Source organism: Scardinius erythrophthalmus (assembly GCF_964197995.2).
Source record: "Scardinius erythrophthalmus genome assembly, chromosome: 24".
In the NCBI taxonomy this organism is placed as follows: Eukaryota; Metazoa; Chordata; class Actinopteri; order Cypriniformes; family Leuciscidae; genus Scardinius; species Scardinius erythrophthalmus.
In genome coordinates, this window is record NC_138244.1 from 941,260 (window position 1) to 1,085,438 (window position 144,179).

The window sequence follows — 144,179 nt, forward strand, 5'->3', positions numbered from 1 at the left end:
ACCGTTGTCCGTTGTAAATTTTCATTTTGGGGTGAACTAATCCTTTAACAAGTGCATTTATAATGTACAGTACCAGTGATGTTTAGTTCTTCAATTTGATGTTTTAAAAAATAGGAAAGTGGTCACAAGTATAAGCCCTGGAGTAGGGCAGGAGTAAAATTTAAACGTCTAACGTTAACCTTTCTTTCTTTCTTTCTTTCTTTCTTTCTTTCTTTCTTTCTTTCTTTCTTTCTTTCTTTCTTTCTTTCTTTCTTTCTTTCTTTCTTTCTTTCTTTCTTTCTTTCAAAGATAAGATTATCACTCTTAAAGCAGAGATCACCTTGCTCAAAGATGAGTGTGATTTTTTGAAAAAGGAAATTGAAAAGATGAAGTCTGCTGTCCCATCTGCAATGACACAAAGATATGCTGTTCCTATAGTGCCACAGCCCTCATGTTTGTGTTTCATGCTTTTTTTTTTTTTTTTTTTTTGTTGCTGTCAGAACAACTATGCCTTTTTTAAAAACATTTTCTGCTGCACTACAGTCATTATCACTATAAAATATCACAACCCCCCCATGATCTGCCTCAAACTTCACCAAAATGTGTTTTCTTCAAAATTACAGTTACTACAGTAATATCAGGTGGCACAAAATGTTTAGAGTGGAGGATTGTTCGACAACTTAAAATTGAAGGTGTAGCTTGCTAAGAGCATGTATATATATTCATATTTTTTGCAGTGCAGCAAGACCAATGGGACTCCATCAACTCCTCAACTTCAGAGTCCCCAGTGGAAGTTAAGAAAAAGAAGAGCAAGAAAAGAAAGAAGAAGAAAAGCAAGAGAAGCAAATAAAGGGGTTGGGGGGTATAATGTGTTACTTTGTTGTTTGAGTATACTGTAGAAAAGACAATGTTTTATTAAGATGAAAAAGTGTTTTGAAATGTTTTTGTAAAATAAAAGTCAGAAATTAAATTGGATCCTTTATTGTATATTTACTGCACTTACCCTGTAACTACACAGAACAAGGGGTTAACAAGCGCCACTTTAATTTACAGCCCGCAGGAGTTACACTTACCCTGTAACTACACAGAACAAGGGGGTAACAAGCGCCACTTTAATTTACAGCCCGCAGGAGTTACACTTAGCCTGTAACTACACAGAACAAGGGGGTAACAAGCGCCACTTTAATTTACAGCCCGCAGGAGTTACACTTACCCTGTAACTACACAGAACAAGGGGGTAACAAGCGCCACTTTAATTTACAGCCCGCAGGAGTTACACTTAGCCTGTAACTACACAGAACAAGGGGGTAACAAGCGCCACTTTAATTTACAGCCCGCAGGAGTTACACTTACCCTGTAACTACACAGAACAAGGGGGTAACAAGCGCCACTTTAATTTACAGCCCGCAGGAGTTACACTTACCCTGTAAATACACAGAACAAGGGGGTAACAAGCGCCACTTTAATTTACAGCCCGCAGGAGTTACACTTACCCTGTAAATACACAGAACAAGGGGGTAACAAGCGCCACTTTAATTTACAGCCCGCAGGAGTTACACTTACCCTGTAACTACACAGAACAAGGGGGTAACAAGCGCCACTTTAATTTACAGCCCGCAGGAGTTACACTTACCCTGTAACTACACAGAACAAGGGGGTAACAAGCGCCACTTTAATTTACAGCCCGCAGGAGTTACACTTACCCTGTAAATACACAGAACAAGGGGGTAACAAGCGCCACTTTAATTTACAGCCCGCAGGAGTTACACTTAACCTGTAACTACACAGAACAAGGGGGTAACAAGCGCCACTTTAATTTACAGCCCGCAGGAGTTACACTTACCCTGTAAATACACAGAACAAGGGGGTAACAAGCGCCACTTTAATTTACAGCCCGCAGGAGTTACACTTACCCTGTAACTACACAGAACAAGGGGGTAACAAGCGCCACTTTAATTTACAGCCCGCAGGAGTTACACTTACCCTGTAAATACACAGAACAAGGGGGTAACAAGCGCCACTTTAATTTACAGCCCGCAGGAGTTACACTTACCCTGTAAATACACAGAACAAGGGGGTAACAAGCGCCACTTTAATTTACAGCCCGCAGGAGTTACACTTACCCTGTAACTACACAGAACAAGGGGGTAACAAGCGCCACTTTAATTTACAGCCCGCAGGAGTTACACTTACCCTGTAAATACACAGAACAAGGGGGTAACAAGCGCCACTTTAATTTACAGCCCGCAGGAGTTACACTTACCCTGTAAATACACAGAACAAGGGGGTAACAAGCGCCACTTTAATTTACAGCCCGCAGGAGTTACACTTAACCTGTAACTACACAGAACAAGGGGGTAACAAGCGCCACTTTAATTTACAGCCCGCAGGAGTTACACTTACCCTGTAAATACACAGAACAAGGGGGTAACAAGCGCCACTTTAATTTACAGCCCGCAGGAGTTACACTTACCCTGTAACTACACAGAACAAGGGGGTAACAAGCGCCACTTTAATTTACAGCCCGCAGGAGTTACACTTACCCTGTAAATACACAGAACAAGGGGGTAACAAGCGCCACTTTAATTTACAGCCCGCAGGAGTTACACTTACCCTGTAAATACACAGAACAAGGGGGTAACAAGCGCCACTTTAATTTACAGCCCGCAGGAGTTACACTTACCCTGTAACTACACAGAACAAGGGGGTAACAAGCGCCACTTTAATTTACAGCCCGCAGGAGTTACACTTACCCTGTAAATACACAGAACAAGGGGGTAACAAGCGCCACTTTAATTTACAGCCCGCAGGAGTTACACTTACCCTGTAAATACACAGAACAAGGGGGTAACAAGCGCCACTTTAATTTACAGCCCGCAGGAGTTACACTTACCCTGTAACTACACAGAACAAGGGGGTAACAAGCGCCACTTTAATTTACAGCCCGCAGGAGTTACACTTACCCTGTAAATACACAGAACAAGGGGGTAACAAGCGCCACTTTAATTTACAGCCCGCAGGAGTTACACTTACCCTGTAACTACACAGAACAAGGGGGTAACAAGCGCCACTTTAATTTACAGCCCGCAGGAGTTACACTTAACCTGTAACTACACAGAACAAGGGGGTAACAAGCGCCACTTTAATTTACAGCCCGCAGGAGTTACACTTACCCTGTAACTACACAGAACAAGGGGGTAACAAGCGCCACTTTAATTTACAGCCCGCAGGAGTTACACTTAACCTGTAACTACACAGAACAAGGGGGTAACAAGCGCCACTTTAATTTACAGCCCGCAGGAGTTACACTTACCCTGTAACTACACAGAACAAGGGGGTAACAAGCGCCACTTTAATTTACAGCCCGCAGGAGTTACACTTACCCTGTAACTACACAGAACAAGGGGGTAACAAGCGCCACTTTAATTTACAGCCCGCAGGAGTTACACTTACCCTGTAACTACACAGAACAAGGGGTTAACAAGCGCCACTTTAATTTACAGCCCGCAGGAGTTACACTTACCCTGTAACTACACAGAACAAGGGGGTAACAAGCGCCACTTTAATTTACAGCCCGCAGGAGTTACACTTACCCTGTAAATACACAGAACAAGGGGGTAACAAGCGCCACTTTAATTTACAGCCCGCAGGAGTTACACTTACCCTGTAAATACACAGTTGAAACGGGTAACAAACACTACTTAATATGTAACAATACGAAACAACACTATTTGCACAGTAATTACAGAGAAAGGTAAGCTACTCTTATAAAAAAAATAAAAAAAAATTTTAATTACACAGTATATTTGCCCTGACATTTAAGTGGCATTGCAATACAATGTGATAAGGTAAGTACTAAGTACTACATGGTACGTTCTAAATTAAAGTCATAGCAGAATTTTTTTTTTTTTTTTGGGCTAAATGTTAAGTAGTTTAGTAAGAAAAGCCAATAAATAGCATTGCCAATGTTTTTCGAAATCAGCTGTTTATAAAATTGTTTCAGATAAAATTTTTATCATACTGTGCTTACATACAGCCATATATATATATATATAATTTACAACCCACAGATGTCAAAATTACCCTGTAACTACATTGCACAAGAACATATTTTTCCAGAAATGTGATACAAGCTTTTATATACAACAGACGTACAATTTTTGCCTGGAATATATTAACAGAATAGGTACCTGTTAGTTTTAAAATAATTACATTATAAATAATTTGCTTGTATATCTGGTTGTACCCCTTTATTACCCAAAACTTAACATATTGTTCCCTTATACCTACACGGAAGTACACTATAATTACAGAAACGTACACCGTAATTTCGGTTTACTTACGCAGTTGTTTGCGGGTCGTAATATAAAGTGTTACCGTACGTTTTGTACGTGAGATCAGGCTGCAATATTACCATGGATTATTTTTGTTAATTTCAGAATTGATTCAGCATCGGTTATGTAGATTCTATCATAGTGTAATGTTGATTCAACAGTTTCACCATTAACTGAGGGTGCAAGAGTGATGCAAAAACAACACCATTGATTCGTGGCTGAAATCTGAACATTATTTCAATATTAACCGAGGGTGCAAGAGTGATGCTAAAGCAACATCACTTCTTACGTCATTTCAATGTAATCAGCGTTGACGCATCAACACTGACTCAATATTGTTTCAATGCTATCTGGGATATACGCAAGTTTGTGATGAATGTGAAAATGGAGGATTAATTGTTTTTGTCATCTAGACTACAGTTAACCGAGTTCAGTCCTGTTTCCTGTGGAGAAATGATGTCATGTATAATGTCATATTAATGTTCTTACACTTGGCCTGTAAACCAGTCTTAATGATATGCTGTACTCATATATAACCAGTAGATGGAGCCATTGCTCAGCAAAACACAATTATATACTGTATATATGAATATAGACTGATCTATAACTATCAGCTAATTCAAAGGAATGTAACTGGAGAAACAAACCCTTAAATATTAAAATCCCCTTACAAAAATGAAAGGGCAGCTATTTTCACATATAATAAGTGAAACAATATTAAGCATGATATTGTAAGGCTCGCGCTCGATCGGCCCAAAACCGGCATCCGACCAGCGTGGAAGGTCTTTACGTTTTACTGTCCTTTTCTTGAGGAATTTTTTGATTAAATGCAATACATTTGAACATGTATTCTCTCTTTATTTCATCTGAAATCATAAATGAAAAAGGTTTTAATGATATCAAAGTAAAATAATGTCGAAGTCAGTTAGAATAATCAAATGTAACAATTTATTATGTCAAGTAAATGAATCATGCCAATTTCATAATCAATTCAAAGATAATTGATACAAAACATCAAATGCTCTGGAATAGAAAGAAGATGCAGTGTCTGGGGGCAAGAGACCATTTGTCCAGAGACCACCGTCCTTTGTGTGCTTGTTATTCCTAAACTCTTAAAAACCTTATTACCTTTTGTTTTACTTATTTGGAAATGAGACATTTGCACCAGTCACACTGTGATATTCTTAGGGTGATTTACATGTGGTCTCAGCATGAGAGAGACGGAGTGGCGAAGAGGGGGAGAGATGTGTTAAACACAGGAACATGATGGTTTCTCATGCAGAGCTGTCTGAGGGGTCAAAGGTCACGCACATTTAACAGAGGTCTCCTACCTTACCTTTAATCGACAGATTTATCTGAAGTCCCTGAATCTTTTCACAATATCATGTATGGTATTATGGTGAAAGACACAATCTTACATTGAAAAAAAATAGATTCTCCATTGTTTAACAATTCAATGAAATTTGAAACTTTGCTTGTAAAGACCAAGGCTTTGGTGGATAATCCTCTCAAGTCTCCTTTATTTATATAGCACTGAACACAATACAGAGAGTTTCAAAGCAGCTTTACTGAGACAACAGGAGAATAATGCAACAAAGTTAGTCTCTGCTGTACAGTATCTAGAAGAAAATAGGGTCAGTCCAATTTAAGTTCAGTGTTGATTCAGTTCAGTTGTAAAATTAATTAGTTAATTTATCAATAAAGCCGCTCTGATAGATCAGCACAATTGTTAAACATTAATAAATTTAAGAATATAAAGTTTTACACTTATTACCAGTTCACCTGCTCATTGTGGACCGTTTCAAAAGAGTTGAACTTGGATATTGTAAACTTTTCACTTTTGTTTTGCCTCCGTCCCAACCAAAATGTGTTTGAGTACAAAAATACACAATCATTGGACATTTCTTTGTACTTTTGTCATATAGAAAAAGGTTTAAGAGAATTTACAAATCACAGATTCTTGATTTTATTGCATTTTACAAGATTTTCCTGAATTCGGGTTGTTCATTGTTCAGTAATAAATTCTGTCCATGGATTCAGGCCTGGGAAATCCTCCCGGTGGGCTTGGGTCTATGAGAGACAATTTATAAATAAGTTAAAAATTAGATATCAAATCGTTAATGTTGATGCAAAATAAATGTCATTATTCTTCATACACTTGTATTTGTGTCACTGTCAATGTGTATAATAAATTATGGCATTTCTTTGAAATGCAGAGGATGTAAAATGATTTGTGATTCTTAATATTTAGCTTATGATAAAAACAAAACATGAAACCTACTTAAAAAAATATGCAATGATTTGATGTCTCAGTTTCAACATATGAAAGCACGAGTCATACCTGGTCCTCCTCCTCCACCGGGCATTTTCATCACAAAGAAAAGAACAGATAAACGTTTAATTTTATAAGACCCAAGTGTTTGATGGTCTTCCAGTGGATCTGTTCCAAAAATCACCCGTACGTTATTTGGGTCTGACAAAAGAAAAACATAAATAACATATGATGAACAGCTCAAATGACATGACACATGAATATCAAAATAATTTAACACCCCTTAAAGGAGAACTCCGGTCAATTTTAACATTGAGCTCATTTTTTTGTACATTTGGAGTGCTGTCAATACAGAGAACAACACCAAAAATCGGTGTTGTCTACACCGAGTTATTCTATTTTTAAAATTTGCACCCTGTTGACTTCAATGGGGCAAGTACTAAACCTGCTTTTAGCCTCTTAACATCCTTGATGTGTCATTACAAGTGCACAGGTCATGTGAGTGATTCCTTCTGAGTGAACACGAGTGGATCTGACTGCAGTAGATGTGAAAGATATGTATAAAAATTAAGTTATTTCAGCCAGCGCACATACCTGTTTACATCCTGTTTTCGGTCGAAGTCCAAAGTCGAACTGTTTCTGTTCGAACTCGACAATCGACTACTGTGGACTTCGACAGAAGTAAACACAGGTATTTGCGCTGGCTTAAATAACATCATTTTTATACATATCTTTCACATCTACTGCAGTCAGATTGACCCGTGTTCACTCAGAAGGAATCACTCACATGACCTGTGCACTTGTAATGACACATCAAGGATGTTAAGAGGCTAAAAGCAGGTTTAGTACTTGCCCCATTGAAGTCAACAGGGTGCAAATTTTAAAAAGAGGATAACACGGTGTAGGCAACACCGATTTTTGTCGTTGTTCTCTGTATTGACAGCACTCCAAATGTACAAAAAAATGAGCTCAATGTTAAAATTGATCGGAGTTCTCCTTTAAACAACAAATGCTGCTTATGAACAGATAATTGATATATATATATATATATATATATATATATATATTTTTTTTTTTATTTAGTGCAGTTTAGATGTTTTAATGCCAAAAGAAAAAGAAAAAAGATATGTAATTACTCTGTGTTATCACTGAAGAGTTAGCCTAATAAATATTTTAACCTACCAGGAGCTCCTGGAATCTTCTCTTTGAATTTCTCCTTCAGTTCTCGGACGGTGGTTTTCTCAAACTCTTCTAATGAATCCGCCACTTCTAATGGTTTATTCTTCTTGTCATTAAAGTTCATGAGGACCTGAAACACCATTCTGAATCAGTTTTAGCAGAAAATTACAATGAACGAAGAAACGGTAATTGTTTGATCACTGTAAGTTAAATTACAAAAGCGATTGTGCCGTTTCACTTTCACTTTGATTGTTTTAAAGGGGCGTGTGTAACAGATCATAACCCAGTAGAGTTACTGGTCAGACGGTGAATGGGAGGAACACAGATTAGGGAAATATTATAACGTTAGCAAGCTCTTGTGTTTATTGAGCTTTGTTTTTAAATAACCGAGTTAATGTGCAACTGTTCTGTGTAGTAAAGACTTAAATAATTGGTTTTGACTATGTGAAATATTTTTAAAATGGAGTGTCTATTTACACTAAGCACAAATGACGATTAGAACTTTAGTAGTAGGCTAGTTGTTGTTTTTTTGGATAGAACAGTCTGACTTGAGACGGCGGCGATGTAACGTGACGTAAACACCACGGCAAGAGCATGCAGTCGGTTTCTGGGTGAGGGTTGGTCATAAAAAGATTTAAGAAAGATATTGATTTGAAATGTCTATTTTGTAATTTAATTGACGAGACTATCTGTCATCTTTTTTTTAAATTGTACTCTGTAAAAATTAAAGGTGTCTGGAGGAACCTTTTGGGGTTCTTCACTTCGCCACACCGGCGGAACCATCTGTAGATCCTCTAGGCACCCTTTAAAAAGGGGCAGTTCTCTGAGGAACCACACAGGTTTCCTGAGGAACTCTTATATGAAGCACTGTGTGGAACCACTGTGGGGGCCTCCAGGAACCAATTTTCAAATTTTTTTTTATTTGTATTAAATTAATTTCATGTTGTTACAACGGTTACCATTAACTTCTATTATAATAAACAAACTGAACCAAATACAAAATAAGAATTGTTTATTACATATTTTAGATCCATTTTAATACATACACGTCAATGCACTTGGGAAAAAAAAGCTAGTAATAGATTAATATCAATGAATACACACAAAATAAATGTATAATAAATAAGTAACATGAATAATCAACCATGTGTATACAATAGGCTACACAAGAAAAGACATCTCAACAAACTGCATAGAAAACACATGTTCCATGTAATAAATCAAGGCTTTTGAAAAGCTTAAATGTGTGACTTGAATCAACAGTTCCCATAAATGGTTGTTGAGTATTCTCAATATCTAGAAACAAGATAAAGGAAGTAGAAGTAGAGGCTTCGACCCGTAAACAGTATTCTATGTCACAACAAGCAGAAAACCTTTTCCATTTGAACAGAGTTAAGGGGCAGTAAAATGATCTGTTGTTCTGTTCACTGGTGAGTTCAGTCATTTCAATAAGAATCCACACGATCAGCAATTTTGTGTGGTGCTTCATACATTACATCGCTACACAGCTGACAATGGTCAATGGACCTTTTTGCCTGTGTAATTTCACGAAATTCACAAATGTGACGCACCTTTACTCACTGCAACATAAAATGCAATCAATTATAAAATCTTCACAAGGGACATGTGAGGTACTTAACGAGTTAGAAAAGTGAAAAGGTGCATCAGCTTCATTTTCCGTGTGTTTTTCCCTCTTCTCTGGTGGATGGTCAGGCACTTCAGTGATTTTCAGGTGTACAGGAGGATTTTTATTCTTGTTCAATCTTGTATTTCAGCTTACCGAGATCCCTGCAAAGAACAAAATTTACTGTTAGTGAAGCCCCTTTCACACAGAGATTCCGGAAAATACACAGATAAAGTGACCCGGGATTTGACCCGGGTTTGTTTGATTTTGGTTCATTCACACTGCCAGTGATTTCCCGGAATCAGAGAGCGCGTTCACACAACCCGTAAAAATTCCGTAAAGACACGTGACATTGATTTAAATGTCTCAGCAGCGTCTTAAGTTTGCTTATGAGCTGCGATTTCTCTCTCGAGAAACCACGCTTGTGCATTTTTTCTCTGATTCGATCATAAACTTGCGCATTACGTACCGTTTCACAGCTGGCGAACGATCCCGGCTTCAGCGCCATCACTACGACACGGCATTATTATGGCTTTTGTTCACACAGCGCGCGTCCCGGGACTGAACACGGCAATGTTACTAGATCCCCAACCCGGCATCAATCCCGGCATCAATCCCGGGTCGTGTTTGCGTTCACACAGAAGGCGTTCTGGCAATTTGCCGGGTTCAAAGCACTGTCTGAAAGGGGCTTAAGTTTATTAAAGTACAAAATTTACTGTTAGTAAGGTTATTAAAGTGATAGTTGTGAAATATAAATAATTTCCTCAGCCTTGTGACGTTCCAAACCTGTTTGACTTTCTGTCTGTGGAACCCAAAAGCAGATCTCAGGCATAAAGCAACCCCAGTCACCATTCACTTTCACTGCATGAAACACAAGCAGAACAAAATTGTGCAAATCATTCATTAAACCATTCTTATGTACACTTGTCTAGTTCAATTCAATGCAACAATTTATGTAAAAATGGTTAAGCTCCAAAAAATGTCCCAGAAAAGATCCTAAAAATAATCAATGAGTTCACAACTCGTGTGTTATGGGTTGTGTTGTAAGTCTTCTGAAGCCATATAATAGGCTAGCTTTTTTGTCTAAAAAGACTAAACTTGAAGTTATAATTCAGAGTTCAAATGTCTTATATTCAAATGCAAATGATTAAGGTATAGCCTATAAAAAATGCATAGCATTATTTGCTCCAAACCTGTGATATTATTTTTCTGAGTAACATGAATGAGATTGGAGAGCATGAGGGAAGATTTTCAGAGAATAACTGATTAAAAAACACAAGTACACAGTCAAACAATACAATTGCACACAGAGAAAGTTCATAGTAATAAAGTACTTGCATGTGGTGCAGGTACTTACTGTAATTCAATGTTGCCACTGAAACATCGTACTGGTTGTTGGGGAAACAAAAGAACAAAGCTGATTATTCACAACATAATATTTATTGACCACTAAATGGCTTTAAAATGGTATGTGAGAGAATGCGGGCACCTGTAGTAAGTAAAGTTAGGCTAAACAAAAACAGACCAAACTATATTAGGCCTAACCTGCTTTTTTTATTCATAACAAACGCCAATGACAATAAGTCAATAATTTCCATTTGTTCATTAAATCAATGTAGGGGCGGATCTAGAAAAATATTTATGGGGTGGCGAGAGGGGGGCAGGAATTTTTGAGGGGTGGCAACATATGGCAGACGTATACTGAATTTAATCACAGTTAAATTGGCCATAACTTTTAATTCGTTGCTGCCAATAGGGATGGGTATCATTCGGTATTACTACTCTTACCAATACTCCTTATCAATCCGGTACTTTAACGGTATTCTTATCGGTTCTTTTTGTTTTATTAAAAAAAGGGGAAAAATTATTTAGAACACAATTAATATTGCTTTATATTTTGAAATGTTAAATAAATATCTATAACAAAAGAAAAAGCAATGCTTTAACAAAACAAATAAAACATGTATGTTATGCAGAAGGGTGCAGGCTTTTGTGTTTTATATTCAGAAGACATAGGACACCAAAAACAAAGTACAAACACATGGTCAAACAAAAAAAGAATACAATTAAACAAATATACATATTATATACCCAGTGCTTTAATTTTTATTTTTTTTATTTTACCCTTATTTTACCAGGGAAATCCTTTGAGAACAATTCTCTTTAACGAAGGAGCCCTGCAAAGGCCACCATAAAAGTTACACATAGAATACAAAATATAATAAATACAATGAACATACAAAACATAATACGTTAACAGTACAATGAATCGACCAACGTTAGAAAAAAAGAAAAAATCATGACATCCCCCATTGTCACCATAGACTTGGGAAGCAGGGACAGGTGCCCATTGTGCCTGCTTCCCAGAACCTTACTAGCCTCTTAAATTGACCAAAGGAGACCAAGTTATCAAGTTTTAAGTCATTCTGTCAGTGGCGTGCACAGACCTCTTCAGGGGCAGGGGCGGAAGGACCAAAAAGGGCACTTTAAAAAAAAAAAACATTTATTTTTAAAATAAATCACCTGTATTTAAAGCAGCACCCGTCTGTCTGTTGTGTTTTATATATTTTAATGACTTCCTCACAATTATTTGGAATATCTCACTCGATGGAGAGCAGCAGTCGGTCAGAGAGCCTCTCTCTGAAATGATGATAATATAACTAATTATTATTTACTTTACCAAACAAAACAGAGAATCAAGTCGGTAATTATGAGGAATTCATGTTTAGTTATGTTGATGTTATAAATTGTAGGCCTATGTATTCAATAAAGTGTTAACTATCATGAAATCAGTAACACTTTACAATAAGGTTTCATTAGTTAAATTTGTTAACATGAACTAATAATGAACTACACTTCTACACAATTTATTAATCTTAATTAATATTAATTTCAGCCTTTACTAAAACATTATTAAAATCAAAAGTTGTATTTGTTAACATTAGTTAATGCACTGACTGTGACATAACATGAACAAACAATTAAAAGTTGTATTATTATTAACTAAGATTAACAAATAGGCCTACAGTAGCCTAACAAATGTTTAGTTTAGTTTCAGACACAGTTGAGCTAACAAACAACAGCACAGTCTGAAACAGGTGTAGGCTGAAGCTCTTGCTTATAATGCCTACCTTTTTAAAACATCTCATATTTTAATAAAAAATAAAAATAATTATTGTCTTACATCATTATAATGTTGACAAACAAATATAAACAATACAAAAACATTAGTATTTCCTATGCAATACCATTGCACAATCAAAATACAAAAGCAGCTTGTTCATTTAACATTCTTTAAATGGTTTCATATAGTTTCAGTGCATTATTTTTTAAATAGTTTCTTTAACTTATTAAGTGCCCCACATATTTTTAATTCCTCATGACAGCTATTCCATAGATTTACACCTTTAACTGAAATGCAATGGTATTTTGCATTGGTCCTATGTTCTTTTTGAATTATACAAGTTCCCCTTAAGTCATGTTGGCATTCTCTTTCTGTGAACAACCCTTGGATACTTTCTGGCAATTGATGATTTTTTACTTTGTACATGATCTGTAATGTTTTTAGTTGTTTTGCATGATTATTAATGTTAGTTAATATGAATAATAAACAAATAAACCTCATTGTAAAGTGTACTATGAAATCAAAGATATAAATTCCTTACAATTTAGAGCTGGACATGGACTTTTCCTTGGACATGAAATTTCCTTTCACTAGATGCATTTCCCCAAGCTAATTACGAATGACATTGTCAGACTCAGAATGCGGCTGAAATTGAGTTATACTTTTATGATTGTTAAGCATAACTCACATGCTGCCGCAACTTTTACAGTAGCATGTAGGATAAATGTAACTTTTCCGTATTAGCTTAATGTTACCTGCTGCCATGCAGTTTGAAGACTCGCGGCGAACTGCTGCGTACATAGCGCTGAAAAAAAGAACTCCGCCTACTGCCACTTCACCTCCGCCAAATGCTTCCGCCAAAAAAATTATATTTAATATTTGTTTGTATTATTATTGTTCGTGGCAATGGTGTATAAGTGTATTGTTATTTATTATAATATTTATTTTAATAATCATTATTATTTACATTTATCAGAGAGGGGCACAATACATTTTGAGACAAAAGGGGCAGGGGCTTGAGCCCCCCCGCCCCCCCCCCCCCCCTGTGCACGCCACTGCATTCTGTAATAGGTTCCACGCTGATGGGGCAGAAATTCTAAATGCTTGCTTCCCTAACTCTGTGCGAGCCCTAGGCACAACCAGGTGGAGATTATCATTAGACCGCAGAGAGCGAGTGCTGGCCTTGAAGGACATAAGCCTACATAAATAAGGGGGCAATGTCCCAATGTCCCAAAAGAAACAATCGCCACCGGGTTAGTCTGCACTGAGCAAGGGAGGGCCACTGGACTAGATTATACAGAGTGCAACAATGTGTAAAGGGTTTGCACCCTGTAATAAATCTCAGTGCACCATGATAAGCTGAATCCAGTTGGTGCAAATATTTATTAGGGGCGTGCATATATAAAAAAATCACCATAGTCCATAAGAGACAGGAATGTAGCCTCGACCAATTTCTTTCTTGTTGCAAGAGAAAAACAGGCCCTATTCCTAAAATAGAACCCTAGCTTTAACCTAAGTTTCCGGGCTAAATTTTGGATATGAGCCTTAAAAGTCAAATGGTCGTCAAGTAAAATCCCTAAGTACTTGTACTCAGCAACACGCTCTATTAGATTTCCCTTCAAGGTAACAATGTTTGGAGGGATAACTGTGGAGTTCCTATAATTTGAGAACAGAACGTCTTGGTTTTACTTGCAGATTTCCAGATTGATGGCATAACATTCTGAGCCAAGGACAAATTAAAAATGTACATGAGCGGTTTAGCAATAAAATCTGCAGCGATTTTTTAAAAATATGGCTCTAAGCAATCTGGGCCAGCAGGCTTTTTAATGTCCAGTGACGTTAAGGCTTTATGTACATCATTGAGTGAAAACGGGGTAAAGGTAAAAGAAAAAGGCTGGCCAACACAACATCTTCCAGCAGCATTACCATCAGAAGGGGAGGTTTTTGGTTTGAATGTTTAGTTCTGTCCTCAATAACAAATATAAAATCAGAAAGATTTATCACATGCACACACCAGTTATGTTTAGACTACTTAATCCTATTGTATTTGTTATTTCCCCAGTTGTAACCTGGTTTCATTGCTGTGATATCTAAGAGGAACTGGATTTAATAGGACTGCTTAGCTAATCAAATGATCGATCTCCTAACTGGCACTGTATTGTGTGTTGTAACGTAATATCAGCGTAACGGCGACCATCAGTAAACGTTATGGATACAAACAATATTTTATATTTTTTATTAAGTTGTTCTTGTCTTTACTAAAATCAAAATTAGGGTAATCAAAGGGAAGAGTGCTCTTATGGCTCGTTTCCACTGAGCAGTACGGTACGGTACGGTACGGGACAGTACGGTACGGTTCGGGTCTGTTAACCATGATCTGGCTAGCGTTTCCACTGCCAACAGTACCCTTACTTGATAGGCGTGGTGTTTCGATCGACGTCATTTTCACGCGAAGAAGAACATAGTAAACTACAATGAATGACATACAGCAGATCTTGTTCTTGCTCCTCGACATGTTTGTCACAAGAAGACAAGCGCCGACATTAGGCTTTTCTCAGTATCAAGTACACAAAGTTTGTACTTGCCATGTGCGACTCCTACATGCAAATGTTACAGCGCGTTCTTAAAAGCGTCACTCAGCTCGCTCTGCTACTCCGGTTATCTCTGTTAACTTACTCTGTATGTACATTTTAAGCAACAATAAAATGAAATATGTTATAAAACACCACTCTGCCTCTTTTCGTTTTCATTTAAATAAATTAAACATTAAAGGGACACAAATGTAGTTCATGCGCAACGCATATTGATTATTCACTGCACGTTATTATAACAAAACGAAATTTAAAACCCTAACGTTACCTCTTTTCATTTAAATAATAATAAAAAAAATGTAAACATATTCCAGGCAATATATGCATTTGTACAAATGTTGCAATAAACATCAGTGATAATCTTGTAACAAAAAAATGACAAGAAACCATATTTCTTTCTGTAAAATTTCAGTTTTATCAATAATAGCCAATATAAAAGTTTAAGTAAAAGGTACAAGAAACTATACAATAAGAAATAAAGCAAACAATTCAGTCAAATATCCAAATGCAGCGCTCCAGTCTAACATTACAACAGTAAAGTTAAATACAAATAGCCTATAACGTTAATATGTAACTAAACTTAGCCCTCAGCCAAAACGATTGACAGGGAACGAATTATATATTCACAAGACCAAAGATCGCCCGTTAGGTCTACACAAGACGAATTATATCTTATGTTTAACCACTACCGTCAGCGGCGAACATCAGAAGAACTAGCCGAGGAAAGGCTCATCCAGCCGGGAAACATGAGCGCCGAGCGTCCGCTGATCGCATGGATCATCTTTATAAATAAACCACAGATTTGAGTTTTAAACAACTACATTCTCGCCTGAAAAACTCTTAAAATTACATTTCGTGATACAGTAACAGTAGTATTATATTAAACTGAATACATTCATTACAAAATTAAATTTAAGTTAAACGTGTGTTTAAACTACACCTGGGGAAACTCACTTCACCTTCAGAGGCTCTGGGGCAGCTCAGTCTCTCCAGTCGGGTTGCAGGGCCACCGCACCGCAGCAGACTCGCTGTGTGTGAGCCAGACTGAGCGAACGCCACTCTGCACGTTTCAATCAGGGACGTAGCGAAGTATTTTCTACTCAAATCATGATGCGTTAAGGGGCGCCCAGGAAACAAAGGTTTTTACCGTAAATGTCGTCTTATTTTCAGCTGGCCTGGCTGACATCAATGGGGTGGCAGCTGGGGTGGCAAGACCTTTACTAGGGGTGGCAGCTGCCACCCCAGTAGATCCGCGCTAAAACCTTCATACCAGATGCTGTGCAATAAACGAGTGGCACTGTAAAAACGTAGTAATGTATAATAAATTTAGTTTATATACGTGTCGTGTGTGTTTGAATAGTGAGTATTTATATTTCTTTGGCGATTTTACAAACCTTGTAACGGAGAGCCGGACAAACAGCGGAAGATGCAGCAGGCTTTGATGAGAGGAGCCGTTACCAGAGCCCGTCTACGGAGAGCCTTGGCACTTCCTATTAGCCCCATTGTATCGATCTTGGTTGCAGTTCCATTAGAATTCCGCTGGAGGTGATCACGAGCGAGTGCAGAATGAATGGGAGTCTATGGGGCTAGACGGCTAAATGTGTCTCTTTCACCCGATTGCCGTTGAGAAATCTCAGATTTTATTGTAGGTTTTGCAAGTTCAACATGGGTTATAGGTCGAAAGTTGAATGAACAAGTACTTATTTCTTTTCGATTTCTTACAGGTTGAGTTGTTGTTGCCCAGAACACGCTAGCATTCTGCTAATGACGTCAGCATTCTGACGTCATTGACATTTTAAAAGACTTTTTAAAGCAAATAAGTGACTCTAAAAAATCTAACACCCAGCAATGTGTAATTTCTTTGAATCTCCGTTCGAATACAACATTCAAATTACTAGACAAAAAATTATATCCTGAGAAAAGTGGATTTTGAGGGTTTTTCGCCATAGACCTCCATTCATCCTACACTCGCCTGCGAGCGCCCCCGCATGGACAGAGACGTGTTACTGCAGCCAGTCCAGAAACCGGAAGTAAGCAGAGAGTGCCAATTATCTTCCTATTAGACATTCTCTGCCGTTACTTTCAAACTCGATGACGATCAGCTGAGCTTTGTTGCGCGAGCATCACTGAAGCGACACAGCAGAGGAATAGCAGCAGTTTCGTGACAGAATAAAACCTTTATCCTCCTGGTTCTTCTTCTTCAAATAATAATTTATGAAGATTATTTATTCAATAATAATTAATTAATTATTATTTAGTGTTGTTGTTTAAGGTTTAAATTAATCAATAAAATAGGCCTATACTAAATAATTGTATGCTACCCAGGTGAAAAAGTCGTAGGCTACTGTTAAATGTATTAAAATGCATTATACTATGGCCGTTCATGTCGAGTGCGACGAACTGCTTCCCGTTTTGAGCGTCTCTCTTCCAGAAATGACTTGTAGGACTCCTGAGAGTCCCTGCGGCCGTTGTTAATTGCTGCACGCCAGTTTGGTCTGTCATTTGCAAGTGCCTCCCAATTGTCCAGGTTGATGGAGAAGGCCTGAAGATCCCTCTTAATGACATCTTTGAAACGTAGATGGGGGCGACCCTGTTTGCGGGGAGCATTTGCCAGCTCGCCATAAAGCAAGATTTTTGGGAGGCGGGTGTCATTCATTCGATAAATATGTCCAGTCCAACGGAGGTGGCGTTCACGAAGGATGGTGTACAGGTCACTGGAACCAGTTCTCTCAAGTATGACAGAGTTTGACACATGGTCCTTCCAGCATACACCCAGTATGGAGCGGAGGCAGCGAAAATGGAAGGCATTGAGGCGATGTTCATGCCTCCTGTAAGTTGTCCATGTCTCACTTGCATATAGTAAGGTGCTAAGTACACATGCATGGTATACACGGACTTTAAGGAGCAATGAGAGGTTCTTGTTGTGCAAGACACGCTTGCACAATTTTCCAAACACCGATGATGCCCTCCCAATGCGCATGTCAAGCTCTGCGTCAAGGTTATTTTTGTTTGATACTGTGGAACCCAGGTAGGTGAATTTGTCTACCACAGATAGAAGTGTGTTGTTAATGTATACTGTAGGGTTCAGGGTTGCAGGTTGGGCAAGGATAACTGTCTTTTCAAGACTGATCTGCAAACCAAACTCTAGACATGCAGCGGCAAAAGTTGAGCAGAGTAGTTGTAGATCTGCTTCTGAGTGGGCAACAAAGGCAGCATCATCAGCATAAAGCAGCTCACGTACCATAACATGGCGTACTTTAGTCTTCGCCCGCAGTCTGGCCAGATTGAACAGTTTTCCTGAGCTGCGGGTGTGTAGAAGGATACCCGAGTCATCAGGGAAGGCACGGCGTAATAGGGCAGAGAAGAAAATTCCGAAAAGGGTAGGAGCAAGGACACATCCCTGCTTTACTCCACGCCTTATCTGGAACTCTTCAGAGCGAGTGCCTTCAAACTGTACGGTTGCCTTCATGCCCTCATGAAACTCAGTGATCACCTTCAATAACTTTGGAGGGCAGCCAAGTCTTTGTAGGATGAGGAAAAGTCCAGATCGACTAACGTAGTCAAAAGCCTTGGTCAAGTCTACAAACACCAAGAACAGAGGTTTATGCTGCTCAATACACTTTTCCTGTAGTTGACGAACACAGAACACCATGTCTGCTATGGAGCGGCCAGCACGAAACCCACACTGGCTTTCAGGGAGGATACGGTCAGCAAGGATTTGTAGACGTGGTAGAATAGTGCGAGCAAATATCTTGCCAGCAAGACTGAGCAGAGATATTCCTCTGAAGTTGTTACAATCTGCACGGTCCCCCTTGTTCTTATAGATGGTGATGATGTTAGCATCTCTAAGGACATCTGGGAGATATCCACTCTTCCAGCACATCACAACCAGATGATGTAGGACAGAGGCAAGAACATCACCGCCTGCCTTATAAGCCTCAGGGGGGAGGCCGTCTGCTCCGGGAGACTTGTTATTTTTCAGTGCTTTAATTGCAGATTTGACTTCCTCAATGGTAATATCTGCATCCAGATCAGACATAGGGGGGAGCTCAGGAACAGCAGCAGTTATTGCCAGTGTGTTGGCTGTGACAGGCTGAGCATAAAGAAGGCTATAGTGCTCTGCCCATCTCGCCAATTGAGATTCCAAATCAGTCAGAAATTCACCTGATAGGGAACAGAGTGGAGAGGATTTTTTAGGGACTGGGCCCAAGGCTTCTTTCAGACCTTCAAAGACTCCTCGAATGTTTCCATTGGATGCACTTGACTCAATACGGTCACACAGTGTGCTCCAGTAAGCCTGCATGGCTGTGCGAGTGACCCGCTGGACATTGCGGCATGCCTGCTTCAAAGCTGCCTTATTTGAGCGAGTGTTATGCTGCAGGTAGGACAGTCTGGCTGAACGCTTAGAGTCAATTGCAGGTAGGAGCAGGCTGACATGGGTTCTGAACCAGTCAGGCTGGGATCTGGATCGCTTTCCAAAGATGGAAAATGCAGCCTTTGTGGTAGCAGAGTGGAAGTGCTGCCAGGCAGCCGTGATGTCTGCATGAGGATGTGAGGAGTCAAAGCTGGAAGCAAGTAGTTCCTGGAACGCATGCTGCGACGCAGGAACATAGGTTGCAGAAACATCCAGACGAGGAGTAGGCTTTGGCCTGGCGTAATGAAACTTGTTTGGGACCATCCTTAGTTTGCAGCGTAGAAGGGCATGATCAGTGTCACAATCTGCTGAGTGTAGTGATCGGCAGTGTGTTACTTCCTTCAAATGTTCACGCTTCACCAGTACATGGTCAAGTTGGTGCCAGCGCTTAGAACGTGGATGACGCCAGGTGACCTTGGAGGAGTTTGAGCCCTGAAAGAATGAGGAGGGGACACAGAGTTTGTGGATACTACAAAATTCCAGTAAGCGCTGACCGTTGTCATTCATGTTGCCATATCCATGGCTTCCCAGAATGTCAGGCCATGCACTAGAGTTAGCACCCACTCGGGCATTAAAGTCACCAAGGATCATCAAACGTTCGGTTGAGGAGGTCTTCTGAACAATGGCGCTAAGTTGACTGTAGAATGATTCCTTTACATCTAGATCAGAAGTCAGTGTAGGGGCGTAAGTGGCTATGATTGTAACTGGGCCACAGTTTGTGTGCAGGCGCAGTGAGGAGAGGCGTGAGGAGATGGGCACAGGTTTTTCCACTGAAGACAGTAGCTTGTTTTGGATTGCAAAGCCAACACCGTGCATTGGTCTGTCACCATCTGGGTATCCATTCCAGAATAAAGTATAGTTTTTTTCCCGGACAGAGCCAACACCGGTCAGCCAGGTTTCACTCAGGGCAGCGATGGAGATGTTAAGTCGGAGTAGTTCTGCATCAATCAGGGCTGATTTACGAGGTGAGACGCAGTCCATGTCAGAACTAACACCAAGAGAACGCACATTCCAGCATGCGATGGAGGTGTATGCGACAGTTGCAGGATGACGACCAGGTCGCGCCTGCCGTACACGCGAACCTTGCCGAGCAACGACAGCACTCTTAAGGACAGAGTGCTCCCGAGTTGCCAGTCGTGGAGGCTGAATGTTTGACGTCATAATGGAGAGATGAGATGCTCATAGTAGAGAGCGCCCGGGCAAAATTTAAGTGAAAGCATGCATGCCCAAGTCAAACTTCCACCTCTGGACTCAGTGCTACAGATTCCAACGGAACACAGGTGTGTGACGGTTGGTGTAGTTATGAGTTGCCCCGCAGTGACCAACTAACTAGGTCTATTGCCCCGTGACCATTGGCGAGGTGCTCTTCTGCTCACCGGGCGACTGAGACAGACCGACTCAGGTGCTTTGAAAGCAGACGCGCTCTGATACTCAGCATACCAGCCCCTGCTGCCGGGCTAGCAGGGTGGACTGGGTTTCGTCTGGTCTCTCGCCTTTGACCTGTCTGGCTTGCTTAAAGCTACCAGGGGTACAAGTCCCCCGCCAGCTTAGCTCTCAGGGTCATTGGGACTCACAAGCTGTTCCACCACGACAAGGTACCAGCCCATGGAACAGATGGGACAGATAAAATGCATTAAAGTAGGTTATATTTGTATTGAAGGCCTACTAAAAACACACTCAAGTACATTTTTAATAGTACATATTTTTCACCTGGGTATGTACTGAATCAAACTTAAGTAGCCTATAATAATAATAATAGGATCATAATAATCTTATTCTGGCCTCACTGAACCATTGGGTTCCTCCAAATGCTGGCTTTAACTTAAAAGATCTTCTATTAAACACATAAATGTTAAAAGATCTTCCAATAACCCTTTTATCGCATTCAAGTTCCTCTATTTCCCCCCAAAGCACTTCAAGGTTAGCCTGACTACGTCAGACTTCCTACTTCCGCTCAATTTCATTTTGCTTCTGTAGTCAGTCTGAGAAAGCGTAATAGCTTTTCGTTTTTCTCTGGCCTGAAAACAGCCGGCCAATCAAGAACAGAGGGCGGACTGAAGCGGGTCGCACACCGGACGCGCAGCTCGGCGCCGCGCCGCGCCACGTCTAGGACAACTCTCACCTGAAAATCCGATAACATCAACAATTTTCTGATTTCTGTAAATAAATATAAAACTAAATGTATATTTCCGCACAGGGTGAAGTCCGTATATACATTAACTACGATTTGAGACACATAAATGTAAATTTAATATAAAACCATGTAAATGGCGCTCTGTGGCGCGGCAGGATTTTGAACACGGTCCTGAGCCGTTGCTGGGCGCCGCGGACAGACGCCACCGGTGTGTGTACTCTCATAGAGAATAATGTGTTCGAATTTAAAAGACGTGGCGCTGCGCTGCGCGTCCAGTGTGCGACCCCCTTGAGAGCTGTGACGTAGATGCTGATTGTACCGTGAATGCGTAGATTTACTTCACATGATCTACAGAAGTCGTTCACAGCCATGTTTACTCCGGTATTTCGCTCGATGGTTTTGTTTTTGCATCATACATGTGTTTAGAGTGGAAGTTAGATGCGGCTGAGTATGCGCATAACACACGCCATAACCAAACGTTATGTGATTGGCTTACGGGTAACCAATGATTTTAAACATCAGACAAGCGCGGACATCCCTTGGCTGGCTGAAGTTCAGGAAGTAGTGCAGCTGGGCGGAAAAAAGGCTGCCAATTTATTTTCAGAGAATTAACTCCATACGGTTAGAGACACCTATGGCTGGAAATTGAGAGTAAATATTGAAATAGTGTTATTTTATGTGTTTTTGAGTAAAGGGAAACATCTGTTCATGTTATGATTGACATTTAAAAGAGTTTCGATCACATTTACATTTATGCATTTGGCAGACGCTTTTTATCCAAAGCGACTTATATTGTATCCAAGGCAGTGGCGGCTTGTCCATAGGGGGCGCTGCCCCCATCAACATTTCAGAAATTAACATGTGTAAAAACATTATATTAAAATGAAATAAAAAAATAATAATAATAGTTTACTCATGTGCCGGCTGGTAGTAAGAGCCTCAGAATTTAATAAAAACTGTCTTTAATCGATTAACTATTTACTATGTTTTTCAATACGTTTCATGGGCGAGGGACGCCGGACACATGGGTGTCATGAGTACACAAATTCTCGGGCAGCATGTGACCTGAAGCTGGTCTCTGATTGGTTTCTTAAAGATCCTCCTCGGGGCGCAAGTCGTTGCGTCCCTGGCCAATCATAATTGGATACATGTTATTTTATCCAATCTGATTGGTTCTCGTCACCTGTCATTCAACTGTACTACGCGGTGGGAAATAGAGCATCACAGTCCCGCCCACAGCCCGAGAGCGCTTCGGTGCCGGAAGTAAATTTCCCATTCATTTTTCCCATTGACGTTTTCGAAAATCCGTATCTAAAGAGTTTTAGAGCATGTCTGAGGATAACCAGCTACGGCTGAACTCATAGGCATACAACATATCATTTCGAGTGAAAAAACGGCGAGAAAATCCAAAAAAAGTCAAAGGTACAAGACTGTGTACATATTTTCATTTCCGAGCGAAGGAACTACTCATCCCATAAACCACCGCGCCTCACTGAAGTTGACTGAAGCCACAACCGCGAAAGAGCCTTTAGAGCGACTTTAAAATCTGACGACAGCCACGCGAACTTTTTCTTGTGCCGTTTATAGCAGTTCTTTCAGTAGTAATCGTGTGAATAGACTGGAAAGCATGGCTGGCGGTCCGCGGCTCACGGGTGCAGATCTGGCGGTCCGCGCGGCGTTCTGCTCATCAGTTTCAGCGGCCCACGGGCAGGTTGCTGACAAATGCCTCAACAATTTCCCACTTGTGGTCCATGCTCATTTTATTCATGAAGTTATAGTTCATCCTTAATTTTAATAACATTTAATGTATTTTCTTAATAACAACAAGTGAAAATTAAAAAGTGAAGGTCAGCAAACCAGAAAGTGCATCATATTCAGTTTATTAACTTGCCATGAATTATTACACAAATGTTCAGTAAATGCATGAAGAGCTCTCTATGGCTCTGGGTATGCCTAAGTGTAGCGAACGGGACCTACGTCCGCTTAGTAGGGGTAAATCACTCTTCCCTGAATGGCTGGAAATCAGAGGATCTAAGTCCCTAACCCCCAGGCCTATTAATCTCGTGTCTACTCTGCCCGCTCAGTAAAGCACAATAGCTTAGGCTTTAGGATTTGGACCTGTCACGGTGGAAACCTAAAGTGCAGAATATCAGTTGCCTAACTGTCAGTGTGTGTGCGACTTAACTTGTATTCCCCCTACCTACTATACTTTACAGACAGAGGATGAGACGCCCCTACTTCAGGAAAGATGGAAAAACTTCACAGTAAAAGCAATAGTGTAAAAGCTGAGAAATGAGAGGTTATTTATTATACTAAATGCCAGTATTCTAATACTGAGTAAAATAAAATAAAAATAAAAAAATAAAAAGTATATATATTTATAAATCAAATGTAAAACGTATAGGAATGGTTTCCCTATCAACCTGTAACCATCATAAAATGTTCAAACCCTTGTATTAACATCCACTTCACCAGAGTGGCTCAATAACACTTTGAAAGTTTTACTTAACAACATCAGCTAATATCTAAGTTAAATACACTGCAGATAAACCTCATATGCAAATAACAGCAGTAACGTTATTGTGAATGTAATTCACACAACAGTAATCTTCAGGTCAGTGGTAACTTCAGAAACAGTTTTGCACAATACACTTAACAACACTCCATGACCAACCTCAGTTCAATGTTCCTTTTGGTTCGGACTGTCCACGTTACGTATGTGCCGACCGTACACCAATTAATAGAACATGTCCATCACGAGGGCGTTGCTATCCCGCGGCAACGGTGGAGTCATGTGTGGCAGGGTAGCCTATATTACTCCTCGACCGCACCGTGTATCAATGGCGTGAGAGAGAGGATGGAGAGGGAGAGAGCAGGAGAGATGAGCCACAGACACGTCCTAGGCTTTAGCTGTGAACTGGCTGGTGGTCTTCCTTCCCTTGCGTGACAAACTTCCAACGTTGGCGACGAGCTAGTAGTATAGCTAAATAATCAACACTTTGCACTACCTAGCGAGAACGGTTGCCTCGCACTATGCGAACTATACTTGTTGATGATATGACGACGGATGAATCTTCAGTACTGATGGCGTGGAGTCTTCCGCTCTTACACACACCACTCAAACCGTAACTGTCCCGTAGCTCAGACCAAAACATGTAGCACACGCAATAACTAAGAGCTAAACTGTTATTTACTGAATTATCATACCGAAATCTCCGTCAGCATGGGACCTCTTCGGACGCCGCCATCCTCTCTGTTGTTTTCATTTTCTCTTTTCTCCCGCCCTCTCCTCTCATTTACCAGTGCACCAGCATGCAAGTCATTGATTGGCCGAGTCTATGTCCAAGTTCCTGTGTGCGATTGGGTGAGAATATTCTGGTGGATTCCTTCATGTTATCGTAGGGGCTACATATCAAGAAATATGTGCACACTCTGGGTGTACACCTACATTCCCCCCTTCCAAACCCTGCCACATCATAGACTTCACTGTTTGAGTCCCTTGCTAGACCACAGTGCATGTTCTTTCTTTTTTTATACAATGTAGCATCAATACATCCAGAACAGAGGTACACATGCATTCATTTCTTTTAGACTTTCGTTAGTGTAAAACAAAATCACATAACAAAACAAAACATAAAGGAAAAGGAGCTCACTTCAGAACATACCCCTCCCGATATCTAACAGGTAACTGACCCCTAGTGTTCCTCTGTGGGCGTCTCACTATTACAGACTCATTATCTGACTCCGAGTTATCTGCATCCTCAACTAAACCCCCCATAACAGACCCCTCCCCAGAGCTAGCATCAGAGGCTCCCCCACTTTCATGATCAGATACCTCCCCCAGGCTACCACCCAAGACTGCCTCTGGCTCAACATCCCGCAGCTCCCCTTGACTAGCCCCCATACTCTTGCCTGGTGTTGGTGCATTGTGAAGGGTATGAGGAATGCAAACTAGCCCTACAGAGTCAGTGTCTGAACCAGATGCAGCTCTCTTGTGCCTGGGAGCAACTGCTTCTCTAATAGGTGTCTGAAAGGTGCAATGCTTCATCTGATTTCGGTGCACTACTTTTGACGGCCCCCCAGTTTCGGGCCTGACTGTGAAGACAGGTAAGTCGGGGTGATTCTGCTTGACAACTAAATATGGCTCTGGCTCCCACTTGTCTTGGATCTTGTTCCTTCCCCTTGGTCGATGATTCCTTAGCAGTACTCGATCCCCCGATCTGACAAGTGCAGCGCGTGACTTCCGATCGTAGAGCCGTTTGCGTCGCCGAGACGCATCCTGAGCGGCGTGCCCAGCCGCCTCGGCTGCCACTTTCAGCCTCTCGTGGTGGTCGAGGACCCAATCATCGAGGTTGTCAATGTCACTGGGCTCCAAGTCTCTTCCCCCCAGAATGTCCTGAGGCAGTCGTGCATCTCGCCCGAAGAGGAGATAAAACGGGGAGTATCCCGTCGAGGAGTGAACATGACTGTTATAAGCCATCACAAGCTCAGGAAGATACTCCTTCCAATTGCGTTTCCTCTCTGGCGCCAAAGTTCGGAGCATATCATGCATCGTTCTATTGAATCGCTCGCATTGAGCGTTGCCCTGGGGGTGATATGGGCTTGTACGACTCTTGGAGATGCCATAGATACGACAGAGTTCTTTGATGACACTGGCTTCAAAGCTGCGCCCCTGGTCTGAGTGAAGCCTAGAGGGGCAGCCATAATACACAAACCAGTGCTTGACGATGGCCCTGGCTGTGGTTTTAGCAGACTGGTCTTTCGTGGGTACAGCCATCGTAAACCGTGTGAACATGTCAGTCATGACTAATACATTCTCATAGCCACCCACTGACACCTCTAATCGGGTGTAATCCATGGCCAGTACCTCCAGAGGTGTGGTCACATTAGTGCATGTCAATGGGGCTCGGATAGCTGGAAATACGTCTTTGGCAAGTGCACAACGCTTACACTGCTTCACCCACTCATGTACGTCTCTGCTCATTGAGGGCCAGTAAAAACTGCGTGTCATACGTGCAAGTGTACCCTTCTGACTAAAATGACCCCCATGCTCATGTTCCATACTGAACACATGTTTCCGCAGAGCCTCTGGTAATACCAACTGGTGTATCTGCTCACCATCTCTGGGGTCACAAATGCTACGAAATAGGACACCATGACGGATGCTCAGTCGATCCCATTGTGATGCCAGTTTTTTTTTTTCTGGAGCCATTTCCTGTAACTGGTTCTTATTAGGCCGCGCGTTACATTTCGTTGCCCTTGCTATAGGGCCCACTACAGGATCCTCTGCCTGATATTGCTGAAGATCCTCCCAGCTATATCCAGTAACCTTCGCTGTAACAGCAGCTTGTGAAGCCACCTGCACACTAGGCTTTCTTGCATTTGTCTTCTGTCCAGGCCATAGACAGGCACGCACTTCCTCAGGCTGAATGACCAGAAAGTCCTTATCAGTGTCGCTGACCTCAGGCTCCTGTGCTCGAGGGAGGCGAGACAGCACGTCCGCATTTGTGTTCTCCCTCCCCGGCTTATAATGCACTTCAAAATCATATTCTGCTAACTGGGCAACCCACCTCTGCTCCACCGCCCCGAGGTTAGCTGTTTCGAGATAGCGCAGAGGATTATGATCGGTCACCACAACAAATCTAGAGTACATTAAGAAGTCCCGGAATTTTTCTGTTATTCCCCATTTAAGGGCTAGTAACTCAAGCTTAAATGCACTATAGTTCTTATCATTCCGCTCAGAACCCCGGAGGCCTCGACTAGCAAAGGCGACCACACGCTCCACCCCCTCTTGCCGCTGGCTGAGCACTGCCCCCAACCCAAGGAGGCTCCCATCGGTGGTAAGGGTGAAAGGGAGTGAAAAGTCAGGGTACGCAAGTACTGGAGATGACATAAGGTGCTCCCTTAGCTTATCAAAGGCCTCTTGACACTCTCTACTCCACACAAAGGGAACAGACTGGCCTCCACTCTCTTTCTTGCCCTTTCCCATTAGAGAATGTAACGGCTTTGCTAACTGGGCGAAGTTCGGGACGAAACGCCTGTAATATGACATAAACCCCACCACTTGCCGCACATCTTTTGTACTCCTGGGCACCGGCCAGTCACGGAGTGCTTTGACCTTTTCCATGTCCACTTGGACACCCTCCGCAGAAACAATATGGCCCAAGAATTTGACTTCTGACTTTAGCAGGAAACACTTGCTCGGTTTAAGCTTAAGCCCATGTTCCTTCAGACGAGTGAATACTACGTCCAGTTTCTCACAGTGGCTATCGAAATCGCTGGAAAAGACCAGGACATCGTCCAGGTATATCAGTAACACGTCAAATGCCAGATCGCCTAGGACTACCTCCATTAGCCTCTGAAATGAGGCAGGGGCATTGCAAAGACCAAATGGCATTCTAGTCCACTGATATAGGCCAAACGGGGTGGTAACAGCTGTTTTCTCCTGATCGTCTTCATGAACAGCCACCTGAAAATAGCCTGCTGTCAAATCTAGCGACGAGAAGAGCTTCGCTTTTCCAAGGGCATCCAAGGACTCCTCAACCCTCGGGAGCGGGTAGGCGTCCTTCAACGTGACACTGTTTAGCTTACGGTAATCGCAACAGAACCGTACAGATTGGTCTGGCTTAATGACAATTACTGCAGGGGAGGCCCATGGGCTGCAGCTTTCTTTGAGTACCCCCTGTGCGACCAAGTCCTGCACGTGTTTCTTAAACTCTTGAAATATGTGTGGAGGTATACGCCGGTGCCTTTGCTTAATCGGCCTTGCATCTCCAGTCTGAATACGGTGAGTCACCGTGGTGGTGTACCCAAAATCGCTTTTATGCTCTGAGAACACATCCCGGTGTTTCTTGAGAAGATTGTCCAGCTTTTGCACCTGAGGTGGCGTCAGACCCTCGAGATTTGCGTGTACCGGAACAGACAGTGGTCCATCCCCCTCTACTGACTCGACCTCTCCATGGCTGACCTTCCTTACGTACACTTCTCCATCCACCTCCTCCACGGACACTACTTCCCTTGGTACGATCACATCGGGTTTACTCAACTCTGCCACTCTGCATCTTGGGAACAATGTGATGGTCTTTTCACTTGAGTTGAGTATGCGCACTGGGACCTTCCCCTCAGTAGCCTGGGCCAGAACATTTGCCACCAGTAGACCACGAGGGAGACTGGCACTGGCAGACGCCTCCACCAGCACTTTGCATGTTGCTCTGGGTGGTATCCTACAGCGACCTTCGATCACCTTTTCACTGAACGGGGGAATGGTGACAGCCTGCTTCCCTGCGACTTTTACGAACCCTATCCGTCCGTTTGGGCCCACACACCGTTCCTCCTCTTCCATGGTGGCCAGTATACGGCGTAGGCTGGCATGGCCTGGCTGTGGAGTACTTCGGTCCAGCTTCTTAACACCCTTGAAATCAGTCAGGAAGCCCTTGAGCTCTCCGATTACGTTCATTCCCAGAATGCCGGGTGGTTTTCCCCTTTCCTTCTTGCCGCTGCAACTGTCCTTCAGTACAAAAACACACCGACCGTTCAACAGCCTGCCCATACACTCAATATCCGCCTCCAGACACCCGACCACTGGAATTTCAAGGCCATTAGCCGCTGTTAGACGAACCCATTTAGCTGGTGACAGACAGCACTCGGTCCCCTGGAAATGTTCCCTGAAATAACTCTCTGGAATGGTAGTGACCTCAGAACCAGTGTCTAAAAGGCAGCTGGTCTTTACACCATCTATCCAAACATCAATTGTGAAGCACTCCCCAAATGCACCACTAGAAGTTGCTGAGTCCCTCTCGCTGGTCTGGGAAACAGCTTTAATGCCAGCTGAAACCAAACCACTAGCGCTTTGTGTGTCATTTTCGGCTTGACACTCTGTTGTAGCAACGGCTGCCATCCTTGCTCTATGCTCGGCTGGTTTACTTTGCCGACACGTGCGGCTCGTGTGACCAGGTTTATTGCAGGAATAGCAAATGAGTCGCCCTTCGTCGTCTCTTAGAGGTGGTCTAGCAGGTCTAGTGGGCATTGCAGCCTGCTCCCTTCCATGAACTGCTTTGTAGAGTTCCTCCTGGCGGGCAGCAAGGTTTTGGATAGCTTCGTATAGTGATGTCAGGGTCAGTGGAGAAGAGGTTTCTTCAGCAGCTGCTGCATTAACTGCTCCTCGCACTGGGCCTCTGGCAGCTGTAGGGGCCTCTTCTTCTTCTTCTGACCACGTGATGGCCGCTTGCATCAGGTCAAAGAAGGACAGCGTTGGTTGCGCTTTCTCCTGTCTCTTTGTTTCACGCCGTAAGAAGTCATCTCTTAGCCCAAGTACAAATTGTTCTTTCAGCATTTTGTCTGGATCTTGAACTCGCTCCGGGTCTCGCCGTTTCAGCTTATGCAGTTTCTCCTGAAGATCATAAGCGTAGGCACGTATCTTTTCACCTGGGCCTTGCTTCCTATCATAAAACTCTCTAAGGCGAGCACCAACAGGGACCTTGTCGCCATATGTTTTCTCCAGAACTTCAAAGACTTTTGTGATATCAGTATTTTCTTCACTTAACAGAAATTTAACTGTCAGTTTTGCCTCACCCTTGAGGTGCTGCCTGAGCAACTCGATTTTATCTTCTTCTGGAACCCTGGCTATCTTGAAACTAGACTTCATGGAAGCTATCCACTCCTCAACGCATGGTTCACCTTGGGCTGGGCTACCGGTGAAATCGGAACATTTTCTCTCTCTTGGAATATACAAAGACGCGGGGGTCTTGGCCTGCTGTTCGATTACAGTCTTAGCCATCAACAGAGCCTCCCTCTGATCTTGTCTGGCCTGATCAAGAAGTGCCGCTTGTTCCCCCAGCCTAGCTGTCTGAGCTGTAACTGTTTCCTGGAGATCCTTAAATTGCTTCCTTAACTCTTCCATCTCAGCCATGGAGCATAAACTATAAAGCTACAAAAAGTGGATCCTGTTCGTGACAGCCAATATGTAGCGAACGGGACCTACGTCCGCTTAGTAGGGGTAAATCACTCTTCCCTGAATGGCTGGAAATCAGAGGATCTAAGTCCCTAACCCCCAGGCCTATTAATCTCGTGTCTACTCTGCCCGCTCAGTAAAGCACAATAGCTTAGGCTTTAGGATTTGGACCTGTCACGGTGGAAACCTAAAGTGCAGAATATCAGTTGCCTAACTGTCAGTGTGTGTGCGACTTAACTTGTATTCCCCCTACCTACTATACTTTACAGACAGAGGATGAGACGCCCCTACTTCAGGAAAGATGGAAAAACTTCACAGTAAAAGCAATAGTGTAAAAGCTGAGAAATGAGAGGTTATTTATTATACTAAATGCCAGTATTCTAATACTGAGTAAAATAAAATAAAAATAAAAAAATAAAAAGTATATATATTTATAAATCAAATGTAAAACGTATAGGAATGGTTTCCCTATCAACCTGTAACCATCATAAAATGTTCAAACCCTTGTATTAACATCCACTTCACCAGAGTGGCTCAATAACACTTTGAAAGTTTTACTTAACAACATCAGCTAATATCTAAGTTAAATACACTGCAGATAAACCTCATATGCAAATAACAGCAGTAACGTTATTGTGAATGTAATTCACACAACAGTAATCTTCAGGTCAGTGGTAACTTCAGAAACAGTTTTGCACAATACACTTAACAACACTCCATGACCAACCTCAGTTCAATGTTCCTTTTGGTTCGGACTGTCCACGTTACGTATGTGCCGACCGTACACCAATTAATAGAACATGTCCATCACGAGGGCGTTGCTATCCCGCGGCAACGGTGGAGTCATGTGTGGCAGGGTAGCCTATATTACTCCTCGACCGCACCGTGTATCAATGGCGTGAGAGAGAGGATGGAGAGGGAGAGAGCAGGAGAGATGAGCCACAGACACGTCCTAGGCTTTAGCTGTGAACTGGCTGGTGGTCTTCCTTCCCTTGCGTGACAAACTTCCAACGTTGGCGACGAGCTAGTAGTATAGCTAAATAATCAACACTTTGCACTACCTAGCGAGAACGGTTGCCTCGCACTATGCGAACTATACTTGTTGATGATATGACGACGGATGAATCTTCAGTACTGATGGCGTGGAGTCTTCCGCTCTTACACACACCACTCAAACCGTAACTGTCCCGTAGCTCAGACCAAAACATGTAGCACACGCAATAACTAAGAGCTAAACTGTTATTTACTGAATTATCATACCGAAATCTCCGTCAGCATGGGACCTCTTCGGACGCCGCCATCCTCTCTGTTGTTTTCATTTTCTCTTTTCTCCCGCCCTCTCCTCTCATTTACCAGTGCACCAGCATGCAAGTCATTGATTGGCCGAGTCTATGTCCAAGTTCCTGTGTGCGATTGGGTGAGAATATTCTGGTGGATTCCTTCATGTTATCGTAGGGGCTACATATCAAGAAATATGTGCACACTCTGGGTGTACACCTACATTAGCTAAATATTGTTTTGACAGTGGCATCATAAAATGCTTGATATGACTCATACCATATATGAAGACTCCTCGGTTCAAATGTCACATCAGTGATACCGTCAGTTTCAACAGTTTTTTTTTTTTCTATTTATCTTGAGTCTTCACGAACTTTCGCGGGGTTTACACGAGCTCCACCAATCAGATGCATCACTGTGGGATTGTGGGATTGTGGGTAATGAAGTACTTCTCCAAGACATCGCGAATAAAAGGCATTTATCTCAAAACAAGGTTAGTGCCCCATGAACTTTTGGCGGTTATATGAGCATATACAATCGCTTAGTACTGCCGTAGCTGGTTTTAAGTCTACCATGTATGGTTACGTTTTTATGGCTTATACCCCAACTGTCAATGGAGAAATTGTATTGAATTTTTACTTCCGGCACCGGCTGTGGATGGGACTGTGATGCTCTATAACCTTGCTTGCTACTAGGCTGATCACTTTTTATTACGCAATGGCAGCAGTTAATCCAAATTCTGTTATTTATTTACAAAAAAAAACCTTTCTCAAGACTTTCGCTTGAAGAAAAAAAAGATTAAGGATCTCGGACCGGAACAACCAGATTTACACATCCAGCAGCAGGCAAGTGACAGAGGACGAAGCATGGTAAGTGTGTGCGCCATGGTGATGCAGGATTGACTGACAGCAGATGAACTATGTCACGGTGGGCATCGCAGTACAACAGCCACGTTACAACAAACACATGCTAACTTACGAGTCGTTGAAGAGAGACAGGAATATGATCGCAAACATCGCAAACATATGTTTCAATGTGCAGTTTTTTTACATATACGTTAGACGTCGTCTTTTTGTCTGGTACTAATAATCTTCACTAAGTTAGCATGAGTTTTATTTATTTAATATTTATTTGACAGGGACAAATGCATAGAACATTGCTTTATAAAGAATACAAAGTAGATGCCATGCAATTCATAAAGCTTTTCTGCTGAAGGAAGTGCAGAATGTCCTGGAAGTCCAGAGTCAATGCAGCCGTCTGCTACCAGGACATTTAGAGCACTTCATGCTTCCTTCAGCAGAAAAGCTTTATGAAGATGAAGATGATTTTCCAGCAGGATTTTCACCTGCCCACACTGCCAAAATAACCAAAACCTGGTTCAATGACCATGGGATTACTGTGTAACTACTACAGTGTGATTTCATGTAATATTCTAATTTTCAAAAAAAAATATTTCGTGGGTTCCATAAGCTGTAAGCCATAATTATCAAAATTATAACAAATCAAGGCTTAAAATATCTCACTTTGCAAGCAATCAGCCTTTTCTATAAAATTATTTTCACATTTTAAGTTGAATTCCTAAAACAATTTAACTTTTCCATGATATTCAAATTTTTGGAAAGGGTCTGTAAAGGAGAGCAACATTATGTTCAAGTAGGAAACATGCTTTTTGTTACTACTTTGTTGGTCTGAAATGTAAATAAAAAGAGATCAAAATAGCTTTTTTGTTTCTGCTTTGTATTTTGACCCCCCCCCCCCAATTTTTTTTTTTTTTTTTTTAAATGCGCCCCCCCCCAAATAATTATCACCAGCCGCCACTGATCCAAGGTACACATTTTACATTTTGTCAATTCTTGCTTTCCCTGGGAATCGAACCCATGACCTTGGTGTTGCTAGTGCCAATGCTCTACTGTTTGAGCTACAGGAAAGATTCATTTAAGTTGAAGTTGAACAATTAAGTTGAAGTTGATCGTTACATTAGTCGTGTTTCCACCGTCGGGCCTGAAGCTCCAAGGCGCTTCACTAAAACACACCCGTAACACACCTCTCTGGAAAAACCTCACACACACACTGACACAAACACACATCATTTCACCAACTAATGGAAGTTTCATCAGAAAACGAATCAGAGAGAAAAATCACTGGAAACAGCCAGATCACAAAACGCACATAAAAGCAACCTTTTGCTGGCATTTTTGTTTACTAAAAGATTTAAAACCCAAGCATGAATGTTTTACCACAGGTTTACAGTAAAATGTGATACATTGATCATAATTAATTAATTTGTGTCAAGATTGCACATTAGTCACACAGAAATAAAGTGGTTTATCGTTATTTCACAAAAGAAAGAGGACACATGGCCTTCAGTCGCTTCTGTTCATTCAGTCACAGGACAGTTTACATCACATTTAGAAGTGGTCATATTTACCGTATTTACTATGGTAATGGTTAGCACTTATAGTCTTTTGCATTGCATATAAATATTTCTACCTTATACGATGATCAGAATCGGATCACAAACAGAAGTTCGGGGAGAGCGGGGCACAACCCAAAACGGGGCTAGCTGTAACACACCTGTTTTAAATAGCCTACTACCCCACATGCTAGCACGGGGGTCGGCAACCCGCGGCTCTTAAGCGCCGCCCTAGTGGCTCCCTGGATCTTTTTCAAAAATATGAAAATGGAAAAAATTATTTTTTGTTTTAGTATAATTTCTGTAGGAGGAAAAACATGACAAACATTCTTAAAGTTTTATAAAGTTTTAAGTTAAAGGCTTATATAAGGCTTTTCATTTTTTGCGGCTCCAGAGTGACAGATTTTTTTTTGGGGGGGGGGGCCAATATGGCTCTTTCAACATTTTGGGTTGCCGACCCCTGTGCTAGCATGACGAAACTAAGTGTAGCCTACCTGTATACTAGTTGCCAAGTCAACACTATATAGAGAAAAAATGCGCCAAAATTCAAAAATCTTTGTAAGATAATCACTTAACGTTTATTCAACCATAGCAAAAGTAAATTTGTTACTTCACCTATGTTAATTGTTCATCTCTATTTTTGTGTTTATTTTAAATTAAACAAATCTGATAGGCTATTTTAATCTCCAATAGGCCTATGTTATTTAACAGTTGATGTGGTTCTTTAATGCTTCACTACTTTTATGAATTTGGCCTATGTTGAGAAAGCATTAGAAAAATGTGAATAAAGACTGAGAGTCAATGTTAAGAAATTATTAGCCTAATAATTAGGCTATGTTTTGAATTATGTTGTATATAATATATATGTATATATATATATATAATAGCTGTTTCCAGTGATCGTTGTCAAACTAAAAAAATATTTTATTTCCAATTATTAAAAAAGCCATTGTTTTATATTAAGTTAATAATAGTTTTTTTATTGAAAAAAACATTTAAAAAAACATACCTATGGGGATTGTTGTCACATTTTATATCAAGAAAAAAAGCATACACTATATTAAAACAAAACCACATAGTTGTACTAGACGTGTGAAATTAATGGGAAAAACTAAATACTCTGAACCCCAAGTAGATTTAAAGAAACTGAGAGTGTCAAACAGCGTCAGGTTGTGCCCCGTCTCCCCTATTTTAAACACTCGCTGCCGTCTGAAAGTGAGTTTAGAGCTAAAATTATATTAAAAAAAGTCTTTAGTGCTGATGTCAGCATATGGAGTCATTCCGGCGCTGGCGTCTCCAGGTTCAGGTAAACTCGCCTGTGTTCGTGACTCCTCAAGCCAGAGCTGGCCCCCTTTTCTGACCAAGGTATTCGGTGGGCCTGAAACCTTGGAAACACGACCGGTGTTGTGCCGAATTTCGACCCCCCTGCCAAATTATTACCCCCCTCGTTGAAGTCAGTACCTGATTGCCTGACCCTAACCCCACCCCTAATCCCAACACACATGCTTTTGGCCCGACCGTGGAAACACTGCTGTGCAGAAGATGGTTATGGTTAGATTGTGAATAACCGAATGTTGCTTTATTCATTAAGCAATAACTTTGCTATAATGATAGTGCAGTAACAAATGTGTTTGTGCTGTGTTAGTGTTACGCCTCTGTAAAAGGGGAAATAGAAAGTACGACACGGACACGATGTAGCAAGTCAAGTCTAATGTTGTAATGGACGAACGTAAGCAACACATTCCGTACACAGGCTGAACGAGGCATTAGCAATCCTTAACAGATCCTCCAATCACAAACTGGTACTTAAACTTACGGCTAAGAAAGTGAAACTTATGTAAACAAGCAAACACTGCATATTGTAATTTAAGGTGCATTTCCCCAAAATGTTTAAGTAGTTAAATAAAACAGCATTTTAAACACAGATCGTCTTTTATTTTATTAATCTCTTTACCCTCTTTTACCCAAAAAGCAATGGATTACCGATCTACAGACCATAAGTGTATTTTAACTTTCTCCTTTTTATGGACCATTTTAAGTATCTTTTAACTTATATCAACTCATTCAATGTATCAGTATTACATCATTTTTATCACCCTTACATTAGCAGTCTTTTAATTATCATTTATCAATATAAATCATTCAAATATAAACAGACTTACATTCACACAATTTGAGTCAACAAAATAAAAAAAGCATATTTCACTAAAAAATAAAAATTCGTTGTGTCAGACTAAATAATTTAGCATATATATATATATATATATATATATAGGACAGAGAAAAACTCTAGATTAGATCATGTGCCACACAGAAAATGAAGCATCATTCCGTTTACTAGATGCTTTACTTGGGCACATAGTCCAGTCCAAAAAACTAGTAAAAAAATGACAAATAAATGTCTGAAAGGGATTGTTGAAACATCACACTCTTTCTGTGGTTTCAGTCTCTCTTATAGTCTCTGGCAGTGGTCCTCGTTTCTGGAGCTCATTGAGAGCCTGTGCTGCAGTCTCCCTCGTCTCGTCAAATAAACTGGGCTCCATTTAAAAGTGAACCACAGGACAAGCTGAACCTCTGAACTACAGACACACACATTGTTTCTGAGCTGCTTTAGCATACACAAGTCTGATGAATCAAAGCGCATAGAAAAGCTGGATCAGATTGATATTCATCATGACAATAATAATCTTACCTGGATTGCCATCAGCGGCAGCTACGAGCTTCTGGTTCATCCAGCACAGCAAAAATAACCATGAATCAAACACTCATGACAATGTAGTGAATAATAACCAGCCCCGATCACACTGAAAAAGGAAGGCCGCATTACCGCTGAAAACAGAACCTTGCTCCTTATTTTCTGAAATCCTCCACCCAGAGATCATCTTATATAGTTAGGGAAAGTTAGGCAATTTTTAGCCAATCTGCAAAAAAATGTCTTACCAATAGTTTTTTTTTTTTAACCATGTGTTCCTATAGGTGTCTAGCAACACCTCCCAATTTATCCATGGCCAAATCCTCGGGGAAACGCCTGGAGAGGCAAATCAAAGTTGGGGTGGCCAGACGGCCTGGGTAAAAATAAAGATTATTTTTTTAACCAATATTTACTGTCTGTCAGCATCTGTATCATTTTCTGCTAATAAATTGCAAATTGGTGGATGTTGCAAAGCAGTCCCATCTCTTGTGTTTTTATGAATGACGTGAGTGACTAGTCAACGTCGACTCGACTTAGATGTCATGACAGTCGACTTAAAAAAATCTGAAGTCGTTCAACCCCTAGTGTCTATAGATATGTGAAGGACCGCCTCTGCTGGAGAAGATCAACGCCTACTTCATCATCATTATCACTGTAGCCCCGCCCACTGGTGTGTAAGTGTGATGATGAGAAAAGCAATCAGTGGATCACTGGACTAAAAATAACATTACCTTCCAAAGGAATCCAATGCTAGGAATGTGGTTATTTATTTTCAACAATGTGAATGTCTCAGTTTAGCATTATTTATTTACATTCTGTACATTTCACTGTGGATTCTTTAGTAAATCAGTCAGAGTTTCGGTGCAGGCTTTGCAAAAAGACTTTTACGACATGGACTCCATAGTAATGCCACAACATGTAAGTAACTGTTAATTCTGATATATAATGACTCATGTACAGTCAGATGTTCTTTGTCTCTGTTTCTGCAAATCAAACTTGAACGGTAAACTTCACATTGTTTCTCTTAGTAGGATGAAAATAATCTGTTGATTAAATTACAAATAGCAAACAATCAAAGAATGCTCCTTTACAATTGCTTGAGCTGTCAATCAAACAGCACAAGTTTATCAGTGACTCTCGCCAAAACTCTCGTTATAATCAACAAATCTCTTATTTAGATCATGTTTGCACTGTTAGTTATGATTAAAGCATTCATGAGAGTGAAGAATTCGAGTTACAATGATGAGATCACTGCATTCATGTCTGTGATCGGCTACAATAGTCATCACTGCAACCTTTCATCACACGATCTAAATATAATACTTTAATCGACACTATACACGATTAGTTAACATTGAAAGCTGTAATAGTAAAAATGTGCTAAAAGTTTTCAAAAGAGAATTTCACATATAAAAACTGAGCTATTTCATATGCAAAGATGTCAGCCAATCACAGCAGTGGGTGTTTACACTGAAGTCTCAAAGCAGACACGCCCCTTCAAACAGAGCGTCCAAATCAGGCTAGGAAAAATGCCTTTTATTTCTAAATTATGACTAGTTTTGATGAAAACATAATACTAACATTATAAGTGCACCACAGGAAACATTATAAAGCAATAAAACAATACAGTTCATGACCCCTTTAAAGAAGCAAGAGAAAAGATCATACAATACAAGATACTGCCACACTTCATAAAGATTTCATATAATAAAAGGGATGAATAATAATTTATGTTTGAAAAAGGAACTTTTCTGCACTGCTAATGGGAGTAAAGTGTTGCCATAAACATTGTTATGTTGAAGTTGCTGGTTTGGCCAAAAATGTTGGCAGTGACACATTTCTTTGTTTCACAAATTCGCAGCTTCAGTTGTTGTGGTGCTGATTCACATTGTTTCTAGATTGTTGTGCATTATGCAGATGCCTTTTAAATAATTGAAACATAATTTGACTAATCATATCAGAACATGAGAAAGAGTGAACGAGTACTAGTCATGATAAATCACTTTACCGGATCATCAAGGACTTCAAGAAGAGAGGTTCAACTGCTGTTTAAGAGGCTTCAGGATGTCCCAAAATGTCCAGCAATACCCAGGACCTTTACTCCTGAGGAATCAGCTACTGTACGTAATCATGTCTCCACCGGTGCAGAACTGCTCAATATTGGCAGCAGGTGGTGTGAAGCATGCACACACAGTGGACAACAGCCTGGTGTCAAGAAGGGCAGCAAAGAAGCAACTTCTCCCCAAGGAAAACATTAAGGACAGCCTGAAATTCTGCAGGAAGTACAAGGATTGGGCAGCAGAAGATGGTGCGATGTTATTTTCTGAAGCTCCTTTCCGACTTTTTGGAACATCTATTGACTCTTTGCATATATTGAATGTTTTTGCAAATAAAAGCCTTTAAAACATATTAATGTTTATGTTTCTTAACATTTTTTCAGCATACCACAGAAATGTGAAAAAATAATATACAAATGCTAAAGTAGCAAACTTTGTAAAAGAAGATTTATGTCACTGTCAATACTTTTATGTCTGCAGGGAAACTGGCTGTAAATACCCCCCCCAAAAATCGTATTTGTATCATTTTAAAATTCAGCCTTATGGTTTCTTTCACTGCATAACGCATCTTGACAATGAAAAATACAGAATAAGTTTTATACGCTTACTTGAAATATATTAAATGAACCAGACGAGCTACTAATACAAAACATATACAACATATCAAAAGTGATATGCTTTGTAATGTAATTTCATTCGGCGAGCCTGTATTATTGTGATTCGACGTGCCTGTAATATTGTGATTCGATGTGCCTGTAATATTGTGATTCGATGTGCCTGTAATATTGTGATTCGATGTGCCTGTAATATTGTGATTCGGCATGCTTGTAATGTTTTGTTTATCTCTCCAGAGTGGAATAGATGTCTGTCGTGGAGCCACACCATCTGAGCAGGGAATAAACCAACTACTTGTCTTCCGACAGTCAGGTGTGAGCTTGAGACAGACAAAACAAAACTCTTTGTTACACCGAGAGCACACTATGTTTTTACATTTCTCTGTGTTGTGATTAATTAGCATTCCACATGTTGGACAAGCACGAACTGCTGGACATTTAATGTTTTTTACAGATGGTAAAGTAATAGTTGCACAATCTCTCAGCAGATCCAGATCTCTGTTGCCGCAGCCGTCATTGCCACATCTATCAGATCGAGGACGCGGACCTTTCCACTCTCTCAGACACTGCCAGCAGAACTCAAAGGTTTTTTTGTTTTTTACAGAGCAAACGGTGCATCTCACACTGAGATTAGACGAGTCTGATCTCTCGATGATCCAGTCACAACCAGGACACTGGAAGAGAGAAAGAACTTATGCATATAAAATAATGAACAATCCCATACATATTTCCTGTGTGTCTGGACTACTGTTCATTACTGGCAGACAGTATAATGGCCTTTTTGCTTGTGTTTTAGGTTTATGGTAGTTAATTTTATAGAAGACGGAAAGGAAAAGTGGTACCTTTATCAGAAAGTATTGATGATAGTGACAGCAGTACATCAGAAAATAAGGAGGATAGAAGCATTGATTGTTGTGTAAGTCTAAACAGGTCAAAATCGCGTCACGTGTGGAAAGTGTGAGCTACACTGAGAAAGAAGTGTCTTCTTGATTTTCATGTGTGTTAAAATGATGGATCTGGAATTCCAAGAAAACAAATGTTAAAGTTTTTCTAAATGTTTTTTGAAACACTCAGGGCCCTATCTCGCTCCCAGCGCAATTGACTCTGTACAGCGACGCATGTATCATTCCTATTTCTCACCCATGCACAGCGCACTCTTCCCTCCACAGACGCACGTCGGTAAACTAGGAAATACACTTGTGCTCCCAGGGCGGTTCAGCGAAAAGAGGAGGCGTGATCCGGTGCAAACGTTCCCTGGTGCTATTTTGCAGGTTTAGAAAACAATTGCGCCACTGACCGAAAAAAACTTGTCAAAAAAAAAGTCAGTTGTGCATGTTAATCAGAGGCTATTTTAAGGGCGCATGCTTGGCCATAATGTAGCGTGAGCACAACACACACACACTTTGCTTCTCTCATCTACACAGACGCAGCAGTTTTCATTTTTGCAAATCATACATTATTACGATAGATAGATAGATAGATAGATAGATATATAATTCTATAAGCATAAATAATAATAATAATAATAATACATCACACTTGTATAGCGCTTTTCTGGACACTCAAAGACGCTTCACATGGGAAATAAAACAAAACACAGGGGGTTTTAAGGAAAAGCTAGTTTGAACAGGTGGGTTTTGAGTACTGATTTGAAGTTTGGTAGTGAGTCAGAGTTTCTAATGGATGTAGGGAGTGAGTTCCAGAGGGTGGGGGCAGCGATAGCGAAAGCTCGATCCCCCAAGGTCCGGCGGTTAGTGCGGATGATCGGGGTAAGGCGGTTGGTGCCAGCTGAGCGGAGGTGGCGGGTGGGTTGGTGCTGTTCCAGGAGCTCAGTGAGGTAGGGTGGCGCCAGGTTGTGGAGGGACTTGTAGGTGAGGAGGAGGAGCTTATATTGAATGCGATAATGAACAGGTAGCCAATGGAGCTGCTGGAGAACAGGGGTGATGTGTTCTCGGGACCGGGTGTGGGTGAGAAGGCGGGCGGCTGAGTTCTGGATGTATTGCAGTTTTTGTAGTTGATTGGTAGGAAGTCCGTAGAGAAGGCTATTGCAGTAGTCAAGTCTTGAAGTTATGAATGCGTGAATGAGGATTTCAGCTGTTGACAGGGTAAGGGAGGGGCGAAGGCGAGCAATGTTGCGGAGGTGGAAAAAGGATAGTTTAGTGATATGGTTGATGTGTGTTCGGTATGAGAGGGTGGAGTCCATTATGATACCAAGGTTTCGGACAGAGAGGGAGGGGGTGACATTATGTCCGTCGATAAGGAGAGTAAAGTTCTGAATAGAAGAGAGGAGAGATTTAGGGCCGGTGATGAGGAATTCTGTTTTATTGCTGTTGGGTTTAAGAAAGTTATTGTCCATCCAGGTTTTAATGTCAGAAATGCAATTGGTGATGGTGGAGAGGATAGCCGGGGTGATGGATTTGGTGGACATGTAGAGTTGGGTATCATCAGCGTAGCAGTGAAAATGAAGTCCATGGTGGCGGATGATCTGACCGAGGGGAAGCATGTAGATGATGAAGAGGAGGGGGCCGAGCACGGAACCTTGGGGGACACCATGGGTGACAGGGGAGGTGTGGGAGTTGCAGTTGTTAACAGAGACAAAGTGGTGACGGTCAGAGAGGTAGGAGGTGAGCCAGAGAAGTGCTGTGCCAGAGATGCCAATTGATGTAAGACGATGGAGGAGGACAGTATGGTCTATTGTATCAAATGCAGCGGAGAGGTCCAGGAGAAGGAGGATGGATATGGAACCAGAGTCGGCAGCAAGGAGGAGATCATTTGTGACTTTAAGAAGTGCTGTTTCAGTGCTGTGGTGTGGACGGAATCCGGATTGAAATGTTTCGAAGAGTTGAGAGGAGTAGAGATGTTGGTGGAGTTGTGTGATGACGGCGCGTTCCAGAATTTTTGAAAGTAACGGGAGATTGGAGATGGGTCTGAAGTTGAAATCTAGCTTACACATTTACCCAGATAGCACAAGATGAAATGGAATGTTAATAAAGATTTTTAATAGGGCTGCAAACACTAATCGATCAAATGATTAATAATCGATAATGAAAACCATTGACAACGAATGTCATTATCGATTAGTTGTGTCTGCCCACTGTGCAAACTTCAGCCAGCATTTCTATATGCAAAAAACATCTAAAATAGTGGAGGAAAGAGTGAGCTGCTGGACAGGAGTGTGATCCAAGTTGCCCAAAACATGAGAATTCTTTATTTTAAGCTTCAAGATAATGTATTCACGTAATGTTTAACATGACTTTGACTGATGCGTGTGCTGTTTAATGTGTGAGATATGTTTCCTCAGTGCAAAACTCTCATTTTATGGTTATCTCCTTATCTTTAAGTGTTACAAATTCAAGCGAGAGTTTACATTTTGCATGAAGACTTGTTCTTACATTCTGCATTAAACGTCAGACTTTATTTTTTTCAGATAGTGAAAATGCATTTGAATGTGTGTGAAGTGACAGACGATTTGCCAAAAAGTAATTTACCCTAATAGGACAAAGTCAGTTATAAATATGACAGCAACCTAAAAAAGTTCAAAGGTCAGATGTAGAAAACAAATTTTGGAAAATGATTTTAGCCTTAAATATACTGTATGTAAACAATAAAGTCATTTAATATGTCTAGCAGGGGCGGACTGGCCATCGGGAGCACCGGGACATTTCCCGGTGGCCTGACGGTCGTTCTGGCCTGCCGGCTGCCGCTGTGCAGATGATCAGCCTGGCATGTGATAGGCTGGTGTGCAACTACGAATTAATTTACGGATCTCTCAATCGACGAATCAGGCAATGGCGGAGTGAAAATGACACTCCCACCCAACGTCAGCGACGCACTGCCTAATCTGGTATATCTGACTAAATCGTTCAAAAAATGGAGCGTAAACGCAAAGGAGGAGCAGAGAGGGAGCGTATAAAAAGGAAAAAAGCCCTGGCCACAGACGCAGCAAGCTGCTGCAAAATCCCAGCTATGTTCGCCAGTAAGGGAACAGGTCGGTCAAGATTACATTTACATTATATTTATAATAATTTGGCAGACGAACGCTTTCATCCAAATCACTTAATCACAATAGATAAAATTAAACCAACAAACGAGCAACAATATGTAAGTGCTGCTGTGCTGTGTCAAGTCTCGTTTCGTCTACATAATTGCCTAAGTCATATTTCAATGTCTTTGGAAAACAAGAAGAAACAAAAAATGACTTAGGCAATTATGCTATAACCTGTTAGCCTACATTAATAGGGTTAGCCTACAAGTTTATCAGTCCAGTAGATTACATGAACAGGGTGGTGGTGACTGCAGCAGCAGAGGTGGCCTGGCAGTGGAGTCAAATTCCCGGCCTGAATTATTGTCCCAGTCCGCCACTGGCTGTGATAACATAATTAGTCCCATTGAGGGTTTAAAGGTAGAGTAGAGTGCTCTCCAAAATCCACGGCTCCTCCAAACCACATGAACACACACAGCCAAAGCAGATTCAGCAATGCATCTTATGAGAGACGGCGTGAGGCTCGTTGGCGGTCTACAACTCTGCATAGCCTCATGGAACGTGCTGATGATGCGTGACGTCTGCACGAGCAGGGTGCACGGAGTTATACATAAATACATAAACTAACAGGCAGGTAGACATCGCATTGGACGAAGAATATTTATGCAAAAAGTGTTTATGAAACAAATTGCCTACCCCACATTTATTTTATGACTACTTAGTAAATGTAAAGGAAGAATACTTACATTTTTGATGTCTACTGTCATTCTAGTAGCGTTGTTGGCAAGATTTTCCTCAAAGTATTGCTGTTCTTCAGGTGTAAGTTTGGCTAATGTACGGACTTCAGTGTAAGACCACTGTTTTTCACATTTAGGGCATCTCAGCTCGGCTTTACCCTGAAAATGATCATAAGAGCAGTGTACTGAATCAAAAAAAATGTTGATTTAAAGATGATTTTACATAGTTAGGGGCAGAGAGCTCATCTTTAGTAATGTCTTTGGTGTTTTTATCTTGTTTCCTATCTGCCAGTCACTTTGACATTGTTTCGATGTGATGATACTAGGGGTCACACTTGGGAGCCCCAAACACCTCTGATACTTCATTAAAGGCCAATGAGAATTGGTTTATAGAATTTGCATGCCACTCCCTTATATAAAATAAGATGGCTTGTATCCACTTGTACCAAATCAAAGCAAATTTAAAAGTGCTGGCTAATGCTAATCGTAAATTCTCTAAGATCATCATTCACGTCGGCACTAATGGTGTTCGACTCCGCCAGTCGGAGATCACCAAAATTAACATTAAAGAGGTGTGTGAACTCGCAAGTACGATGTCTGTAATTTGCTCTGGCCCCCTTCCTGTTCGCAGGAGTGATGAGATAGTTAGTAGATTGTGTTCTCTTAACGGCTGGCTGTCTAAGTGGTGTCCGCTTAATAATATAGAATTCTGACCTGACCTGTTGAAAAGAGATGGTATTCATCCCTCCTGGGATGGTGCTGCTCTTCTCTCTAGTAATATGGCTCATAGTCTTAGAGCTCAAACATGACAATCTGGGGCTCAGGTCAGGAAGCAGACAGACTGGCTAAACCGACCGTCTGCTAGCGGCCTCGCGTCACCAAGGTCAGATAAATCCCATCACATACAGCCTCTTTCACCTAGCTATCATCATATTGAGACTTTGTCTGTTCCCCAAACTTGGAAATCCAAAAAACGTTTAAACCCATCTAAGGTTAAAAATTTAATTGATGTTCAACAAATAAAAAACAGCTATACTACAGATGAGCAAATGCTAAAGCTTGGGTTGCTGAATATTCGATCGCTTACTTCAAAAGCACTCGTTGTTAACGATATGATTTCAGATAATAACCTAGATGTGCTGTGTTTGACAGAAACCTGGCTAAAGCCAAACAATTACATTACTTTAAATGAGTCCACCCCGCAAGATTACTGTTATAAACATGAGCCTCGTCTGAAACGCAAAGGGGGTGGTGTTGCTGTAATTTATAGTAATATTTTCTAAACCACTAAGAAATCAAGTTTTAAATATAATTCTTTTGAAGTGTTAGTGCTTAATGTAAAAATATATAGTGTAAACGATAAATCGCGTTTGAGATTTGTGCTGGCTACTGTATACAGGCCACCAGGACACCATACAGACTTTATCAAAGAATTTGCGGACTTTCTATCAGAATTAATTAGAGTTAGACAACACGTGTCAGGACCTACTCATCGTCGTAATCATACTCTAGATCTAATATTATCACATGGAATAGATTGAAATTCTAGAGCAGAGCGATGATGTAAGGACTGATTTTCCTGCTAAGACCAAACTCCCCTGCAATAAAGCCATAAAACACACCCTGGACAAAAGATAACAAAGACAGAGCACAGGGCACTCCTGCCCAAACGTTTTCCCATCCCCTACCTCTGCATCCCCCCTCAACAAGCCACTAAAGAGGTCACTAAGAATGTCTTTATATGTATCTTGTGAATCTATTGTTTTTCCTTTTCATGTTTGGTATCATTTAAGTGTCTCGGTGCGATTGGTAAAATGGTCTTAATTTATTTTATTTATTTATTTATTTATTTCAGGTTTATTTAACAGGGACAATGCACACTAATAATACATAATTAAATGTACAGTGTGCCAGAATTAGCCCAAAGGCTATTTTACATCTGCTGTCCCTGGACAGATCTTAAGATGTCACACCTAAAAAAAAAAAAAAAAGTAAACAAAAGAATTAAAATATTACATACATGTTAGAGCCAGCCAACCTCATCGGCATAGCACAAGAAGCACAAACAAACAAAACAGACAGGACAGAGAAGACAGGGGAGCAGCAAGATTTCATGTCAAATGTAATGTTGACAGTCCTGACTACCTGTTAGCCACTTCTTTAAGTTAATTTTAAAAGAAGCGTACGTTTTAAAATTCCTAATGTGAATTGGAATGAGGTTCCATTCATGAGCAGCCCTGACTGAGAAAGCTGTTTGGCCAAGTGCACTCTTCCTAAACGGGACAATGCAGTCACCTCTTGCTGCACTCCTTGTAGATCTGCAAGCATTTGGCGCTGTTCTCACAAACTGGCGCAATACAGGAGGAGCCAGTCCATGCAAAATTTTGTACACAAGACAGAGATCTGCATATATAATCAAGTTTTCGAAATTCAATAGACTATATTTTTTTAAAACATGACAATGATGATAATATATAGATTTCCTATCAAGTACTTTAATAGTTTTCTTATATAGGGAGAGTAGTGGTTTAAGAGAAGTGTTGCTAGCTTGTGACCAGGTTGTCAAACAATAGGTTATATGAGATAAAAATCATTGAGTGCATGAACATCATAGCGGCCCTTTTTGACATGCAGCTACGGACATATCTAAAATTTGCCAGGTTGTACTTAATGCGATTACAAACCTTCTTAATGTGTAATTTAAAAGTAAGATTGTTATCTATATATACTCCAAGGTATTTAAAATCTGAGACGACTTGTAGTCTCTCTCCTGCTACGACTACATCAGGTTCTACACAGCGGCTTTTAGATTTACTAAAAAACATACATACAGTTTTGGATAAATTCAGTTGAAGGCAGTTGTGATTTAACCATTCTGTAATCTTTTGCATTGAGTTTGATAGCAGATCAGCAGCTTGTGCAGCACTGTTATTTCATTACAGTCATTGGTTTAATGAGAAAGATTGAGAACTTAGGAGAATCCTGTTCTCTTTGGGTGATGTCTCTTCAAGATATCTCCCAAAGCCAGGTGCTACCCCCTGGTTATATTGGTATAACCCTTTTGTTCTAGTCTGAGTATTTAAGGCTAGGTGACAGAGCAGTCTGTGGGACCCTTTACCAGGAGGCATTCCCCGTACAGTGCTGTTTCAGTGTTTTCCTGTTGGAACACACTCACACACCACTGTATGTCTTTGTCAGGAATGCATTTCTTGCTTTTAGAGTCATCTTTGAGTAAATTGTATTTATTATTTCTGAATTGGCTTTTAATCACTTCTGTAATTGGCATGATACATTTTTACTTGAAAAATAAATGTTACATCTTGATTTATTCTGAAGTTTTAGAAATCATTATTTCAGTAGACTATGAGGAGGCTGGTGCTTCCGCAGCTCTGTGTCCAGGATAGGTCAAACTATAGGCGCATATGAACAGAGCAGTAGGCACGTCATCTGAAGACCTTTTGATTTCTGTCTATCACTGACTTGGCAAGTTGTATGGAAATAGCTAAATAAACTACACTTTTCTGTATGTGTGCGCAGTAGGCAACCGACTCAAGAGGTATTAGCAAACCCTGCACCCTCTGACAAAAATCAGACTGGCGAGGCTGTGTCTGTGAGATCCACGTAAACCCGGGCGTGTGACTCTGTGCGGCATCGGGTTTCTTAGTGAATTAATAATTGAAAGTATGGGATACTCAGAATAATGAAAGATCTAAATTAATTCATAATCAATATTTAACTCTATTTTCTAATAAGAAATACGATCTAAATTTGATTATCATTTAAAATTGGAGTCAGATTACGCATAGAGCTAAAATAATATAACTAAATTCCAATAAATTAAGTTAACTTCACTGGAGCTTCATTTAGCCAAGGCTGCAAACTGCCGACTCTGTGTTACAAATATGTTAGACCTATCACTTCTGCCACTAAAGATTGCTTTATTAATAATCTTCTTAATCAGTTTCATCATCTCAGCATCCCGGATAGCTTAGAAGAACTAGATATTGCAACAGAAAATTTTAACTCTCTCTTTTCCAGCACTTTAGACACAGTTGCTCCTTTGCGCTTAAAGAAGATTAAAGAAAATAGTCCAACGCCGTGGTACAACGAGCACACTCAGGCCCTTAAGAGAGCAGCCAGAGAGATGGAGCGCAACTGGAAGAAAACAAAACTAGAGGTATTTCGCATTTCATGGAAGGAGAGCTCGATTGCTTACAGAGAGGCTTTAAAAGCTGCTAGATCTGCTTATTTTTCAACCCTATTAGAAGAAAATAAACATAATCCTAGGTATTTATTTGAAACGGTGGCTAAACTAACGAAAAATAAAGCTTCAAGCACCGAAGTTTCCAAGCAACACAGCAGTAATGATTTTATGAACTTCTTCACTTATAAGATTGATAATATCAGGGACAAAATTATAACTATGCAATCGTCTACTACAGTATAGCATCAGGGAGAGCATTGTAGTCTCCCTGAGGAAAAATTTGATTCATTCATTGCTAGACCAATTTCGAGCCTACGTCACAGTTACATCACAGCGTTAGCTGGTGGCAAAACGAATGGAAAACTGGAGGCGGCCAATAAAAACAAGCACAGAATTGGCTACATAATAAGGAGCTTAAATTATTATTATTGTTATTAAATGTCATCTTGTTGTGTTGTTGGGTGCAAGAATCGACGGAGTACAGGCTCCAATTTGAAATTTTATCGCATAATGTTTTCTAAATGATTGTGATTATTTGTGAATCATCATTGTTAAGACTGATTGTGACTATATACAGTTACTTTTTGAGGAACCTGGTAAGAAAGGGTAATCATATACATAGTTTTAAAAATGAATATGCTGTATCTGGAATTTTTATTTCTAGAAAATATTCACATCGTTAAAATTGCACCGTATAATGTCACTCTTTACATTCATTGTTGTCTTTGTGCCTGGCCGTGGCGCTGGCTAGGCAGAACTGCAGATCGTAGGCTAACTTACCACACAAGTCTTGTACGTAACGTGACCATTTAGTAGCCTACAGTTATAGGCATCTAAAGATTTATATGCCCTCAGTTTCTCTTTACGCTCAGTTTCTCTATCGGGCAGGTGTAGAAGTCAGGCCACTCAACCGGAGGCAGCGTTAATCCTGTCAGATCGTCCATCCATTGACTGAGCGTGTCCGTTAAAATTAACTTTTGCAAATAACAATCGCGGCCCTGGACAGTGAGTGACCTTGCACATTAAGATAAAATCGGATTTTCTCCAGTCATTATTAAAAAACAAGCTAACAAAACTTGCAAACTTAACTAACGTTAGTAAAGCGGCCAGAGGGATCGTTCTGCCACCACCTAAGCTCCGCCCACAAAAAACGTCACCATGTTTACCAACTGAAAATTGGTCTATAGGAGAGGAAGAATTTTGCAAACTCGTTAATTCATCTAAATCGACAACATGTATGTTAGACCCTATACCGACTAAGCTACTGAAAGAGATGCTTCCAGAGGTCATAGATCCTCTTCTTAATATCATTAATTCATCTTTGTCTCTAGGATACGTACCAAAAACCTTTAAGCTGGCTATGATTAAACCACTTGTTGTCAAAGATATTAGAAAAGGCAGTATCCTCAGAACTGTGTTCCTTTCTTGAAAGAAATGATATCTGCGAGGATTTCCAGTCCGGATTTAGACCGTACCATAGTACCGAGACAGCTCTCGTTAGAGTCACAAATGATTTGCTCTTATCATCCGATCGTGGTTGTATCTCTCTATTAGTGTTACTCGATCTTAGTGCTGCATTTGACACTATTGACAACAACATTCTTTTAAATAGACTCGAACATTATGTTGGCATTAGTGGAATAGCATTAGCATGGTTTAAATCATACTTATCTGACCGTTATCAGTTTGTAGCAGTAAATGATGAGATGTCTCATCGATCACAAGTTCAGTATGGCATACCACAAGGCTCAGTACTAGGACTTTTGCTGTTCACTCTGTACATGCTACCCTCACACACACACACACACACACACACACACACACACACACACACACACACACACACACACACACACACACACACACACACACACACACACACACACACACTGTGCATGTTACCATTAGGAGATATCATTACACAAACTTGAAATTAGCTTTCACTGTTATGCTGATGATACTCAGCTCTATATTTCTTCAAAAACAAAACTTACCAATTCACAAAATTAACGGAATGCACAGCTGATATAAAAATCTGGATGACTAATAATTTCCTACTAAATTCTGAAAAAACAGAGATTCTAATTATTGGACAAAACGTCCTCACGTAATAACCTAGAATACTGTCTAACACTTGATGGCTGCTCTGTTAAGTCTTCGTCGTCGGTTAGGAACCTGGGTGTGTGTGTGTGTGTGTGTGTGTGTGTGTGTGTGTGTGTGTGTGCTCTTTGATTCCAATCTTTCATTTGAAAGTCACGTGTCTAGTATCTGTAAAACCGCATTTTTCCATCTTAAAAATATATCTAAATTACGCCATATGCTCTCATTGACAAATGCGGAACAGTTAGTTCATGCGTTCATGACCTCAAGGCTAGATTATTGTAATGCTCTACTGGGTGGTTGCCCTGCACGCTTAATAAACAAACTACAGCTGGTCCAAAACGCAGCAGCTCGAGTTCTTACCAGAACCAGGAAGTATGACCATATTAGCCCAGTTCTGTCAAAACTGCACTGGCTGCCTATTAAACATCGCATCAATTTTAAAATATTGCTGATCACGTACAAAGCACTGAATGGTTTAGCTCCGCAGTGCTTGAGCGAGCTCTTAACGCATTATAGTCCGTCACGTCTATTGCGATCTCAAAACTCCGGCCAGTTGATAATACCTAGAATATCAAAATCGACTGCCGGCGGTAGACCCTTCTCCTATTTAGCACCAAAACTCTGGAACAGTCTTCCTACCATTGTCCAGGAAGCAGACACACTCTGTCAGTTCAAAGCCAGATTAAAGACACATCTCTTTGACCTAGCTTTCACATAATACATTATAGACTTCTATAGTTCAATGATTAGGCTGCATAGATCAGGTCAGCCGGAACCGGGAACACTTCCCATAAATCCTGATGTACTCGTTACATCATGAGAAGATTGGCATCTACGCTAATATTAGTCTCTTTGTTTATCCCGAGGTTTTCCTGCAGCCTGCCGGATCCAGGCCGTATCCAGATCTGACGAAGGCCCTTCGCCTGGACCCGATGACAGCTCAGTGCTGAAGTGCCAACTAGTCTCTCCCTATGGAGGATCCCTTTACCACTCTACAGATAAAGCGTTGTTGGGAAAATTCATTTTGCGAATGAATGAAATATGAAGATGAAATAACGAGAGAATACATATTCAAATGTATTGCATTTAATCATTTAATCAACGAGCGACGTCTCGTGGTTCCATCACAGAGAGCCACAAAATCACTTTCCATGAACATTCTCATTCACAGTTCCATGCTGGTGGAACGCTCTCCCCACCCTCATCCGGAATGCAGAATCCCTGACAACCTTCAAAAGACATCTGAAAACCCATCTCTTCTGTGAGCAATTAACCGCATAAAAAAGAAATCCTCCCCCTTTCCCTCTAAAACCTCACTTATCGGGCTTATGCTACTCTGAATAATGCCTGAACTTCGTATTTTGAGCACTTCTTGCGTTGTTTTTGTTTTTGCCTCTTCATGATGACTCGCTTAATCTAGTCATAATTTGTAAGTCGCTTTGGATAAATGGTATAATGCCCTTTTCACATGATTTAAAATAAGTCTCTGATGTCCCCAGAGTGTGTGTGTGAAGTTTTAGCTCAGAATACCCAACAGATATTTTTATATAGCGTGTTGTCACTTTTTGAAGGTGAGCAAAACCACACCGTTTTGTGTCTGTTCCTTTAAATGCAAATGAGCTGCTGCTGGAGGCAAAGGGGGCGGAGCTACAACAGCTTGTGTCATTTTACCTCACACAGAGGTAAGTGAGTTTAGCCTTTTATGTTCCAACAATGATGGAGAGACTCAAGAAGAAGTGACAACATGTAGAAGCAACAGGACATTTCTGAATGGTTAGTTGATGAATTTATGATGCTGATGTGTAGTTATCTTCTAGTCATTGATTAGCTTATTCTGTCATGATAATCTATAATTAATTTTCCGGGGGCGGGGTTTATGTAAATTATAGTGTTTGTGATGTCACTAACCCTGGAGGAATGTGGTGTAGTCTTTACCAGCCGTTTGTTGTAGTCCTTAAAAAGCGATTTCTTTAAAGGGTGGGTGAAATGCTATTTCATGCATACTGAGTTTTTTACACTGTTAAAGAGTTGGATTCCCATGCTAAACATGGACAAAGTTTCAAAAATTAAATTGTACGTTTGAAGGAGTATTTCTGTGCCAAAAATTGTCCTTCCGGTTTGTCACAAGTTTCGGAAAGTTTTTTTCGAGTATTGGCATGTGTGACGTCAGATGTAATGGAATTTCCTTATACGGGTCCTAAGGGCACTTCTCCGGTAAGATTGCAGGCGCGCGCGCAACCGTAGACCAGAGCAAGAGAGCGAAAGCAGTTCGCCATCAAAGCGCTCTGCTCGGCTTTAGGGAAGTCAGTGTCACCAAAGAAGTGGGTTTTTGGTTGCCAGGGCAAGACAAACCTGCACAGATTCCCAAAGAAACCCAGCGTTAAGGGAATAGTGGATGCAGTTTGTTTTTCCGGGGCAAAAACGAGTTGAGCAAGACTGTTTCCCTGCATTTCGACGATGATTGTTTTATAAACAAAGCCCAGATCGACGGATTTGCAGATCGTCTAATGCTTAAGGATCGAGCAGTCACAATGATAAAGGTCCGCAGTCGTGCGTTGGAACCGCAGGCGGTGAGTAAAACTGTTGAACAAATGTATCTGTGTGTTGTTAACGTTACTAGCTCGGCGCGTTAGCACAGCTAGCTGCACCCACACGGCCCGCCTCCAGCCGCTCGGTTTTTTCCGGAAAGACTCGGTACAGCCTATCTTTCTTTAATAAATATAATAAAACTAAAGACTTTTTGGAGATATGAACGATGCAATACTACTCTATAGGTACTCAAGATTAACAGGAGATTGAGTGAAAATGAGCATTTCACCCCCCCCTTTAAAAGCAAATATCTCCCTTTGCTCTGAACTTTGAGCGCTGTAACTTTGCAGATGTTGTTTATGCTCAAACAGCAACATTACACACTAACTAAAGTTAGAAAAGTCAAATCATAATCAACCACCCCTTTAAGGCTTTGCCCGTCCTGTCCGAGGACAAAGGGCAGGACATCTATGTGAGAGTCATTGCAGAAGCTGCAAGGAGCCAGGTAAGCTTTGCTGCCAATAAACATTATTAGACGGCTTTGTCAATAGTACAAGAAAAAAAAAATACAATCAATATAACCAATTGTATTTAAACTTTTTTAAAAAATACCGGTGAATTATATAAATTACTATATTTGTATTACATGAAAACAATGGCCTAGAATTGTCATTGTTTGTATTTGGGACTATTTGTACTGATTCACTCATTCCCATTGAATCAAAAGCTAATTTGATGTTGTGGTTTTGCTGTTTTTCACCAGACAGAGACTGAAGTGGAGACAGGAGAGACTGACGCAGATAAGGTACCAAAGAGGGATGGCATTCAAGGTCCTGTGTAGGGTTGGGTACCGAAACCCGGTACCTATATGGAACCGGTACCCAGGTAACAGTATGTAACCAGACCGAATCAAAACGCAGATTTCAGTGCTACTTAAATTCCTCAGCTCGTCAGCTGTCGGTTGAAATATTTTCCATCTGGTTCTCCAAAACGGATGCAAGAAGCATAATCAGTATGTAATCGCTAGTTAACCATTCGATGCGTACGATCGTTCACACCGCTGAGAATCTTTAACGCTTGTGCAGAGGGGGTGCTAGATCATTGACAGGGGGAGCTGCGCAATTATAGGCTATATATATATATATATAAATGCACATCATGGATTACATAATTAGAGAGTAGCCTATTTCTTTTCGTTTTGAATTATTTCGTTTAAAGACATTTCAAGCTTTGTGTATTTGATGTATTTCTCATGTCTGTGTGAGGCATACACTGAGTTCCGTTAAGTTAGGATGAGATGCGCTCCAGTTAACGTGCAATGCAAGTGACCGCACGGGTGCCTCCATGACTACATTGTCTGCTATATATTGTTGCTTCTTGTTTATTCAATCCAGGCAATTGGTTGATGAAAAATTGACTAAAAATTAATAATTTTATACAAAACGAAATTCACTTTAAAGAAAGGTTTTCTACAAAACCAAACTTAATGAAAACTCCATGTCTCTCGATATATTGCGCATCTTACTCATGCTGTTCACTTTTCATAATCAACATAGTATAATATTTCAACAAATATCAAACTAAATGTGCTTTTTTAATGGCTAAAACAGTATAGTAGGCCTACAGACTCTATTTGTACAAATTTGTCAGGATCTGGGTTGCTTCTCTGTTCTCTCTCACTACCACATACACTCATTCGCGCACTCATTGACACACGCATCTCACTCACTCACCAGCGCGCACACACACACACACTTTCATGTTTACACTCTTCGCCTGTTGATCATCACAATCAGCGCTCGCGCTGCTTTGCGCTGACACCTGTGTCTTGTCTGATTACTCGGTCTACTTCTGGTGTTTGTACTTTCTGTTCTGTGTCGTATTATTGTGTGAGTTACGCTCTCTCATTTTGTCAGCAAAGATCTTACCATTGTCTTGTCTTGTGTAGCAGCATTCGCCTTAGTGTGCCATGTCTCCTGTTCCCTGCTGTGGTGTGCCTTATCTAGAGTTTTCTCTGCTCGAGCTGCTTTCTACAAGGACAAGTTCCTAATCTGAGGAAGAGAATTTTCTATTCAACGTTATCTCTCCTGACAAAGTATCCACTGTGAAGCTGTCTTCCTGGAGAGCGTCTTTTAGTTCCAGTTCTGAGCTATCTACTTTCTGCTGCTTTTTTGTTGAACATTAAAGACTTTGAATTGAATTTTGCACACACAAGTTGAAATGCATTTGTTCAAATCAAATTCACGGATAATTGTGCATGCATTTATTAATCATTATGATACTGAAATCATAACAAAGTAGGCTATGCTATGTACAAAAAATCAGATGAACCCAGAATATGAACGCAACGTTTAATTACACATTAAAGGTGTGGTTGATTATGATTTGCCTTTTCTAACTTTAGTTAGTGTGTAATGTTGATGTTTGAGCATAAACAACATCTGCAAAGTTACAACGCTCAAAGTTCAAAGCAAAGAGAGATATTTGCTTGTAAAGAAATCATTTTTTAAGGACTACAACAAACGGCTGGTAGAGACTACACCACATTCCTCCCGGGTTAGTGACATCACAAACCCTACAATTTACATAAACCCCGCCCCCTGAACACATTTATAGATTATCATGACAGAATATGCTATGTCATGACCGAAAGGACAAGATCCCGGATACAGGCGGCCGAAATGAGCTTTCTCCGGAGGGTGGCTGGGCGATCCCTTACGCCCGTTTCACACATACTCCGTTTGCAGCGCGTATGCGGTGCGTATTTTTTCCCGTACCCATGTTAACAGGTTAGAGCTTTCACACTGCACGTGGTTGCAGTCCGTCGATCCGTTCCAGTTGCGGTACGTATACAGCAGTGCAGAGATCGTTTCCGCAGAGTCTATTTCTGCTGTGCTGTAAACGCTGAATTAAAGTGACAGCGCATGTTTCGTGGTCAAAATGAACACCGATTGACCTGAAAATGTTGTAATTTCATCATAAATGCGATTAATTAAATAAAATTGAGCAAATCTCACCATAAATGTATTTACTTAAATACTACGTTTTTGGTAAAGCAAGGAAAGCTACTATTTACCTCAACAAGGCGACATAATGAACAACACATGTCACATTCGTGGAGGTGGAAAAACAAGTTGTGACATGCAAGATTTATTGTATTAAAATTTTAATGAAAAGGAAAAGGCATGAGAATCGGCTGTTCTTGTCAATTTTAAGTTTTAATTTAAAATGTTTGCGATTTAATATAAGTACATGGTTAAATATTTGACCACTTGCTTGAGCAACTTAAGTAGAAGTAATGCATTGAATAATAGGCTGACATTGTTTAAATTGTATTTAAACGTGCATACGTCTATTAAAGAGTGTGTACAAAGATAATCGCAATGCTGAGACGTTAAGACCGGCGTAAATCAAGGGAAAATACAATTTACTTCAACAAGGCATAATGAACAACAGTCGTCTCATTCGTGGGGGTGGAAAAACAAGTTCTTTGTGACATGCAAGGTTTATTGTATATTATAAAGATTTAAATTATGCAAAAGAAAGGGTATGAGTCTGCTGTTTTTGTCAATTTTAAGTTTTAATTTAAAATGTATGCTATTCGATTTTAATATTTGTACATGGTAAAATATTTTACCACTTGCTTGAGCAACTTAATATGTAATTATATAGAAGTAATGCATTTAATAATATGTTGTTTAAATTGTGTTATACTACAGGGCCGTTGAATGCTTGAATCTGATTGGTTGACGAACGTTCTAAGGTGTGCATTATTTTCAGGGAAACGCACAGCTAAAGTAGTTCCAGCAGGTCTTGACCGCATTACAGTTCCATATCACTTCGCGTAGTTAACGGTAATAACGGAAAATAGGATACAATTCATAACAATAAAAAGCATTTAGCCCCATGCGCTTGATCTGCAGTTTTCAATGTCTAGCTTCACAATCAATGGAAACATGCAGTTTAATTTTAATAAATAAAGTATATAGTCCTGTCTATATTATAATCAATAGAAAACTAAACTGAATATAGGCTAAATAAATGGATAGTCCTGCAGTACGGATATTTATTGCAGATAATAATAAATAAATAATTATTTATAGGCCCACTTGTTAAAAGGGCTTTGTGTTTCATTTATTTGGCTATAGTCTACTGTCATCTGTCAATGAAAAAAAAAAAAAAAAAAAAAAGAATGACCGAATTAATTAAAACGAATTAAATTAATAAATAAATAGGCTAATAATACTGACGCACATGCTTTTCTGTCTCATTATTGCAACATCTCTCTCTAATAACTGCATTAATAACTGCATAAAGCCGGGGACACACTTTAAGGCCGGTTATGAATGCAATTTGATACTTATGACTGATAATGCCCAAACGCGTGTTCAGCGCGTTCAGTCTGTGTTCAAAGTCGGTGTTTAAAATCTGCTGCGATGAAAACAGTCAGAGAAGGTGTCAGCTAGTCGTGTGTCTCCAGCATTAGTCTGCTATCAGTGGCTCAAACCTCCGTTACTAACTCTAAAATGACGTTTTGGAATTAGCAACGGAGGCATTGGTTTAGATGCGTAAGAAATTAGTCCTACATACAAGAGCGTTTTAATGACAAAAACTTTACAAACGTCTTGAAATACATAATCTGAACAATGTTTCGAGGTGTGGTAACTGTAGTATAAGCGGAATAATTGACTTCAGGCCGTTGAATTATTAGAAAAATAATGCACACCCGAGGTGTAACTCCGCTTCGCGCCGTGACCGCATTACCACCTCGGGTGTGCATTATTTTTCTAATAATTCAACGGCCTGTCGTCAATTATTCCTTACTTAAACGTGAATACGTCTAAAAAAGAGTGTATATGTGTACAAAGAGAATTGCAATGCTGACAAAAAACTTTTTTTTAAATAAAAGTTGCTGATAACTTCCGGATTTGAAATACAAATAGCGAGTATGTATTTGTGTTATAGCCTACAGCAGCGGATCAGTTACGCACTGCAAACGCAGCATATGTGAAAGCACTATTGCATGTGCTGCTCCTGCACTGCATACGCACTGCAGCAAACGGGCGTTAGAGATAGGGTGAGGAGCTCGGTCTTTCGGGAGGAGCTCAGAGTAGAGCCGCTGCTCCTCCACATCAAGAGGGGCCAGCTGAGGTGGCTCGGGCATCTGCTCCGGATGCCTCCTGGACGCCTTCCCGGGAAGGTGTTCCGGGCGCGTCCCACCGGGAGGAGACCCCGGGGAAGACCTAGGTCACGCTGGAGAGACTATGTCTCCCGGCTGGCCTGGGAACGCCTCGGTGTCCCCCCGGAAGAGCTGGAGGAAGTGTCTAGGGAGAGGGAAGTCTGGACATCCCTGCTTAGACTGCTGCCCCCGCGACCCGGCCCCGGATAAGCGGTAGAAGATGGATGGATGGATGGAATATGCTAATCAATGACTAGAAGATAACTACACATCAGCATCATAAATTCATCAACTAACCATTCAGAAATGTCCTGTTGCTTCTACATGTTGTCACTTCTTGAGTCTCTCCATCATTGTTGGAACATAAAAGGCTAAACTCACTTACCTCTGTGTGAGGTAAAATGACACAAGCTGTTGTAGCTCCGCCCCCTTTGCCTCCAGCAGCAGCTCATTTGCATTTAAAGGAACAGACACAAAACGGTGTGGTTTTGCTCACCTTCAAAAAGTGACAACACGCTATATAAAAATATCTGTTGGGTATTCTGAGCTAAAACTTCACACACACACTCTGGGGACATCAGAGACTTATTTTACATCATGTGAAAAGGGCATTATACCACACCTTTAAGCATTTTCCTCCCATAGAAAACCATTATAAGAACGTTTAATGTGGCTTAATGCAGATTAGAATATCCCCTTATTATGTCGAAATAACAAGTTGTTATGTCGAAATAAAGAGATATTATGTCAAATAACAACTTATTATGTCAAAATAACGAGATATTATGTTGAAATAATTAATATCGAATACTTAATATATCGAAATAACAAGATAAGTTTCCTTTTTTTTTTTTTTTCAAAAATGCGGTTCAGGGCTTCCATAGAATACAGCCTGAATATTTGGTAGCCTTTGGTCTTTCATGGGGGTGCTGAAGCTCCTGCTAGCCCCTCCCTAGCGCCGCCCATGGCAATAAGTCAGGAGAGGTGTCGTATTTTGCCATAGTAGCAAACCAAGAATACAGACTACTTAGCTGTTATTAGTACTGTAACTGTTTTATAGTGTTATTTAGTGTTAAATTATTGTAGTTGGGTTAGGTGTCTTAGGTTCATTGTGGATTTGTTATGTAAATTTGTTGTGTTTTCTAATAAGGCTACTTATTTAAATATATTTAAGTACACTTAAATTTGAAAATTTTAAGAATTTTTTTTCAAGAAAAAAGCTGTTCTTTAATGTCATTCACCATCGTTTTGAGGCTCTTAAGGCGAGACACTACAGGTGAATAGGGTAAATTTTTTAACTAGTAGATATTATCATGAAACTTTCCCTAGTTGATTACCTACATTAAGATGTATTACAAGTTTTCTGTAATTTAATGTTTAAATATGCCTTAGCAAAGGATTTTTTAAACCTTATATCTTCACTAAACTTTGTACAATGGGTAAATGGCCCCACTCACTGTCTTGGTCATACAGATTTGATACTGACTTATGGTTTATCTTTTGCTGATGTTGTCACTAGTGACATTTCCTTTTCCGATCATAAAGCAGTGCTGTTCTCTACTATTCTCCCTTTTTTACCCAGTACCAAACCAGCTCAAGCTTGCTGGTCTCGTACTCTGACTGCACAATCCTGTAATGCATTTTCTAAAATGTATCTGGAAGAACATCAACCTCTCACCTCGGACTCTGTTCCGTCTCACTTGAGTGTTGATGATGAAGTGCAACGGTTCAATAATATATGTCATAATATCTTAGATGTTACTGCACCTCGAAAGCTCGTTAATCGGAAATGCAAATCCCAACCATGGATAAATAATGTAATTCGGGAACTCAGACAGCAATGTCGTCAGTGTGAACGAAAGTGGAAGAAGGATAGGCTACAGGTATCATATGAAATACTGAAGGCCTCGTTACACAATTTTCAAAAGGCTGCCAAAATTGCAAAAACTAAATATTTATCAGACATCATAGCCCAAAATTCATACTGTTCTAGAATTTTATTTTCAACGATAGATTCAGTCTTAAACCCCCCCGATGCAGATATTTCCAGAGGTTTCATTTTCATTATGCGAAAACCTTCTTAAGTATTCCTAGATAAAGTTAAAGACGCACGGGTTCAATTATCTACAAAGCCAAATTCCATTCCAGACCCCATATTATTCACTACTCAGTAGAGCGATTTTGAACTAGTCTCTTTGAAGACATGCAAAGAAATCGCTCTAAAATTAAAAAACACCTTTTCTCCCCATGATGTTTTGCCCTCACGATTTGTAAAATTTATTTTTGACACCATTGGATCTGATCTAGTAATAAAAATAAACAACTTTTGAAAGGGACAGTCCCTGACTGCTTTATATTAGCTTCAGTATCACCGATCCCTAAGAAGCCTTCGCCTGATCCTTCAGTTTACTCAAATTTTCGACCAATCTCCAACTTGCCGTTTTTATCCAAAATTTTAGAAAAAATTGTATTTACGCAGCTACAAAAGTACTTGAATAGTAATGGTATTTCAGATATCTTTCAGTCTGGTTTTAAAACCTTACATAGCACAGATACTGCCCTTTTGAAAGTTTTTAATGACATTTTAATGTCTACTGATGCTGGTAACACCATGGCTCTAATAATGTTAGATCTCAGCTCTGTGTTTGATTTTGTTGATCATGGTATCCTCCTGTATCGCTTGGAGCACTACATCGGTTTAAGAGGCACTGTACTCGACTGGTTTCGGTCCTTCTTGTCTAACAGAAGATTCTCTGTAAATATAGGGAAGTATTCTTCTACTGTAGCACATGTTATATGTGGTGTCCCCCAGGGTTCAACTTTAGCACCGTTGCTGTTTTCATTGTACATGTTACCCATAGGTTCTATATTTAGAAGATTTGGAGTTTCTTATCATTGCTATGCTGATGACACGCAGCTTTATATACCATTTAAGCGCAATGACAGGTCTGCCATAAATCAATTGATGGAATGCCTTCTAGAACTAAAAGCATGGCTCAATAATAACTTTCTCCATTTGAATGACAGCAAAACTCAAATTTGGGCCAACTGAGAACAGTGATTTGAGCAATGTTGACTTGGGTTCTCTCACTTCATATCGTTAGTTTGCTGCAAAGAATCTGGGTTTTATATTGGATAGTGGACTAAAATTTAACAAACAAATTAATACAGTTGTCAGTTCCAGTTTTTACCACCTCAGGAGACATCACGGATTGATTACTGTAATTCGCTATATCAAGGGTTACCTGCATCTATCCACCGGCTTCAACTGGTCCAAAATGCAGCTGCCCTTCTGCTTGCAGGCATTCGCAAACGGGATCACATCACGCCTACACTACACTCACTGCACTGGCTACCTGTTCAGTATCGTATTGAATTTAAAGTCTTGTTGTTTGTGTATAAAGCATTAAACAATCTTGCTCCTCAATACCTTACTGAGTTGGTTATGGAACACAAACCAGCCATATTGCTCAGATCACAGACCAATTATCTGTTACGAGTACCCAGATCCAGATTGAAATGCAGGGGCGACAGAGCCTTTGCGATAGCTGGCCCCAGGTTATGGAACAATCTGCCATTACACATCAAAACAGCGTCCACATTGTTGGAGTTTAGAAGTCTTTTAAAAACCTATTTGTACTCTTGTGCGTTTAATGTCTTGTGAAAGTGATTGTAGTGATGTCTTGTGATTTTAATTCTATGGGATGGACCTAGATACAGTATATCTTGTACAGCACTTTGGTCAACCAAGGTTGTTTTAAATGTGCTTTATACTTGAAACTTGAATATGCAAATTAGACAATATCTAATTAAATATGTGCTAATTTGCATATATAAAAAATCTGAGCATTGGATAAAGCCAGGTTAAAAATTATTCTTTAATTGTGTTCACATATTAGATGGGGAAAAAATTACAGAGGGATTTATCTGTAAATCAGAATATACTGTCAATAGCCTTAAAAAAAAGATTTTCGCCATGTTTTTTGGAATAAAATGTTATATAAATCAGGCTAGGAATAATATATTTACAAATCCCTCTGTACATGTCTTCATAATATAACTAGGTACAAGACTGGAAAGATTGGTGTATATCGGTGCTACTGAAGTGGAGATTTCAGACTTGGAGAATGAGAGAAAAGTCATTTTGAGAAAACGGGCTTTAAAGATTTATCATCAGCCAATGAGATTGCGCATTCAGCCCTTTTACTTTCACGACTGGTTGCTGCTAAAAAGGAAATGACCATATTTGGATCCGACAGCATTGTACAGGAGAGAGTGCGCTTTCCAGTGGTGTGTGTGATGACAGGGAGCAGACAGCGATCGTGGAGCAAGATCGTGTTGATCAAGAACGCCAACTTTTGTTGAATTTGAAGACAAAGCGTAGTAAAATAAAAATCTAAATGTGTAGTTCGGACTTTTTTTCACCACAAGTCTGAAAGAGGACATGTAATTGAAGACAAATTTCTTTTTTTTTAGGCACCGTTTAGGCACCGGTACCATTTTAAAAGTATCGATTTGGCACCAGTAAAACCCAAATGATACCCAACCCTAATCAACCCTGTTAGTCTTTCTTGTTATTATTGGAAAGAATGATCCATTGTCAAGCTTTTGGGAGAGGCTAGAACATTCAAACACAAAAACATTTGGGCATTTCCCTGGTCAAAAAACATTCAAGGCACTTGTGAATACAGTCTACAGGGCCTTGAAACAGCACACTGTATGTACCGTACCAGTCTTTACAGTTGTGGTGTGCTATGCTGAAGGTGCAGTGATGTGTGTCGTCTAGGGCACCCCCACACATAGGGAATCCAGTCTTGCTTTCAAAGCCATCAATGAGATCTTGCATTTTTGCCTCACTTTTTGGCCTTGTCACATATTCCTTCCTAATTTGGCAAAGTACCTTGCACACCTCCCAAAATATGTCAAATGCTGTGCTGATACCAACTCCAAATAAACTGGCCACATCATGGAACTCCATATTGCTTGCCAATTTATAGAGTGTGATGGCCACTCTATTTTCCAGGGGTACAGGACTTTTCATTGCAGTTATTTGGGGGTGAATGTGAGAGGTCATTTAGGTCTGGTTGAACAATTTGTTAATTAAATTGTGATTGGATTATGTTGGTAATAGGCACTTACCTAAAGCTAAAAGAAGTTTTGTGCCTCTGACAAGTGCTTTCGACCTTCTTTTTGATCTGAATGGTATGTGGTAACACGAGTTTTGCAAGAGTTTTTCCACTACCTAGAACGCAACCGAATGCTTCTTTAAGTTCCTCCTTACTTGAAAAACTGAGGAAAACTACTGTTAAACAGGAAATGACGAATATTAAAGGACAAGTTCGGTATTTTACACTTAAAGCCCTGTTTACAGATCGTTTCTGGTGAAATAGAACGGTTAAGATTAAAATTTGGACAAATGCTGCTGTCCCAAGAATTTTAGGTTTCTTTCGCTTTCCCCAAAACCTCTAGAATGAGTGTATAGGTGCACTGGAACAATCCTTCATAAAACGCATTAAACTTTCGTTTACAAAGACCTGAAACTCACCGAGTGGTCAGGGGTGTTCACTGATATGCTCACACAAAAATCGCTGCAAAAGATGCTATTAGAAACTATTCTCATAATAACATAAAAGTTCTTCATGTTTTGTTTTGCGCCATTGCTGTCAAACAAACTAAAACTGAAAGTGTGATAAGGCTTTGCGTCCTTATCAATAAACTGTGTGTTTGTGCTGTGCAGAAAGAAGTGTGCACTTTGCTCACGCAGTCAGCACATGATCCGCTCCACGGGTTCAGTGGATGAATGCAGTACCTTGTCTCTTATGTCAAATTTAACCAAGTACTGAACTAAATCAGAATACTATTTGTTACCAATAAAGAGTTATCATTCACAAAAGCCATCTTTACACTGCAAAGGTGGAACAGAAGCTGCATCTGACAGACTGTTTAATGTTACTCATAAATTATACATTAACATAACTCATTACAGGGTCATTGTTGTCAATCAATGCTTTTGATATTGTAATAATGATTATTAACGTTGATTAATAGAATACATTAAGTTTTTGTTTTTGAGAAACTGCATGTCATATTCTGATTACACCGATAAAACAATCTAATAAGCATTTGTGAACTATTTTAATGCTTTTTACGCATTAGCAAATGAAGACTTTACATGATCTTATCAGCATGATGAATACATTATATTAACTGGAATAAACTGTATATACAGTAGAAAGAGAGCAGAGAATGTGAGCGATCGTGAGGCTGTCCATAACTTGGGTCTCGCGCAGGTTTAAGCACACTCACCACTCCCGTTAAAATCCCGGAAGCTGACTACACCGCGACATTAATCTCTTACATCCAATCTGCACTTTGTTTATGATGGGATTATTTGCACGTTTCATTTTTTTTTCGCTAACTGAACAAAACTCTTCCTTATAGTGATGACTAATCTGAACGCCTCTGATTGGCCATCACATCCATAAGCTCAACAGAAATGTGTGCGATTGGTTATAATGCTCAACGCTGCAAAACAAAATCTGATGGAAAGAACGTTAAGTATTGCAATTTGTTTTAATCAATATTATATTATCAATTAAACATATATTCTATTATATAAATATTTTGAAAAAAAATTCCATGACTTTTCCCAAACTTTCTGGGTTTATTTATTTTCCAAAACTTTTCCAGGCCTGGAAATTGCTTTTCTAAATTTCGATGACTTTTCCAGGTTTTTCATGACCATATGACCCTTGCTGAGAGCAGCAGAGCTTTTATTATGCTTATACACCACAGTTGGCCACATCCGCTCTATTCGTTCATGTGTATGTGGGGTAACGTGGTGTTGTTTTAATTGGTCAAAACAATCGTACTAAATACGTTGAGTGTGTTGAAAGTTATGTTTCTCTGTGTGTAACATTACTCTGTGCGTTTGCTCGGTGGCTGGTTTGAAACATTAAATATATTGAATGGAGGAAAATGTTACTATTACTGTTACTACAAATAAAGCTCTCTCTCATTATGCCATGTTAGCCACTTGACAGAATTGTGTTGTCTCTGAGGTAAAAACATGCAACTCGCAGTAAAAAAAAAGAAAAAAGAAGAGAAATCTGAAATCGAGGGTAACGCGGATATGATGCGATTGACAGGCGACGCAGTGACATGGGCCGTTACACTGATTAAAACGTACTCGGTTACTAACGTAACCTCGGTTCTCTCTAGAAGAGGGAACGAGTACTGCGTAATATCTTACGCTATGGGGAAATACACGAGATATTGAAGCCAAAAAAATTATTCTTAATTTTGTAATAATGTAAAACGCGTTGTGGCAGCATGCAGACATAGGCGAGACAGCTCCTATCCAACACCAAAAGTCCCAAGGGCAGGCGCCCGGGCCCAACCTGGATAGATTCTGTTTCGACACAGCTAGTCCCTTAGAACGTCCGTTGAACGAAACAAATAGCTGCTCCGTCTGTCTGAAGACAGTCGAGCGAGACACATAAGCCCTTAATGTCCTGACCAGGCAAAGGAAGCTCGCGTCCATCTCCTTGTTAGAGACCGGCAGGGCTGACAGAGAAATCACCTGAGACCTGAACGGTGTGTTGAGGGATTTAGGAACGTACCCGTGCCTTGGCTTGAGTATGACTTTCGAGTCATTTGGCCCAAACTCCATACATGTCGCGCTTACTGAGAGCGCTTGCAGGTTCCCTTTGCGCTTTACTGAAGCGAGAGCCAGAAGAAACACCGTCTTAAAAGAGAAGTGTTTGATATTTATTGATTGGACTGGCTCGAATGGGGCGCCTTTCATGGCCTCCAAGACCGTGGAAAGGTCCCATATGGGAACTGAGGGAGGTCTGGGAGGATTTAGCCTCTTAGCTCTTCTTAGGAAGCGAATGACCAGATCGTTCCTTCCAAGTGACTGACCAAGCGTTGGTTTAGTGAACACTGCTATAGCCGCCACGTAAACTTTGAGTGTGGATGGGGTTCTACCCTTATCCAGTAGCTCTTGCAGGAAGGAGAGAACCTCCGTCACCCCACAGTCTGGGGGTGATTTGCCACGAGCTGTGCACCAGCTAGAGAACACAGACCATTTCGAGGAATAGAGCCATATATGCTGTATAATAAATGCCGTGTTTGCAGCGTTTAAGGTGGGGGGCGCGCTGATCACAGCGGGCAGCCTGACCGCGCTCGATCCCTTCTGGGCGGATAGCTGAGAGAGAGCGAGCGGGGGGAACCCCTTGGGGTTTGTCATGTCTGTGAGTGAATACGTGTGCATAACAGCGGGCACATTTACTGCATTGAAAACACCGTCTGCCTGAGCTGACTGTATGTGTGTTGGTTTCGTTTTTACAGAACGTGGGGGGCGGCGTCCGGTAGAGTGAGAGCGCGGTCTCAAGTCTCGGGCCTGTTGACGCTGTGAAGCAGCGGCGGTGGGCTGCGGCTGCGGCTGGGAGCTTCGAGCAGACGGCTGTTTAGAGCGGCCTGTTGCAGACTTAGCGCTTCGGCAGAAAATGCTTCATGGCCTGTGACGCGAAATCTTTGGCGGACAATCCAAAGAGACCGGCAGGAGAGATGGGGGCGTCGAGGAACGCAGCGCGCTCCGAGTCCGGCATCTCAGAGAGCGTCAACCATAGATGTCTCTCAGCAACGGTGAGAGAGGCCATGTTACACCCTATGGCCTGTGCAGCGGATTTATTGGCGCGGTGTACAAGATCCATAGCGCTTCTCAAATCCTGCACGCAAATCCGGCCAGGCCAGCACCGTCTTTAGCACCGTCCAGCATGGAGAATGCTGCTGAGGCAGAGGTACGCACCCTGGCTGAGGAGGGGGCACACCAGGACTTCGCGAGTTCTTCATGAAGCTCAGGAAGAAACGGTGCGGGTCTAGAAGTCGGCGAAATGCGGTCTCCTTGCAGGAAACAACCATCCAGCCGGTTGTGCGCAGGCTCCGCGGGCGTTGACCACTCGAGGCCTAGGCTCTCCACGGCCTGTGTGAGCAGACGCTTCAGCTCTGCTTCGATGCTCGCTCTTTTCCCGGAAGACTCGCGAGCAGAAGGGGCGAGATCCACAGAGCTCACCCAATCCTCACTGCCCGACGCCAGGATAGAGCAGCTGTCTTCCTCTACAATAGCCACTTCTTCAGTGTCATCCGCAACGGAAGCGGCGGCAGACAGCGGCCGCTGTCCAGGAGAGACTCAGGTGAAGCGGGCGGCGAAGCTGGCGGGTGAACCGGCGAACTTGTGTCGGTTGGAGGAGGCTCCGGGACCCGCTGAGCACGGCGCTTTTTACGGCGCGGTACCGTAGCGGGCGGGAGTGCAGTCTCGCGGAAGGGTGCCAGACGAGTCCTCAGAGTCGCCTTAGGCAGTAGCTCACAGTGAGGGTAGGCCTATCCGTCGTCAGCGAGCGCGAGAGCTGCATGTCCTTCACCCAGGCAGGAAACGCAGATGACATGGCGGTCCCTGTCGCTGAGTGGGGCTCAGCACGAGCCACAAGAGGTGCGAGACATCTTTAAAAAGATGCTCGAGCTCTTTTAGAAAGAGAGTGTGTGTCGCGGCGGCGAACACACACTAGCAGGAAAGGATATGATGCGCCGGATAGCGCAGAAGGAACGGCGGCAGAAGGCGGCTCGGCCAGTGGCTTCGATGCAAGGCTCGTCCCGCTGAAAGGCTTTCTCTGACAGCGCAGCTTCTTCTCTCTGGATTCAGCGATGCATGCGCTTCGCTGAAGAGATGAAAATCTGCTATACCAGCCTCTCGAGCTATATTTATAGCCCAAGGCCACGCCCGTTCACGACGGGGCCTTTTCGATAGACTGCTGCAGTTGCCGCAGAGCAGCCAATAGGCGCGCAAGCTGTCTCGCCTATGTCTGCATGCTGCCGCAACGCGTTTTATATTATTACAAAATTAAGGATAATTTTTTGGCTTCAATATCTCGCGGAAAAGAGATTTCCCCATAGCGTAAGATATTACGCAGTACGAGACAACCTCTCGTAAGAGAACTGCGGATTTATCTTTATTTAAACATTGTCGGAATGGAAACATTTGGAATAATGCAAGTATAAAAGTGAACAAAATCTAACATTGTTCTAGTGGTTTATTTATATTTTAATCTTACATATTGTGCTTTAACTTCGGTAGGTACAACAAAAGGCATTGTAACCGGCTTCAGTGCAAAGCTAATTTTTTGTGTTTTATTTCTTATCGATCATTTGTTGGTAAAGGATGAGAGACCTGAAGAGCCAGATGATTTGTGTCAAATAGCCAGATGTGGCTCACTGTCACGCACTGGCTGTAGTAACACACACGATGAAGAAGATGAAGATCCAAGACTTCTAGTTTCCTCCAAGGTTATTTTTGTAAACGAAAACTGAAACTAATGCCGAGTCCACATTGCACGATTTTCAAAGTAGTCGAGTCACTGTTCTTTTCACACTGCACGACTATCCAGGGTAACTTTCATTTGCTGGTGTGTTCACACTGCACGATGCATCGGCGACAGGAGGTTTCACACTGCATGACTTTCAGGAGGAAGAATCGCCGCAAAATACGTTTCACAAGCAAACAGAAGTGATAAGGAAATAACGCAAAATCTCGTGTGCGTAAGACCGCAGTTCTCACGCGAGACTGAAATTGTTATTAAAAATGATAGCCTGCAAGAAGCTTGCGATCCAAATTGTCTGTGCACTGATTTGCAACAAAAAGGAGAAAAAGAAAAACATTATGCATGAGGAAATGGCTGGGAAGACAAGGGGAGCAAGGACTGTGTGTTCTGCAAAGAGAGTTGGGGGTAAATAAATAATGTTGAAATGTGCTGCTGTTGCTGCTGGTCAAGCAAATGTTTGTGCTTTGTTTCTGTTTGATATAATTGTAAATATATCTATTAAAATACAGATATTGTGGCCTATAACTCCTCCCCGAACTCCCCGCTGCTCTGTATCTTGCTCTCTCATTGGCTGTCGGTCATCGCCGATGTAATTTTTAGTCAGAACACTTTTCACACAGCAGGATTTTGAATCGTCTGCGATTCTCTCTGATCGCGTCTTTGCTCATTCACACTGCGTGATTGTCACTCGCGTGAACGAGCACCGATTTGCCTGTGATTTCGGGCATTTGTCGGCGATCTCTCAAAACCTGACGGCGAACCAAAATCAGGGCTAAAATCGTGCAGTCTGAACTCGGCATAAGACTAAAATTATTGGTCAAAAACATTTTCGTAAAATGAAAAATTCATAAAAAATTAAAAACTAAAACTAAACTAAACTAACAACAGTTACTGAAAAACTAACTGAAATAAAATAATAATTAGCAAAAATAAAAAAACCTAACATAACCATTAATGAAACTAACTAAAACTAAACAGAAATTTAAAGCAAAATCGAAAAGGTTATTAAAATAAAAAAATATTATGATAATAATGAAAAATAATAACCTTGGTTTCCACAGGTATTTCCAACGATAGGTCGGCAAACAAACAAAACCATAACACTGATGAGACCCAAACAATCAGAACTGAACACAAGGGAATTTAAATACAAAGGAAAATGAGGATAATTAAATACATACACCTGAGCTGAATAACAAATCGCATTAGTGTCCATGACGACAGATTAGACAGTGCAAAACAAACATAAATCAGAACAAAGGGAATCTGTGACACTCAGAGTCATAGGTTCAACCTGTGTGCTATAGACTCACTGTATTGAGATTGAATGAAGCTTTAAGTTTAATTAATAGTACGATTTCTTCTAAATAAATTGCAGCAAAGGGGTTGATACATATTTTGAATATATAGGACCACTTATTATGTCAAATGCCACCAACACAGATTTATTTTGCTAAATGATACAGTTACCAAATTTATCCAGATACTCATCTTAACATGACTTATATTTATGGTTCAAACATGTACTTATATTTAAGCACCAAAACTCAAGCACACCAAACGTAATAATCACTCCGAATCCTCCTGTACTTTTTGATAAAACTGGTCAGATAAAGTACACTTACATCATTCAGCTGTACTCTGCAGTAGTCAGTCAGTGTCTGTGGACCAGTGACGTGACCACAGGATAATACAGCTCTTAAAACATCTGGATCATCATCATATGGATCTGAAGGGGAAATTATATGTCTTAAACACTGCCAACATTTAGTCTTATGTCAGGTTTGTTCTCTATTTAGTGACGTAAACACAAAACTCTGTGGTTTGGGAATAGGCTTGCACAGCACACATTGTAAAAATAGCAAAGAATGGACAAAGTTATTTTTTCTTTTCTTTTTTTTTTACTGAATATGTGACTTAAGTTGTATGGGAAAAAAAATCCAGCAGTTCATAAAAAAAGCTCACAACTCAGAGAAAGCTGAAAATAAATAATAGCCTAATCGTCTGCCTGTAACTAGGTGTAGATGAAAACACCATTCTGCAATGAAACAATTCAGGCCCAAATTAGCGATAGGCCTACATCAAGACATGCCATTATGTTTGCAAGGTGTAGAAAACAGACATGATAACATACTTACCAATATCGCAACACTTTTTCACTAATATAATGTCCTTCTCCAATCCATCATATCGCTTCTCGTGACTGGACATGATAAGTTTATCAAACTAAAAAACAGAACTTTTTTATGTGCACGATTAGAATACTTGTCGCATCTAGCCGGTTTCTCTCTCTCTCTCTCGGATACTGTAAAACACGTGTCCTACAGTTTACATGTACTAAAAAAATAGATCTGGGCGTGGCTACACGTGTCTTTCATAGGCATGATAGAGCACCGTCCCTGAAAATGAGAAATTAAGCTGGTCTTTAGACTAACGCACGAACAACACCAAACCAAAAACAAATTGTAGGCTATTTGTAGATTATCCACATCAGGATGGTCAGGTCTGAATTATGAATTTAATGATGCATGAAATTTGATTGCCTACTTCACCATAGTATGAGAAAGGAAATGAAAAAGATAGGCTATATCAGTATCGTTTAATTTAAATGACTAGCCAATACACACTTCTAGTTACAGGTGTTATTTTTTTTTTTTTTTTTTTTCAGTTGTAGCTACTAAATGACGAAAATAAATGTGTCTGCCATGTTATTTTAGTTTTTATGAAAGTTTATTTTCTTCGCTATGTTGCAATACATAATAGGCCTATCAGACTTTTCCCTCCATTTCATAAAAAAAAAAAAAAACACAACAACTGTTTCTCGTTATTGCAAAATCAAAATCTTCCTTGAGACCCAACAGTGATATCCGTTGCATGAGCGAATCTTTTGAGCCGATTCTTTTCAATCAACTTGGTCACAAATAAGATCAAATGCTTCATTTGTGAATTCGACTGATCCAAAGATTAAACTTTCAGCGGTTAACAAGCGAGTCAAGTGAACAATAAACACCTAAATTGATCTCGTCCTGCTCAAATAAGCCAAGATCCGGGAATAATAATATTCTTAGATCAAGTGTGCTCCTAATAATTCATAATAATATCAGACTGAGCTCGTATCGCATTAGAACCCACTCACTGGAGTACATTTATTAGTGTTTCTCTACTTCAACCCTGTTAGAACAACACTTTTTCTGTTATTAATGCTCCTTGAAGACCTCAGAGATAATCTCATTAACTTGACCAATGTTTGGAAGCAAAAGTTAATATATGATGAAATGTGGATGATAAATTTAACATGCAACTGATGGAAGCCTGTAAAGACTCAAAATTGTATATCACCGGCCCATGTATGATAAACTTGAAGATATTGAATGTATGTCACTGTAACCTTGTTTATTTGTCAGGACTACATACTCGTACATACCAAAAATCTCTTTAATATTCAGACTCCTTCAGTTTCTTTCACTACACAATATACAAATGATAAATGGCAGGTTTTATGCACTTTAGTAATCTTTAATTAAGCAAATATTTCAGATATACTATAATTTGATCATTAATTATCCCCCCCCCCCCCTGCCGTGCCACACCACACCACACCCACTCCCCTCCCTTCTTCTCACAGCCACCACGCCCCTTTAAGTTGCATTTTTCAAAAAGATTGTGAGCTAGATTTGAGCTGAAAGAGGGGGGTTTCATGACCCTTGCCCGGCTCGAAACAGTTTCTCTTTCCTTTCAGATTCTGTAAAATCACGTGATTGTTTCTCCTTTAGGGCGGAGTTCTTCTTCAAGCTGCATTTGTAGTGTACAACGTCAAGAATGACTGCAGCTTTACGCACAACATTTGACACAAGAAGAGTTTTAAGATGAAAGCATTGACCAGAACGTACAGAAGATGAACTTAAGAACCTTTCTCTAAAGTGAGTTTCGCTGTTTTTTGTAAAATGAAAATAATGAGAAAGAAAGTTCATGGAGTAGCCTATTCTGTTTAAAAAGCAATGACTTAAAATGCTTATAAATATTTCTGTTCCTCTCCTTGCATTTTCTTTTGGCTCAGTTATTTTTATCTAAATCTTTTGTAGCTGGTGTTTCTACAAAATGCCTTATTGTTGCACTCTATTTATTTTCCTCTTACATTAGGCTATATTCTTTTTCTCCACAGTTTTCAACAAATTCCAACCACTTAACATATAGACTCAAGTTTTATTTATATTTTATAGATAAGAAAAGTTTGATGTTAATCAATCTTCCATTGATATTGACTCACAGTTGATTGGTTCAGTATTTGTTTGTGATCTGTGAGCAAGAGCAAAAGCTGCCGTGGAACAGGTTAGTTAGGGGTTTGCCATATTGTGTGTTCAAATAAACTTGCCTGTATCTTGTTGCTTTGTGTGTCTCTCTAGAAGGAAATGATTTTTACTGTGATCCGAAAACATTTACAGCCATGTGTACATCGACCTGCAATCAAAACCAGATACTCGTTCTATAACACCGTATTTCAGGAGGTTGGGAAAGTAAACCAAACACAGTAGGAGACATTTCAGCAACAGCTTCTGTAAGAATTCTGTAATGCCATGTACTGTTTTATTTGAATGGGATTACTAACATATGATTTTCTTTTGTTTATTGATTGGAATGCAGGTTCAAATGTGTTCCAAACATATGGTAACATTTTATTTTGAAAAATGTCTAAAATGTGCTGGTCTGAAGTCGCTTCATTACTCATAGGTGTGGTTTGGGTGTAACGTGAAATAAACCAATCAGAGCGTCGTCTCACATTCCCTTTAAGAGCAGGCGCGCTTGTTCCATGGCGGATCGCTATTATAACGGCGGATTTGCCAGGAGCGGTTCACAGCCGAGGAGACCGGCGTTCTCGTCAGGGCCGTAAAACACAGAGAAGAAGTGACATTATTGAACTGCTGCAGAGAAGCAAAGTGTGTGTGTGTTGTGCTCACGCTACATTATGGACAAGCATGCGCCCTTAAAATAGCGTCTGAATAACGCGCCGCGCACTTTAGACAAGGTTTCTCCTGGTCAGTGGCGGGATTGTTTTCTGAAACTGCAAAATAGCAGTTTGCGCCGTTTGCATTTCTGAAACTGCAAAATTCTTACGTTTGTGCCGGAACACGCCTCTGCTTTTCGCTGAACCGCCCCGGGAGCGCAAGTTCATTCCCTAATTTACTGACGTGCGTCTGTGGAGGGAAAAGTCCGCTGTGCGTCGGGAGAGAAATAGGAATAATACATGCGTCGTGTACAAAGTCAATTGCGCTGGGTGTGAGATAGAGCCCATTATCTTTACTGTAACCTTGGGCCGATTTACGAAAATTGTCTTAAAAAAGAAGTTAAGAAAGTTTTGATTTTCATTAATCTTTTGACATATAACTGTAAAAAAAAATCGTATCGATTGCAGCTTCGGAGGGTGGGCTTCTGCCAACTGACGCTGAGAAATCGTCTGGACCAGCACCATCTGGTGTGGTCGCTCAGTCTGAGGCCGATGTGGAGCTGAATTGTGGGCTTGAGTAGAACCCTCCACCCAGCCCTGATCGTTCCCGGCTCGATGATTGGTTCCTGGGTTTGGAGTGATGCTCAAAGCTACGCTCTGCCTCAGTTACTTTCTTCCCAGAAGTGCATGAGGAGCCCACTAGTCGTGGAAGGCACCTTTAACTGCCAGGGACACGCTTCACAAGCTCAAGCACAAGCGTCCTCACTACACCCGATGGCGGGGCAGCGAAGATGGTTTAGGTCAGGGGTGCTGGGGGGAGGGGTCACCACTTTTGATTAAGAAACAATATCAAGTCTATAAAACAACATGCGTATCAATGAGAACCAGAACACACCAGACATTTGACTGCAAATCACATTTTTTTGACATGATTGATACTGTTTACCATCGTAATGCAATGGACCAGTCTTCAGGACATAAATAAAAGGGTTATTGAGCTGTTTACCTTGTTAAATACAATGCACAGCGACAGAAAATTAAAAATGAACACAAAAAACCAAGCCAAGGCACTAAAAGAGTTGCATGAGGGTAGTCTTGGCCCAGGATTGATGCTGCGTTTGCTCCTTTAAAGAGCGCACTGCTTGGCATGAGTTTGGTTTGTTTGTTTTTTGAAGGACAGAATATAGATCACCACACACAATAGGATCCCCAATTTATCTAGAAAGCTGCTAATAGTTCTAGAACTGTTTAGCCAAAGTATTTTTCCCGTTTAGCCTTACACATTAGACAGTTATGATTGGACTATGTGTTAGAAATTAGAAATGTAGAGCTTTTTTGTCCCAAATATTTGTGATGAGCACTTGTTGGATGGTTTCATATTTTTGAGTAAAAAAAATCGAATGTGGTTTTTGATGAACTTCTCAATCATTAAACTTAGGACAGAAAGGATAATACAGTACAGTAGAATAGATGAGATTGTCATAGCAAGCAAAAATGACTTATTAACTTATAAAACAGTTATAAAATTATTTTTTGCTCATATGTTTTTTTTTTGTTTTTTTTTTAGGTTTTAATCTTTCAGAACTGAAAAGACTCCCCTTCTTAATTTTACTCAAACTTCAACATTCGCCGGTCATTACTTTGCCTAGATATATCAACAAAACAGAAAGCAGGAATATTAGGATGCATAATTCAGACAAGCATAAGAAAAGTCCTATAAAGCGAGGAAGAGAAGAATATGCATCACCATCTGGAGGTAACACAAAAAAATAAAAAAATAAAAAATATATATATATATATTTTTTTTTTTTTGTTGTTTTTTTGTAGAATATTGATGATATTCAAATGTATGAATATCATAAAACATAGTGTATAATAATTATAGTTGAATTTTTTTTTCTTTTTTCTAATTATTCTATTTCTTGTACCAGGTCAACTTGATCAATTGGAGGCACCATCAAAAAAGATGAAAGGGATGGATCATTTTCTTTGTAACTTTACCAGAAACTATTTCCTCCTTATTGTCTTAAGAATATGCATTAAATCCAGGAGATTTATAATAATATATGAGCTGTAAATTATAAAGTCCTTGCACTGTTCTTGTAGTTGCTTAGCCTAGCTTAGCTGTTTTTACAAAGATTGAGGCTTTTTCATTGACAGGCAGAAAGAAAATATATTCTAAAATGTATTATAATGTATTAATATGCTTTTTATTTGTCTTTAATATGCACGGTTCTTTACTATGCTAATATAACCGGTTTTTTTTGTGTTTATTTAAATTGTTATTTATATTGTTATTTATATTTTACTCTACACAGTTATGGGTGAGATGAAGGCCACCACCTCACCTTCAGCATCTGAGAGTAGGTGCACAGTACATTGTTCACACAGCATTAACATGTAACACACATTTGAGAACAGTAATTCAAAAGGGCAATCTTGAATATGGAATTTTAGCTGATGGATAGTAAGATCTCAGAAAAAAGGTACAAAAGCTGTCACTGTGGCGGTACCTTTTTAAAAGGTACACCTTTGTACCTAAAGAGTGCATATTAGTCCCTCAAAGGTACGTATTGGTAACGTGTACATATTAGAACCCTTTTGAAGGGTACTGTCCCAGTGACAGCTTTTGTACCTTTTTTTCTGAGAGTGTAAATATACAACAATTTGCTATACATAGTAAAGCATTGTAAATTACATTTGTGTTATTTTTCTTTTCTTATGTTTGAAATAGCAGACACTTCCACATCTTTGGACAATGGTATTAAAGAAGACAATGTTAGAAGACAGGACAAAGTTTCAGGAAATAAAAGTAAGTTCATAAAACGTGTTCTAAACTGTGATGAAGTGACTGGAATGAAGTGTTATATAAGCATTTCTCTTTTAATTGTTTGCATGTTTTTATCTACTCTGGATAGACCCTGTAGACTCGCGTCAGCACACTAAACACATCATTGAAAACTACCACGACTCTTCGGTCAGCAATAAGCAAGATCCTCCGGCTCCTCTGAACACCAGTGATTCTAACACAGAGAACGAAACTGAGAGAGATTTAGATTTGGAAATAGAGCCAAATGACTCTCCGTCTCCACCTGATGTTTCTCCTAGCACAGCAAAATCCAATAACCAGTCAGAGACATGTGATAATAACTCTCTTAATGAGAGACCAGCGAGTGAAACATCTGACACCAAACCAGTAATGGACAATCAGGCTGAAGAGGAGAATCATTCCTCTCCAGCAGAAATAAGAGGTTTGTTTACACTCTCAACTCTTTACATGATCAAGAAAGTCTTAACAGCATCTCCAGTAACAACACGCTCTGATATCACTCAGCTTTTCTTCTGTAATTTTCACTTTCCTTTCTGGACTCATCACTTCATTTGAACTCATAATGATAATAATATAAAATACCTAATCATTACCACTCTGTTTAAAAAGTATTGTGTGTCATATGCAGGGGCGTCACTAGGCCCTTTTTAGGGGGGCTTCAGCCCCCCTAAACTTCTGCCCAGCCCCCCTAAAAAATATTTGATTAATACATTTTTGATCGCTTCATCAAGCTGCGTCAAGTTTCGGCTCCTCCCCTTGGGAGCAACACGGGACGGTTCGGTTTCTCATCCAATACCAATAGCCTGCGTTCACCTGCGTTCACCTTCAGCCCTTATCACAGTGTGATAGTTGTTTTTTCTTCCAACAAAAATGAAGCGATCAACACCCATGAAAACATACTTTAGAAAACGATCATGATTTATTTTAATTTACTTTTTAAACTTTAAAACATATTATTTTGTATTTCGGCATTACATTATGCAGCCATGCACAGAAATGATTAAAGACACACATCATTGTCTGAAAGCACTAGATGGCCCAGAGAGAGAAACATCATGTGGAGTTATTTTGTTTTGTATTAATAAATATAGTTTTGTATTAAGTAATAATGAATCAGGAGGAGTGTATCATGATACATATATTAGATAGAGTAGAGTAAAGGGATTTGTGATTTTCTTTTAAGTAGTCTACTTGATTTATAAAAGTGGCAAATTGATAATTCATGTTGTTATTTTTAATAAATAGAAATAAATATAGAACAGATTAATCATATTGCCAATAGACAATTACATTAATACACGTTTAGCTGGTTAGTTAAATGATTTGAAATTAAATAGATTTTCACGGGGTGACTTGATGAATAACCAACCGTATTGTTGATTCTAAAGGCTAAAAAGCTTAAAAAATAAAATAATTTATATTTCATTGTAGATGGACTTAGTTACCTAGATTTCCTGGTAGCTTTGTCTGAGAAAATGATTCATAAATCAACTTGACCCTATGTTTACTTTCTTCACTGACAGACAAAAATGAAAAGCCTATATCAGTCAAAGCTCAGCTTTAGGAGGGGAAAAGACAGAGCAAGATAAAAACAAAGAGAAAAAGAGTGTGATGCTGATGTGGAAAATAAACAGCTGCCCGCACATGGTTTTAAAGCTGTTGTCATCCAATTTTGTTGGCCTTCAAAACATCTTAAAATGCACATATGTAGATCAGAGAAATAAACATTTTCTCGGGGGAGCATGCCCCCGAACCCCCCTAGATACCTCACATTTGGTACCTCGGTGATTATAAAACCCTGCCATATGCATGTTACTGGATGAATGAATGAAACTAGTTAATAATGAGCATTAGACCATAAACTAACTTTTTTTTTCTTTTTTTTCTTTACAACATACCCTCATTGGGGGCTGAGCCCCCCTAAAATGAAAATCCTAGAATCGCCCCTGGTCATATGAAAGTATGATACCCTTCTTCTCAGTTTACTGTGGATTGGTGAATCAGGGAGCCACATGTTATCTGAATGCAGTTCTGCAAACGCTCTTCATGACTGAGAAGTTCAGAACAGCTGTCAAGGAGTGAGTTTATCTCTGACTTGCAAGATCATGATCTTTTATAACACTATTATAGTAATGATAACAAATGCTGTGTTACTCCACAGGTTAGAAATAAAGAGGGAAAAACGTGTTTCTTTTGCACTTCGCATGTTATTCAGCGATTTAGAGTCCAAGACTGGAAGTGTGAAAACAAATGGAGTCACAAATGCTCTACACATTGGAAATTGTAAGTTGATTATGTGCATGAATCTTTACTGTACCATTCTTACTGGTACACATGCACGGAAATATGGAAGACATTTTCTGCCAAATTTAAATAAATTAAATGATTAAAATGAAAATTAAAACCAGATTAACGATTTCATTACAGAAAACAGTACGCAAAATATGTGACAAAATTGAGAAAGAAATTAAATGATTTCATTTTCACAGCATTATCCCTGTCAAATTGAAAAATAAAATGCAATTGGTGATTTCACATTTCATTTTCACTACAGTCTCGCGGCAAGACTGCCAATATTAAAATGAAAAGCCAAACGTGAAAAAGAAACTACAAATACAGTTTTTACAATGCTCTTTAGTAACGCTCACGCAATAATAGTGACACAATTCAAATACAAATGTAAATTTTCGTTTTCATTGTAATTCCTCTTTTATTTCACAGTTTTCATTTTCGTTTTCATTTTCAAAGACAACCTGCATGCAAATTCTATGTTAATGAGTGGGTGTGGCTTATTCTAGTAACGGCGCTGAGACACGCCTTCTGTAAAGCACGTCCCGCATGAGTTTAATGTGTGAAACAAAATTATTTAAATGTGATTATATTGTAATCGAGACGACGAGATGTGGCGAAATCTGTTAGTGAGCTTTTGCGGGAAGCTGCCGCAGCATTAGAACATGGAAACAACCAGCCTGACCATGTTAGTTATGATGTTACTAGACCATAATCGACTATGGGTTCATTCGTGTATTAGGCTGTTTTGTAAATTCAACTATTTGGTTGTACAAAAGTCTTAGTAACACAATTTCTACAACAATTATAGCCAGACATTAATACCCACTGGCTTTAACCGAGGACCTCGGCCAATGTTTCATATTCGCGTCATGCCTAACAACGGCTGCCAACTCTCACGCATTGAGCGTGAGACTCACGCAATTGACACTTTTCACACGCTCTCACGCCACACATCCATTTTCTCACGCACAGAAAAATTGCGGAGCAAAGAGGTACTTTTAATATTAAACTAATTCTCAGCTCTTAGATTCCGTCAGTTGTATTACGAAATTCAGACAAAAATACGTTTGGCGCTTGTAAATGTGACGTGACAGATCGCTGTAGCGCCTCAGTTCAAGTGCACGTGAACCGATCATCTGTTACTTTTTTATTTAAAGATGCAGTACAACTTACCGAAAGTATACATAATATCGACCAATTAGTGTTTTTTAACCATTGAAAGAGGTCAATATATAACAGCAGGAGAACAATTATGTCACATAACGTTACATTTACCTCAGGAAAGCCATTTAATGAGCATGTTAACTGAATAGAAAAAATTGCTTGAGAGGAGATTTTGCTGAGCACTATATTACATATTTATTATATTTTTACTTATGTCATTAAATAATTGTTATTATAACAAAAATACATTATATTTAATTTAATTTGTTATTTTGAACCTTTAATAATACCAGCAGATTGGGCCCTCTATGTTTACAGCATTAGGTGAGATTAATTTTTAAATTAATTTTAAAATAAAATTTAAAATAAACATGTATCCAAATTAGTCAATATTGAATCAAAATCGGAATCAAATCACAAGAATGGAATTAAAATCTTGAAATTTTTGTCAAGCAATAATAAAAACTATCCTACCAGTCATTGTACAATGTAAACATTGTAACATGTTGTCACTAAACTTCATAAAATTCTATTTAGTTACCAAATTATAACCAAAGTTACCATCACTTATTGTAATGCAATATTTGTTTTGACATATTGAAATCGTAAAAAAACGTAATGAAATCGTTAATCTGGTTTTAATTTTCATTTTAATCATTTAATTTATTTAAATTTGGCAGAAAATGCCTTCCATACGAAAACAGTGGAGGGAAAAAGAAAAAATCCACACTTTTCTTTTTTATTTCTAATGAGTTTGAATCCACAGAAGTTCTAAGCAGTTTTATTTCAGTGTGTGAGCAGCAGGATGCAGCAGAATATTATCAGAAGATTCTGAGTGAGATTGATGAAAACCCAGCCAAGGTACGATCTAAACTCATGAGAAGGTGCTGTGTGTGACAGAGTAAAACAGATGACAGTTTCTATTCAGACAGAAACATTGTAAAATGATCTGATAAGCCATGAAATAAGATGCTGAAAAAGTTAAGATTTAAGATGTAAAAGACACTATGGGCCAGATTTACTAATGGGAGCAATTGAGCATAAGAGCGCTATAATCCCATAAAAGCACTGATGGGAGTGTAAAGTTCTGCAGTTGGGTCAACTACCTCGGATGTGTCCTTGACAACAATTTCTATAATTGGTGCAAGTATGGCTATGGAAATTTTAAGGAAGGTAAATGGTAGAATTCTTGCCAGACATGTTTGTTGTTTGGATACACAAAATTTAAAATCACTTGCATCATGTCTAGTGCAGTGTAATTTGGAGTATGAATGTATGAATTCTTGGATGTGATTTGTCTCGTATATGGTTGGATAAGATATAGAAAATCTCAAAATAAATTGATAAGGTAATTTTTAGGGATTATTTGATATATGCATGCTGATGTATCCAGTTTTAGACATATTTGTTGGTTACCTAGAAAGCAAAGTACACCTTAAACTTAAAAAGGTACACAAGAAAATCAATAAAAGAGCTCTTTCATATTTTTTATTTAAAAAAAAAATGAGGGTAAATGAGAAACATTATTATAATACCAAGCAAAGTCTTATGGATATTGCACAAGTTACATCTTGATATTAAAAGTATTTCAAATGAAGTTGGTTTTAGTTTGAAAAGTTAAAATGTTTCTTAGGTTGTTTTAGTGGGGAATTTGTATTAGCATATGGTGTGTTAGTGTATGTGTTAAATTGTGATTTTAAATGTTGTGAGTGTGGAATTGTTATTGTAATTTTGCATTTATACACTACCACTATAACCAGGAGTGAAGATTGTGTTTAACATCAAATGACTGCAATGGAAACAAGTTTTTAACTTAATTGTGTTATCTGTGTCCACAGGTTTTCATTGCTAATTTCTTACTGCGTGTCTTTAGTAAATCCTGACAGTAGCTTTTAAAGGCTAAAAGAGGGTTTGCGCTGGCGCGAGCTGTTAGTAAATCTGGCCCTATAAAATATATACCATTAAAAGTAGTCAAACACCATGGGCTTAACTAAGTGATTCACCATTTTGCAATATTTTACAGATATTCCAGGGAAAGAAGAAACACTCAACCACCTGTATACATGGGTACCATGAACCCATTGAGGAAGAAATTTCATTTTTTTCTTTGGCCATTGCTATGGATCAATATAAAATTAATGTAGTAAGTATTATGTATTATTATTATTATTATTATTAAAAAATATAACCAAAGCTATAATAAGTATAAAATAATAAGGTACTTACAAGTAATTCATCTGACACAAGCTAGATACAGAACTTAAAAAACTGAGAAATACATTGTCTCCTGAGCATTGAAAGAAAAACCTCTAAGCAATTTCAGATCAGAAAAAAATGAATCAGAAATTGAATTTTAAAAATTATCAATTAAAATCCAGGCAGGAATTGGGGTTAATTGTTTGTCTTGGCCATAAAACCCCACTCATTATTATGCTCATACAAATTAATTCTCATGATTTTGTCACCTTGTAAATTTGTACAAATGATAAGTTCAAGATGAATAAATCCAGTCACTTTTTCCCCAGGAGGTACAGTAGTTTTACTGTTTGCCCTGATTTCTTATTCTTAAAATTGCATGTTTCAGGAAGAGAGTCTGAATGCACAGTTTGAAGTGATGCTCATGTACGGAGAGGATCAGCTGTTCTGTGAAAAATGCAACACTATGACTGACATGGAAATGGTGAGCTTCACATTTTACTTAGTTGTTTTGGTTCCACTTTATTTCAATAGTCCACTTTAGACATTCTACTAACTATCAGTAACTTTGCAACTACACGTCTCTCATTAGAGTATTATAGGCTGTAGTCGACTCTCAGTAGACTGGTAGGTTAGGGTTAGGTGTTCGGGTTCGGGTTAGGAGAATAAGTTGGCTTGTAGTTGCCAAGTTCCTTATAGTCAGTAGAATATCTGTTGAGGAGCATCAGAATAAAGAGTTAGCAGATATTCAGCAGACAATACTAATACTCCAATGACTGATAGCTGACATTTAGCTGCAAAGTTACTGATAGTTAGTATGTCTGAAGTGGACTATCGAAATAAAGTGTTACCGTTTTTTCTACATTTTTTTTCTACATTAGTTTCTTTTTAAAATTAATTTTAAGCTTCAATAGTCTTATCAAATCTCTTACGTGTTAATGAAACTATGAGATTTAAAAACATTTATTCTGTGAGAGATATTGTTAGGTAAAAACACTACATGACACATGAAACAAAAGAGACTAATATTGGCAATACAAACAGTATATAATAAATATACAGGTAAATAGATATAACAGTATTTTCTATGAGGTTGGTACAATTGAAAAATTGCTGACTTTATTTTAAATGAGATTATATTTCTTTCAGAAATGTACCATTTCTGAGGTGCCAGAAGTTCTGACTCTACATCTGCAGAGATTTTACTTGGATTACAACTACATGACTTTCAAGAAGAACAACTGTCCTGTTCAAATTCCTCTCCGGTTATCACTGCAGGTCTGACTTCTTTGTGCTTTAAACCCTGTGATCTCTGATTCTGACACTTCACTAAAATACAGCCTGCTGTGAATGTGCTCCGTTGGTTTACTTCTATTGGTTCATTGGTTCAACACAATGCTTATCATAAAACAGATATAACATTACGATGTCCAGTAATCGATTTAAATAGTACATTGATTGGGTTTAAAGGAACACTCCACCGTTTTTTGAAATAGGTCTTATTGACCGTCTCCCCTACATTTAGATAGGTGGGCAAATGCATTTTTGTCTCAGTGCATGCATTGTTTTAGTTTGACAGGGTCGGCGCTAGCTTAGCTTAGCATAATGAATGGAATCCTATGTTGCCACCTAGCATGTCCTGAGTAAAAGTGATATAAAAAAACAAAACAAAAAAAAACGAATTACTTCTTGTGGCCTGCGTATTCACAACGAGTACAAATAGTGATGCAGATTAACACTAGGCGATTTCCTAGGCAGATATTGACTTGGGACCATATTAGGAGGAAGCACAGGCGAAGCACTGGGCGCAGAGATATCACACCCAAGTAGCAGTGCTTCGCCTGTGCTTCCCCCTAATATAGTCCTTAATATATAAGTCAATATCTGCCTAGGAAATCGCCTAGTGTTAATCTGCATCACTATTTGTACTCGCTGTGAATACGCAGGCCACAAGAAGTAATTAGGTGTTGTTGTTTTTTTATTTTTTTATTTTACTTTTACTCAGGACATGCTAGCTGGCAACAAAGGATTCCATTTATTATGCTAAGCTAAGCTTGCGCCGACCCTGTCAAACTAAAACAATGCATGCACTGAGACAAAAATGCATTTGCCCACCTATCTAAATGTAGGAAAGAAGGTGAATAAGCCCTATTTAAAAAAACGGTGGAGTGTTCCTTTAAGTGATCGTTCAATGAGGCCTATTATATGTTGATCCGACTAATTAAAGTGTGTATTTAAGTGGGGTAGAACTTTTGCCAAGCGTGTCAGAGGTTCTGAGTTCTAATCCGCACTCATATAGTTTTTTTTTTTCTTTTTCTCATCAAAATCGATTATGTTTTTCAGTGGTTGTATATCAGGCAGGGACACTTTTTTGTGCTTTTTGTTTTCTAATTTCACCAGAACGAATAGAGAGTCTCTCCACAACGGATTGAAGCGCGCGTCCGAGTGAAGGCTGTGCGCGAGCCAGAAACAAACATATGCTGAGTCCCAATTCACATACTATCCGTCCTAAATAGTATGCGAAACTAGAATTAGTACGTCCCAAATCGTAGTATGTTGAAATGAGTATTCCAAAGATACCCGGATGGTCTACTATTTCCGGTTAGAATTCGCAGTGCAGATCAATGCACACTCTAACGGCTAATATTGCCCACTTGTAACCCATAGAGTGCCGAAGTAATGACGTCACTTTGTAGGCCAACCCGGAAGTTAGCGGCGCATGGGTTCCCTCGATCAAAAAGCAATGCATTTTCCCCATAGACTTTTGGAAAATCGCAAAAAATAAGATCTGTGTTCAACAAAGAGTTGTGACCCTTACACGTTTTGTCTATCAAGATAATCTTTACAAGTTAATCCAAAATGTATACATTTTGAAGCCTAAATAAAGCCGTCGGATATAAAATGCTAACGGTAGGCTATCAACGGACTACAGCACACCATGGTCGCGGATCAACGTCATCATCAAGCTTCCTCAAACTCACTCGCTCGCTCATTATGATCTGCGCTGTGTATGAACCTATTTTTACAGTCTATGGTATGAACACTTATCCAATTTTTCATGAGAAATATTGCCCATTCTGTTTTTCAAAAAATGTTAGAAACTAATTTTGTTTATGCGTGCCTCTCTGAGATTTTTTTAAGCTTTTGTTAATGTTTTATTTATTCGTTTATTATTTTGTTAGTTTATATAAACCTTAATATTATTTTCTTTGTGATTAAGATTATTATGCCTGATCATTGTGCCCCAAATAAACTTTAAAAGATTATCTTTCACTGTATTATGTTTGATTGTATGTTTGCATACCATTTGCTAATTCGCCAGGAAAAAAAACGCGCTTTAACCATCTCAGAAGCACTAACGTTAGCTATGGCCGTATCAATTTCCATGTCCTTTTTCTTAGACGATAGAAAAACCATAGATCGAAGAGAGAACAACTATAAATCTGGACATGAACAGTGCAGCTTAGATGCTGGTTTACTTGCCGGTATTGTACGGGCCAGCATGAGGTACAAGGTTAATCGAGTAAGTAAAACTAGGGAGAGATAGAGGAGTTATAATAGTGTTCTATGTATTTAAGATAACTATACAAATAATCTCTGAACAAGCATAACACAGTTCAATTCCAAACATTTAATATAATAGTTGTATATAATTATATATGTTGAATTTAAAGAGAATTGTCAATAGCAAATGCTTATTATAATATATTATAATTAAACCATATATATGTTCCCTAAATAACACATATATACTCATTTTGTTAACATTTTCTATTTTTACCTGGTAATCCACAAGCCCCAATGTGAGAGCCTGTGTAGTAAATTTTATCTCACATTCACATTACTGTGAGCTGACTGGAGTGTAGTTACAATAGTATACAAGTAGTATGCAATAGTTTAACATTTAATTTGTGTATTTGTCAGACAGGCAACTTACAGTGCATTAAGGCTATACATATCAGCGTGTTCTCTGGGAATTGTCCACGTTTATATAGCACATTAAATATAGTTAACATTTACTACTAAAATAACAAAGATTAATATCATTGCCTGCTTTAACTACCGATGCTGTTTACAAATACAATCATATTATTATAGGTGGGTAAAAGCCAAGTTCACAAGGTGCAGGACCCACCCTTTCTATAATTATATCCAAACAAGTTACAATAAAAGTCAATAAACCAGGTATTATTTTGAATATTTTAATTAAACACATTTCTCAACGTAACGTTATAGCCTTTAATAAAACTGCAGCGGATCTAATCTATTAAACAGTGGCAAAGTAAACAAGCTTTTAGATATTTTAAGAGAAAGACAAAAGGTATTTTAGCTGTTGATTTGGTTATGAAAAACGTTTATTCTTGCTACTGCTAGCCTTTTTTACTCCATCTGGCACGAACCCAGAGTCTCCGCTGGATAACATCGGACGGAAAACAAACGAGATTTCATTCGATGACTTGTGGTTGCATCTCGGGACAAAACAAAAATAACGTTATGTAGGCTATATTAACTGAAAGGTAAACTTCTAAGAACGTGAAGCTGAAACGCGGGCTAGTGAGAGCTTTCATGTTTGTCATGATGACGTCTAAAGTCCCCGCCAAAGGATGTAGTCCCTTTTAGCAACTTGTTAGCAACCACCGTTTTTAAGACACAATAAAGTTTTAAAAAATCACAAGCAGGTTATAACTGGTGTGTTTTATGTCATAGATCAAAACGTGAAAATATTTAGAGGCTTTGTTAACCACAGACCTTATTTCAGGCGATTTAGCAAAAACCCATTCAAAAAACCCATAGACTTTAGGGCGAGGGAACCCGTAGTGCTAAAATGCTAACTCACTTCCGCGTTTTGGCCTACAAAGTGACGTCATAACTTCGGCACTCTATTGCGTGCGGGAGGGAGGAGCTTTGTGGTGATGGTGGTGATGTAAACCTGGCAGTCGGATGCAGCAGCGGAGATGTGCCGTCAGTTTTTAAGTGTAAGAATTCAAATGTTTAACCCTAATTAAAGTTATATTTTAATGTCTCGTAATATTAATGGGTATATGTTGTGCCAAAAAAGTACCGTGTTTATCTTGTAGGGTCCGATGAAGATACCGAGCGCCTCATTGGGGTTATCAGGCTAAAAAACAATAAATAAAAAGGCTCTAGTTCAGTGTCATGCAAGTGTCTTTTTTATGTATTTCTTTTTATGTTTCTGTCCGAGTAGTAATACTGTGGCTGTACAAATGTTAACTTTATCAGTCCAACCAAAGAAACATGGTTACTACACTTTTACTATAGTAAAAGCATGGTTAATTTTCATCAGGGTATTTTTAAGTATTATACATAAGTATAAGATTAAGTATAAAATACGTTAAACAATAGTTACACTATAAACCTTAAATATTTTAACTCGGAAAATAAGTAACGTTAGCTTTCGTTACACACATTTGCACATGAACGTCAGAACCAGCCGCCTCACAAACGACCTGCGTTTGGTTGATCTACGACGACGCCCTGCTTCACTCCTCAATTTGGTAAACACATTGTAAATGTATTGTGGAAAAAAAGATGGGAATAGTAAATAAAATTATATTGGATATATAAGAATGAATGAAGTGTACATTTTTTGTCACGGTGTGCGTAACTAGGCAACCACGTTCTCGTTTACGTTGCATGACGTCATCGAAGTATGTCCCAGAACGTGCATACTCTTTTGCTACACACTCAAAAGTATGTACTTTTTCATCACAAAAAAGTACACACTTTTAGGTCGTAGTATAAGTAGACGAAATGGAACTCAGCAATAGTATCCGCGCCACTGATTGCAGCGGCAACGAGCACTTTGATCAGTTGATTTAAAAAACAAAACATTTCAGCGCTAGATCGCCTCTTATTTAAAAAACAAACTAAATGAATGCTCTGCTGGTTAACTGGAGATGTTTTGTTTATTTGTATTGGTACATTCATGCCACGAGATGTTTCAAAAGTGGTGGGGACAATATCGACCTTAGAAAATAGTGGTGGGAACATGACCCACCTGCAAATTACGCCTATGCCCAATATAGACATTTCTATAGAGTAGTGGTCTCCAACATCCTGCAGATTTCAGCTCCAACCCTGATCAAACACACCTGAACAAGCTAATCGATGTCCTCAGAGTTACTTAATACTTAAAGACAGGTGTGTTGAACTGAAGTCTGCAGGACAGAGGCTCTCCAGGAGCAGGGTTGGAGACCACTGCTATGGTGTATATAGACATTTTATCAGTCAGACCTCTAAGTAAGCATGAATGTGCACAGTACCAATACTTAAATATTATAATCTGCTATTTCAGGAAGAGGGTGGTGTTCATTATGTCTATGACCTGTATGCTATAGTCAATCACACTGGTTCCCTCAGTGGTGGACACTACTATGCTGACATCAAGTCATTTAAGGACCATCAGTGGTATCGATTTAACGACTCCACTGTGAACAAGGTGAGTTTATCTCTCTTTAATAATATACTCATTACGCACATTCACAGCTAGATGTCCAATAGCTGTTTTTGTGTGGACACACAGTAAGTCACATTGTCAAGTATGCAAATATATTTCTGCATTTAAACTTCTGAGTCCTTGATTGTTTTTGGTGCAATCTTTTTTATTTGTGAATAAATGGGAAGACTGTGGGACAGAATCTTTGCCCTTGTGTTTTTACAGATTGATAATGTCAGTGTCAGGTAAGAGACTTTATGATGTCACTTAATAAAAATACTTTACATTTTACTAGTGTTTTAGTGTATGAACTGTCTAATCTTAGAGCTACTAGGGGCTACATTGGGATTGGGATCCCGGTACCCTATGCTAATCTCGCGGGAGGGGGGGTGGTTTGACATTTGTGGTGCTATAGCATTACTTTATCTTTTGGTCAGTTTAATTAACACAATGTTTTATCTCTGTTCTTCTGAATGTCTAGCATAGCCCTAATATTTGTGTAATTTTTTCACAATTTCTACAAGCTGTAACAGAGTGTTTGCGGGTGTGGGCAATAATGGTCAGAAACTCAGGGTGAATGGGAAAACTGTCCCGCACAGGGCTGTAATATGGACCACTCTTAACTGTAATGTAGAAACATTTTCTGTAAAGCTGCTTTAAAATTGTATGAATTGTGAAAGGCACTATGAAAATGAATGTGAACTGAATTTTATTGGCAGCCAGGAATCTGTGCAAATGCACTGTGGAATCATCAGTGTAGTGATGCAGTTTGTAGCGCATCATTGCAGTTTAAATGTTGCATTTATTTTTAACAGATACATCGACTCTGACACGGCATGCTTGCTTTTCTTCAGAAAATGTAAGCAAAAGTTTCAATATTGTGTAATATTTTCTCATGTGTATTTATTTTCACATACAATAATTATAGACAAAGCCAAACCTGAAAACTATTAATCAAATATCAAAGCAAGTATTATACTGGAAAAATATCAAACTCATCAGAAAAACATGCCTCTAACAATATTTTTTTTCTTTCTCAAAACTCCCAAAACAAACAATCCACTGCAGTTTCCAGCTCAGATGTAAAAAACCAACAACTTTTAATCCTTTACACACAAATTATGGTTACAGGGGTAGATTATGGATTAATAAAGACTTAATTTTGTGCGGCTCCTCACACAATATAATATGACCTAAAAACACTTTTACTAAAGCGCATGATTTGTAAACTAATATAATTTACCATTCGCAAGCAATCCACACGTATGGAGCTGGTTCTGTAAACTTGCTCAGTAGCCCCACTGGTACAGCACTGCTGTTTTTATGTGAAGCACGAGTCACGGTAAAAGAGCTCAAAGACTTGTGGTATGGTTGCTTCAGCAAATGCGTTTTTATCTCCCGTTTGCTTTTGTTAACACTATCGATCGGGTTTAGTGTCAGTGCTACGTTAATTTAAAAAACGATAGAGCATTAACTTTTTAGCGCCACTCAACGGAAATTTCATTTCCAAACAGCCATGATACGTGAAAAAACAGATTTAATTTAAATGAATAATTTAGCAGACATTTTTATCCAAAGCGACTTGCAAATGAGAGTAAAGCAATCAAACAACAATAGGCAACAATATGTAAGTGCCATGACCAGTCCCAGTTAGTCCCGCACAGTACATGTAGCAATGTGTGTGTGTGTGTGTGTTTTTAAATAAAAATAAAAAATGAAATAAAAACATAAATAGATTAGTAAGTGTTAGTATTAATGGTCAAGTGTTGAAGAAGAAGATGCGTCTTTAGCAGTGTCTTGAAAATAGCTAAAGGCTCTGCAGCTTGGGTGGAGTTAGGCAGGTACGAACTGAATAAAAGTCAAGTCAAGTCATCTTCATTTATATAGCGCTTTTAACAATGTAGATTGTTTGTTTCAAAGCAGCTTTACAGAGATAAGCGTATAATTTAAGGTAACAGAGATTGTTTCGGCTTTACAGCAGAGTTAAGTTATTTTCCATCTAAAGTTAGTTTTGATTGATTCGCTTCCGTCGCAATGATCATTTGTTATTAAATTAGGGGCCGCTAAGACGACACCATTCCCTCTACACAGACTTTAAACGCGAACTTGTGAGAAACACTGATGGCGTTCACATGCGCATTTAGAATGGGTTCTATAGTTATGTGCGTTTGAATATATGTGTGCAGGTTTGTAATTCCCTACAAGCCAAGCCTAAACAAAGTACTGGGCTTTCCTTATAAATGTTGATACAGAATTTTATTTTATTTTGTCACTTCGGGGTAGGAACGCAAAACGAAATTCCCAACACCGCCTTATCTGTAGAGTGGTAGTGGGATCCTCCATAGGGAGAGACTAGTTGGCACTTCAGCACTGCGTTGTCATCGGTCCAGGCGAAGGTCCTTCGTCAGATCTGGATCCGGCAGGCTGCAGGAAAACCTCGGGATAAACACAGACACTAAAATTAGCGTAGATGCTAATATATTGTCTTGGCTAAATGTAATTTACACGAGACTAGGTAATGATCTGAGATGTCATCGCTCTGCTGCAAAATTTCAACGGCATCAACATCTATTCCATGTGATAATATTAGATCTAGAGTATGATTACGACGATGAGTAGGTCCTGACACGTGTTGTCTAACTCTAATTAATTCTGATAGAAAGTCCGCAAATTCTTTGATAAAGTCTGTATGGTGTCCTGGTGGCCTGTATACAGTAGCCAGCACAAATCTCAAACGTGATTTATCGTTTACACTATATATTTTTACATTAAGCACTAACACTTCAAAATAATTATATTTAAAACTTGATTTCTTAGTGGTTTAGAAAATATTACTATAAATTACAGCAACACCACCCCCTTTGCGTTTCAGACGAGGCTCATGTTTATAACTGTAATCTTGCGGGGTGGACTCATTTAAAGTAATGTAATCGTTTGGCTTTAGCCAGGTTTCTGTCAAACACAGCACATCTAGGTTATTATCTGAAATCATATCGTTAACAACGAGTGCTTTTGAAGTAAGCGATCGAATATTCAGCAACCCAAGCTTTAGCATTTGCTCATCTGTATTATAGCTGTTTTTTATTTGTTGAACATCAATTAAACTATTGGAGCTTTTTAACCTTAGATGGGTTTGGATGTTTTTTGGATTTCACATCACCAGATTCAAGGTAATCTGTTTTGGATAAAACTGAACATGCTTGTATAGGTCCACCCACTGGACATTTCACTTTGAAAATGTTTCAAAACATGGAAGAAGCAACATAATGTCATTTTGCAGAAAAGTCACCACAGGCCTGTTTATTCCAATGAGCCTTGGTTGGAAAATATGAAGTATGCAAAAGCTTAGAATAACTAAGTCAAATATAATCACTAAAAATAAAATTAAGATAATTGTTTTGGAAATCACTAGTGTGAGAACTCTTGAGTGGTTTTCAATCCTGGTCATGGGGACCCACAGCACTGCACATCTTGCATGACTTCCTTGCTTTAAAAAACGAATTAAGATCACCAGCTCGTTAGCCGAGAGCTCCATGAGCTGAACTGTGTGTGTCATGAAGAGTCATAGAAATTGTGTGCAGTGCTGTGGGTAAACCACTGCTTCTTTATAATATAGCATTTATTATTATTATTTAAGCTGTTGTTCTTTTTCTTATTCTCATTTAAAGCGGATGCTCAGCAAGAAAAGACAGTCATGAGATCAGACAAATCTAAAGGTCCACAGAGTAAGAGGACCAGCAATCAGACTGAAGAGGAGAATCATCCGTCTCCAGCAGAAATAAGAGGTTTGTTTTCATACAGATCTTCACACTCTCAACTCTTTACATGATCAAGAAAGTCTTAAAGGTGGGGTATGTGATTCTCTTTTTTGTCCATTTTTTCAAAATCACTTGAAATCCTATTCCTAACCCACTTACAGCCACTGAGTTAGAAGCACCGAAATGAAAATTAAGCAATAGGTGGGTTTCAGTCACGTGATTATGATGACGCGCGAAGGCGGGGCGACTTCAGATGGAGGGCAGGAAGTAAACACGGAGAATACGTCTATGGAGGAAACCGTTGCGGAGTGTCCCTATTGTGCCTTTATCCGATTTTTTTGACAGTCCGTTTACACGTTCTTTCAACTGTGACCCATATCCGATTCATGCGTTTACACTTGCCATACTATCTGAAACATCGCGCATGCTTAAAGGGTTAAATTCTCTTGCACAGATGGACGAACGTGAAATATGCTTGATCCTAGCTCTGCGATATACAGTATGCTAAGTACACCAGACATCACCATGATTATGAGACGGAAGAGGACGAAAAGTGGCATCATTGCACATATACTTCAGTTATTGTGTGTGAGAGAGATCTCAGGACTGGTGGGAGCATATTGTGTTTAAATATTGGCTTCGACCACGGAGACGTTGCCTAAAATGCCTCAGAAAATACGATCCGCCTGACAGTCGCATTGTCACATATACTATTTATTTCCACATATGAATGAGGCCTGAAACCGATCTGGAAATATCCGAATGCATGCGTTTTTTTGCCTGTTTACACTGTCATAGAACACATCGGATCTGTGTCACATACAAGCAAAAAATCAGAATTGGGTCACATTTCACTGACAGTGTAAACGAGACCTAAGTAAATGAGCATTTAACGACAACATAATGCTATATAAACACAGACACGATAAAAAACGTTGGCTAGCTAACATACCTCCGACGAAGTGGTCGCTGCAGACATGGGCATTAACAGACTCTGCTCCTCCCGACAGCAGATGTAACTTACGTTTAAAAAAACACTTTTTACTTTGAGCTTTTTACATTTCTCACCTTTATGAGTGACAATCTTCGGTACTCTATAAAAAACCTTTCCCTTTTCTCGATTAGAACGATTGGAGCAGCCGTAAACTACACAAAACATTGGCATTTTTCAGACGGCAGATCCTCAGCTATTTCACTTCCTGCCCTCCATCTGAATTTCGCGCTCTCGCGATGCAGCAGCGTGACGTCACGTGAAACCAACCTATTTAATCATCTGTGGAACGGGCAGGACTCGAAAAACTCCAGCCAATCATTTCCAAGACCACCTAGAATCATTGGAAAGTAAGTTCGTCAATCAAACGGTCATACCATACCCCTTCCCCCCATCCCCCTCGCGCGCATCGAATGGGTGGAGTCAGGGCCAGCGTTGGAGGAAAGAACGTTGGACCATTTGAGTTGTGTATTTTCAAAATCTGTTGGCCGTTTTGCAAATCCCATACCCTACCTTTAACAGCATCTCCAGTAACAACACGCTCTGATATCACTCAACTTTTCACTTTCCTTTTATTATATATAAGTATTTGTATATTATTCAAGTTGGTTAATATTTAGTGTAATTAATATTCAGGAGTCTGATAACAAATATGACATTTGCAACAGTGTTGCTGTAGTGAATATCATCCGTGTTGTGATTCAGCTGTATGACTCAACGAGACAAGAGTGCAGTTATACTGTATGTTAGCACACTTGAAACACTGCAGTCAGATTAGAGGCTGGATTATTATATTACACAAGATAACAAGAGTTCCTCTTTCATTGCATCTGCTCTGACCTGCTCTGAAACTGTTCCAATTTAGACGTTTTCGCATCACTTGTATCAGGGCTTCAACACACTTCTCAACACAAACGTCATGCATACAAATCATAAAGAGCATTACACATGTCATATGTTCTGTGGAAAGTGAAAAAGTCTTGCTTTATTGTAATTATTGTTTTGGTTCTTTCCCCAAGAAGAAAAAGAAAACCCTGAAAAAGAAAAACCTAAAGAATCGAGAAGACCAGAAGGTCATGTGATCTCCACAGCAGATTCAGATGATGATGAGGCAGGAGCACAAATTACCAGCTTGTCAAAATTTCCACTCCGGCAGGGTTTGAAATTTGTCTTTATCTTACAATACGCAATTCGTCTTTGTTTATTAGGATATGTATTAACACCATTTAAGCTGGCTATAATTAAACCGCAACTTGATCCTACAGAATTAGTCAATTACAGGTCGATCAGTACACAAGTTCAGTATGGCGTACCACAAGGCTCAGTACTAGGACCGCTGCTGTTCACTCTGTACATGCTACCCTCACACACACACACACACACACACACACACACTCTGTGCATGCTACCCTTAGGAGATATCATTAGGAAGCATGGCATTAGTTTTCACTGTTATGCCGACGATACTCAGCTCTATATTTCTTCACGCCCAGACGAAACTTACCAATTCACAAAATTAACGGAATGCACAGCTGATATAAAAAACTGGATGACTCGTAATTTCCTACTAAATTCTGAAAAAACAGAGTTTCTAATTATTGGACAAAAAACGTCCTCACGTAATAACCTAGAATACTGTCTAACACTTGATGGCTGCTCTGTTAAGTCTTCGTCGTCGGTTAGGAACCTGGATGTGTGTGTTCGTGTGTGTTCGTGTGTGTGTGTGTTCGTGTGTGTGTGTGCTCTTTGATACCAATCTTTCATTTGAAAGTCACGTGTCTAGTATCTGTAGAACTGCATTTTTCCATCTTAAAAATATATCTAAATTACGCCATATGCTCTCATTGACAAATGCAGAACAATTAGTTCATGCGTTCATGACCTCAAGGCTAGATTATTGTAATGCTCTACTGGGTGGTTGCCCTGCACGCTTAATAAACAAACTACAGCTGGTCCAAAACGCAGCAGCTCGAGTTCTTACCAGAACCAGGAAGTATGACCATATTAGCCCGGTTCTGTCAACACTGCACTGGCTCCCTATTAAACATCGCATCAATTTTAAAATATTGCTGATCACTTACAAAGCACTGAATGGTTTAGCTCCGCAGTGCTTGAGCGAGCTCTTAACGCATTATAGTCCGTCACGTCTATTGCGATCTCAAAATTCCGGCCAGTTGATAATACCTAGAATATCAAAGTCGACTGCTGGCGGTAGACCCTTCTCCTATTTAGCACCAAAACTCTGGAACAGTCTTCCTACCATTGTCCGGGAAGCAGACACACTGTCAGTTCAAAGCCAGATTAAAGACACATCTCTTTGACCTAGCATTCACATAATAAAAATAATAATAATTTGCTACATTTATATAGTGCTTTTTCTGAGACCTCAAAGCGCTTTACATAGAAGGGGGGTTAGTGGTTCTCCTCAACCACCACCAATGCGACGGCAGCCATATTGCGCCAGAACGCCCACCACACACCAGCTTACTGGTGGAGAGGAGACAGTGATGAAGCCAATCGGTATATGGGGATGATCAATTCTAGACTTCTATAATTCAATGTTAGGCTGCATAGATCAGGTCAGCCGGAACCGGGAACACTTCCCATAAATCCTGATGTACTTGTTACATCATGAGAAGAATGGCGTCTACACTAATTTTAGTGTCTTTGTTTATCACCCGAGGTTTTCCCGCAGCCTGCCGGATCCAGGCCGTATCCAGATCTGACTAGGAGATTCGCCTGGACCCGATGTAATAGCGGGGTGCTAAAGTGCCAACTAGTCTCTCCCTATGGAGGATCCCTTTCCCACTCTACAGATAAAGCGCAGTCAGGAAAATTTGGTTCGCGTATCTACCCCGAAGTGACAAAATTCTGTATCAAAATGTTAAGGCCAGACAAGTAGATTTTTAAGGCTTGGTTTGTAGGGAATTACAAACCTGTGCACATACAGTATATTCAAACGCGCATCCCAATAGACTGAACTCGTAATACGCATGTGCACGCCATCAGCGTTTCTCCCAGGTTTCGCGTTTAAAGTCTGTGTAGAGTTTCCTGTTAGAACGGTGTGTGTTAGCGGCCCCTAAGTTAATAACTAACGATCGTTGTGACGGAAGTGAATCAATCAAATTAACTTTAGCTTGAATAAACTTTAGCTTTATTCAAGAACTGCTATAAAGCCAAAACAATCTCTGTTACTACCCTTGTATCTCTGTAAAGCCGCTTTGGAACAATCTACATTGTTGTTTGTTTCTTAAAATATACAGAACATCATCTCGAAGGAGACTATTAAAATGATTTCAAGAGATATAAATGACTAAAATTTCCATTGAAACCAAACAGATTTGAATACATTGCTTTGTGTTGTTGATCACATTTAAGATAATTAAAATAACATTTAGATACCCTAATGTTCAATAATCTGTGGAAATAAAATGAAAAAAGTGATTTTTTTTAAAAAGATTCTTACTATTTCAGTTTCTACAGAAAAAAATGTATTTAATCAAAGCCAATCTTTTCATATTTCATTCAAAATACTGTATGTACTTGGCATTTAAAAAGTAATTGTGAATGACCCAAGAATAAAAATGTGTAAGCTGAGGATAAAGACAGGTCTTAATCATGTACATTTTAATCTACGTAAATGTCAGTACATGAAAACAATATAATAAAAGTCTTGGGATACAATCCCATATTAAGGGGTTTGAGTGTGTTATTTCAATGCAAAGTCATTAGCAATGCATTTAACATACTGGTGTGTTCCCGGAGCAGCCTGAAATAATGCTGTTCTGCTCAAAGTCATAATAACTAAGAGGTCATTCCTATGAGCAAAACAATAATGAGATATTATAAATCATTGTACTTTACATGACAACTCACTGATGCTGCCTTCCAGGTATCCTTTGAGAAAATGAACACAGTTTATGTGGATTAATACATAAGCCATAACTTTATTGGATTATATGAACTATAGTAGGGCTGGTGGACGATATTCCCCAAAATATGTTCATAATATTTTTTCATATCAGTCGGTATTGATATTTATCACAATATTTATTTACCAAGGAAATGTTTTCCACATATTTGTTAGACCTTAAGAATGAATGTAGCATACCTTTTTTGTTTATATTTACTTTCCACAGAGTAAGCTTCCTTTTAATTTAAGGCTCCATTAAATCATTTTTATTTTCCCCTAAATTCTGTTTGCCATTTTATTTTTTCTGGATTCTTTAAAGTTTTATAATAATTAAATGAATGAAATTAACAAATTGATCAATCTTTTAAAGTGTAATAAAATGAAAATATACATTAAATACAACAAAACATTGCGTTTTAATTCATCAAATATGATAAATATGATGATAACTGTAGCCTATACTGTAAATTAAAAAAATATCTTGGTTGTATTTTATTCCCCAGGCCTAAACTATAGGATAATAGATGTTTCACAGACCATTTACACCATATTCATTTCCTGTTCTCTGTGCAGACGTACTGTAACAGATGCAGAATCACATGACTTACAAGAAGAGTTTCTGTTTTGTAGAAAATGAAAGTGTGTGTGTACAGGGTGTGTCTTAGAATACTGTACAGCAAGCTGTTATTTGGAACAGCCCATGTGACTCAATCCCAGTGTTATCTCATCATTTAGCAATAAAAAAAGATAATTCTGCCTGACAATGCTGATAATGACTAGGACTGGCTGGTTATTTTGCCATAGTCAGTAAAAGTGTAGAGAGTGAACAGCAGTGGCGTGCACAGTTGTTCTGAAATGAGGGGGCAAAGTTAACATAGTTTTGGATCATCAGTCCATCAGCGCCCAGTAAACACTCACAGACACGAGATCTGAATGCCCACTGAATAATTTCACTGATCACATTCTCAGGTTATGTCAAGTTTAAATGTGACGTGGCGAAGTGGTCTTATCAAGTGGTTAATTTCTTTGTAAATTTTAATAAGTATTCCTATTAGTGATGGGAATTCCGGTCATTTTTGGGAGCCGAATCATTTGGCTCAGCTCAGCAATTATAGCTGACTCTTTCGGCTCTCAAATGGCTCTTCATTTAGTACCATTTCTGTCTTTTAGAATTCATTAAAATTTTGCGTTGTTTTGTCCCATGCACATGTCACTTAAATTCAGTGTAATTAACATGGATCAACATTATCTCAGTGTCAGGGTTTCACAGATGATGCAGACAAGATGGTAAGTTTAATGCTTTAATTGCAGAATGAATCGGAGATGAAGACAATAGGTGAGTAACAGCAACACAGATAATCAGAATATGCTTAGCTGAATGAAAAAGTCTCTCTTTCTTTCATTCTTGCAGGTGACGAAGATGGAGGATCGATGAAGATGGCTGGCAGAGAGATGGAAGGCGTTCGCGTCTCAGGTAAGTGTTAAGGGAGTCTGTGAGTCTTGAATTTTCGTGTATAGACGAGACCAGACGAGGAGTGAAGGGAAAGTGCTGAATATAAAGGGTGAGACTGATGAGGGGGTGCGGGTGATGCTGATGATTAGATTGAGAGAGTGAGTGCAGGTGTGCGCCACTGAGGATTCTGGGGAATGTGGTGCACACACACAGGTGAAGGCAGATGAAGGGAGAAGAACGTGAACGTGACCGTGACACTCAGAGCAAAACTTTTTTTTTCTTTGTAATAGAATAGGGATGATAAGCTGGTTTTGCATTAAATATCATGGTAACACTTTACAATAAGGCTCATTAGTTAATATTAGTTAGTATTGACTAACAATGAGCAATAGGGTTTTTACAATAATCTTTAAGGTTTATTTCAATAGGGTTTATTAATTAACTAGCTTGAACTAACAATGAGCAATACATTTGTTACTATATTTATTAATCTTTGTTGATGTTGGTTAATACAAATACAGTTTGTTCAAGTTAGCTCAGTGCATTAACTAATGTTAACAAATACAACCTTTGATTTTAATAATGTATTAGTAAATGTTGAAAGTAACATTAACTAAGATCAATAAATGCTGTAGAAGTATTGTTCACTCTTAGTTCATGTTAACTAATGAAACTTATTGTGTCACCAAAATAATATATTTCAAGAAGAGTACCTTATTGTAGAAAATTAAACTATTCTAAACATGAATAAACAAGTTTTATACAGGGTGTGTCTGCCCTACATCAATGTTGATCAATTAGTTTTTCCAGGAACTAAGCCTTTTGTCCTGCTCTCGTGTTTGAGTACAATCATCACTTGTACTTTGAGTTTTGACGATACGTGTCAGGTCAACTGTTATTGAACAGCAATGAACATAACTTTTTCTTCTGAGAAACAGAAACTGAAACAAATGAATGAGCAAAATTTCCCCTAAATCCAGTAACATGTGGTGTATTGTGAAATGGCTTTTCAGATGAGATTATGTGACGTGGAAGGTAAATACTGAACATCACCCCTGTGCAAACAGCTTTATAACAGAATTAGTGAGTTATAAATCAAAGAAAACCTACTTTAAGACACGTCATCATTGTTTAAAACTGTTAATTTTTTTAATTGTACAATTGCGTTTTTAACAAGCTATATATACCGTGAAAACAGCAGAACAATAGAAATGCAATGTCACTGAGAGAGAGAGAGAGAGAGAGAGAGTGAGAGAGAGTGTGTGTGTGTGTGTGTGTGTGTGTGTGTGTGTGTGTGTTAATGGCTGAAAATGCCAGCATACGTTTCCAAAATTAAAAAACAAAAACTCTTTTTGGGAACATTCTCAGAAGAAAAACTGTTATTGAAGAGAGGAAATAATATTGTTTCCTTTTCCATTGTTAAAAAAAAAAATTCAGGGACCAGACATGAAACAGGGTTCCAGTAAGATAACATTTATTTGATGTGTTGAGTATGTGATCGTGCACAGCACTGTGTCACAGCTCAGTCTATATGCTTAACTTTAGTGCTGACTGAGAGGGAAATGCTGCACATCAGCTCAAGTAAAGTACATTTTCTTTAGGCATTTTGGGATGGCATTTTGATATATTTTATACTTATTTTGTAATTTGCACATTATGGGAATTTTATTGGAATTTTTAGTGCTTTACTTTTTACTTATGTTTTACTGCTGCTGTCTTCCAGGTTAGGGTTAACCCTATCCTTTTAGAAAATAAACACAGTTCACATGGAATAATCAAACATGAGCCTGAGCCATCAGACATCACATCTTTCTCTTTTTTTTTTTAAACACAACTCTTGTCTCTTTATAGTTAAGACATGACAAAAAGAGAAAGTTTGATAATCACATTATTTACCAGAAGAGTTTCTTGAATTAAATAATATTCCAAAACACTGATTCATTTCAAAGTGCAGGATCCTGATAAACCTGCAGGTTTAGTGTTTATAAAAGAGCAATTATCATGAATACTTTTGTCACCGGGTGAAAACCTGGCAAATCCAAAAAGATTCCTCATTGGTTCTAATTCTGGCTCTGTTGAGTGTTGGCCATAACGAGCGCCAGCTGAATCAAATCAGCTGCGCTTCATTGAAGCATGTGCTCAGGAAAAGGAGCATAAAAAAGGAGTGTTTGAGCAGTGTGGAGATTGGGGTAAAGGAATAGTGTGGAGAAGTATAAATCAACAATGGCAACAGAGCTGGGATAATGCAACAAAAGGGAGACATTTACACGAAATCCAAAGTAAAGTAGGTATATCAAGAAGTAGGGGAATAAAGAGGAAAGAGCAGGTGATAATGAGCAGGCTGAGAATTGGGCATAGTAATCTTAATGGCACACTTTTTATTACAGGAAATCATCCTACAGGAATGTGTGAACAATGTCAGGAGGCTGAAACAGTAGAACATATTCTTATAACATGCAGGAAATTTATTCAGGAAAGACAAGAAATGGTAACACAATTACAAAAAATAAGACGGGTAGATAATACAGTTAAAAGTGTATTGGAGTATGGAGAGAGTGTGGAGGGTAGGAAAGTGATATTTGGTTTTCTGAGGATGACTGGATTAGATAGGAGGATATAGTTGAATGAGAATAAAGGGTAAATAAAACCGAAAGGTGGCAGTAATGCAACTCAAAGGATGCCAGCTGCCTTAAAAATCCAAAAAGAAGAAGAAGAAGAAGTGTGGAGATTGGGCAGGCAGCAGTGTGTGTGTTCTGACAGCGGCGGTGAAATAAAAAGGCTGAAGGTTTAATGTCGGATCGGAGTTCTACTGTGAGATTCCCCGAGGCGTGCTCATTTGGTGAGTTTTCTGAAGAAACCACGAACAGCAACGCGATGAAGTAAGTGAGAAGATTATATAGAAGGAAAACAAAAAGGAGAGTGACTGGCAGAAGTGAGAGAGGAAACCACTGCAGGAAAAGTTAAGTGCACTCTTCATTTGATTACCCATTGAGAAGACCACATTTGAAGATTGACCATCACCAGTGTGCAACTAACCTTTGTTTGCGGGCAGTGTGTGTGATCTTGTTGACAGAACGAAGCGTAGTAACTGGAACAGCTGGGAGGATCGCTGATGTGTGACCTAGCTTTCACATAATACATTATAGACTTCTATAATTTAATGTTATGCTGCATAGATTAGGTCAGCCGGAACCGGGAACACTTCCCAAAAATCCTGATGTACTCGTTACATCATGAGAAGAATGGCATCTACGCTAATTTTAGTGTCTGTGTTTATCCCGAGGTTTTCCTGCAGCCTGCCGGATCCAGGCCGTATCCAGATCTGATGAAGGATCTTCCCATGGACCCGATGACAACGCAGTGCTGAAGTGCCAACTAGTCTCTCCCTATGGAGGATCCCACTACCACTCTACAGATAAGGCGTTGTCGGGAAAATTCGTCTCGCGTTCCTACCCCAAAGCAACAAATAAAATAAAATTCTTTATCAAAATTTATAAGGAAAGACAAGTATTTTGTTTAGGCTTGGCTTGTAGGGAATTCCAAACCTGCGTATATTCAAACGCACATAACTATAGAACCCATTCTAAATGCTCATGTGAACGCCATCAGTGTTTCTCACAGGTTCGCATTTAAAGTCTGTGTAGAGAGAATGGTGTCGTCTTACCCCCAATTTCCACCAGATGCGTAACGGCTGCGGAACGGCTCCGCTGCGTGACAGCTCCGTGTTCCGTCGTCCGTCAATACCCACCAGGTCCGGATTTGTTGCGGAACGGCTGCGTCCATGACTGACAGCTGAAGTCACGAGGACCCACGAGATCTCGCTAATTCACGTATGATCGCGCGATATATAGTTTCTATAAACAGAACGTTATGAGGAATGGCATATTATGACGTTTTCAAGGTGTAGTGTAGGGAAATATGATCCGCCATGATCACGGTGTATTTTATTTAGAAAATTAACCGGATCTTTTATTTTGTTTTGGTTTGTTCTGTTTTTTTGCTCGACTTCCTGTCCTGCGCATTCTGCCCTGTAGTGCTGCGGAGCTCTCCGGCATCCGGCAAAAATAGAAGCTCTGCGTATCTGCTCCGGAGGGCTGCGGATCGCCGGAGTCGGAACGCAGCTGTACCGCATTCAGTGGAAATACACTCATTGACTTTAATGGAAACCTATTGACTCCGCTGCCGTGCCGGAGCCGCAACGCAGCCGTAACGCAGCCGGTGGAAATTGGGGGTTAGCGGCCCCTAATTTAATAACAAATGATCATTGCGACGGAAGCAAATCAATTAAAACTAACTTTAGATGGAAATAACTTAACTCTGCTGTACAGCCGAAACAATCTCTGTTGCCTTAAATTATACGCTTATCTCTGTAAAGCTGCTTTGAGACAATCTACATTGTTAAAAGCGCTATATAAATGAAGATGACTTGACTTGACTTGACATGTGTTCATGCTGATCTTCTGAAAATATTATTCCTCGAGTCATCCACCCTACAGAGAGAAGAGAAACGAGTCGATTAATCACTGTAGAGATGAAGTGAGTTTTGCAGTGTCTGAAAGAGTGAAGCGCACACGTGTGAAGATTTATAAGAGTGATTTATGCACAAGTGTGGTGAGATCAAATGACTGCGATTCCTCTGAAACTTTGATGGATGAATATTGACTTATGACTGTGAAGATTTCTTTGAATTGATCTGTCTAAAGCTGTGTCCAGGTTCCCACTCGAGTGTACGGTGTGGAGGGAAAGAGCTGAACGCACCCCGAGTACCACACTCCACGAGCACTGTCTCTCACGTCCACGAAAGTCCTGTCTCACTTGTCATTGCCTGATCCACCGTCACTGTCTGTCCCTCAGAAGAGGTGAGGAAGCTGCTGTCATTCGATCGGCTGTTCTATGAGCACGTCCACAAGCCGAGTCTGAGCACCGTCACCGTCTGTCCCTCAGAAGAGGTGAGGAAGCTGCTGTCATTCGATAGGCTGTTCCATGAGCACGTCCACAAGCCGAGTCTGAGCACCGTCACTGTCTGTCCCTCAGAAGAGGTGAGGAAGCTGCTGTCATTCGATCGGCTGTTCCACGAACACGTCCCCAAGCCGAGTCTGAGCACCGTCACCGTCTGTCCCTCAGAAGAGGTGAGGAAGCTGCTGTCATTCGATCGGCTGTTCCACGAACACGTCCCCAAGCCGAGTCTGAGCACCGTCACCGTCTGTCCCTCAGAAGAGGTGAGGAAGCTGCTGTCATTCGATCGGCTGTTCCACGAACACGTCCACAAGCCGAGTCTGAGCACCGTCACCGTCTGTCCCTCAGAAGAGAAGAGGTGGGGAAGCTGCTGTTCATTCGATCGGCTGTCCTAAGAACATCTTCACGAGCCGAATACTTACCTGCTCTTGGGGGAAGCTGAAGGCGAGAAGAAGCCTCTGCCCGTCCTACAAGCACTTTCTGACGAGTCGAAAAGACGAGAAGAAGCCATTGTCCCACCTACGAGCCAGAGAGAAGAGGAATATCCTCTTCCCAAACCAGGTTCCAGCCCCGAACATTCTCAACATTGTTTTTATTGTTTTAAATTAATAAAAAGAAAAACTTACCTTCCAAAGTCATCCTGTTGTCCGCCTCTGGTGTCTGCTCCTCCGGAGTGTGGTAATTGTCCCTCGGCCCTAACATCGGTTACACTTTACTTTCTGAGAAACAAAAACTAAAAACAAACGACTGAATAAAATTTCCCCTGGAGCAAATGTTTATTGTTGTGTTCATCTTTTTCCAGATTATTTGGTCATCACTAAAGCTCAATTGTACTGCGTTCTTCTCAAATGTGTGACAATTTTTAGAAACACCTCCAGTATTACCCATCAATTCAAGTTAGATGTGTAGTTATCCTAGGGTTATGTTGGTAACAGTCCATGTTTATTTATTACTATCTTGAAATTAAGACAGTAGTTTCCAATAAATTACCTTGTCTTACGTAGTTGTTGTTCATTGCTACACCCATTTATAGAGGGTTTATCAAATAATTTACCTTACACTTACCTGGTAACTACCCCGCAGGAACAGTTTTCCCTAATGTCATGGCACATCTTAAATACTGTGTCAGGATTCCATCACCATCTCCTTCCACTCATTCCCTCACTCCGCCCACTCAGTCATTCACATGCTCATTGTCACCTGATTACTAATCACTGTCACCTGGACCTCATCATCAGTTCATCCATATATACCTGCTACAAACATTCAGTCTTTGTCTGATCTCGTCTATACATGACACAGACTCTCTGCTATACTTACCTGTTTACCTACCTTCGATCCCGATCTTCTCAGCCAGTCACCATTCCGACTTCTAAGGAACTCCTTCTTCATCATCTGCAAGAGAAAGAGAGAGAGAGACTTGGTTACACTTCAGTTAAGCTATCATCTGAAATTCAACTTACTGTTTACTCACCTGTTTCGCTGTACCGATCCATTCTGCAAATTAAAGCATTTAACTTACCATTCTGTCTGCTTCGTCTATGCCAAACCTGACAGAAGATCAGACCACCATGCAGAATCCTTCGGAATCCACAGCGAATTCACCTGTCAATCCGATCGCCATTCATCAACACACCTCTTCAGCTTCACTTCCTCAAGCGCCTGTTGCTTCGTTCACTGCCTCAGCGTGTCCCATGGACTGACCAGCGACATTCTCCGGCGAGGCGGAGGACTGCAGTGGGTTTCTACTTCAGGTATCTTTGTATTTCTCCATGCAAGAACATAAGTTCATTAATGATTCAGCTCGTGTTGCTTTCATCATTTCACTTCTGTCTGGGCAAGCACTTCAGTGGGCACAGTCTCTGTGGAATTCGGATTCGGAAGTCGTCAAATCCCTCTCCGGTTTCATATAACACTTCAAAGAAGTTTTCGGTCAAACAGCTGCCGATCTATCAGTACATGATCAACTCTACAAACTTCGTCAAGGCCAATCTTCTGTGAGTACTTTCTCTTTACAATTCCGCACTTTAGCAGCATCCAGTGGTTGGAATGAGGCAGCATTGATCACAGCTTTTCGTCATGGTTTGAATCCTAACATTCGTCAGTTAATGGTGGTTTACAACGACAGTCTGGGAATTGAGAAATTAATTCAAAAATACATTCGAGTTTCGCAAAGACTATCAGCCTGTGATTTTCCGACTCCCACTGTATGTCCTCCGCCCACGGTTCCATCAGTCACTCCTCCAGCACCAGAGCCTATGGATCTCGGCTCCGCCCATCTTCCAGCTTCAGAGTGGCAACAACGAATTCTTCATAAACTCTGTCTCTATTGTGCATCTGATAATCATCTTCTCAGCTCTTGCCCTATTCGACCTCCATGTCCAGCGGTAAGCACAATTCAAGTCTCACCTAAAATTGAAGCTTTAAATCGCACCACTGTGCATGTATTAACTAGTCATATTTGTGTCTCAGCGCAAGCCCTTATTGACTCTGGTTCGGCGGGGAATTTCATCTCCACACAGCTTCTCCAAAAATTGAACATCCGCAAACATCGCAACTCTCAAGATCTCCATGTACAAACCATCCAGGGAAAACCGCTGGGTCGAGGTCGAATTCGTCACTGTTCACCTACTCTGACGCTGCGTGTTGGTTGTCTTCATTCAGAGGAGATTTCTTTTATGGTGCTGGAGGAGTCCACCGCTGAGCTCATCCTGGGACGCCCCTGGTTAGTTCAGCATCAGCCGACGCTCCACTGGAAATCTGGTGAAGTCTTGCGTTGGGGTGAGTCCTGCCATTTGTCCTGTCTATCATCCATCAAGAAAATCTCTTCATCATCGACGCCTCAGAAGAGGTCCAAAGTTCTTGTTTGTTCCACCTCGGTTGAGAGCCCTAAAGTAGAGCATCAAGTAGAGATTCCAGTGGAGTACCAGGCGTACCAGGATGTGTTCAGCAAGAAACTGGCTACTAAATTACCACCTCATCGGCCATGGGACTGCGCAATCGACTTGCTACCTGGAGCCACTCTTCCTAAAGGTCGTATCTATCCACTGTCCTTCCCGGAGCAGAAGGCCATGGAGGAGTATGTGGAGGAGGCTTTACAACAACAGTTCATCCGCACATCGACCTCCCCTGCCGCTTCAAGTTTCTTCTTTGTGGGTAAGAAGGACGGAGGCTTGAGGCCCTGCATCGATTATCGTCATCTCAACTCTCAAACCGTCAAATACAGTTATCCCCTTCCTCTGGTCCCAGCTGCCTTGGAGCAGGTGCGTGGGGCTCGCATATTTTCAAAACTGGACCTTCGGAGTGCATACAACTTGATCCGTATACGGCATGGAGATGAGTGGAAGACAGCGTTCGTCACCCCATCTGGCCATTATGAATATCAGGTTATGCCCTTCGGGCTGTCCAACGCTCCAGCGGTCTTCCAAGGGTACATGAACGAAGTGTTCCGTGAGTACCTCAACCGCTTTGTGATTGTCTACATTGACGATATCCTCATCTATTCATCTTCAATTGCTGAACACCATTGTCATGTCATTCAAGTACTTGAGAAACTGAGAGAACACAAGCTTTACCTGAAATTGGAGAAGTGTGAATTCCATATCACCTCTGTTCAGTTCATCATAGATCAGCATGGTATCCAGATGGACCAGAGGATAGAAAACGTACGTTTTGTACGTTTGGATAGATGCCGAAACGTATGATATGGACGTATCTGCAACCATTAAACGTAATATTATTACGTTTTTACAGCCACAAAACGTTAAATATTTACGATTCTTTCATATCATTAAGATATCTATATAATTTACCTTTTATAGATAAATGGAAGATCCTTTAACCCTACCCCCCAACCTAAACATAACATTTCCCATTTTATACTGAATATAAAAAGGATAAAATGTACAGAGATGTGCAGGGAATGGCAATTTTATTAACATTATACCATGGGCTGTCTGTTGTATAGGACTAGATGTTGATATCCCTCAATAAGTACCTGGGGCACCGATGGAACTCCGTGGGATGGTCAAATGAGTGAGGGCACCCTTTGGGTTATCAAGTGGGCGCCCTCCTTCATTGGTGTTTCGCTGATATACCCACGACACCTCCAGAGGGTTCAGCAGTAAATCCCAGCATCCCAGTTTCACTCCCTAGGTGGCATCTACTCACCTGAAGGCCCAGGTGGAGTCCTTTCTCTTGATCCACAGCCACTGGCTCCCCTTTTCAGCAGCCCTGGAGAGGTCTTTGACTGCCTGCCAATGGGCCTTTCCTCGCACTCCCATCTCCCTGACTAGCCTGGATGTTGAGGTAGCTACGAACCCTCTGTAACCTACTTCCACTGGGCGTATGTTCGCTTTCCAGCCTTGTTGTTGGGCATCGGCTGCAAGTTCAGCGTACCTCATCCTTTTCCGTTCGTAAGCCTCCTCCACTGCACCTTCCCAGGGCACGGTGAGCTCGATGATGTAAACAAGCTTGAGTGTGGCTGACCACAGAACAAGGTCTGGTCGCTGGTTTGTAGCTGTGATCTCAGCTGGGAAGATTAGTTTCTTGTCCAAGTCTGCCAGCATCTTCCAGTCCCGTGCTCTGCCCAGCTGGCCAGTGTCTGGTCTTGTGGTGGTGAAGCTGGCTTGACCCTCGCCTTCCTGAACAAATGGTGTCGGCTGCCACCGGGATGACGGGAGAGGAAGGGCATTCACACTTTCTGTCCATCGACATTCTAGCAGTGCTGCTAGACTCTTTAACACCTGGTTATGCCGCCAGGTATAACGGCCTTGGGTGAGGCTGGTCTTGCATCCCACTAAAATGTGCTTCAGTGTTGCTGGACTTGGGCATAGGGGGCATGTGGGGTATTCGGCATACCACTGGCTAAGGTTGGCGGGGGAAGGCAGAACATCGTAGGCAGCCCTGATGGTAAAACTTGCCCTGAATGCCTCCATCTCCCACAACTCATTCCAGGAGATCTTCCTCTTCTCCACTCCTTTCCATGCCATCCATTGTCCTTGCTTTGCCTGCGCCACAGCTTGGGCGCACCTTCCTGCTTCCTCCTCCCGACGTATCTCCTGGACCACCAGCTTGCGCCTCTGAGGTGTAGAGGCCTTGCTCCACACTGGTGTACTGGCCCCAAGGCCAAGACCACTCCTCCCCTCCTGCACTCGGCCCACGATGTCCTTGTGTCTGAGTGCTGCCTTTGCCTGCTCAGTAGCAGCCAATGGGGTCCACTTCCTCCTGGTGGCCAGGATGGGGGCAGCTTGGGCTATGAATGGATCACACGAATCCAGCAGCATCATCTCCAGTTTGACTTTGGCGCACTTGTACTCCTCTGTCAAACTGGAAATGGGCAGGTGTAACATCCCTTTGCCGTAGAGCCCAATCCTACTGAGGCACCTGGGAAGGCCAAGCCACTTCCTTATGTATGAGCTGACCAGTCTCTCCAACTTCTCCACCTTTGAGAGCGGGACTTCATAGAGGGTTAGCGGCCACAGGACACGTGGATGTAGTCCATACTGCATGCACCAGAGCTTCAGCTTGCCAGGAAGCATAGTTTTGTCGATGTTCTCCAGGCCGCTGGCTACCTCTCTCCTGAGCTGCTCTACTTGCTCTTTGTCTTTAAGGGAGGCATCATACCAACGACCTAGGCTCTTCGCTGGTTTCTCAGAAACCATTGGAATGGGTTCCTCGCCAATATGAAATCGGTGGTCTGACAGCTTCCCCTTGATAATGGAGATGCTTCTAGACTTGCTCGGCTTGATCTTCATGCGAGCCCACTCAATGTTTTCCTGGAGCTTTCTTAGTAGCTGCACAGTGCAAACCTTAGTCGTGGTGAGAGTTGTGAGGTCATCCATGTAGGCTCTGAGAGGTGGCAGCCTCAGCCCTGGTCTTATACGCTGTCCGCCAACTGTCCATCGAGAGGCCCGGATGATGATCTCCATGGCCAGGGTGAAGGCCAGTGGGGAGATGGTGCAGCCGGCCATGATACCCACTTCCAGGTGTTGCCATGCTGTTGTGTACTCTGCTGATGTCAAGCAGAGTTGGACGTCCTTGAAGTAGGCCTTGACAAGGGTTGTGAGAGCTGCTGGGATCCTGAAGTAGTCAAAAGCTGTCCACAAGAGGTTGTGAGGGACTGAGCCAAAGGCGTTCGCGAGATCCAGGAACACCACATGAAGATCAGTTCCCTCCTTTTTGGCGACCTGGATCTGATTCCAGATGACACTAGCGTGTTCTACACCAGTGGTTTTCAAACTGTGGGTCGCGAGAAAAGGTGGGTCGCACAAAGGAGCTTAGCTGCAGCTAAATTTACATTACGATGAGTGAAACAAAACCAGTCCGATTAATGACCAAACGACTCTTAAAGGGGGGGTGAAATGCTCATTTTCACTCAATCTCCTGTTAATCTTGAGTACCTATAGAGTAGTATTGCATCCTTCATATTTCCAAAAAAGTCTTTAGTTTTAATATATTTATAAAAGAAAGATAGGCTGTACCAAGTCTTTCCGGAAAAAGCCGAGCGTCTGGAGGCGGGCTGTGTGGGCGAAGCCAGAGCCATAGAGAGAATTCTCTCTATGGCTATGGGCGAAGCTAACGCTGTGCTAATGCGCCGATTGCTAACAACACCACACAGCTAGACATTTGAAGCAGTTTTACTCACCGCCCGGTTCCAACCACGACCGCGAACCTTTATCATTGTGACTGCTCGATCCTTAAGCATTAGACGATCTGCAAATCCGTCGATCTGGGCTTTGTTTATAAAACAATCATCGTTGAAATGCAGGGAACAAACAGTCTTAGGCTACACAACTCGTTTTTGCCCCGGAAAAACAATCTGCATCCACTGTTCCTAACGCTGGGTTCTTTGGGAAGCTGAACACGGTTTCCCTCACATCCAAATACACACTTTGGAGACATTCTTGAACAAATCCTAGGCAGCGCTGCCGATGATTTCCTGTTGAAGCGCGTTGATGTGCGCGGTCTCGCCCTCCTCTGGTCGACATGTGCGCGGGCGAGCTTTTCCAGGAGAAATGCTCATATGTGACCAGTCACGGAAAGTAAGGACACATGTCGGTTCTGGGGCATTTTGAGTTATTCACATATTCTGAAAGTGTAGTCTCCAAGCTTTCCAACGATGTGTAACACAAGGAAATCTGATAATATTTGGAGAAGTTATGGCCATTTAAAGGTAGGCACTCAAAAATGCACAAAGGGGAGAAAACAGCGTCTGAAGATTCTCACCTTTCTCCTGCTGGGAGTGACAATAGGGCTCATTTACATCTCATTTAGATAAGCCATACCCCCCTGTAAAGCTGTAAGCACGGGGGGAGCAGAAAGGCCAGGAAAATGTGCCATCAAAGAAAAAAAAAAAAAAAAAAGTTTGCAGGTAATATATAAATAAATGTCTCTTAGCATCTACCGATAAAACTGTATAGGCAACTCTTGTGTACACTGAATAAAAAATAAGATAAACTCTAGACAATGTTCAAATCAAAAACAAGATGTGCTATGTGATATATATATATAGTATGAGTAGGCTATTAGTAGGCTATAACATTCATTTCGTTCGTTTTTTAAATAAGATACTAGCTGAAATGTGTTTTTTTTAAATCAAGTGATCAAAGTGCTCGTTGCCGCGGCGATCAGTGGCGCAGATGCAGTGTTTTCTCATGTGGCTCGCGTCTTCTCGACGCACGCTTCAATCCGTTGCGTATACTCTCTATTCGTTCTGTTTAATATCACAAAACATAATGCAAACGTTTGCGTGTCCCTGCTTGATATACAACCACTGCTGAACATAATCGTTTTGATGAGAGAAAAAAACTATACGGAAAAAAAATAAAACCTGTACGAGGGTGGGTTCGATCTCAGACCCTCTGACACGGCTGGCGAAAGCTCTACCACTGGACCATTAAGATACACGTCAGTTCTATATATTTGCACTGACAACATGTATTAGGCTACATCTCATTAAATGACAAATTAAACCCCATGTAACTTACTATTTAAATCGATTGCTGGACATTGTAATGTTATTGGCGTCCATCTTCATTGAATTTTGAAATCAGATAGAGCCGGCCAGAGCGCTGCATAATAAGTAGCCACGCCGGCTTATTCAGTATGGAAATACACACCGACAATGACACGCCCCTACTGCGTGCTAGAATCTCCGAAAAACAAGCCGATTTCAAAATCAAAATGTACGCTTTTAAATATACCAATACTGCTATCTCAAACATGCAGAGGCTTCTTCGTGATCTCAACTAACAGATTCTGCAAAAAAAACGAAAATCACAAATTTTGAAAAAAAAAGCTTCTTTCTCATTTTGCTCGAAAGTTGTGCTGCCGACTTGAGTCCCTGGTTTCCGTGACGGGTCACATATAAGGAGTTCCACTCTGGTCTACGTCATTAGAACCACGATCGGCCGAAATCAGCCGAAACTTGTACCAACCCGGAAGTAAGATTTTCGGCACAGAAATTCTCCGTTATTCGTCCAAAATATTTTTTTAAAACTTTGGCCATGTTAAGCATGAGAATCCATCTCTTTAACACTGTAAACAACTCTGAATACATGAAACACCATTGTACCCCCCCTTTAAGTGAGTTTTAGCGCCCGCCAAAGTGAATGTTTGTCCCGCCAAAGTCTTATTTGATCGGTGAGTAATGTAGATGAACTGCTGCGCTTGTGACAGAGTCACAGTGCATGTTTAACTGAAAGAACGACTCGGTCGCACGCTCTCTCGCTCTCTCTCTCTCTCTCTCTCTCTCTTCGGAGCCAGGCGAAAGTGTAAACAAGACTTCACCGTCTCGAAACTAAGTGCTGTCTTGCTCTCTCTCCCTCGCACATATTAATCAAAATAAATCGACACGGTGGTAAAAGATCAGAAGACCAAAGTTTCATGTGGAGCATTCTGAGATTTTTTTTCCCCTTAATTTAATAAGTTAAGTTGTTGCCTTATCTTCTCTGAAAAGCATCCAAGACATTCAGCTGACATAAAACAACACTTTAATTAAACAAAAAAAAAACTATCCAGTGATGAAATGTTTTCTGTGTTGACACAAATCTTGGATGTCCATGTCCTAACTGCTGGGATAATCACACAACGCGCACACGTCCAATTCGCGAACTAATGACTCCTTTGAACGATTCATTGAATGGTTAAAACAACTGATCTTTCCAACAGTGAACTCAGGAGACGTCTGAATCAGTAACACTTTACAATAAGGTTCTATTTATTACATAAATTACATAAAAGTACAGTTTGCTTACTCAAGCTTAAGATTTAAAATAAATAAAACCCCTTGTTTTTTTTTAAAAGCATATGACTACATTTTTCCACACAGTGCTATCAAGAATCGATAAGAGAATCGTTAAAGAATCGGATCGATAATCAGAATCGTCAGTGACATTATTATTATTGATAAACTCTTATCATTTCCCATCCCTTTGTGAAGACGGTAAAATTATAATCAAACATTAAAGAACATAGGCCTACATGTTTTTTAAAGTTTTTTTAAGAGTTAAGAGTTAAAAGTTTAAAATATTTTGCTGACATGAGGTCTTGTCACTGTCAGTCTTTTTACATCAGTGCAAAACTAGGGTATGCAGATTAAGACCATCAGCATGCATTGATTAATCCCATGGCATGTAGCAAAAAAACAAACAAAAAAAGTGCGACCAAATCATGCTGGTGCGACCAACTGAGAAAGTTGGTAGCACCAGTGCAAGTGGGTCTTGAGATTGATTATACTTGTCTAGGTGGGTCCTAGAATGAAAAAGTTTGGGAACCCCTGTTCTACACAACCCGAGAAGCCTGAGATGCCTGCTTTCTCGATTGACGTGTCAATCAGATTGTTCCTTTGCAGGTATCCTGCCAACCTGTGAGCGACCACGCTGAAGAAGATTTTTCCCTCGACGTTTAGAAGGCTGATCTGGCGGAACTGGCCGATCTCCGATGAGTCCTTTTCCTTGGGGATTAGGATCCCTCCGGCTCTCCGCCAGGACGTTGGTATCTCCCTCTTTTGCCACACAACTCTCATCAGTTTCCAGAGGAATAGCAAGACATCTGGTTGTTTTGTAGAGCCTGTATGGAACTCCGTTGGGACCTGGAGATGATGCGGCCCTTGCTCGGCGCACGGTTTGTTCTACCTCACTCCATCTGCGTAGACTGATATCCAGTTCATGCTCTGGTGCATTGACTGGTGGCATGTCAGAAGGGAGCGTAACTTCTTCCTGGTGTCGGTCATCTGTGCAGGAATTTTTCAGATGTTCTTCCAGGTCAGCCTTTGACACTGAGAGACTTCTGCTCTTCTCCTTTGTAAAGAGACTCTTCACAAATTTGAAGAGATCTTTTTAGAAGCGCAATCTTGTTTGCACCTTCCTTCTGCGCTTCCTTAGAAGGTTTTCAGCTCTCCTCAGTGTTGCAAGCCTGCTCTGAATCTCTTCTTGCAGCAGGTTTATACCTTCCTTCTCCTCCTCTGTGGCCTTCCTCCATTGCTTCTTCAGCTGCCTTCTCTCTTTGACTACGCGGCCTATTTCTACCTTCTGGATTTGGTGGGGATTAACGGAGTAGCTCGTTTGCCTTCGACCACTCCGAACCGTTCCACCCCATAGGAATAGATAAGATCGCCCATTCTTTACAATTTCTTCATGGTTGTACCTCTGAGCCCTTCCAGTATGTTGCACAGATCTGTGTTGACCTCCTTCCACAGCATCTTGTCGCAGGCCTTTGGCCACTTGACTAATGGCCTTCGCCCCTGGATCTTCTTCTCTGCTGTTGGTCGTGATGGGTTGGGTTCAGGTTGCTCTCCTGTGCCTTTTTCTTCCTCCTCTCGGACAGGGGTGTTGATGTCCTGCAGACTGTGATGTGTCCTGCTGCTGAACTTCTGTCGACTGACTCGGCCTGCTTCTCAGAAAGTAGCAGTCGATGCGATTTCCCTGTTGACCCTTCCTTAGGCACCCTTTCTTGCCTTGGTGTATTTTCAGGCCTTGGGTGGAAGTTACCTTTGTCCAACCACAAATGCAGTGCTGGAGCTTACGTCCTGCTGTAGCTGTCGGAGCCTCAGGTAAGCTGATCATCAATTTCGTAGTCTGTTCCGTTCCTGTGTTCGTTACCGGGTTGTCTGCCGACGAGCCATCTTCCGCCCCCGCTCTCGCTGGCTCAGGGGGTATTTTTTCCTTAGAACATTTCGTAGCTATGTGTGGGTGGGACCTGGCAGCTGTCTTTCCATGCTGTTGCAAGGTCTTTCCCTTGTTGTCAGTTGCCCTTTCACAGCAGTCTGTTGTATAGGACTAGATGTTGATATCACTCAATAAGTACTTGGGGCACCGATGGAACTCTGTGGGATGGTCAAATGAGTGAGGGCACCCTTTGGGTTATCAAGTGGGCGCCCTCCTTCATCGGTGTTTCGCTGATATACCCACGACACCTCCAGAGGGTTCAGCAGTGAATCCCAGCGTCCCAGGTTCACTCCCTAGGTGCCATCTACTCACCTGAAGGCCCAGGTGGAGTCCTTTCTCTTCATCCACTGTTTAAATACTCGATTCTGATTGGCTGGAAGGTGTGCAGTAAAACCGTTTAATGCACAGGTAGTTCCAGTCAGTTTGATTACAGTTCGAAATTAATCTGCTACATTGGTAACCATAGTAACACAGTTACACTTGCAAGCAGAGTGACAGACGCATATGAAAACGTTTATTACTTACCAGGTAAATATCTAGTAATTAGGGAACTGTAAAAGGAAGGGTTACCAATTTTTTCATGTTTTGTTCAAATATTTTGGTTTTACCACCTTATACTGCATTAAGTGTAAAACAAAGGATTTGATAGACAGAAATACACTCACCTAAAGGATTATTAGGAACACTTGTTCAATTTCTCATTAATGCAATTATCTAATCAACCAATCACATGGCAGTTGCTTCAATGCATTTAGGGGTGTGGTCCTGGTCAAGACAATCTCCTGAACTCCAAACTGAATGTCAGAATGGGAAAGAAAGGTGATTTAAGCAATTTTGAGCGTGTTGTTGGTGCCAGACGGGCCGGTATGAGTATTTCACAATCTGCTCAGTTACTGGGATTTTCACGCACAACCATTTCTAGGGTTTACAAAGAATGGTGTGAAAAGGGAAAAACATCCAGTATGCGGCAGTCCTGTGGGCGAAAATGCCTTGTTGATGCTAGAGGTCAGAGGAGAATGGGCCGACTGATTCAAGCTGATAGAAGAGCAACTTTGACTGAAATAACCACTCGTTACAACCGAGGTATGCAGCAAAGCATTTGTGAAGCCACAACACGCACAACCTTGAGGCGGATGGGCTACAACAGCAGAAGACCCCACCGGGTACCACTCATCTCCACTACAAATAGGAAAAAGAGGCTACAATTTGCACGAGCTCACCAAAATTGGACAGTTGAAGACTGGAAAAATGTTGCCTGGTCTGATGAGTCTCGATTTCTGTTGAAACATTCAGATGGTAGAGTCAGAATTTGGCGTGAACAGAATGAGAACATGGATCCATCATGCCTTGTTACCACTGTGCAGGCTGGTGGTGGTGGTGTAATGGTGTGGGGGATGTTTTCTTGGCACACTTTAGGCCCCTTAGTGCCAATTGGGCATCGTTTAAATGCCACGCCTACCTGAGCATTGTTTCTGACCATGTCCATCCCTTTATGACCACCATGTACCCATCCTCTGATGGCTACTTCCAGCAGGATAATGCACCATGTCACAAAGCTCGAATCATTTCAAATTGGTTTCTTGAACATGACAATGATTTCACTGTACTAAAATGGCCCCCACAGTCACCAGATCTCAACCCAATAGAGCATCAACTGCAAGATGCTATCCTATCAATATGGGCCAACATTTCTAAAGAATGCTTTCAGCACCTTGTTGAATCAATGCCATGTAGAATTAAGGCAGTTCTGAAGGTGAAAGGGGGTCAAACACAGTATTAGTATGGTGTTCCTAATAATCCTTTAGGTGAGTGTATGTTATTATAGTAATTATGATAGAGAGAAACTATGCCCCCAGGGGGGCGTTTTGCCCCATAAGCTACAGTAAAACTAATATCACGTTGGAGTTCACACTTGTCTTCTGTGAACATTAAGGCCTGTCTTCTTTGATTTGATTGGCCATCTCACTAATTTTGACAGTGACTAGCGCTGTTCGACCGCCGAGGCAGAACGGCCTAAATATGTAACTTCATCAAAGATCAACATGATCCTGTCAGATTCAGCAGGTTTCATTTTTTCTGTTTTCAAAGATTTGCTGCAGAAGCTCCACTCCTTCGCCGTCTCTGTTTGAACATATTTGAATAGGACAAAAACACAGTTCTACCAGAAAGACTCGGGAGAATTATTTCAACAAATCGTACATTTATTGACAGCTCAGCAAGCTGATAATATACAAAGTCATTTGGCGTAGGCTCCGTCCGTAGTGCATAATCCGAGGGTATCGGATCTGCAATTCCTGCGTGAAGATGAAGGCAGGGGCGACAAAACCTCTAATTCACATTGTAAGGGTGGAATTCCTGCAGTGGTTCAAGCTGCAAGAACTGCCGAATGACTAAAGAAACGTTATTGGCAAGATGGTAGAAAACTGCACATTTCTTGTCTATACCACCCACTGCCACTTATACCAACGATGGAAATAAGTGCAGTTACAATAGCTTAATATTTGTGGGAGAGCTATTTCAAATTCAATACCAAATCAAAACTAGTTAGTACATTAGTTGCAATTGAAAAGAATTAATGACAAAATATGGTTCTGGTTACACTTAAAATAGTTACAAAATATATGTATGAGATGATGATAACTTATATTATTAATTGTACCCTTCATATATGAGAGAGAGAGAGAGAGAGAGAGAGAGAGAGAGAGAGACTTCTTTTATCCCTTCCTTGACCATGTGACTAAAACCCAACTGTGAGACATTAACCCCTTTCACGTAGCGCTTTCAACCCGGCAAATTGCCAGAACGCCTTCTGTGTGAACGCAAACACGACCCGGGATTGATGCCGGGTTGGGGATCTAGTAACATTGCCGTGTTCAGTCCCGGAACGCGCGCTGTGTTAACAAAAGCCGTAATAATGCCGTGTTGTAGTGATGACGCTGAAGCCGGGATCGTTCGTCAGCTGTGAAACGGTACGTAATGTGCAAGTTTATGATCGAATCAGAGAAAAAATGCATGGTTTGCAAGCGTGCGATGTAAGCGTGGTTTCTCGAGAGAATCATAAGCACACTTAAGACGCTGCAGAGACATTACATGTCACGTCGATGTCACGTGTCTTTACGGAATTTTTACGGGTTGTGTGAACGCACTCTCTGATTCCGGGAAATCACTGACTGTGAATGAACCAAAATCAAACAAATCCGGGTCAAATCCCGGGTCACTTTATCCACGTATTTTCCGGAATCTATGTGTGAAAGGGGCTATTCAAACTGACCAATCAGATAATTACACTTCCACCACTGTACTAAAGGTGTGACAATTCATCGACCCCCAAAGTACAAACATTTGGCCTGCAAGCCTAGATCACTATCAGCCCCTCTGTGCCTCAGGAACTCCAAATGTTCCTTGTGGTAGAAAGAGGGGGTAGAAAAACAGTCAAGTAAATATCTTTGTTCATTTAAAATATCTTGGATTATTTTCAGGTCTACAACATCTACAGTAATTAATTGATAAATGACATGCAGATTCTGTTACTGATTATCTGAGGAGTGACTCTGTGTGCTGATCTCTGGACTGATCATGGACGGCTTGAGCTCAGTCAACTAAAAACAGACAGAAACTCCACGTCATGAGGCTAAATTACTAACCAAATATCTCATTATAAGGTTTGATCCAGGAGCAGACTTTAAACGAGAGTTACTAAAACACAGAGATTGCGTTTGTGTTTGCAGGTCTCAAACTCTTGAGCTTATTGATGTACTGATGATTACTGTAACACAACTAACACATGAAAAGGAAATCGTTCAAATTTACTCTCTTAATTCATGTTATTGGTCTATGTTGTAAATGAATCATGACCTCTGATTGATTTCTTTTCTGCTATCATAATCATTAAAGGACAATTCCGGCACAAAATTAACCTAGGGGTAATTAACACATGGTTACCGAGTCGACCGTTCTCTGGGATGTGTTTTCATGATAATCGAATGTAAAGAGTTGTATCTCTAAAAACTAATTAGCTTATAACGCTAGTATGTAGGGCATAGAGTAAGGGCCCTTTCACACCTACCTTGTTTGGTCCGGACTTTCAGACTTTTCAGTTTGGTCCGAATCAAAATTACAGGTGTGAAACCTCCCCCGGACCACGGTCCGGACCAAACAGACGAAATTTGGTCCGACGAAAAGAAGTGGTCTCGGTCCGGATCAAACTGAACAAAGGTTTGGTTCGTTTCCAGTGTGAAAGCATTTTCTGTATGGTTCGGACTTTCAGACTATTTACAGGAAGTTCCGGTGGTTCCCGCGTAGCCTAAACAACTGAAGAAGAATATTTATGTGCAGATCTGTCGGTCCTGCCCACAGCGTTTCTTCCAGCTGATTCTCGCGCACACACACACACACACACACGCGTCCTGCCGGCGACGATAAAATGTTCGCACAACGAGGACGTTAATTTGGTGAATTTTAACTAGCCTCGAGTATAGTTGGTGCTGCTGGGAGTAATGTCGAAATAATAAAAATATAGTGGCAACGATATGCGTCTGTTCATTCATTCTTGTCAAAGTTACCCGCCGAATTGACAACACGCTGACGTCAGACGCACGTCCGTTTACAAACCAATCAATGTCAAGATGCAGCCCATATAGATGATGACGACAGGACGCAAGTACGTCATGAAAAGTTCTTTAGTGCGCTCGCATAATTGCAATGTGAAACCAAACCAAAACTAACCTAATGTATACAATGTATCAAAACATGAACTTTGGTTCGGACCTTGGTGCGGACTTTCAGGTGTGAAAGGGCCCTAAGTAAAAAGAAATCACTGGTTAATACCACTAACAAGGCTCAAAATAGTCCCTACATGCAAACCGAAGCACTGAGAACTTTGTAAGTGTACAGACAGTTTAATAAGAAGATACTTTATCAAGACAGTACACTTCGCATATACAGGCAGGAGCCATCTTGGAAAACGAACGCTGTGCTACACAGTTCATCTTACGTAGCACGGCGTTTGTGGCTTGACTGGTCGAGACTGTTTTCCAAGATGGCTCCTGCCTGTATACGCGAAGTCAACTTGGACAACTTCATCTCTGTCCTCTTGCTCTCTCTCTTCCCGTTCTATCTCCATCTGCTGAAGTTCGGCATCGGTATACTCCGGTTCATAAAGGTATCCCTTTGGTGTTGTGCTAAAATTACTTTAATCATCATCTGTTCCGTCTGACATTGTGCTAAAATTGGTTTCATCATCAGAAGTTTCGTAGTCAGACATGTTGTCAGCGAGTCACGGTATCAACAGCTGATCGGAACGTGCGCACTGTTGACGTTGACAGCAGCGCGGATTGATAGAAATGGAAAGAAAATAGTGCCGATTAAAACTGAGGTATGAATTTTGTCTGGAGTGTTTTTTGTGATGTAAATTAATCAAGCTTTGAAACGCATATAATTTTTTCACGTAAAAACGCACAGTTTTGAGGCCCCGGAAACTAAACGGGACTACTTTCTTGAAAAACTTCCAGCGGCCAGAACTCTGACCAGGAAGGTGAGCACAGAGTGGGTCAGTGTGTATGCACTATAGTGCTGGTAAGGATTGCATACAACTTCATGTCTTAAATGGGCGAACTAACCCTTTAATCCCTATTATTTATCAAATTAAAGTGACCCTTTTCCAACCATCCAATCAATACCTTTTGAAGAAAAAAATCTCATGTCAACAATCAACAAAATGGAACATCATGTTACGTTGACTTTAAAAATCCCCTGAAATCAGAATCAAAAATTTTAAGTTTGCCTTTTATTTTATGAGTAGGGCCTACTACTAGATGAAAGTGGAGTCTGCTAGTGATTTTTCCTATGAAATACTAAAATTACGATTTCCCCCACATACATTATACATATCACTAATATCATTGATTAGCAATACTTTGTTTAAAACTACATCGACACAGGAAAGACAACAGAACCCGTCAAGATATTTCACAGGACCTGCTTTTGTGTTTCACAGAAAGGTTTGAATGATGTGAGAGTAAATGATTATTTTAGGTGCTCTGTCCCTTTAAGGGGGCTCAGTGTGTCACACAGTTAAATTGTCAATAGAGAGGTTTGTTTCAGTGCATGCTTTCCACTTTACACATAAATCAATGTGTGCTTTTGTAAATATTAGCTGAATTATAAACAATAACGAGATTCTGTACCTTCTGCTTTCACTGATGGGTCTTTTGTGACCTTCATCTCGTCCTGAAGCTGCAACTTCTTCTGTCACTATCAAATGAAGATAATTTTACTTTTTGGAAATTACATACAGTTTGATATCATATACACTTGTGTTAAGTATTATTGTATTGCATTTTAACATAGCCTATACTGTACATGTTTTTTTTAGTCCAGCTCACATGTATTCAGAGATATTTCGGTTTATTTCAGGTACAGCACTAAATAAAATACTCACCTTTTCTGTACATCAGTAAGTATGCAGACTGAGAGCTGTGTATAAGAAATGTTTTTATGAATATTTGGTACACATGTCCAAACATATTGCATTTACTGCCAGAGATTCTACTGAAACATTGTCCTTAATCTTCTGTGGCAGAATCGTTTTTATTGGAGGAAACATGTATTTATCAGTCTGCACAATGAGGCATTCTAGATTACAATCCTTTAAATTAACTATTTAAATTAATAAATATAGGGCATGTTTTGTGATTTGTAATGTAAGAATATTTCCAGGCATCGATCCTTTGAGGTTCTTCTGCAAACTTTTGAGGAATATAGAGGAAAAATTACAGACAAAAATTATAGACAAAAAGGACTAAAATATACAATGCATTGTTTTTTCATCAATAGTTATTTCTAATAGTCCTCCTACACAGATATCAGGACATGAAAACTCACCTTTGTAACTGTGCGATCATTAAAATGATACCAGTTTCCTCTCTCATCTTTAATGACTGCGTCATAATGACCACTACTGAATGAGCCGTGGTGATTAATTACGGCATACAGCTCATACAGTGTGGAAGACTCGTACATTACTGAATCAACCTGGTGAGACGAGAGGACATTGTGTAACACACTGTGCATTAGCTTCTAGTCTGTTTCTGGAAGGTTAAGATTGTGGTTTATGATGGAAATATGCAGAGATGTGCTTCATATTTACATTTAGCAGATGCTTTCATGCAAATTAACTTAACAATGAGGAACATCATGTGTATGTTTTCATACAACCATCAACAATATTCACAGCACTAATAAAGTTTCAACAGCAAGATAGAGTACAAATGCTTGAGCATAGGAAAGCTAGAACAGAGACAAAAAAAGAGTGTGTTTGTGTTGTTATAGAAATGTATTTTAAATAATTGGTTTTATTATTTTATACCTGAAGATTTGGAGGAATCTTAACTTTGCATTCATTTTTCCAGTTGTGCAGTTCATTTCGGATGTTCTTCATCTCAAATCTCTTCAGCTGCAGAGTCAAAATGTCTGGCCACGTTTTAATGTACTTTCCCTGATGAGAAAATATAAAGGTCATTCTTTCAAATGCTCAGATTACATATCACATCAAGTATATTTCAACTGCCATATAAGTAAGCTGTATCAATATATATTTTTGTTTTGTTTGAAGTTACAAATTCAAAGACTTGTATCTTCTCAAAAATGGCATGTACAAGATTTGCATGTATAACAACTCGAGCCAGACAAGTTACAAAAGAAACTGATTTGATCAGTTGTAGAGAAATAGAAAGAGTTAGAATAGTAGATTGAGCTTTTGGTTCGACAGATCTGAGATCAAATCTGCTTTTCCATGATCACATTCTTCTACATATTCATAGTGTTTATTTGATTTTTTTTTTAGAAAATGTGAAACCTACATTTCTTGTACAAGTCTTTGAAAAAGTATGTTGTGGTTAAATGTGCCACTGTCCGATCAACGTCATTTTGAATGATCTATTCGGCCTATTACATAACAGATGTAATAGGCCGAATAGATCATTCAAAATGACGTTGATCGGACAGTGGCACATTTAACCACAACATACTTTTTCCTCTCCCTCCCTGGACCATCAAGGACACATTTACTGATCAGCAGGATCGATCTGGTTAGGATTAGGGCTGGGCTTCAGGAATACACACACTTTTGCTTTATCCACTCAGTGCAAAAAGCCTCTGCCATTTAAATTTAAGTCGCCAAAACCTCTTTTATCAGCAATATTATTTTTGAATATATATTGGCCTTGTTTCACATACAGGGCTTAGATTAAAGGAGTAGTTCACTTTCAAATAAAAATGTCCTGATAATTTACTCTCCTCCACATCATGTTCATGTCTTCCTTTCGTCAGTTGAAAAGGTTTCTGAGGAAAACACTCCAGGATGTTCCTCCATATAGTGTCTTCAATGGGGTCCAGCGGGTCGAAGGTCCAGATGTGAGTTTCAGTGCAGCTTCAAAGTCTCGACACGATCCAGCCGAGGAATAAGAGTCTCATCTAGACAAACCAGCTGACATTTTAGAAAAAAAAAAAAAGTATATACTTTTTAACCACAAATGCCCGTCTTGTACTATTTCTGAGATGCTCCACGCATTACATCATTACGTTGGATAGACCTTTGAAGCTGCACTGAAACTCACATCTGGACCTTCGACCCGTTGGACCCCATTGAAGACACTATATGGAGGAACATCCTGGAGTGTTTTCCTCAAAAACCTTTTCAACTGAAGAAAGAAATACATGAACATCTTGGATGATGTGGAGGAGAGTAAATTATCAGGAAATTTGTATTTGAAAGTTAACTAATCCTTTAAGCAAGAATTAGGCATTTAAGTAGGTTTTATAAACTTGACTTTGAAAAAAAAACATTACTGGTATGTATCTTGAGACAAAACAATAGCAGTGACATATTTTAAGATACGCTTTGAGTTAAAACAGCTCTAACATGCATTTTAGTCTGAGATTAGGTTTAAGCCTTGTCTGTGAAACCGGGGGAACATATTATCAAAGCAAATAATACTTGCCGTCTCCATGTCTCTCATTGAATCATATGTAACACAGAATAGCTGATCATCTCCGCTCATGTCATGGATTCCCATGTACTCCTCCAAAGCATGTTCCTAAAATGATAAATGAAGTTTAAAGATTTTAAACAGTTTACCATTGAGGAAAATAAAACATTTTATAAATGTCTCATAACACTGGATAGATTTTTGACCCATCACAGTTCCTCTGTAATCTCACGCATCCTCAGGCCTGAAATGCACAAGCTGATGATTTATTTTATTTCCACTCATAGTTTATTTCAAACTCAGTTTCTCTTACCACATCATGATGTCCTCTATCATCAATAGACAGAGGTATTGACAAAAAAATCAGTGTCCTCTTCATTGTTGCGTTCACAGACAGAACACACTGTAGATGTCACCATGATTCCTCTGAAAATCTTCAATTAAAGAGAATATCACAGTTGAAAGTGATTATTTTGACACTCTGTTTTTCGATCTTTAATAAATAAGAGTCTGAAATGACCTCTGATGGCTCAGGTACTCTGTGTAATATCATCTGCAGATATTCTGCTGCATCTTGCTGCTCAAAAACTAATTGAGAAACACAAAAAAATTACTGTGAAATACAACTCATATTGAAACGAAAATTATGATTAGTAATAATGTGCATTATTTTTTTCAGTAGTGAAGTTTATTTCGGATAAAGCCCATCTCAAATCTCAAAACTGAGCTTTTTCAGGCACCTGCTTAAACTAGTTTGGTGAATAAGACCTGCTTTTTGCACTAAATATATGCACAAAGTCAGGGTTTCTTCAGGTTTTATTAAAGTAAATTTAAGACTTTTTTAAGACCTTTTTAAGTATACTTAAGAAACAAATTGAAGGGAATACAATATGTACTGTAGATGTTTTCTCAATGTAGATGTCTAGAGAGAAACTTCAAAGTTTGAAGATACAATTTACAACAGACATCCATTACTTTTCAATTAATTTTACAAAAATAAAATTAAGCATAAACTCACTTTTTTTTTTCAAGTTATCACGACTTTGTTTTACATTTGCATCTCAAATAAATGTATCTTAATTTAAAGATGTTTAGATATTTGTACTGAAAAACATGACAAAGACACTGAGGAAGATACTCTCTTAATGCCATCACTTTATGAATTCAGACTTTCTGCTCTGATTTAAGAACTTTTTAAGATCTTCATTTGTGTTAGTCCTGCAGAAGATGAGATCCTGAAACGACGCTGGAGATGGATTAGTCACACGCTCCGCAAGCCAGCTTCCAACATCACCAGGCAAGCGCTCACTTGGAATCCCCAAGGCAAAAGGAAAAGAGGAAGGCCAAGAAATACGTGGCGCCGAGATCTGGCAGCTGATACCAAAGAACTTGGATACACCTGGAGCCAGCTGGAGAGAAAAGCCCAAGACAGGGATGCCTGGAGAGCTCTTGTCGGCGGGCTATGCCCCAGGAGGGGTAGCAGGCATAAGTCAAGTCATTTGTGTTAGGGCAAATTAAAGACTTAGTAAGACCTTGCTAAGACCTGCAGAAACCCTGAAAATTGTGCATCTGTTTAATAAATTTGCCCCAAAGACTTTAAAAAGGACCAACCATTCGTGATGTTTAGAGCTTTTGTGACCTGTCCTGTGGAAACAGCTGTTCGTTCCTGCATTAATCTCCAGAATAAATCAGCCAGCGCCTGTGAGAGGTTTGCTCCTGAGGATTTACTGGTGACTTCATTCCTCAAGCTAAACACAAAGTTCAATGATCAATAAAATATTTACATTGGACACACAAATATGATAATCTCTGAATGAAAAAGCATAAAGTGTGTTTCCCACCTCAGCACATGATCCCTAAATCTGTCTGTCATGAAGAGCGTCTGCAGAACTGCGTTCAAGTAGCTGGTCATTCCTTCACTGATCAAACCACAGGGAACTGGAATCAGAGGGATATATGAGAAGTCTGTGTATATATTTTGACCAATATTCACAATGATCACACTTTTCTATTAAATCCCATATCCTCTAAAAATAGCGGCAAGCAGTGTTCAACAATAAATAAGTAAAGTCTACAGATTAAGTAACCAACTTGTTAAGAGGAATGATTCACGTTTAAAAAAAAAAGAAAGAAGAGCATTCTGTCATCATTTACTCCTTTGTGTTTAAGACTGTATGACTTTCTTTTTTCTGTGAAACTTAAAGATATTTTGTGTCTTATTTTTTGTCCATGCGATGAAAGTCAATGGGGTTTGATGTTGTTTAGTTCCCAACACTCTTCAAAATATCTCCTTTTATGTTCCACAGAAGAAAGAGAGCAATGCAGGTTTGGCATGGAAGAGTAAATTATGACAAGATGATCATATTGGGGTGAGCCTTCTGTTTAAGCTTTACTGACAGCATTTGTGGCATAACGTGAAGCAAAAAGACTCAAACATTATAGGTTATGTGTTCATATGAGACTTGTGCCATAGACATGTGTGTGTAAAGTTATATTCAGTCTACCAAAGTAGGAGGGCACTAACCCACTGGATTAATATTTGTATTAAAGGTATAACAATAAATCATGTCATAATATATCACAATACAATAATGTAACAACATGTATTGTGGATAGTGACAATATTTATTATTTATAGTTCTCCCAAAATGAAAATTACTGAGTGAATTTTTATTTATTTTTTTAGTTTAAGAGTTTTAGTGTCACATTAAACTACTATATATAATGTTGAATATAATGTATAATAATGCAATGGGGGAATATGTGTGTGTCCTGATACTGCCAGATGTCTGATGTTACCAGTAAAAAGTGGCTTACATTATTTTCAATGTAGTCACTGACAGAGTACATATATAGAGACAGAGATGAATAGCATATTCGTCTAAAATAATTCTGTATTTTCAGCTTCAGAATAATAAATATTGTTATTCTGGTGTCTATATTGTCCTGTGCTTTGGGTTTCCAGCACCAAGTCCTAATCTATTCATTTACACCCACAATGTAATACCAAATTTAGCAACACAAATACAACTGATGTTGTTATTCACAGCCTCAAATATGAACCACAATACAACAAAGTGTTTCAAACAAATGATGGAGCAGGAAAAATATATCACTCACCAACAACCAAACTGCCCCGTCCCTAGAGGAAACATTTGATACTAATTAATCAAGATAACACATTACCGTTTACTCATTCTCACACAGCTTCTCATGTATTTTTTCTTCAGCTGATAATTGATCATCATACCTCTGTGGCAACTTCAGTGACGTCACTGTATACGGTGTAGTCGAGTTTCCCCAGCGCTGCACATCTGATCTCATATTCAGCTTCTTCTCTCAGATCAGTCAGAGTAACTGTGAGTTGATCCTTCAGCAGAGGTTTAGATGACCAGACTGTGTCCTGCTTACGTTTGTACAGTACTCTGAGCTCCACTGTTTCAGGACATGATGGAGGAACCTTCAGATCCACACTATTATCTTTGACCTCTTCACTGATTGGACAGGCTGGTTTGGATGGAGGAATGAAGCAAACGGCTTAATCACATTCACTTTCATACAGCAGAATGCAGGAGCCTGGATTATTCTTCATTTCCTTTGAGGACACAATGAACTTGGCTGGTTTACGGTCTTTTGAATCAATCAAGTTCTTAAATATCTTCAAGTTGCTCCTCAGTGTCTTTTGGATCTCAGGAGTGAGCCAAGACTTCTGCTCTGGATCAGGGCTGTTCTCATCAGTTGTTCCTTTAGTTAAAGGATTCAGATTGGCCTTTTGTTGAAGAAGCAGCACGTCTGAGCAGTTCAGTGATGTGAATGTGTAACAGACCAGATTTCCAACCTCCAGATCCATCAAGATCAGATCTATGTTGTCTTCTACCTGTGCACCAGCATCCTTCAGCTGTCTGAGGACTGATTTAATGACATTAGACTCTCTTTCTCTCTCTTTCAGCCATTCTGCCAGGTCTCGTCCTCTGAATGGAGATTCATCATGTTCTTGTAGAAGATCATTCAGGTCAGTTTCCTTCTTCACGTCTCCACGGATGTTTGGCAGCAGAGAGCCGAGTTTCTCCATGATTCTCAGTTTGTACATGTCGCAGTTTTGCTTCATTTGCAGGATTTTATCATGGAATTCAGCAAAAGTCGAGGCAGGCGAGTCTTCCAGAAGATCACTGCATCTCATCTCAGTTGTATTCAAACGCTCAATCACTGATTCAGTCGCCATGATTAGATCCATGCTGATGTCCTTCTGAAGTTTGGAAGCTTTTGAGAGAAGTTTGTCTAGAGGAAAAAGCCAAACCCTCAGAGGAACCGCCAGCTCTTTCTTTTCTCCCAGCAGGTTTGGAAGATCAGTGAAAACCTTCAACGCATCTTCAAAAGAGGTCGGGTTAGACGGTAACTGGATGTCGCCATAAAACGTGCATGTGAATTTTTGTACATTGTCCAAAGTGTCATTCATCTTCAGATTGACGTTTGCATCTACTGAAATTAGTTTGAGCTTCTCAAAGGCCACTTTTGCTTCTCCTTCTACTGTCTTTATTTCCTCATCTGATGAAACTTCTCTATCAAACACAAAGCAGGCGTCTGCTCCATACAGCACTGCTGTCACCACGTGTGTCGCTGCGTCATTATCAAGCACCTTGTGATGAACTATATTTTCAGGTCTCAAGTGGTTCATGGTCAGTTCTTCAAACCTGCTGGTTGAATGATAATGTAGCGTCAGTCTCTGCTGTTTGAAAGACTTCTTGGTGTCGTTGAGATATTTGGCTGCTCCAGTGACATTGACGAGTCCACCTAAAACACTCAGTTTCAGAGAGCCGTCAATGTTCAGTAAGCTTGATTTGTCCTTAATGGAGTCTGAAGCTGTGACTTTGAAATTTGTGTTAATTTGGGGACGGACTCGTAGACTCTGCTGTAGCTTTTCTTGATCCCACAGTGTGATTCCTGCAAAAGTATAAAGTGTTTAATACAGTCGAGTCATTATTTATGTCTATAAACACAATATTGATTAAATGATCCCGCTGTAGGGCTATGTACATCTGTTGTGTAAAAAAGAAGCTTTCTGAAGTTTGCTTATATGGTACATGCTTATTAGGGCCCCTTTCCCTACCAATAGACACTGGAGAATGCATGATCAATCTCCTTTGAAATATGAGTCTACATAATTGGTAGAAAAACCTACGAGGAAGTCTTATTAATAATAATTAGTCACAATTATATAGCGCTTTTTCTGAGACCTCAAAGCGCTTTACATAGATGGGGGGAATCTCCTCAACCACCACCAATGTGCAGCATCCACTTGGATGATGCGACGGCAGCCATATTGCGCCAGAACACCCACCACACACCAGCTTACTGGTGGAGAGGAGACAGTGATGAAGCCAATCAGTATATGGGGATGATTAGGAGGCCATGATGGACAGGGGCCAATGGGCAAATTTGGCCAGGATGGGATTTTTAATGACCACAGAGAGTCAGGACCTCGATTTAACGTCTCATCCGAAGGACGGTGCTCTTTGACAGTACAGTGTCCCCATCACTACACTGGGGTGTTAGGACCCACACAGACCACAGGGTGAGCACCCCCTGCTGACCTCACTAACATGTGTCCATGCCTCCCATTGAAGATACGCTTGTGAGCTATCTCTCAAAGGGGGAAACATCGTCACTGAAGACTCCGACCCTGCCAGCTAAGCCCCTTGGGACAACATCGCTTAAATGGCATATGTGCTGCAAGCATACCAAGCCGATCTGCTGAGGGACCTGGACCAGGGTCAGGGTCTTTCCCCTGATGCGATGGCTGAGCTGCGCCACACCACACCACAGATCTCGCTCTCTGGGCCTGTAAACATACCTCTACCGTGATTGGCAGATTGATGGCAGCAATAGTGGCCACAGAGAGACATCAGTGGGTGAACCTGGCTAGCATCGGGACACAGAGAAGGGCTTTCTCTCCGATGAACTGATTTCGCCTTCTGAACTATTCAACACATCCATTGAGGCGGTGGTCAATAAATGTAAGGAGGCGAAGGCGCGGTGTGTAGCCTTTAAAACATTCATACACCGCCGGCCCAGGTCCACGCCCAAACTGCCGGGGGAACTGGCCCAACTTGAGCTCACAACCAAAGACAGGACCAGAGGGCTAGTGTCGCTCACGTCCTCCTCCTCCGAGAAGCAGGTCGCAGATGAGGCGTGAGGCGAGGAAGAAGAAACATGATCTCAGGGAAGTGATTCAATGTAGATGCTCACAGCGCTCTAGAATTGATGAGGGTAAAAGATTCCTACCCTCCTTCCCTTGGAGGCCGATAACATCTACTCTCATTCTTGAAAAAAAAATGCCACTCTTCAACGCTACTGCTAGATGTTCCAAGTGGAACAGCTTTCAGTAAACCCCTGATAGTATGGCTTCCTTAAGAGTAGCATAGTCATGCCTCCTCTCATTCTAGAGAATTATCCAGTAAAGGCCTTCACTATCTAGAGTAGGGATGTCCCGATCAGGTTTTTTTGCCCTCGAGTCCGAGTCCGAGTCATTTGATTTTGAGTATCTGCCGATACCGAGTCCCGATCCGATACTTAATACATAAAAAAAGAATAAAGAAGAGCGAAAAAACAGATCCAGGATGTTCCTTATTTTTGATTTAATTCACCTTATTTTAACATTCAACAACTCTGTTAACAAACAGAGCACTTCTGTGAGGTAGCTTGAACAATCAAGTAATAAATAAATTCTTCACTTTTGGACTTTAGTGCAACAGTAAATATAAAAAAGTCTAATATATAAACAAATAGCACCTCAACTTAAAATACCCGGCAGGCATGTGAACAAATACAAAATAAAAGAGCTACAGTGTTTGCAAAGCCAGTAATGTGCTTTTAGAAACTGCACTCCTAACTCTTACACCGGTTTCACACTGCACTGTTAGCAGAGCGTGCAGTGCGTATTTTTTTCGCCGCCCATGTTACCAGATTAAACCAGGCTTTAGAGCATTCACACCGCGCGCAGAGGCGGCGCGGCAGTGCGTAGCAGAGCAGAGCAGCAGTGCCGCGATCGTTTCGGCGCAGAGTCTATTTTTGCTGCGCCGCTTTTGCTGAATTAAAGTGACAATACATTGATCATGGCCAAAATACACCGCAGTTTTATCCAAAAAGTGCATTGATGATATCTATTGTGTTTTAAACAGTCAATCAAACGACCAACAGCAATTTAAAAAGAAAACAAATGTCCAAAAACAAACTTGTTGCCATGACAATAAAAACAAAGATGAACAAAAAGTTATATGAAATTATTAATAAAATAAGCTTCTTGACAAGTCTTTATTCTTAAATGTATTTGAAAACGAAAAAAGTAATGCCTACTCTGTCTGTAGCCTGCCCTACACAACCCGCGGTTCAGCCGCGCGTGACAAAAGCTGCCAGTGTGAAAGCAAAACGCGCGTGTCCTGCTCCTGCTCACCATACGCACTGCTCCTGCGCTGCTTACACTCTGCTAACGCGTGCAGTGTGAAACCAGCGTAACTCTGTGCCACCGCATAACTATAGATGTGTTAAAAAATAATGAGAATATATATACATATATATCCGAGTCCTGATCGGGAGGTAACGTCCGATTCCGATCGAGTCTGAAAACACGTGATCGGGCCCGATTTCCGATCACGTGATCGGATCGGGACATCCCTAATCTAGAGCTCTTTCTTAAAACAAACATTGGCTGCTTTTAGACAGAGTCGTTTGCTAAAGCCTCCACTCCCTTGAGCTAACCACTGGGATTGTGAATTCGAATGGTCTAGCTCTCTTTGCTAAAGGCCTCTAATCTCTTAATGTTGGCAATATGGAGTGGCAAGGCTCTCTGTGAGCATCCTCATTAAGTAGCCTTAGCATGAGGTAATATTACCTCCTCTCGTTTATAGAGTCTTCCTGGCGAATACAGCAATCCCTGACCTCCGCCTGGATATCTTTGTCCAGTGGCATGATTCTCTGAGAGCTCTGTTCTTGGTAGGGCTGTCTCTAGTATAATACGTAGTTAGGCCTCCTCTTGTGCAAGTCATCCTGTTGAGTCCTCTGCCCATCAGAGACCCTCTTTTCCAGCTGAGCTCTCTTAGGCTGAACATGGGTGATACTGCCCTTTCCTGAGAAGGGCCGTTATACTAAGTACTCCTTAGAATTCTGTGTACTTTTGAATCAAGTAACAAGTCTCTCTGTAAGCCTCTCTGATAGGTTAAGTCTAGTGTATTAGCTAGTAGTCCCCTCAATTAGAGGGTCATTACACAGAGTACTTTGCTCCTTAGGGCTCCGCACAATCTGCAGTATAAAGTTGTTAGGCTGTGAGGGAGTACCAAACTAAGCCTACAGAAGTATCTTAAAGGTATCTTAATCCTATACCAACCCTCTCAAATGAGGGGAGCACTACACAGGCTCGGCCCAAAAAACAGTTCATCCAGGAGGATGAAAGCCCATCACTAGAGATACTGCTATATGGGCTCTAGAGAGCAAGTTGTTAGGCTGTTCGTGAGCCTCCTTAAAGGGATGGATTGGAGTAAAATCAACCTAGGGTCCTTTGCACCATGACCTCGAGCCAAACACCCTCCAGAAGCCTTTTTTCCCTTGGTCGACCATCATTAAAGTTAGAGCTTATTTAGAGATATCAGCCGTATGGCTTAATTTGTAAGTACATCAGAAGTTTATTTAAATAACACATGCCTGATGACTAATGCTACCACTAACCCGGACGTCAACGTCACTTCAGTGATTTGGGAAAAACACGTAAAAGTCCTTTGCAAAACTCACAAGTGTAAGGGAAAAGCTAGTGAATTTATTTTATTTTTTCCAAAGTGTTCACAACTTAGTGTTAACTAATAATTTTTGTTGTTACACTACATCCTTATGCATCGCTTTCTGCAGGACTTTTACGTGCTTTTCCCAAATCACTGAAGTGACCTCGACGTCCGGGTAAGCGGTAGCATGAGCCATCAGGCAAGTGTTATTTAAATAAACTCCTGATGTACTTACAAACTTTCCAATGCCTTGTTTTATGAGTACAGGACCTATTTGTACTACTGTATTAGTTTGGTGCCATTCTGGGCATTATTAGTGCGGTATTTTATGAGATACAACCTTGGATCCATTAGCGCCTGCACTAAGCCATCCGGCTGATCTGGGGGGGAGGGAGGGTTGATTTTACTCCAATCCATCCCTTTAAGGAGGCGCACGGACAGCCTAACAACTTGCTCTCTAGAGCCCATATAGCAGTATTGTCTAGTGATGGGCTTTCAGCCTCCTGGATGAACTGTTTTTTTGGCCGAGCCTGTGTAGTGCTCCCCTCGTTTGAGAGGGTTGATATGCTGAATGCTTCGCTCCCTGGGGATAATTAATGGTAGGTCTGCTAGGGCTTCCTTTAACAACATAATTATTTAAAGTTGAAGGATAAATTTCTTGATAAACTTACTCCACTGAGTCGGTCAGTGCTCCCCTGGTTCTAGAGGCTGATCATGTAGAGTTCTCCTCTACAAGTCAGAGCAGAGTTACTGAGTTACTCCCCTCGCATGGAGGGTCAATATGTTAAGTCTCTGCTTTCTAGCACTTCTGTCTCTGGAATCCATTGTGAAGTGGTTACTGCCTGTTGCAATGCCTTCTCATTGGAGGCCTCTGAATATAGAGATTCTGCTTAGGCAGACAGGTTGTAGACTGACCAGGCTGATGGTGAATCTGGTGAATCTAGGGGTTGATGCTTTAAATCCCCCTGAAGTGACAGACCAGGTCTCTTTGTAAGCCTGGCCACATTCCCTTAAAGGAATCTTTCAGTGTGTAAATGATTCCAAGCCTCTGAGCTCTGACCTTGGGCCGAGTCCTAACACTTGGCCCTGCAAGGATTTTCCTCGTTTAGGGTATGTAGGTTGGTCAATGGCTGTAGGGAATAGTGTCACTGACAGCTCTCTGGTGTGTACCTTTGGGGAATCTGACTCTGACAGTGAGGTCAGGAAAGTCAGCTTTTTTTGCTTAGTCACGGCCAATAGGGCATGTAATCCCCTCAGCATGGCGGAGTAGGTATTAGTTCCCCATAGATGTAGTGCGAGTTCCCATTCAGAGGAAACGTCTCGGGTTATAAATGTAACCTAGTTTCCCTAGGTTTCACGGTCACACTGGTAGAGACGTCATGGGCTGTCGCTGGCCAATACAATTGTCGCTTCAGACATCAGTCATGCTGAAGCGTCCCCCATAACGTCTTGTTAGACAGTGTTTCGTTCCCCTTTTCAGGGAACCTATTTTACATGTGTAACCCAGATGTGTTTTGTACCTGGTATCAGAGCATCTTTCCTGCAGTCATACAGCATCCCCAGCTGGAAGGGTCTCCCTAGAGCCGCTGTTTCAATCACGTTCACTCCCACTGTAGCCATTCTAAACACACAAACACACACCAGTTACTGATCATGAACACTTATTTTAACTCACTGACTACCAGTATAAACCATACTGCTGCAACATTAGGAATTTAAATAAAAATTACTTCTACATTTCAGTTGCTGAATTTGTATTGAGGTGGCAAACAGGATGCAGAATTTCAATTCTAGTTTGAATTTAAAGATGCAGAAACACAATAAACTGAAATTAAAAGAATTTCATAAAACTAAAAAAAAGTGTATGTAAAAAAAAAAATTAGAAACAGGTCAAGACAAAGTTTGAAGAAAGGATTAATAAAGGCTTGTCTGAAAGTAAACAAAAGTTTGAAGGTTTTATAGGCCTTACAGACAGAATTGTTTAGTTGGCTACTTTTACACACAAAAAATTATCGTTATTTTAATGGTAAAAGACAGTTAAAAAATGTTAACAGAAAGTTTCCGTACTACATACGGTGAATAACTGTAATCAGTAGCGTACCGTGGGGTTTCAGTCAGGGCCTTCAGTAACAATCTATGATCGATGTTATTTTTCCTGAAAATTGTTATTGTACACAAACATGTATTGTATCTGCCCACCCATGTCGATGACATCAGCGCGGGCTAGCCGTCGACACATCGCTGGGCCTCTGGGGCGTTCTGTCAGACGCATCACAATTTGATTGGCTGATAAAACACGGCAGTCAAAGTTATGATCAATTGGAAAACGGCAGCTTCAACGGAAGGCTAGCTATACTACTAGTGCTGGTCCACGGCGTTTAGATGACAGATGTAAAATCCAGCTCAGACTCACAAAAAATAACCATATTCTTTCTGGAAATATAATTGTAACGTACTGATAGACAGTAATTGAATTTAGACATGTTCAGACACACATTAATTTAATTTTAGAAAAAATATATATTTTTCTATTTTGACAGGGCCAGCAGAGAAGGCCCTGCTGGCTCTGACGGCACACCACTGCCTGTAATAGATCTAACCTTACATTTAAAAAGTGAAAAACTGTAAACTGACATTCCCTGAATTCCCTGCATGACACTTCACATTTTATGTATTTTCATTGAAATATCAGTTGTTCAATTAATGTTTATTCCATTTTATAATGTCATGTGTGTTAGAATGATGGTGTTTAGTGTTTGTGTGAATGACAGTGTGCACCTTCTATATAATATTAACCTTCTCAGCTTGTGGAAAAGCTGCTAGTGATGAGCTTTCATCATGTGACTCTCATCACCACTGTGATTGGTGGTTGTCAGTGTATTACAAAGGTACAAAACAGATATTAGTACTTCAGTAGGTTGATAAATTAACTTTATATCAGTTAATGAAATACGTTTTTTTTTTACTGTAAATTTAAGTAAAATTTGTAAAACCTAAAATGTTGCTGCCATATTTTACAGTAAATTTCTGGCAACCACAGCTACCGTTTTTTTTTTTTTTTTTTTTTTACCATAAATTTAACAGGCTATTTAATAGGCTATTTGATAAATGTATAAACCCAGGTGGAAGAACATTTTATTTTTCAAAATGCATTACCTATTACATTTATCTGAATTCCACAAATTCCATTTCCTATAATTCCAATTCAACAGTGAAGTGTGGTCATTTCAATTAAAATTCACAATCACAAATGGAAGGCAAATCTTTAGCTCTTTATTTCGTTATTAAGTTTTCACTTCACTATTCTTTATTGTCAGACATAACTGGTGCACCTAAGGATAGTGTGGACAAATGATGTTGAGTTGTCAGCTATTAATTTTTTTTTTCACATTATTTTTATTTTTTATTGTTTTACCTTTCTAACAAAGTAATTCCATCATCTTTGATTAAAAGTAGTCTTAATTGGGATCCTTCCTCAGTCTTGCCAGATGTAGGGTACAACTGGGCTAAAGGCGCCTTTGACTTCTCTGATTCACTAGAGGCACAAAGACTTGCCGCAGCACTTTCCTAAACATCCGCTTTTCAAGATGCACGTGGAAATTTGGCTGATCTGTGACGCGATTGCGAGCAGCAGCACAAAGTAAAAAAAAAAATCTAATATTTGATGTTTTTTAAAAGTTGTAGATTTAAGTAGCAAATGAGAATCTATAAATTTTAATTTTGAGACAAATGTCTTAATGGTTTTCAGTTTTATTGAAGGTAATTAAAGCAACAGTTTTTCAATAACAGAAGAATATGTAAAAGTATGGTATTTGGGGCAAAAGCACAATAATAAACATGATAATAAATATCTGACTGACTTTTCCAGTTGTGGACATGATTAGATTCAGATGGGAAATATTATATATTAAGTTGGTTGTCCACCTTAGAGATAATACCTATATTTATAATGAAACAATCATATTTAAAAATATGATATTAATTATGTAATATAATTAAAATATTATGTATTGCAACTACTGTAAATCTATATTAAATTATTATGGGATCTCTTTCAATGCTTTCAGAATCTTTACTTTTTAAAATAATTTAGTTTTTGTATTTTTAAATATATTGTTGTTAACATATTTATATTTACTGAACAAAAATGTATTATTTTATTTAAAAAAAACTGAAAATAGTACAAACTTTGCTAAAGTGATTGTTTTGAACAAATATTAACTTGGACATCATTAAAAACATTATTTTAGTTAAAGTATTTGTATCAATAAGCTACTGTGTGTATTTTGCCTCAGGCTGTTTTTCAGTGTGTCTGTGTAATAAAAGTCAAACCTCGCCACCTCAAACATTTATAAGAGTTTTAAACAAAATTAACCACTATGATTTATTTTCACACAAAATCTCTTGCTCCATCAATGTTCATACAAACATGTATATATTTTTTCTGCATTTGGAAATATTAAAAAGACACATTTGTCTTAAGGTGTGTCTTTAGCCCAGTTGTACATTATTTCAGAGATGAATCTTTGAGCCAGTGTGTAATTCTCTCTGAAATGAAATCTTTCATAATGTTGTTCGCTTACCTGTCCTCCTCTTCAGCGCTTCCGCATCACAGATGTAGAACTAGATAGTTTATCTCGTGTTTGATGTCTATTTCTAAATAAATATATTTTATGATTTATTGAGAAAATTAAATGACCTAAATCAGAAGATTAACAAATCGCATTACCGTCTGTAAAAGCCACATCCCAAACACAAATATTACGTACCTGAACTGTTTTCTTTCCGCGGTTGTTCTCTCCTCGGACTGTCTTGCTTTCGCTTTCAGTCTCTCTCTAAAGTGTGTCTTTAACACGTGACAGCAGAAACAGAGGTGAAGTTTGACTCGTTCTGCTTCCCGTAGTGACGCTCGCGCGGCGTTTGCTTCCTTCATCGCAGTCGAACTGGATTAGATGTGTAATATCTGTAAATGTAAAGTCTAGAGTTATTAATGTCGAGTGCTGTTAAAGAGCAGCGTGTCTGATAATTTATGATCCACAAATCTGTGTTCAACAAAGAGAGTGAATAAATTTGATTATTTTTTATTTAGTTTGGTCTATTTCACTGACATTCTTCTATTGTGGTTTAGAATTACAGTCCTGGCAAAATATAATTGTGAATTATGAACATTAAGAACATTTTAAGAATCAAGAAATCTCCAATAGCACAAAAGAGAAAAGTGTTGATTAGTTCATCTGTGAGGCTGAAGACTTTAATGAACACCAGATGCATCTTTAGTCCCGCTTCATTCTCTGACACTAATTCTGCTGCATGAATCAGGACAGGTTAATGTGTGTAAGCTCAGTGTAATCTACTGTAAACACACAAGAGAAAGGTGTTTAATTTGATGATCTGGTACTAGAACACTTTACTGAACACCACTATTACACGCTTCATTGTTCATTAGTGTTTTAGACCTATAAGAGGACTAAACACATACAGTATAATGTCATATATAATGTCACACATGCACAAGTTTAACAGTCTTTTAAAACTCCAGCATAACATTACAGGACAACACACATATTGAAAGTAGAAACTGATTTACTGGCCAGATTGAGTGAAAGATTAACACTGAATGTCAGGATGAATGTGGCCAGAATATCTGAACATCTCCTGAAGCAGACGAAGAGATTTCACTGTCATGATGACGGTCTGGAGAATGACCAGTAGATGAAGCTGTTGCTCAGGAGAACACCGTCACACACACACACACACACACACACACACACACACACACACACACACACACACACACACACACACACACACACACACACACACACACACACACACACACACACACCGTCACACACACACACACACACACACACACACACACACACACACACACACACACACACACACACACACACACACACACACACACACACACATTACACACACACACACACACACACACACTCACTACTCTGAAGATTTACACCAGTGCTCTGCTGTTTACATCTGTTTATAATCTTATCAAAACTGAAGCTTAATTCAGTTCTAATGACACACACCACAGAATCCAATAGAATGATATTCATATTTGACAATCATATTCATTACCTCTGATCTCCAGTGTCTCCAGCTAAGACATAAAGCACAAACTCTGGTTAATTCTGCTCTCATAATCAAGGTTGGTTTGTGAAACTCAGCTAGTAAGTCAAGTGCACATCTTTACCAAGCCTCCAATACAGAAATATAACCGTACTGTAACTAAGAGGACAAACACTGAACTGTCTGACATTCCTTAGTCAAGTCATTCTTTAGAAAAATGAATGTCATTTGGATAACCACAAATGCTGCCTGTTAACTGTTGACACAGTTTACTGCGTTTCTGGTATATATTCCCTCAGTCCTAGTTGGGACTTTTGTTGCTTCCTATTCTGTGTGCTATGTTTGTAGTACTTTGTAGTTTTCCCTATTGATTAATCGTCTCCAGTTGTGTCTGGTTTACCCCTGTGTATAACTAGCCCTTGTGTTTCACTTGTTCTCTGTTAGATGTTCCTTTTCCTTGTTTCCCTTGTTTTGTTCCAGCTTTATTCATTATTGTTTGTTTCATTTAACTCCCATGCACTTGGATCCTCATCTCTGCTTGCCTTTCTGGATCCCCCCCAGTGTGACAGTTTCCCATGTTTACACAGTAACTTTGAGAACTGTAGACTTGGAATTTTCCCTGTTATTATTTGATTCACGGGACCGGACACCAAATAACTTGCAGAGAGAAACTTGATGTTGTAATCATGCCAGGTCTATGCGTTTCCGTGTTTCTCTGCCATAGTACTGTAAGGATTGAGCTTATATACAACACAACTTTCTTGTAAGGTAGTGTAACCCAGTGGCAATACAGGGTTAAAATTACTTTAAAATTGTATTAAAATAGTGTAATATCTCTTTAGGAAAAATCTGCCAAAATAGCTTAATATCCCTTTAAGAAAAAAACAGCCAAAATAGCTAATATCCCTTAGGAAGAAATCAGCCAATCAGGAGTGATAGTTCCTCCCCTAGCTGAACATGACTGACAGGTCACGAGGCAAATTGCGTGATTTGACCATGCGCGCGAGTATGTGAGAGAAAAGAGAGAAGACGAACACGATTGATGGCGACGGGAAACGAGAGGAAATTTATAGATTTAAAGTTAACAAAGTGATAAAAGTGAGTCTTTAGCAAGCTAAAGAACCAACACAGAAGACAGAATAAGGAGGAGCAACCGAGAGTTTGGAAAACTCAGTTTTCCACCTGTAATTGTCTCGGTAAGCTAGTGAACTGCATGATGTTGATATTGATTGCTAACTGTGATACAAAGTTTACAAAGAGTACAGAAATAGTAAGCTGACATTTAAGTTACCTGAACACAGCTGTTTTATGTTCATTTGTTTTGTTTTAAGGAATAGCTGAGTGAATTACACAGCATTTCTATTGAAGGGAATGTTATAAAAAATACTGTATGGTTTCTATGATGATTTTATTTTAATGTTGTGAGTGGAAATGTTAAACTTTAATGTTTAAATTCTGCTGTGAGTAGATAAAACATTTTTGTTCTAAAAAGGGTACTCTTATTAGAGTATTAATATTGCAACTACATCTATGTGTTGCAACTTAACTTATGTAGAGCCTGTATTGGTTACAGTTTTTCTCTAATCCAGGGATATAAGAGTATGCCATTTTTGTTGATTTATTATCAACTGTTATTAAGTATAAGGTTGTGCATGTTATATTCTAGATATTGAATTGAGATTTGAAGTTTGAACTAAAGTGTAATAAATAGGCCTGAACATGTGATCATTTAGTATTATGCAGCATGTGATGCTTAATGTTACGTGGTTGTTATGCTTTAGTATGACTGTTGTGCAACATATATAGAACATTGTTTTAAATTTCCTGTTTAAAAAAAAAAAAACAGGTCAGGTCTTATGGACAGAGTGAAACTACTTGGAAGATCCTTTTCTATCGATGGCGAGCCTCCCAGTGTGATCGTGAAGAGACGCAGAGTCACAGACCAACTCATCGAACGTTTCCCCTGGTGGTAGTAGGAAAGTATCAGTCACCTGAGCTGGTACCCACTCTTTCATCCAAGTGCAAACTTCCTTTTAAAAGGAGAAACTGTCACAGAACTGGTGACACACACTTTTGACACCAAACTATTGACAGGACTGACTAATACAGAAAGTGATCACAAAACAGACTTTAACGACTACAAAAGGACAAAACCAGAGACTCATTTGTTTTAAAGGGCCCATTTTTTATTTTTCATATACATGTTATGCAATTGTGTTTCAACTGTTATTTGCAACTTAATGTGAGTAAAAGTTACTGGTTACTACTTACCTGGTCTGATACTTCCTTTTATGGGTACAGTTTATATCCCTTAGCTCCTTTCGAACCTAGCACAGTGTTAGTTCACGTTTAGAGTGTAGCACGGTTACAGTAGAAAAACATGTTGCTTGAACTTTAAAATGGAACGTACTGTATATGTCATGCTTACATATGGCAAAATCCACTTTACATATTAAGAAACTATCCCGCGATGGACGCAATTTCACCTCATTCGCGCATCCAGTTCGCACGAATTGAGCGTTTTTATTTGGTGCATATATTTTTTTTATGTGCATTCACACGTTTGAAGTGAATTCACGTCTGACGCCCGAGTTGAAAAGTCGGAACTTTGGCGTCTGTTCACGCCACATTAACCAATCAGGAGCCTGCTTGCTGCTGTCACGTGGTGAAGTGATGTGATAAACGAGTAGGGTTGCCAAATTCTGGGAATTTTCAAGATGGAAACTTTCCATGGGAATTAATGGGAATTTAAGGGAGTTAACAGGAATTTATGGGAATAAACAGGAATAAACTGGGAATTTTCAAAGTTGGCTCTTCATAGGGAACTTAAATATAGTTGAGGAAAGTATATTTTAGCATAATCAAGACTAAAACAAACAGATGCCATTCAAATACACTTGAATATCCATGCCATTCCTCAAGCACACTGCTTACTGCATGGCTATTGAGACCACGCCCCTACTGGCACTGGGCACGCCTCCATCACATGTACAGAAGCCCAAAGCACAAGACTATTGAACACACACATTTGAGCCTGTGGACTAAACAAAGTGATGTAAGTTTTGATGATATTATGGGGAAATATATTTATTAAATGTTTAAATTGCAAAAATTGCAAATATCACATACAAATGTATTCATATACAGATGGCAAGCTGATAAGTTAGATGCTAAATAAGCTCGTATAACTTTATTTACCAGATAAGTAGGGTTGGGTACCGAGAACCGGTTCCATTTTAGAACCGGTAACAAATTTCCCAAAACCGGGTATTCGATAAGACACACGCATTACGATTCCTCTTATTGATTCCTGACTTTGGGCAATTGCAAATTCGTTATTCGTGGCAAGCACGTTCATAATAGAAGTGACGTGGACGCGATGAGCATGCGGTGTGTGGCGCTCGTTTTTGCAGATTCGCCTATGCCTCGGCAAGATGAAAACATCTCAACTTTTCAGAATGCCGTAAGCGGTGCGCAGGTCATGTGACAACAAACAACTGACCTTTCTGTAACATCGAAAGCTCGGCCGAACAGCTAATCATAGCTGAACAGGGTGGGATTTTATTTCTAATCTCCATAAACATATATAGTAGCCTAGTAAAACTATTACTCTAATATGTTAATTTTCTAATATGGAATATTTCCAAAATTCCCCAGCTTAACTGGGGCTTTTTGGCAGCAAACCCACCAGATGTGTTTGGTGCAAACAGGGATGAAGAGTACCCCATGCCTATGGTTAAATACACTGCTGGATCTTATATGTTGTGGGCCTATATTTTTGCTGGAGGTCCTGGACATCTTGTTCAGATACATAGTATTATAGATTCTAGCAAATACAAACAGATAAAAAATCAAAACCTGACGGCCTCTACTAGAAATCTTATAATGGGCCGTGGTTGAATCTTCCATCAGGACAACAGTGCAAAACAAACATCAAAATCAACACAAAAATGGGTAACTGAGCACAAAATGAAGCTTCTGCCATGAGCGTCCCAGTTCCCTGACCTGATGAGTGGAGTGAACTGAAGAGGAGAAGCACCAACATGAACTTGTGTATCTGAAGGATCTGGAGAGATTCTGTATGGAGGAATGGTCTCTGATCTCTCGTCAGGTGTTCTCCAAACTCATCAGGCATTATAGCAGAAGACTCAGATCTGGTATCTTGGCAAAAGGAGGTTGCAAGAAGTATTTACTAACAGGGAACCAACAATTATGGCCAGCGTGTTTTGGAGATAAACATTTATTTTAAAATGTGATTTACCCCCACTTTCTGTTATTTTACTTCAATGAAAGGTTAGATTTTTGTGAATTCTTTTAAAGGGATAGTTCACTTTGAAATAAAATTTTGGTATGTTTTAGCTTACCTCAAGGGCATCCAAGATGTAGGTGTCTTTGTTTCCGCAGTAGTTTCAATTTTGATATTTTTAGGTCAAACCGTTCTTGTCTGACAGTCATATAATGCAGGTCTATGGTCACTGTCTCATAGAGCATGCACAGAGTCCAAATTAAAACAATTCCCCATCGTCCAAATTAAACGATTCCCCATCATAAGTACACATCGATGGCCTAAGACACGAAACGAGCGGTTTGTGTGAGAAAACGAACAGTATTTATATCGTTGTTACCTCTTGAACACAGCCGCGTCCAATGATCTGACGGCGCGGGCGGGTATAGATATATACATAGATGTCGCCTTGGCTACGGTTTCGTTCCAATGAACTGCAGTAGCCAAGGCGACGTCTAGTGTATATCTATACCCGCCCGCGGTAAAACATTTTGGTAAAACATACCAAAATTTTATTTCAAAGTGAACTATCCCTTTAATGAAATATCAAAAGGATAAACAATGCAGATTTATTTTTTACAGCCATTTTTTATCATATTTATCAGGGGTGCCATCAATTCTGACCACCACTGTAAGGTCTCTTCGATTTCCATTTATGGTTTATATGATATATCCATATACTAAACCATATATTTCCATACTTTTCAAAAAAAATTAAGTTATGAAGTAGACATCCTAATCAGAAGTAGTTTGGGCAGTAATGTTAATATTTAATTTGAATTTAATCTCTAAAACACATATAAAAACATACAGAAACAAATAGAGCATGTGTTACAGTTTGGCACCACATCACAAATGAAGAATCTATTGCTATTTATCTATTGCTCTCGATTTCATATTTGGAGACTGATTTTCAAAAGAAATGACAGAGTCTTGAATGCTTTCAAATGCTATATAGTTTGTCAAGATTACTTTAGGTTTAGACTAAGATATTATGGTTATAAATGTATAATGCAAGTGTACCACAGGTTACAGGGAGGGGCTTAAAAATAGTGGTTAAAAACATTTGTATAAATAATAAATTTAGATATTTATTCTTTGTAATGAGTGAAAACTATTGATAAAAGTTAATTATTTGAACCTGATTGTATG

General features: G+C 40.0%; 5 protein-coding genes across 10 annotated transcripts; 1 reads left to right on the plus strand and 4 right to left on the minus strand.

Annotated features, from left to right (window-relative positions):
- Window positions 1-5,240: 5,240 nt before the first annotated feature.
- LOC308684388 (uncharacterized protein) lies at window positions 5,241-8,026 on the minus strand. Its single transcript, XM_081355578.1, has 3 exons — window positions 7,768-8,026; window positions 6,655-6,786; window positions 5,241-6,383 (listed from the first exon to the last, which is right to left on the minus strand). Exons 1-3 carry the CDS (start codon window positions 7,904-7,906, stop codon window positions 6,325-6,327), a joined length of 330 nt encoding a protein of 109 aa, XP_081211704.1. The 5' UTR covers window positions 7,907-8,026; the 3' UTR covers window positions 5,241-6,324.
- Window positions 8,027-8,760: 734 nt separating this feature from the next.
- LOC308684458 (E3 ubiquitin-protein ligase RNF19B-like) lies at window positions 8,761-71,107 on the minus strand. 4 transcript variants are annotated; one of them, XM_081355687.1, is made up of 7 exons: window positions 70,907-71,091; window positions 70,394-70,497; window positions 44,384-44,533; window positions 10,746-10,776; window positions 10,175-10,249; window positions 9,858-10,066; window positions 8,761-9,552 (listed from the first exon to the last, which is right to left on the minus strand). In XM_081355687.1, the coding sequence occupies exons 1-6, from the start codon at window positions 70,977-70,979 to the stop codon at window positions 9,999-10,001; spliced, it is 501 nt and encodes a 166-aa protein (XP_081211813.1). In that variant the 5' UTR covers window positions 70,980-71,091; the 3' UTR covers window positions 8,761-9,552; window positions 9,858-9,998. The 4 variants fall into 4 exon arrangements, with proteins under 4 accessions (XP_081211813.1, XP_081211812.1, XP_081211811.1 ...); XM_081355686.1 differs by having other exon boundaries at window positions 9,858-10,076; XM_081355685.1 differs by lacking the exons at window positions 8,761-9,552; window positions 9,858-10,066; window positions 10,175-10,249; window positions 10,746-10,776 and adding an exon at window positions 37,251-40,329 and having other exon boundaries at window positions 70,907-71,107.
- Window positions 71,108-75,944: 4,837 nt separating this feature from the next.
- LOC308684459 (ubiquitin carboxyl-terminal hydrolase 50-like) lies at window positions 75,945-126,812 on the plus strand. 3 transcript variants are annotated; one of them, XM_081355691.1, is made up of 16 exons: window positions 75,945-76,073; window positions 76,445-76,522; window positions 76,629-76,961; window positions 78,522-78,618; window positions 78,702-78,823; window positions 80,787-80,857; window positions 82,020-82,139; window positions 82,581-82,676; window positions 83,342-83,470; window positions 88,509-88,652; window positions 88,875-88,894; window positions 89,465-89,508; window positions 92,318-92,434; window positions 94,418-94,555; window positions 98,723-98,785; window positions 125,092-126,812. In XM_081355691.1, the coding sequence occupies exons 1-16, from the start codon at window positions 76,031-76,033 to the stop codon at window positions 125,112-125,114; spliced, it is 1,638 nt and encodes a 545-aa protein (XP_081211817.1). In that variant the 5' UTR covers window positions 75,945-76,030; the 3' UTR covers window positions 125,115-126,812. The 3 variants fall into 3 exon arrangements, with proteins under 3 accessions (XP_081211817.1, XP_081211815.1, XP_081211816.1); XM_081355689.1 differs by lacking the exons at window positions 98,723-98,785; window positions 125,092-126,812 and having other exon boundaries at window positions 94,418-97,091; XM_081355690.1 differs by lacking the exons at window positions 75,945-76,073; window positions 76,445-76,522; window positions 76,629-76,961; window positions 98,723-98,785; window positions 125,092-126,812 and having other exon boundaries at window positions 77,654-78,618; window positions 94,418-97,091.
- Window positions 120,663-122,377, minus strand: LOC308684461 (ubiquitin carboxyl-terminal hydrolase 27-like). The gene is made up of 4 exons (XM_081355693.1): window positions 122,255-122,377; window positions 121,771-121,920; window positions 121,328-121,362; window positions 120,663-121,140 (listed from the first exon to the last, which is right to left on the minus strand). Exons 1-4 carry the CDS (start codon window positions 122,324-122,326, stop codon window positions 121,107-121,109), a joined length of 291 nt encoding a protein of 96 aa, XP_081211819.1. The 5' UTR covers window positions 122,327-122,377; the 3' UTR covers window positions 120,663-121,106.
- Window positions 126,813-127,125: 313 nt separating the features above from the next.
- Window positions 127,126-137,459, minus strand: LOC308684460 (stonustoxin subunit beta-like). Its single transcript, XM_081355692.1, has 3 exons — window positions 137,413-137,459; window positions 134,164-134,264; window positions 127,126-128,816 (listed from the first exon to the last, which is right to left on the minus strand). Exons 2-3 carry the CDS (start codon window positions 134,261-134,263, stop codon window positions 127,414-127,416), a joined length of 1,503 nt encoding a protein of 500 aa, XP_081211818.1. The 5' UTR covers window position 134,264; window positions 137,413-137,459; the 3' UTR covers window positions 127,126-127,413.
- Window positions 137,460-144,179: the final 6,720 nt, after the last annotated feature.

Bases quoted from the DNA above. Each gene is read 5' to 3' on its own strand.
- LOC308684459 (XM_081355689.1), top strand. From the start codon at position 76,031: ATGGGTGAGATGAAGGCCACCACCTCACCTTCAGCATCTGAGA. The intron at 82,140-82,580 runs GTAAGTATTATG...TGCATGTTTCAG, and splicing joins ATCAATATAAAATTAATGTA to GAAGAGAGTCTGAATGCACA. The intron at 82,677-83,341 runs GTGAGCTTCACA...TATTTCTTTCAG, and splicing joins CTATGACTGACATGGAAATG to AAATGTACCATTTCTGAGGT.
- LOC308684460 (XM_081355692.1), bottom strand. From the start codon at position 134,263: ATGGCTACAGTGGGAGTGAACGTGATTGAAACAGCGGCTCTAGGGAGA. The intron at 128,817-134,163 runs GTACAAAACACA...ATACTTTTGCAG, and splicing joins GAAAGATGCTCTGATACCAG to GAATCACACTGTGGGATCAA.
- LOC308684461 (XM_081355693.1), bottom strand. From the start codon at position 122,326: ATGAAGAACATCCGAAATGAACTGCACAACTGGAAAAATGAATGCAAA. The intron at 121,921-122,254 runs GTATAAAATAAT...TCGTCTCACCAG, and splicing joins AGATTCCTCCAAATCTTCAG to GTTGATTCAGTAATGTACGA. The intron at 121,141-121,327 runs GTGAGTATTTTA...TTCATTTGATAG, and splicing joins CTTACTGATGTACAGAAAAG to TGACAGAAGAAGTTGCAGCT.
- LOC308684458 (XM_081355685.1), bottom strand. From the start codon at position 70,979: ATGTCCAGTCACGAGAAGCGATATGATGGATTGGAGAAGGACATTATA. The intron at 70,498-70,906 runs GTAAGTATGTTA...TTTCCCCTTCAG, and splicing joins GAAAAAGTGTTGCGATATTG to ATCCATATGATGATGATCCA. The intron at 40,330-44,383 runs GTAAGTATTCTT...TCTCTCTTCCAG, and splicing joins TGACAGTAGACATCAAAAAT to TGTCCTGGTTGTGACTGGAT.
- LOC308684388 (XM_081355578.1), bottom strand. From the start codon at position 7,906: ATGGTGTTTCAGGTCCTCATGAACTTTAATGACAAGAAGAATAAACCA. The intron at 6,787-7,767 runs GTAGGTTAAAAT...TTCTTTTGTCAG, and splicing joins GAAGATTCCAGGAGCTCCTG to ACCCAAATAACGTACGGGTG. The intron at 6,384-6,654 runs GTATGACTCGTG...TGTCTCTCATAG, and splicing joins CGGTGGAGGAGGAGGACCAG to ACCCAAGCCCACCGGGAGGA.